The sequence below is a fragment of the Bufo gargarizans genome, chromosome 1, assembly GCF_014858855.1.
Source record: "Bufo gargarizans isolate SCDJY-AF-19 chromosome 1, ASM1485885v1, whole genome shotgun sequence".
Taxonomy (NCBI): domain Eukaryota; kingdom Metazoa; phylum Chordata; class Amphibia; order Anura; family Bufonidae; genus Bufo; species Bufo gargarizans.
Genome location: NC_058080.1, coordinates 672,056,718 through 672,164,669, shown reverse-complemented (window position 1 = coordinate 672,164,669; position 107,952 = coordinate 672,056,718). Strand labels below are relative to the sequence as shown.

The 107,952-nt window shown below is 43.5% G+C and overlaps 1 protein-coding gene across 1 annotated transcript; it reads right to left on the bottom strand.

Moving 5' to 3' along the window:
* Positions 1-28,611: 28,611 nt before the first annotated feature.
* THBS4 (thrombospondin 4) lies at positions 28,612-97,618 on the bottom strand. Its single transcript, XM_044292174.1, has 22 exons — positions 97,319-97,618; positions 88,412-88,615; positions 85,910-86,157; positions 81,270-81,372; positions 80,966-81,048; positions 80,757-80,808; positions 79,340-79,539; positions 78,601-78,738; positions 68,867-68,944; positions 65,571-65,726; positions 55,653-55,757; positions 55,388-55,495; positions 53,086-53,245; positions 52,870-52,988; positions 50,189-50,241; positions 44,077-44,270; positions 39,884-40,062; positions 39,275-39,323; positions 36,402-36,598; positions 34,341-34,513; positions 34,032-34,171; positions 28,612-28,808 (listed from the first exon to the last, which is right to left on the bottom strand). The coding sequence occupies exons 1-22, from the start codon at positions 97,407-97,409 to the stop codon at positions 28,756-28,758; spliced, it is 2,883 nt and encodes a 960-aa protein (XP_044148109.1). The 5' UTR covers positions 97,410-97,618; the 3' UTR covers positions 28,612-28,755.
* Positions 97,619-107,952: the final 10,334 nt, after the last annotated feature.

The following is a 107,952-nucleotide window of genomic DNA, read 5'->3' as shown; positions in this document are numbered from 1 at the left end:
ATGAATGGAGGACTTCCTCTATATTTTACCATTTTATGTTTTTATTTTTTAGATCTCAGTTATACATTGAAGTATTTAAAGTAAAGCATCTATATAAAAGATCATATATTCTATAGTAATATAAACTGTATAAAGGCTATGCATAAATACATGTACCTAAACTTACCAAAAACTTTACTTTTTGTTACTTTGTTGAAGCTGTGAATCTTCCAGAGCCATTAATCAGCAGATGATTTAGTTCAGAATTTTGTAGCTATATTATTTTATTTTATTTTTCTGAGATTCTGATATTGATGACCTATTCTCAGGATAGATCCAAAAGAAGATACGAGCGGCACTTCTGCTTACAGCGGTGCGGTGCGCGCGTCCCGGGAAGAAGATCCACAGATAATTGTATAGTAAGGACCAGCACTCGCTATAGTAGTGATGTCAAATAGGTTTAATGGTCACATACAAGTGGTAAATGTGACGCGTTTCGGCTACTAGGAGCCTTTGTCAAACAAGCATGTTTGACAAAGGCTCCTAGTAGCCGAAACGCGTCACATTTACCACTTGTATGTGACCATTAAACCTATTTGACATCACTACTATAGCGAGTGCTGGTCCTTACTATACAACTATTCTCAGGATAGGTCATCAATATCAGATCAGTGGGGGTCCGACACCCAGGACCCTCACAGTCAACTGTTTGAGGAGGCCGAGGCGCTCACTGGAGCTTAACAAGCACTGCTCCGTTCATTGGATAGCGGCTATGCTTGGTATTGCAGTTCAGCACCATTCACTTGAATAGCGCTGAGCTGTGCCTAGGCCATGTTACCGATGAACATGACATTACTGGCCTAGGAAGAGGTCACAGCACTCAACAGACACCTGAGGATAGGTTATCAGAATCTTGGAAACCTCCTTTAAAACAGATCTGTCTAGTCTCCTATCTGGGCACAGTGTAGGAAAGATGAGGGGATGCTGAGCTTGGCGGTTGTATAGTTTCCTATGATTTATTTCAGTATTTTCATCTTAAAAGCTGTATAAATGAAGAGTCATGGAGAAAGCCTGAGAGTCCTGCTTAGCCCCGCCTACACACCGCTGAGCAGGACTCGCAGGCTTTCTCTAGGAGTCCTGAATGCATTTACACACCATTTTACATGAAAATACTAAACCAAATCCTAACCACTATATATCCCCAAACTCTGCATCTCCCCCTCTATCCTATGCTGCCGTTATATGGTGTAATGTAGGAGACTTACAGATCACCTTAACCATTATTTATTGTGATTATATTAGTTTTCAGTTTAGGGAATGTTTGAGTTTTAGAAATTTACATTATTGGAGTCTGGGAGTGGCGTCAGTGATACCTTGAATAAAAAGGTCCTGGCACTAAGACTATGCATCAGGATACCGGTTGGGGGAAGGGGTACTGCTCTCATCCCCTCCCAAACCCCCCCCCCCCCCCCCACACACATATACACTATGCAGTTTTATCAAATGTCTGTATATCACATTCGAAATAATATTGGAACTGGAGAGCCCTATTTCTGATGTATGTGGAAGAGCGTGACTGATGTTACTTACTATAGCTATACGGACAGCTGTCACATTAGGAAGGGCAGGCCTGGGTAATGTGCCCAGCTCACAATGCTGTTAACATGCTGTAGTTACATTACCTATCTAGTAAGCCAGTATAAATGGCATTTATATCCAACGCGACAGTTTTCTTTGTTGTTATATCTAGTATACCAGGCCTAGTTTACCTATGTTTGCTACATTATTATATTTGTTGCATTTTTTCATGCTGCTTTTTATATACATTTAAGCTCTGCTCGCTGCATACTATTATACTGTATATTCACACAAACTATTCCGAATATACCAGTTCTCATTACCTTTTATATTCATCTGCTTGCTGCATATTATTATATACAGTAAGACTCTGACAAGCAAAAGAAGGCCTTGTGTGCGATTAGAAGAATATGACTGTTTTCTTCCAAGAACAGTGCCACTCTAGTCCATAGGCAGTGCTCGGTATTGTAGCTTACTGTATTTCAGAGGGCTGAGCGGCATTTCCACAGACAAATCATAGACCAGCGTGGCACAGCTTGTTGTGGAAGCATAGTCTCCTGTCTTGTGCTCCTGTGCATTAAAGAAACCCTTCCAGGGAGAAGGTCCCCTGGACAACTTATCTTGGAAGCTATGAGGACAGCAGTCTGTGTACAGAAATTTTTAAAGAAAATGGACCACTCCTTTAAATGGGTTGTGCCATAACCTACTTTTCACCCTAAAGTGTATTTTCATCAAGCATTCTAGCTCCCATTCTTCCTTGGATTGTTTTTTTTTTTTTTTTTTTTTTTTTAATGTATCCTCTATTTACTTCATTTGCAGTTTTCTCTTATCCCCCATGCTTGAATCCTGCTTCCTGGTTTGTCATGTGACTGCTGTCCCATCATTCCTTAGGTCAGGGAGCGGTGTCCTGACATCAGCAGAACATGCGACACTAACCAGTTCATTTTCTACCTTCACATATAAAAAATGTTTTGTGTAACTATTTATAACGGACACAACGTGTGCTAATGTCCATTATTTGTTAGAGCAAAATTCATCCTAATGTTTATCTATCCATCCATAACTGACACTGTAAGGGTACGTTCACATCTCCGGCTTGTCTGATCCGGCACAAATCCAGGATTGAGGCCAGATCACCACCAAACCCTATTATAGTCATGGGGGTTCGGGTGGTGAAATGCAGAATTTGTCAAAATGCTGAATCTGGAGAAATCTGGCAGGCTTTTCTCTCCCGGAACAGCCTGCTGGATCCGCCACTGCAGTTGTGAACCTACCCTGACATGTAACTGACACTGCACAAAGAGGAGAGGTTATCAAAGGGAAGGAAAAGTAGCGCTCTGAGCATGTGCGTCCTGTATTACAAGGCTCCACTACAGGACGTAACCAACAGCAACTGAAAATGATAACCGATTTGCCACAGGGCACAACGATAGGCTGATAATGTTAGAATAAGGCAGTTTTGATAAATGGTGGTATTTGGGGAAAGTGATATAACAGCGATATCTGTTGGGTGGGGCGGGATACATTTATACTAGTGGCACAACCCCATTTAAGGTGTACATTTTTGCATAGTGTAAGCTACTAATTCTACCGTCATCTCTGCTATTGATCGTAGCTGCCAGGTTGATGCATTTTTTTTTATTTTTTTTTGTAGGATGGAAAGTTGCCCCCTCTTCTTTCATTTTATTTTGGACTTGCCCGTTGCCCGCCATATTTCAGTATTGTTAATCCCTATTAATATTGTCTGCTTTTCCATTGCCATCTGGCTTTTGTTGCTCATCAGATGTTTAATATTAGTGTAAATAGAAAAATTTAGTTTTTGGCATTAATTACTGGGGGAAGTTTACACACATGCTTTCATAAATCTTGCACTTTTTTTTTTTTTTTTTTACGTGAATACGTGAAACGCTTTCACAAAATGTTATTTTAAATCTAAACGTAACTAAGGCTTATGCACTTGCCCGTATGTATTTTGCGGTCTGCAAATCACTTATGGTCTGATGTCTGTATTTTTTACAGCCCCATTGATATGAAAGGGTCCACATCCAAACAGCAAAAAAGGCTAATTGGGTGCGGAAAAAAAACTATAACTTCATGCGCATGAGGCCTAAAGATTAGGAAAAAAATGCTTTTTTTGTCAGATACAGTGCCGCTGTTCCACTGACCGTGACTGGTATTGCGGCTAAGCCTTGTTCATTTGAATGGGACTGCGCTGCACCACTGGACAGTCAGTGGACAACCCCTGTAATTGTACTGTTACAAAAGAAAACCTCTTTTTCTAGTCTTAAACCGTTCATTTGGTATTGTTATCCTATATTGTAAATGAAAGTTTTAGGGTTTGTCAACCTCGTAACATTTTTTTTAAAACTGCTTAAAATGGCGTAAAATAATAAAAGAAGTAATGCTAACCTAACCTGCCGTTCCCATTTCAAAACATCTCCGTCCCCTGTTGGTCTCTATATACTGGCTTTCTAGTGATGATGTGTCGAAACAGACTGCTGCAGCCAGTCACTAGCTGTAGTGAAAACCACTGTCAAATCACCATGCTGACATATCGTCAGGGAAGGGGAGTATACAGACCCTAGCGGGGATCGAGAAGCACTGAAATGGGAGCAGCAGGGAAACAGTAAGGCCCCATTCACAGTGGCCTCATCCGGCTCTGGATCTCCGCTGCATCCTAATATAGTCAGTGGGGACCTAGCAGTACACAGTCGTATCTGTCATTGCCGGATACGGTGAGATCTGGTAGCCTGATCCTCAGCCAGAACAGGCTACCGGATTCCAAACACAGGTGAATGTGACTTGCTTTATATACTGAGCACGTTTTAAAATTTATAGGGCTCTTTTCTAGGACTCTGAGGTGCCACATTTTGAAACTTGCCCTAACTGGGGCTGGCCATTGGACAACCCAATCTCATGATAAGAACAGTGGTTGTCACTTGTCACCATATGACATCCAGATGCTTCCAGTTTTTTTCTTTTTCTGGACCCAGACAAGTATAAGGCCCCTATAAACATTAGACTATCATCTAATCCTGCCAAAAGCTGGCCTTTACCTAATGTGTGTTTCCAGCTTTACTTCCAAGATATAAAAGTGTAAAATAGATCAAGATTTAGTGCAATATTGAATATTATGGCTGTATAAAAAGAGTATTTTTTAAAACCTAAAAGATTTGGCTGTATTTTCTGTATTAAGTCTGTTACTTCTTTTCAAACTCTGGTTTTGGTTTTCTTCCTAGTTATCTGGAGTATGTTACAGTTGGCTCTTCTCGATTTTATCATCTAGCTACTGTAGTAATACCGTACTAGAATTTCTACCGCCCTGAGAGCTGACCGGTCAATGCTTTAGTGAGAGTTCAGCATACACCTTCTGTAAAACCAGGGTCAGACCATTTGTTGCTTTCCGTACCTGCAGTGCTTCCCTTCTCCATTTACAAGTAGCATTTTCTGCCTTTTGTATATGCGGTTTGTGAGCCACTTATTAAACTGTTCGGATCTTCCTCTGGAAGACTGGCTTGTGAAACGTCAGTTTTAGTAAATGACCCCCATCATCTTCTCATGAACTTATGGGAGGAACCTGTTGTGATACCCTCTGTTGGCACCAGAAGAAGACGCCTATGTTCACATCTGCTTTGGTTACTCTGTTATGCTCCTTTGTTATATATTCAGGAAAAATGGCCCTGCAAAAATAAACTTTTTCTTAGTGAAAGGGACAAGCACCACTGTGAAAACAGACTGACCAGAGCAACAGATCCGGTGGTTTACGCTTATGAAAACCAGGGCATAGTAGGCCATGACACAGATGTGAACAGTGCCTTATTTATTCTTACACCTCAGGTCTGACAACCTTCTCAAATTCTAGCCCTGTCCATGCCTTTCTTCTAAATTGTTGCATTAAGAAAAATGCCTGCTTAGAAATTCTGATTCCGACCATCTTCTTGAGAGGAAAAAACCTTGCGGGGTGAATTTTTAAGCCTTTCTGAAGTTAATGAAATTAACAGTCTTTAGAGTAGAAAGGAGATCTGAAGGTGTCACTCGTCTACTGCTGCACCTGTAGCTAAGCTACAGCCCAATCCTGAGATTTACTCAGTGGGGAGTCTGGGTCCCATATAGTGCTGTAACTCACTGAGGTGGTCGCACATGCTCAGTTCCATCCTTCAACTGCCACCAGCTGTATCTACTGTTAGAAGCTGTAACAAGTACAGGACACTCCCCTTGAGCTGTCAGCCTAAAATAAATCTAGCGGAGCAATTAATGGGGAGATCTTTGAATCCATGTGAGGTACAGGGCTGGTTCTAGCTTTTGTATTATTTAATGTCTCATTTTACATTTTCTTTACACTAATCATGGGATAACCCCTTGAATGGATACCAAAATTACGTCCTTTTGGCATCAGTCGGGCCAGTATACGTCTGTATATCTTTGTCTCAATTGCATGGATCCATGGGAAGCTATGGGTGAGGTGAGGCACTGTGCTTCTACTTTGGCATATGTCATCCTGATGTACACCTCTGACAGAAGCAGAAGTACATAATGTGAACAGAGCCTACAAACCTGAAGCTGTTTTTTATTGTACTAGAAACACTGAAGTGAACAGATGTATATGAAGCTGGGGCACATTCTTAAAGTAACATTTTACAGAGATTTTAATATTTGTATATTTGCCCCTTTTTATATTTAAGAAGTCCTAACTTATAGTTTATATTACTTTTGTACAAGTTTCTTTTTTTTGAGGGAGGGATTTTGATAATTTATTATATGCCTAAGAATTGGGATGTTAGAGGTTATGCAAAACATTTCTGGTATTTGTGGGCCAATTCTCCGGCCTCTTGGAGGGTGAACTCTGAGGCTCTGAACTAATTATCTCAGGAAACTGAACATCTCTCCTAATAGAGGCTGACAAAAGGAGGCTGTGATTGTCATTATAGAGAGTAGAGTTATATTTTATGTGACGTTGTTCTGTTTTTTTGTTTTCTTCCCCCCGCAAAATATGGTTGATCACGGAACTGCCATCTATGCGTTTTCATTTCTGTGATATTATAAAATTCACACGTTTCCTTTATAAAGTATTTTATATCCTTTTTAAACACTGTATTCTTAATAAAGTTTTGATGTAAAAGTAACTTTTTGTCATCTTCTGTTTTTTGTATATTATTTAACAAAAAAACAAAACAAGTGGTCAGGCTCAGGGGCTACAGTTGCAAGAAAAGGTGAACCTGGATTTCTGCAATGATTACTATTAACGTGTGGTCTTAAAGGGGTATACCAGTTTCATTAAATTGATGACCTATGCTCCGTGTGGTCTTAAAGGAGTATTCCACCAGTTTCATTAAATTGATGACCTATCCTTATGATAGGTTATCAATTTCAGCGCAGTGTGGTTCCAACTCTTGGCACCCCCCCCCCCCCCACACCCCATCTATCAGCTGTTTGAAGGGGCGCTGTATTCTCTTCAACTTTAACTTGCACGCCTTCTTTATTAAAGTGTAATGTGATATTGATGACTCGTGCTAAGGATAGGTACTCAATATCACAAAACCAGAATACCCCCTTTATTTGTTGTCTAAGTCCCAATTATAGCCAAACCCAATCTAACTATACAACAGCTGTACCGGTCGGGTTCTTTATTGAGTACAGTGAGTAAACCTCCACAGCGCAGGGAGAAGTACCGAAGTTCAAAATTAGGCTAATCTAGGGCAGCCGTGTGCCTGGTGGAAAAACTATTTGTTTTTCGCCAACATGTATGCCAGGCTTACGGTACATGTTGGTAAATTTGCTGGGGCCAGCGTCACGGCATGACTCCCAACACACCCTTGTTCCGCCCAACTGTCAAAAACTTTTCAACAATGGTCATGGAACTTAATATTGTTGTACAACTGGTCAAGAAGAGGACTTGCGACTATTTTTACAGCTAACATAGTCTCTTGATAAATGAACCCCAATGGCTTTCGGTTCATCAGTATTTCTGGGATGCCTTGCATGCACAGCCCTCTTCAGGTCATGCTGCAGGATCAAAATAGGGTTAATGTTAATCCAGGAGATTGCAAAAAATAATGACCTTTTGGAACCATAAATGTGACCGAAACATTGAACAAATCTGTAATACTGTGTTTATATTCTGGGCCGATTGAAAATCGAAGGCTTTTCCTCACAGATTCATACAAGAAAAATAAAATAAAAATAATAGTATATGTATGCTGAAGACATTTTCCCCATATAGACAGTGCTTTCAGAAGAGCACATAGTGCCTCGTGGAGTGCCTAGAGGTGTGTACAACAGACCTATGGGGGACCTTTTATGAAGACATAGAACATCATGTGCATGAAGCCCTTAAGAGTCTGTCATCTCTAAACTCTTAAACTACAGTATTTCATAAATGATTTTACAACGCCCCCACACCCATGCTGGCGGAGAAAAAACACCTAATTTATAAGGAGGCTGAGGCCTCATCATAAACTAGGTGTACTGCTGGCAGGGTGGTGCCTAGAGTAAAAGCTACTTAGGGGCGGACTGGCCATAGACCCTGCATAGAAATTTCCAGGTAGGCCGATGCCCATGGGCCGCCTGAGCCCTCCTCATGGCCGCCAGCCGGGTACATAATGACCTAATGCGATGCAGTGATATTGCCTGCTATACTGTGTAGAAGAGTGCATGGGCTGAGGGTCATCCCCGGCCTGTCCTCATCTACTCCTCCTACTAGGTGTGGTTACGTCACTGCTTCGCGCATGCTGGAGACAGCGGGATGTGCTCCACTCATCAGGAGAATGAAGCTAGGTGAATAATAATGATTTTTGTTTACCTGATCCTTTGCTATCCCACTGCTGCTGCAGCTCTCTGGCATCTCGGTTTGATTAGGGTCATGTGGCTGCTGTAGCCAATCACTGTCTGCAGTGGTGACATGTTCCCCATGTGTCAAGTGGCCCAGTGACATGACTCATGGGGTACACGTCACCCCTTCGGCCAGTCATTGGCTGCAACAGCCATGTGACCAGGATGAGTGAAGGAGCCAGTATACAGCGATGGAGATCAGCCATCATTCCCTCTGCAGGTCCAGCCCCATTGGTGAACAACTCCTTTATAGTAGCACTGTACTTTGGGAAAAATTTTGATATATCATAGTGGTATATCAAAAGTTTTTATTGGGGGGGGGCCGAGTTGATACCCCTGCCGATCACTAGAATAAGGCAAGAGAAGTGCTCGCATAGCGCGCTCTCGTCTCAGTTCAGGAGAAAAGTTCATAGACTTTCTATTGAGTCCATCTCACTTCAATATTCTTATTTTCTGTCCTGATTCTAGTGATTGGAGAGCAGATGCAAGATAAGATGACAAAGAAGCTAGCCCTGGAAAAGGGACCATGCAGGGTTAGGCCAGTATATGAAATTGATCCACTGAAGAAGCAGGAAAAAGGACTCTAAAAGGGTCATTTATAAATCTGAAATACACTTAAATTAGGCGCATTTCAGGCTAGTTGCACCGCAATCTGCAACTTCTCCCAGCTCACACCAGCAGCATGTTCTATATTCTGCGTTTTTCACGCAACGCAGGCCCCATAGAAATGAATGGGGATGCGTGAAAATTGCAAGCATCTGCAAGCAAGTGCGGATGCAATGCGATTTTCACGCATTGTTGCTAAGGAGACGGGGGATGAGTTACTTGGGACCCCATTTACTTTATTATTTTCCATTATAACATGGTTATAATGGAAAATTTATAGCATTCTTTAATTCAGAATGGTAAGTTAAAGGGTAATTGCGGGGTTAAAAAATAAAATAAAAAATTATATTAACTCGCCTCATCCACTTGATTGCGCAGCCGGGCTCGTCTTCTTTCTTCTTCTTCTTGCAGGACCTGGCTGGAAAAGGACCTTCGGTGACGTCATCGGAGGTCCTGCTGAATGAAGATCCTTTTACAGGTCCTGAAAGAAGATGATGCCGGCTGCGCGATCAAGTGAATAAGGTAAGTTCATTTTTTTTTAAATATTTTTTTTAACACCTTTATCTACATTTTACTAAGCATTCTGTATTAAGAACCATGTTATAAGGGAAAATAATAAAATATACAGATCACCTAACCCAAACCTGAACTTCAGTAAAGAAGTCTGGGTTCAGGTCTGGGTACCGCAGTCAGTTTTTTATCACGCAGATGCAAAACGCATTGCACCCACGCGATAATAACTGAACATCGGACCATAATTGCAGTCAAAATTGACTGCAATTGCGTCCCTACTCACATGATTTTCCCTGATCGCAGACACAACGCATCCGGACCTAATCCGGACACGCTCGTCTGCAAGGGGCCTAAGACAGCAAGGAAGCAGTCTTACACTTAGGCCAGCGCCTCTTCATAACTTTGGCGGAACCACCACCAGCTTAAGGCTTTATTAAGACCGGCGTCTAAAATGCTGCTCTTAATAAATGTGCCCCAAAGTCTTTGGAGACCAGCAGCTATGCGCCGCTGTTCCCCTCCTTACCTCCGCGGTGCGCCGTGTTCAGCGGTGACCTGCTGCCAGTGTTTTCTTGTTCCCTGCAGCATTTCCTTAAGGGCTGGCGTGCGTCACTTCCTGTGCTTTATGGGTTGGATCATGTGATCTCGCTGACCAATCCTAGCCCTCCTGCACATATATATAAGTGGCTCAGCCCCATTCCCAGATGCCTCTGTGTCAAGGTCCTTGTGTCCTGCTAAGGTTCCTGATATCTGCTTGTTTTCCTGTGTTCCTGACTCGTACTTGTATTCCTGGACTCTGCTACCTATCGGAAGATCCTGGTGCAATATTGTCTGAAGAGGTAGTTATATCCAAGCTATATCCCGACCTTGAGGCAGAGGTGTTGGAGGCCCAGGGAGATGTACCAGATTCTTGTCACCAGAGGAAGTGGTTTGTTCCTTCTGAATTACATCACAAGGTGTTTGAGGAACATCACTGTATGGTTCTAACAGGACATCCTGGAAGCAGATCCACTGTCGATCTCATCTTTCGCAGATTCTGGTGGCCGGGGTTCCGTAAGTGTGTTGAGGACTATGTGTCTGCTTGTAGTACTTGTGCACATGCTAAGGTGACACATACTCTGCCTTCCGGATCTTTGCTTCCGTTGCCCATCCCGTCCCGTCCTTGGACTCATTTATCCATGGATTTTATTCCAGATTTACCTAATTCTTCAGGAAAAACTGTGATTTTGGTGGTTGTTGATAGCTTTAGTAAGATGGAGCACTTTATAGCATTGCCAGGTCTACCTAATGCTAAAATTCTTGCACAAGTGTTTGTCGATAACATCATGAAATTACATGGTATTCCTTCTGATGTGGTGTCTGATAGGGGGACTCGGTTTGTTTCCAAATTCTGGAAGGCGTTCTGTACTCGTCTGGGGGTACAATTGTCCTTCTCTTCGGCCTTTCATCCTCAGTCGAACGGACAGACTGAATGCACTAATCAGAATTTGGAGACTTATTTGAGATATTTTGTCTCAGAGAACCAGGAGGAGTGGTCTCCATTTTTGTCTTTAGCCAAGTTTGCCATAAATAACCGTAGAGCGGAGTCCACTGATAATTCGCATAAGGGTTCCACCCGCAATTTGGTACATTTTCTGGTACGGAGACTTCTGGTATACCTGAAGAGGAATGATTTTTCTCTTCTTTGTCATCTATTTGGTGGAGAATTCAAAATAATCTAAAAAAAAATAGGCCTCCTTGCCTCCCGCTCTCGTCATGGTTGACGGTAATCTGGAATTTGAGATTGCCAGGACTCCCGAATTCTCCGTAGATCACTCCAGTATCTCGTTCACTGGAAGGGTTACGGACCAGAGGAGAGGATGTGGGTTCCAGCGGCCGACGTTAATGCTAGTCGTCTGGTGAAAGGCTTTCTGTCACGATCAGTGTGGGGGGGAAACTCCACACTGAACACAGGAGGGAAGGGGAACAGTAACTGGGCCTGGAAGCTAGGGAAGAAGCAGGTCACCTCCTAGACAACCCTAATCCGGGCCCTGACTACCTATGAATAGACCTTGAAGGTAGGAATATTCATATGCAGGATACCTAGGCCCGTATTTCCCTATAAGGCCCTGGAATAAGTTAAGGACCAGAGACAACCCATTCCTCCCCAGATGGACGAATGGAAGTCTCTGTCTCAGGCCCAGATACAACAACAGGGAATATAACAAACACTTAATGTCTGTAAAGATGGAAAAACAGGAACATCAGAGACGACCTCACACCAGCTCAGCCAAACCTAAATGAAGATATCTACTGCATAGTCAGAAGGGTGGGGTCAGACTATAAAGGGTAGAAGTGATGACCACTGAGCAACAGCTGAGAAAAGGGAAGTGGTCATTAACCCTATCAACACTGAATAAAGAGAAATCAAGGAGGCTGTTAGATTCCTCCATGCTCAGCCAGTCTCTCTGATTTACTGACACCAGTCACCTGAGGGACCGTGACAGTACCCCCCTTCTACGGGTGACCTCCGGGCACCTAGGACCGACCTCATCAGGATGGGCTCTGTGAAAGCCCTTCACCAGACGATTCGCATTAACATCGGCCGCTGGAATCCACATCCTCTCCTCTGGTCTGTAACCCTTCCAGTGGACGAGCTAATGGAGGGATCTACGGAAGGCTACAGGGTTAACAATGGCAGTGATCTTATATGGACCAATAAATCTTGGGCCCAACTTCCAAGAAGGTACCTTAAGCTTAATGTTTCTTGTAGACAGCCACACAGAATCATCCACTCTCAGGTCCGGACCATTCATACGTCTTCTGTCAGCCACACGCTTATACCTGTTGTGCCCATCTTTTTCAGGTTATTTTGAAATTTCCGCCAAATCGAAGACAAAGAAGAGGAAAAATCATTCCTCCTTAGGAATACCGGAAGTTAGAGAACCAGCAAATATGCAAAACTGCAGATGGAATCCATATGCCCCAAAAAACGGCGACTTATCAGTAGACTCCGGTCTACAGTTATTAATGGCAAACTCGGCTAACAACAAGAATGAAGACCACTCCTCCTGGTTCTCTGAAACAAAACATCTCAAGTAGGTCTCCAGATTATGATTGGTGCACTCCATCCGTCCGTTCGACTGAGGATGAAAAGCTGAAGAAAAGGACAACTGTACCCCCAGTCGAGTACAGAACGCTTTCCAGAATCTGGAAACAAACGGAGTCCCCCGATAAGACACCACATCAGAGGGAATGCCACGTAGTTTCACAATGTTATTGACAAACACCTGTGCAAGAGTTTTGGCATTAGGTAGAGCAGGCAATGCTATAAAATGCGCCATTTTGCTAAACCGATCAACCACCAACAGGATCACGTTTTTTTCCTGAATAATTCGATAAATCCGTGTAAAGTCCATAGAAAAATGCGTCCAAGGTCTGGACGGGATGGGTAATGGAAGAAGAGATCGAGAAAGCAGAGTATGTGTCACCTTAGCACGAGCAAAGGTACAACAGGCTGACACATAGTCCTCAACACACTGGAGGACAAGAGTCCGGTGCATTCTCTTGGGCCTCCAACACCTTAGCCTCAAGATCACGTTATAGGGCAGATATGACTACCCCTTCAGACAAAATAGGACTAGGATCTTTAGAATCAACCCCCGCCCCCAGGAAAGCTGCACGACAAAGCATCCGCCTTGACGTTCTTAACCCCAGGGCGGTAGGTGACAATGAAGTTAAATCTGGTGAAAAACAGCGACCATCTGGCTTGCCTTAGATTTAGTCGTTTAGCCGATTCAAGGTAAGCCAGATTTTTGTGATCCGTAATTACCGTAATAGGATGAATTGCTCCTTCCAACCAATGGCGCCATTCTTCAAAAGCCAACTTAATGGCCACCCACGTCATAATTTCTTTCAGCAGTCGAGAGTTTTTTAGAGAAAAAAGCACATGGGAGCCATTTACTAGGTGAAGGACCTTGCGACAAAACTGCTCTCATCCATACCTCGGATACGTCAACCTCTACAATGAATGGCTGAGACACGTCCGGTTGCACCAGAATAGGGGCTGAAGCAAAACATTCCTTCACAGCAGAAAAGGCTTGTAATGCTGCCTCAGACCAAACAGAGAAATCAACCCCCTTCCTAGTCATGTCTGTTAAAGGTTTAACCACAGTAGAATAGTTCAAGACGAATTTAGTGTAGTAGTTGGTGAATCCCCAAAACCGCATAGGTGCTTTCAGATTTTCGGGTCGATCCCAGTCCAACACCGCACTGACTTTTTCGGAATCCATACGAAAACCTGAGGATGAGAGAAGGTAACCCAGAAATTGCACTTCCTGAACAGCAAAAACGAATGTTTCCATCTTCGCATACAATTTATTCTCTGTTAGGATCTGTAACACCTGTCTCACATGATCCTGATGAGTCTCCATGTCTGGAGAATAAATTAGTATGTCATCCAGATATACAACAACAAATCTCCCCACCAGATGATGAAAGATGTCATTGAAAAACCGCTGGAAAATTGGTTAACCCAAAAGGCATGACTAGATTCTCAAAATGACCCTCAGGCGTCTTCCATTCGTCCCACTCTTTGATCCTTACCAAATTATATACCCACCTCAGATCCAATTTAGAGAACACCTTGGCACCGAAAATTTGATTGAACAAATCCGGAATCAAAAGAAGGGGGTAAGGATCACAGACGGAAATACGGTTGAGCTCACGTAAGTCCAGACATGGTCTAAGGGTACCATCTTTTTATTTTATTTTTTTACAAAGAAAAACCCAGCAGCCACTAGAGATTTGGATGGTCTGATATGACCCTTTGCCAAGCTCTTAGTGATATACTCTTGGGTTCCGAAAGACTATACAACTGAGATTTTGGCAGTTTAGCTCCAGGAATAAGATTGATGGGACAATCATACTCCCGATGCGGGAACTAACTCCTGGTTACCACTCTCAGAAAACACATCAGAAAATTTGGAAACGAACGAGGGTACAGTTTTAGTGGTGACCACAGAGAAAGACGCATTGAGACAGTTGTCCATGCAAAAATCACTCCAATCAAGAATCTGTCTCACTTGCCAGTCGATGGTAGGGTTATGTTTGCTTAACCATGGCAAACCCAAAACCATCAGAGCAGACAGACCCTCCAACACGTAACATGAGACAGATTCCTGATGGAAATCACCCACTCTTAAATGGATGTCATTTACCACCTGCAACAGGCATTTTTTGGTAAGAGGTGCAGAATCAATTGCAAATACAGAAATCCTTTTCTCTAGTGCACTAGTAGTCATCCCATGAATACGAACAAACTGTCCATCAATCAGGTTAACCCTAGCCCCACAGTCGATAAATACCTCAATTTCCAGTTTTGGACTCTAGTGCCACTTCAGCAGACAGAGGAAATCGGGTACTACCAGTGAATGACAAAAGTAAGTTTTCTTGCTAAGCACCCACACCACCAATAGTAATTTGGCGATTAAGTGTTTTTCTTTTGTTTTCACCTTGACACCGAATGTACGGACAAATATTTACTAAATGTCCCTTTTTTCCACAATAAAAACAGACTCCCTTCATATGACCAGAGCTCTTACCAGCAGTCACAGGAGTAGCTCCCCCCAACTGCATAGGCTCCTCACAAGGCATAACCACAGGTGTCTCTTTACCATAAGTGTCAAAGGAAGCCGCCACCTTATGCATCCTGAGGGTAAGGACCCTTAGATCTCCCCCTCAGGCGTCTATCCAGACGCACAGCAAGGGACATAGCTGCTTCCAATGACTCAGGTTTTTCATGAAAGGTCAACGCGTCCTGCAGCCTCTCAGATAGACCTTGACAAAACTGGCTACGGAGAGCAGGATCATTCCACTCCGTATCCGTAGCCCATCTCCTAAATTCGGAGCAATAGATTTCCGCTAAGCGATCTCCCTGCCTTAAACCACGTAACTTGGTCTCAGCACGAGAGAACCGATCCTGGTTATCATAAATAAGACCCAAGGCTCTAAAAAATTCATCTACCGACCGGAGAGACGGTGAGCCGGTCGGCAAAGAAAAAGACTGTGCATCATCCTTAAGCAAAGAAATTATCATACCCACACAATTCCCTGAACCGAATGAAATTGTCACTACCCCCAAAAAATCTGTCCGAGAGGGCAACCTTAGGTTCAGGGCAGGCCTGGTACCCACCATCAGAACCAGCTGCTTGTGGTCCCCGAATCTGTAAGACTGTCACGCGGAGGTCAGCTACCTCCAATGACAGTCCCTGCAGATGTTCGATCAGTGCAGACATAGGATCCATAGCTGCACTGACCTGAACGAAATGTTTTTTTTTATGGCGGTAGATAATGTCACAATCAGTGTGTGTGTGTGGGGGGAGGGACTCCACACTGAACACAGGAGGGAAAGGGAACAGTAACTGGGCCTGGAAACTAGGGAAGAAACAGGCCACCTCCTAGACAATCCTAATCTGGGCCCTGACTACCTATCAATATGAATAGACCTTGAAGGTAGGAATATTCATATGCAGGATACCTAGGCCCGTATTTCCCTATAAGGCCCTGGAATAAATTAAGGACCAGAGACAACCCATTCCTCCCCAGATGGGCGAATGGAAGTCTCTGTCTCAGGCCCAGAACAGGGAATATAACAAATACAAACAAACGCAACACTTAACTTCTGTAGAGATGGAAGAACAGGAATACCAGAGACGACCTCACACCAGCGTAGCCAAACCCAAATTAAGCTATCTACCGCATAGTCAGAAGGGTGGGGTCAGACTATAAAGGGTAGACGTGATGACCACTGAGCAACAGCTGAGAAAAGGGAAGTGATCATTAACCCTATCAACACTGAATAAAGAGAAATCAAGGAGGCTGTTAGATTCCTCCACAATCAGCCAGTCTCTCTGATCTACTGACACCAGTCACCTGAGGGACCGTGACACTTTCTCAGAGTTTATCTGGATAAAGTCGACCCTGGGTGTCCGGAGGCCACTTGTAGAAGGGCAGGTACTGTCATGGTCTCTCCTGTGACAGGGGTCAGAGATTTAAGAGACTGGCTGCACGTCATGTGATCTGACAGCCTCTTTGGTTTCACTTGTTTCTGTGTTGTTGCTGGTTATGACCACACCTCTTGTCTCAGGTGTAGCTTAAGAAGTCATTCCCATCCCTCTATTTAGTCTGGCCGTCACCCATCATGCTATGCGGTTGATAGCTCCTTCTGGTTGTGGAAGTGCTGGTGTTTGGTTCTCCTCTGAGTTCCTGCTCCTCCATGTACTTCAGAGTTAAGTGTCTTTTTCCCCTATTTCTTTGTTTGTTGTATTCCCCTGTCTTTTGGTATTAGGCCTGAGGGAGTCTCCTGTTCCTTCAGCTGGGAAGGAAGCAGGTCGTCTTTTGCCCTGACACTATTTCCAGGGTCAGATTGGGCTCTAGATTCCTGCGTATGAACATTCCTACCATTGAGGTCTGTTCATACTGATAGTAGTCAGGGCTCAGTTTAGGGATTCACTAGGAGGTGACCTTTCCCCTTTCCCTAGTTTCCAGGCCTAGTACCCCTTCCCTCCGGTGTTTGGTGTGGAGTTTACCTATTGCCTGTTTGACTCTGCCTCTGCCTCATCCTTCGGTCCTGCAGTGTTGCTCCTGGTTATGACTCAGCCTGTACCTCTGGTACCTTGCTCAGGTACCTTCTAGTCTGCCTAGACCAGCTGCCTCATGTGCCAATCCTCCTCAGGAGGTAGCGACCTGGTGTTCCCCTCGGGAAAGTCTATCCCCACCATCAGGGGTACTGTGAAGATTGAGGGGTTCACTTAGACAACACCCTTAGAGGAGGTAGGACATGTGGCAATGTGGGTTCACACCCGCTGGTTCATGACAACCACTAAGTCTCCATTGCACCAAGTTTCCATCTGCTGTTTGATCACCTGTGTGAGTACATTGCATAAAACCCCACAGTGAAAGTGTGGACTTCCAAACTGATTGAAAAAGGCGAGCTTAGTCTGATGTTTATGGTTCACCCTATTGGTTGTATTGCCTAAAGAAAAGTGTGCACGCTATGCCTGGATGCTTAAAGGGGTTATCCTGGTATAAATTTTTCTTTTTCATATTGAAGCTGTGTGTGAGGAAGCATTAGGAGGAGACGGCAATAGACAGATGGAGGGTGTAATGGGCTGAGTTTTCGGTCCAGGGAAGGGTGTAGTAGGCGTTTTACATTTCTGGCTGATCTTGCAGCGCACAGCACTATGGGAAATATTGTGGCTGCTGCTCATATACGGCCACAACCTGGAAGTTCGGGTTGTAAACAACAGAGCACAGCAGGAGCATGCAGAGTAAAGTGAAGACTCAGAAAAAGTTAACCGGTATATTATTATGCTCTGTAGCAGACTAGATGAAGTTTACACAGTCAAATGACATTTTTAGGATTCTGCACACCTTTTTTTTATTTTTTTATAATTGTATATTTATTAAAGAGTGAAGAAATGACAAAGCATATCCACAACAGATCTATGCACATTAGTACAAAGTATGAGGTATAACATGAGATACACTATTCTCAACAGCTCTCTAAGGATGTCTCGTAGCCCAGTAAACGTCCAAGGGATCCCATATGGCATTGAAGCGGGCAATTTTGTCCTGAAACATAGCTGTGGAGTATTGCAGGGTTCGGACTTCCGTCACCCTAGCATACAAATCAGAAACCCTTGGTGGTTCGGGGCTTTTCCAACATCGAGGTATTAGACAACGGGCTGCTGTAAGTATCATTAGTAGCAACTTAAGTGAGTGTTTTTTAACTTGACGAGGTACCACATTGAGCAGGAAGGACATAGGGTCAGGCTGGATCTCCACTGCAAAAATGTCACTTAGAAGGGTGCCCACTCCAGTCCAGTAGGGGCGTATCTTGGGACAGTCCCAATAGATATGAGGCAGAGTACCCCTTTGTAACCCGCACCTCTAGCACTCACTCGGAACTACCGGATTCATTCTATGAAGGAGGTCAGGAGTGTGATTGCACAACACCTTTAAAGAGGACCTTTTACCACTTCTGACATGCCTGTTTTAATAGCTTCATGCATTCCCCATGTAATAATACTGGATCGTCTATTCTTATGGCTCTATGTTGTGCCATTCCTTTATTATTTCTACTAGAAGTTACAAATGAATTACTAGCAGTCTGCAGTAAGGGTACAGAGGGGTGGTAACAAGTTGCAGGGTGTACCTGCACAGTCTAAAAATTGCAGCAGTGATTGGATAGAGTGAGTCTGTGCCGGTACACCTCCCCCAACTGGTTACCACCCATCTGTACCCCTACTCAGGGCCGGTGCAATTGCCCCCAGGCCCCCGAGTCCTTAGGGGCCCCCAGTGCCAGCCCGCAACTAACTAGACTATTCTATAACTCTGTGTGGCGACAGTGGCGGGCTGTACTGTTGCTAACTCCGCTAAGCGCAGCTGCGCATAGAGTCCCGGGCTGGGGGCAGTCCGGACTAATGGAAAGGAGGGGGACCGCAGCCACTCTGAGCTCCGCTCTGCGTGCCTCTTTAAGAGAGCAGTGGCTGTGAGAGTGCCGCCGCTGCCGCACAGGCACGTCTTCGCGTCTGACGTTGCCACAGCTGCTCCCCCAGAGAAGAAGGAGCAAGCGGCAGCCAGCCACAGCCCACAGACTCTGCCAGGGAAGGCCCGCCGCCCACAGACTCTGCCAGGGAAGGCCCGCCGCCCACACATAGACAGCCAAGTTAAAAGTTTCTCCAAGTACAGTCAGAACAGGTAGGTTAGGTTAATAACAACTGGATCCCATCTCAACCGTCCCAGTGTCAGTGGGACTCGGGAGCACTGAGTAGAGATGTACTAGCCCTGGTTCTGCTTCAAGCAGACTTCTTAGACTGGAGAAATGTGCATTTGGGGGGGGGGGGGGGGGGGGAGATGGAGCGTAGGAAGTGTGCTGCCATGATGCAGGGGGGGGGGGGAATAATGTGATGCAAAGGGGGTGATGACGTGACATGGAGGGGGAGAAATGTGACATTGAGGCCGGGGGGGCATCATTGGGGGCACTTCTTACTGGCACATTATTGGGGGGCACTGTAGGGGCATCTACTGAGGCTACAAAGAAGTAGTATGCTATATAGAGGGCTCTGTACAGTGGCATTTTATACTGGGACACATTATGGTGGGTACTATGGTGAAGGGGGGAGAGGATTACTATGGGGTCATCTATGGGGGGCACTAAGATGTATTTTATGCTTGCAAATTATGGGGGATACTAAGGGCATCTACTGGGGCACTATTTATGGGGCATTTTATACTTGTACATTATGGGGGCACTAGGAGGAAGGGGGGAGAGGAGCACTATGGAGGCATTTACTGGGGGCACTATATAGGGGTACATTATGGCGGCACTATGGGAACATTAGCTCAGCTGGGGGCATTACAAGGGGGTATTTTTTGTCTATTATAAGGAGAATTATTACTACGGGGGGGCATCATGGTGGGCTTTATTACTCCCCTATTGTATGACCCCCCTAGTAGCATCACCAGCCTCTCCCTGCTCTGCTGTCCCTCTGCCCCTTCTCCAAATCCTTATTATGAAATCTTTCTCATTAGGATAAAACACAACATCAGCTCCACCGCACCGAGCCCCCAGCCAAGTGTTCAAGTGGTGTCTGAGATCCCCAAGGACCAAGCCAAGTAACTAAGTTTTCATGTGAAATATGTTTGTTATACACATATAGCCTACACTGTGCCACACAATATACAGTTTCTTCTGTATGAACGTCCACAAATTAAATCTCCAGAGTCAATACGGGACGTTAAAGTGTCATGGGGGGGGGGCCTTATTGTTTTTCGCCCCAGGGCCCCATTTTACCTAGAACCGGCCCTGCAGACTGCTAATAATTCTTTCATAAATTCTAGTAGAAATAATAAAGGTACAACATACAGCCATAAGAATAGATGCTCCAGAATGGTTTTACATGGGGAACGCATAAAGCTATTAAACCAGGCATGTCAGGAGAGGGGACAGGTCCTCCTTAAGTACAAATCAGCTAGAGAAGTTCAGCATAAAGAAGATTGCTCTAAACAGACACTGTGGCATATTACCTACCTGCCCAGCCGTGAAACCTGTAACATTTGTGAAAATTGCATTTTGTGCCATCAGGCAGGAGAACCCCAGAAACGGAGTGTGCCACGAAGAGAAAAAAAGTGCACCTTTCCCATCACTGCACAGCTCAAGGGCGTGAGAGAGTGAGTACTACTACCACTATCCTTGCTACTATCACTTCTATCCTCCTCCTCTGCTTCCCACCCCTGTGGCATGCTGCAACAACAACGCAGGAGCCTCTATTCTTATGATTCTATGTTGGACCATTCCTTTATGATTCCAGCTAGAACTCAGCTAGCAATGACGCTCCAGATGGGGATTTGCTCCTGCACAGTCTGACATTGTCCAATCCGAGTTGCCTCTTCTAGCAGGAACGAAAGAGGAATGGCACAACATGGAGTGATCAACATGGGGATGTAGGTAGATACTACAACAGACATGCCAGGAGAGGTGACAGCTCCTCTTTAAGTAGAATACCAAAAAAGGGACCAAGAAAAGAGAGGTCCATGATGATAGGTTTATCAAAAGAATTGTCCTTTAAAGTAAATAAGGTAATGAACCAATATTTGGAAATCTGCAAATCTTTTTTAGGACTTACTTTACAGGGACCAGTCAGTTATTTTTGGACTGCTGGGTTATGTGGAGCACAACAATGAAGCAAAATCTGGAGAAGTAAACCATTTTCTAGCTGTATTACTATATCCTCCATTATGCCTCAATCTTATGTTAAACCAGTTTGGTTGGCAGATGCTTTCATGTAGCTTACACTTGTAGATAGGTGTGGTCTGCCCACTACATCTTGGATTAAAGGAATGGGGAGAATAACATGCAGCCTGTTCTATAAATGGAAACATCTCATCAGTTAGTGGTTCCTGCCGCCTGATGTGCTTTCAGTAGAGTATGTGCAGAGCTATAATTTTGCATCCCCTCGAACAACCACAGCATACAGTAAAATCAAAGTTTTCACAGAATCATATAGCACGATAGTAAAGTATTTCAGGGTGAATATTTTCCACTAACGTGGCCAAGGAATGTATATAGACATAGAATAGACATGACATGATGTGATACACTGAACCTGAAATGTAAGAAAATTGTATGTTTTACACCCTTAATAAAAACCATAAGTATCAATTTATGGGTGAGTCTTTGCTTTTTCATATGTAGTTAAATAAGTCCCCTGCAATTATTTAAAAACCAGTGACCAAATAGATTTTAGAGTCTTTAGTAAATATATTTCTGGAGTACCCAAAATAGGTCTATATATAAGTATCACGCAACTATGAAGGTGACTTTGTTGCTGGGGACACACCCATAGATTTGTTTTGTGAGCAACTGCAACAATTTTTGGCTGAGGAGGCTTTTCGACAATGTGTTAAAATATATATATAATATATATAACTTTCACACCCTTGGCCCCATGCTCCTGTGACAACTCGACTCATGGAGTAGATTTTAAGATCCTCCAGATTAACAGCAGTAGATCTCCGCATCTCTAAGACTGTTGTAACATAAGCAAATGTGTATTCGATGTGCACTTGAGATTTTGCTTAACGCTAATCCCAAAGGAGTTATCTAACTAGCCCCCTGGTCTTCACCCATTAACTCCTGTGCAGGGATGTGTACTCTGCTGGAGGGGAACCACCAGGACAGGCTACTTCAGGCCCCTTTCACACGGGCGAGTATTCCGCACGGATGCGATGCGTCAGTTGAACGCATTGCCCCCGCACTGAATCCCGACCCATTCATTTCTATGGGGCTGTTCACATGAGCGGTGATTTTTACACATCACTTGTGCGTTGCATGAAAATCGCAGCATGCTCTATTTTGTGCGTTTTTCACGTTACGCAGGCCCCATAGAAATGAATGGGGTTGCGTGAAAATCGCAAGCATCCGCAAGCAAGTGCGGATGCGGTGCGATTTTCACACACGGTTCCTAGGAGACGATCGGGATGGAGACCCGATCATTATTATTTTCCCTTATAACATGGTTATAAGGGAAAATAATAGCATTCTGAATACAGAATGCATAGTAAAATAGCGCTGGAGGGGTTAAAAAAAATAAATAAATAATTGAACTCACCTTAATCCACTTGATCGCACAGCTGGCATCTCTTCTGTCTTCTTTCTTTGCTGTGTGCAGGAACCGGATCTGTGTGACGTCACTCCGGTCATCACATGATCCATCACATGATCTTTTACCATGGTGATGGATCATGTGATGGACCATGTGATGACCGGAGTGACGTCACACAGGTCCGGTTCCTGCACACAGCAAAGAAAGAAGACAGAAGAGATGGCGGCTGCGCAATCAAGTGGATTAAGGTGAGTTAAATTATTATTATTTTAACCCCTCCAGCGCTATTTTACTATGCATTCTGTATTCAGAATGCAATTATTTTCCCTTATAACCATGTTATAAGGGAAAATAATACAATCTACAGAACACCAGTTTGGGTACCAAACATGCCGATTTTTCTCACGCGAGTGCAAAACGCATTACAATGTTTTCCACTTGCGCGGAAAAATCGTGCATGTTCCCGCAACGCACCCGCACAATTTCCTGCAACGCCCGTGTAAAAGAGGCCTTAGAGTAGTCTCTGTTCACGTGACTGCTAATCCTTAATAGACATTAGTGTGGAGGACCTAGGGATCAAGCAAAACTGTAGTGACGGACAAGCCTTGGTCAGGGCAGGCAATATGAACTAAATCCGGTAATCAGGCCAAAGGTTAGGCCCGGTGTTCTGAGATATTTTCCTACCCGGAGAACTGAGCATGCTCAGTACAAGTGAAGTTCCCACCCACATGTAAAGTTCCCGCCCATTCTCCCCACCCATCATATTTTCCTACTGCTACTGTTCCCGATCTGCTGGATTCATTGTGTCTCCTGCTGTCACATTCAACAATTTAAAACCAGTAGGAACTTACATGTGACAGCAGGAGACACAATGAATCCAGCAGATCGGGAACAGTAGCAGTAGGAAAATATAATGGGTGGGGACTTCACTTGTACTGAGCATGCTCAGTTCAGGGGTAGGAAAATATCTTAGAACACCGGCAGCACAGGGTCAGTATGAGAGCAGGCAGGAGAGAGTCAAAATCCTGTTGTCAGACAGAGGTAACAAAGGATAATCAGAGCCATTGGATGGGAGCACAGAAGGTGTGCACACGATGGCACTTCAAGAAGTCAAAAGTAGCTTGTGCATACCTTCCTAGGGACCAGAAGAGGCTGCAAGAAGAGCGCACAGGCCTAACTTAAGGCCAGACTTAGTTCTCCAATTTCCGTACCTGCCAAGGGGGCAGATGAGGCTGCCGACGGGCATGGACCACCAACTATGGAGGGGAGAAGTGGTGAGTAACCTCGCGGCTGTGCCCCCGAGCAGAAGGGCTCCATCTGGCATAGGCCTTCAACATTACAATTGCCTGACCCGTTCTATCTTTCAGCTTAGTGAAAGGGCCTGTACAGACTTCATATGGCAGCTCCATGCGGTCACATGAACACTGCAGGCTCCAGACACTAAGTAGGCATTGGTTAGGGAGGTGAGAACAGTGGTGCAGGAAAGATCTTGCAGGTCCCACTTCCAAACCACAAAGTTAGGCAGAGTAACAAGTGGAAAAATCAGGGTAATGTAGGGGACACGCTAGTCAGATAAAACAGTTGGAAAAGGTATGGGACAATTAATAATGGTAAATGGAATGGTATGGAACAGTTTTTTAGTGGCTTCCCAGATAACCCCTTTAATGTACAGGTCCTTCTAAAAAAATTAGCATATTGTGATAAAGTTCATTATTTTCTGTAATGTACTGATAAACATTAGACTTTCATATATTTTAGATTCATTAGACACCAACTGAAGTAGTTCAAGCCTTTTATTGTTTTAATATTGATGATTTGGGCATACAGCTCATAAAAACGCAAATTTCCTATCTAAAAAAATTAGCATATTTCATCCGACCAATAAAAGAAAAGTGTTTTTAATACAAAAAAAGTCAACCTTCAAATAATTATGTTCAGTTCTGCACTCAATACTTGGTCGGGAATCCTTTTGCAGAAATGACTGCTTCAATGCGGCGTGGCATGGAGGCAAGCAGCCTGTGGCACTGCTGAGGTGTTATGGAGGCCCAGGATGCTTCGATAGCGGCCTTAAGCTCATCCAGAGTGTTGGGTCTTGCGTCTCTCAACTTTCTCTTCCCAATATCCCACAGATTCTCTATGGGGTTCAGGTCAGGAGAGTTGGCAGGCCAATTGAGCACAGTAATACCATGGTCAGTAAACCATTTACCAGTGGTTTTGGCACTGTGAGCAGGTGCCAGGTCGTGCTGAAAAATGAAATCTTCATCTCCATAAAGCTTTTCAGCAGATGGATGCATGAAGTGCTCAAAAATCTCCTGATAGCGGCTGCATTGACCCTGCCCTTGATAAAACACAGTGGACCAACACCAGCAGCTGACATGGCACCCCAGACCATCACTGACTGTGGGTACTTGACACTGGACTTCAGGCATTTTGGCATTTCCCTCTCCCCAGTCTTCCTCCAGACACTGGCACCTTGATTTCCGAATGACATGCAACAGTCCAGTGCTGCTTCTCTGTAGCCCAGGTCAGGCGCTTCTGCCGCTGTTTCTGGTTCAAAAGTGGCTTGACCTGGGGAATGCGGCACCTGTAGCCCATTTCCTGCACACGCCTGTACACGGTGGCTCTGGATGTTTCTACTCCAGACTCAGTCCACTGCTTCCGCAGGTCCCCCAAGGTCTGGAAACGGTCCTTCTCCACAATCTTCCTCAGGGTCCGGTCACCTCTTCTCGTTGTGCAGCGTTTTCTGCCACACTTTTTCCTTCCCACAGACTTCCCACTGAGGTGCCTTGATACAGCACTCTGGGAACAGCCTATTCGTTCAGAAATTTCTTTCTGTGTCTTACCCTCTTGCTTGAGCGTGTCAATGATGGCCTTCTGGACAGCAGTCAGGTCGGCAGTCTTACCCATGATTGCGGTTTTGAGTAATGAACCAGGCTGGGAGTTTTTAAAAGCCTCAGGAATCTTTTGCAGGTGTTTAGAGTTAATTAGTTGATTCAGATGATTAGGTTAATAGCTCGTTTAGAGAACCTTTTCATGATATGCTAATTTTTTGAGATAGGAATTTTGGGTTTTCATGAGCTGTATGCCAAAATCATCAATATTAAAACAATAAAAGGCTTGAACTACTTCAGTTGGTGTGTAATGAATCTAAAATATATGAAAGTCTAATGTTTATCAGTACATTACAGAAAATAATGAACTTTATCACAATATGCTAATTTTTTTAGAAGGACCTGTAATTTAGGGCAAGTTTACTCAGCAGGGACTTCATTCTGTATGGAATGACAGCTCAAAAAACAGACTTTTCCATCAGTAAAATCCACTGTGGAATCCATGGCAGAAATTGAAGGCTGATCCTCAGGTTTCTTCTGCATTTTTTAATTTTGCATGTGGCGGATCCACACTCAGCTTTAGCCCATTCAGTGGGGCTAATTCGCATGCAGACACTCAACATAGTATCCTGTTGTGTATCCATGCCAAGAAAGTAAACCTTCCGCGACCATGTAAGCAGAATAATAGTCTCATGGGAGGCAGTTACATGCAGATTCTGGCATGTAGATCCAGAAACAAACTCTGCAGTCCTTTAATCTCATGTGCTGAGATCATGGCCCACATTTATTAATGTGCTTTTGCCAGTTGTTAATGTAAAATACTAAGTTTGCACAATTTTTTGTGACCTTTTTATCCACTTGTCAAATTTGTATTAGTAATGTAATCAGTTCTGGATCTAGAACATTTTAACAGAGATTACAGCAGTAAACAACAATTGGACATCATTGTGGCTAAAACCACAGTCCACCACAAGGGTTCTTTGTCTCTAACATTGTTATGATCTGTTCTTTTTCAAACCCATATTCATCTCCTCAGTGTCCTAATTGTATATTTACAACACAAGGAAGCAGAAAGCACTTGACATATATACAATCAGTTGAGCATTGGCAGCCAAACTTGGTGTTAAGCCGAAGGCCTCCACAATCAGAACCTTTATTAAAGGGGTTCTCCTGGAATTTAGAAAATGAAAATACTTAAATATTACTTTATTGTAAATATATTACCATATACTTTTCATTATTCATAATGGCTCATTTTGTTTAGGGAGCAATCATTAGGAGAAACAAAATGGCCGCTGTCCTATTAACACACACAAAACCTGTCCTAATGATACAGGACGGCAAGTAACTTCCAAGCACTGAGGTAAAGAGTTGCCTCATCCTCCTCTCCTACTTGTCAGGGATTATGATCCTGAATACAGCTGATAAGATCTGCAGCTGAATCTCTGTAGGAATGGAGTTTATGAGGAGACATGAAGTACAGAGAGGACAGTCTGTGGTAACGGAGACTGCATACAAGTGCTGCTCATCAGCCGCATCACCCCCACTCTCCTCTCTGTACTTCGTCTCCTCATGAACTCCATTTCTACAGAGATTTAGCTAAAGATCATATTAAACTATAGTCAGGATCATAGACGATAAGGCAGCTCTTTAGCTCACTGCTCTGAAGTAACTTGTCCTGCTGTGTGATTAGGACAGGTTTTCTGTGTACTAATAGGACGGCGGCCATTTTATTTTTCCTAATGATTGTTTCCGAGACAAAACAACCTATTATAACTAATGAAAGGTATTTGGGAATATATTTATAATAAAGTAATATTTAAGTATTTTAATTTTCCTAATTCCCAGAGAACCCCTTTAAGCATGTTTATAGCATGGGCTGCTGTGCACAATCACCAAGGAAGGACATGCATGTTGGAGGTGTGGACTCAGAAACTTACATCAACACGCCCTATGTGGAGAGAATGTATGGGATTTAGACCAGAATACCCATTGCTGGCACCCCCACGACCACCAATACTCTCCTGTTCCTCTTCATGGGAGTAACAAGAGTTGTCGAAACAAAATGCTCTGGACACCTGTATAAGTAATCAGTGAGGTCATCTAGAATCCAACCGAAGATAACATCTACATGGTGTTTGTATACTCTCACCATGTTTGTCTGGATTATAGCAGGTCCATTGAGGACCACAAAAAAGATGGGTGGTGAAGTACTGTAGAATCAGTAATACTACTCAAATAGTACAGCCATACCGTGCCAAATACACTACAGGCATAAAGCATACCGCCTTGCAGTTTGCAATTAAATATCAGTGTGGGAGTTTATACTAAGCTATGTATGATATTGACAAAGGTCCTCTTCTTACAATGAACAGGCGCTCAGACGTTATTGCTTGAGAATGGAGGAGTGAGGTCTCCATATCTGACTGCAGAACAACCTATAATCGGCTGGGGGATAATTACAGGAGAAACGGTGGTGACCTACAGAAGTGTAGACACAGAGTCAGGTATGGGCAGGATCAGTCACCAGTACAATCCTGTAGATCCCAGCTATTTTGCACCTACTGTAAATATGAGGTGCAGTACTGAGTGTGGAGTGGGGCGCAGGCTTCTTTTTGGTCCTAATTCTCCTGATCACTCTGGTGCTGGTCATATCACGGGGAGCCCAGGTACAAGTGGAGGATCTGACGTGCACAGATGCTGAATGGCAACCAGACATTTCCATCAGGATGACAGAACAAACTTTATTCTGCAGCACTGATGGAAGTGGTGACCGCAATCTTCTTGCCACCTGTCGCCAATCGACCTATTGGTCGTGATAAGCAGACTACCAACTTTTGAGATACAGATTCTCTAATAAGCGATGACCACATATTGTCACAGACAGCTTTGGTTGTCCTTTAAGTAGCAAGTGAGCAGTTCTTTCCCACCAAACACCCAACCTCCAACCTCCACCTCCTTGTTCCCAGCCTACTGTAAGATTGTAGGACAGAGGTGTCAACAAAGCCTGCTCCAGATCCCAGCATCTTGTCTAATGCTACTGTGTGGTACCATAACCGAGGTCAAGTGAAACGTCAACTCATCCTAAACTGTGCCTTTGACGCATCCCGAATGACATCCAACAATGTAACCACATTTTAACCCTTTCTTTATTGTATCTGTGTCATTTCACATACATTCATGTTCAGTAGGTATAAAAAGAAATTTGTTACATCAACAAATAAAAATGTGATTACGACAAAAAATATAAACTTCTCTTCTAGCTTTCTGCTTCTTTAACTTACAAACTGCCGAGCTTGAAAAGCTTGAAAGTCCTCAGGGATTGTGTCTGGAAATGAAGAGGGAAAACACATTATCTCACGGTCTGAAAGTTGTTTCTTTACGGGCAAGAGGAAACAATAGCAATTATCATCTTGAAATGTTAAAGAGGGCCTGTCACCACAAAATGCAGAGCAATCTGCAAGCAGATTACCCCTATTGCTGCTATTCAAAGCTATCAACTTACTACTTTAAAGGGTTAGCTTGCCCTATTATTTATACCATTGTTTGTACTTGTACTGTTTTATATTGTTGAACTGCATGTTATATGTTTATTGCAATACATCTTGTTCATTTGGAATGTTATTGCACTTCGCTGGTACTGCATTGTAGAAAGGGTTAATGCACAACCAGCTAACACTAAGAGATTTTGGGTCTTTCCAGCCTGTGCACTGAGAAGCTAGTCCTTTTCCACAGTCACCATAAAGGATTATTTTTAAGGGGAAAAAACAGACACAGTGAACTTTTGATGGTTTGGTTTAACTCTCTCAGACAATTGTTTACTGAAAACCACTTAGTCATTCCTATTTACTTGTATTGAGGCCCAATACAAGTCGGTGGCATCCTTGAACTGAAACACTGTTTCTGTTAGGCTGTGCTTCTCCACTCTACGCCTTCCTCTTCAAGGCTCGTCTAGATTGTTTAGAAACTGTATAACAGTAGAGCAGACAGAGCCCATAGTGGTCTGCAGGTAAGGAGCAGTGTTTAGTAGGAGAAACTCTTCCAGACTGCACGAGTATTCAGAAGATGATGCTGAGAAGGGGATACTCTGCCACAGACTCTGGGTCACCAGCCTTTTGACCAGAGAGCCAGCTGGATGACTGAGCCACAGACCCTGGGCCACCCGCTATCTGAGAGAGAGAGAGAGAGGGACAGCTAGCTCAGTGCTTTTCTCAACACAGAACTTTCTGCTACCAGAAGGGAGACTGGAGAAGCCAGCTCAGTGCATTGCCTGTATTGTTTTGCACTTGAGCTCCACGAGTAAGGAATTACACTGGTTTACAGCAAACCCTGACTCTGGACTTATTTCCTATTGCAGTGCACCACTCCTTATCATCCCCTCTGGAGAGCTGCAACACATGGTGACACCTCAATGGTGTCCAAGGGACTCAGCATAGTATTGGTGGCCACCTCAACCCTGATCACTGCACATGTTATAGAGCAGAAGAAGCTGAGCAGATTGATATATTTTTATGGGAAAAGATTTAAAAAAAATGTGTAGGTTATTCATTTATATCTCTACATTTTTTTTACTTCAGTTGTACATGGGGAATGTGTTATCAGTGACTGATATTCTCTGTGTAAGTGTGTATACATAGATAGCTGACAGTCACTGATAGCTGTACACAGGGGAGGTTTTATCAGTGATTGATAGCATTCTCTGTGTAAGTGTGTATACATAGATAGCTGTCAGTCACTGATAGCTGTACACGGGGGAGATGTTATCAGTGATAGCATTCTCTGTATAAGCGTATATACAGAGATAGCTGTCAGTCACTGATAGCTGTACATGGGGGAGATGTTATCAGTGATTGATAGCATGCTCTGTATAAGTGTGCATACATAGATAGCTGTCAGTCACTGATAGCTGTACGCGGGGAGTTGTTATCAGTGACTATACACTTACACAGATAATGTTAATATTCATAGATAGCTGGTGAAAGAGCCTCTTAAAATATTCAGTACCGTTAGTTATGCATATGGACAAGATATTGGGTGTGCACAGTTGCAAAATATTGACCTATATCTTTGACAGGACATTTTACACCACTACGGAATGATGCCATAGACTAACGCAAACAATGAGACATTTTGCCCACCTTCAGGTCCAATATGCACCACTGGTGAGATCTCTGAGATCTGGTGAACATTACCCTTCCTAGTTTACTAGGGTACGTACTGGATTGTTTGTGTCAGAGACAGAAACTCACTCAACTAGTGAATACCCGAGTTGCCAACCGTCCAGAAATTTCTGGACAGTCCGTAAAAATAGGTGACTTTTTTCCCTGTGTCCGTGAAAAAAGTAAACGTGTCAGTGATTTTTCTGAGGCTGGTGATACTTGACTATTTTATTTTGGTGGTAATTATCATTATTTTAATGCTGGTAATGAGGCCTTATCAGTATATTGAGCTATAAACATGTATTACTGTACTTATAATCTTTAGCATTTATTATGGTTTTCCTATTTGTCCGTAAAAAATGTTGGCTGTCTGCGATTTTGGGATAAGTTGTCCAGAAAAAATAAAAAGTCTGATTGGCAACCCTGTTGAATTCTGATCATCTTTGTGTTACTATTACACCAAAGAACATCTCATGACTGTGGATCAAGTGGGTCACCCTTAGTCCTTGAGGTTCAGTACAGTACAGCACAGCTGTTGGATGGACAATCAGCCATTTCATTGCCCTCATTTCCCACCAATCTCCAGCGTTCCTCTACCTAGTACATATTCCCCATCACTGCACCTCGACTCTCACCATGCACGTGGAGTTCTCTTTTTTTTTTTTTTTTATTAAATATATCTTTATTTCCGTCTTCACAAAATTCCTCATCAATAGATTGGATACAAATTACATTCTTGAACAATCGAAATAGAGAGGACATTCCAATCTTATTCCATACATATACAAATATTTTTTACTCCCCAATTACCCCCCCCTCCCACCTCCCTTGGGGAGTGGGAGAGGGAGACGTGTGAAAGAAAGAAAAGAGAAAAAAAAAAAAAAAAAAATATTATATATCTATCCAGCCCTAAGGTAGCCACCTCTTCCATATTTCATCCATAGTTTTTTCTTTACTACTATGGCCCTCCATCACCCGTTCTTCTTTAATCATATCATCCACTGCTTTTCTCCACTGCCAAACTGTTGGAGGGTCAGCACCTACCCATTTCTTAAGTATTAAGAGTCTGGCTTGAAATAACACCTTACTCAGGACCATACTTATGTCTCTATTTAGACCCAAGTGTTCGGTTGCCCCCAGAATACAAGTCATGGGATCTTCTGATATTTGAACCTTCAAAATTCGATATATAGTATCTGTTATTTCTGTCCAATATCTAAACAATCTGGGGCATCTCCAGAAACAATGCATTAAGTCAGCTCTCTCTCCCCCACATTTTACACAATCGTCCGAGGCTCTAACACCCATTTTTTTCAATATCCATGGGGATCTATGCAGCCTATGAACTACAAAAAATTGTGAAATCTTATGTGAACCTCTGTTTGAAACTCGAGAATAATTCTTTAATGCATCTTTCCATTTTTCTTCCGTAAAAAATTGGAGTTCGTTCTCCCATTTTTTCCTAGCTAATATTGTAACCCGTTTCTTTTTTCCATCCATCAATATCTTATATCTTTTTGCCGTTATACCTCCTCTTTCACTCACATTAGTAAATTTATACAATAGCACAGATCTTTCCATCTTATATTTTTCTTCTTGCATAACTGACCTCAATGCATTCCTAAGCTGAAAATATTTATATAAGTCCTTATGCGGTATACCAAACTCTCTAACCATTGTATTAAAATCCTTCAATTTACCCTGCTCAAATATCTGGTTTAAATATTTCATCCCATTTTTTTCCCAATTTATATACATCTTAATCCCCTGCAGTTCTTTAAGGTTGATGTTTTTCCATAAAGGTGTGTATTGCAGAAACCCTTTAATCTCTAGTATTTTTTTAATCTCCACCCATATGTATTCAGTTAAATTTAAAACTCTATTTCCAATACTATTTCTCCCCAAAGTGCCTGATTCCAATACTTCTAAAAAATTCCATTCATCTTTCCATCCCAATCTATTTACCACCTGCCTACCCACCAAACCATCTAAGCTACTCTTTATTTGACCATATTGCGTGATTATATAATAAAAAAACCAATTCGGAACTGCTAATCCACCTTCTTTCACTGGGAGCTGAAGTATCTCTCTTTTTATTCTCGCAGTCTTACCTTTCCAGAGGAAATCTCCCATTAACCTATCAAGCAATCTAAAGGTATCCTGCGACAATCTGATTGGGGCATTTTGAAGGACATATAATATTTTTGGAAGAAAGACCATTTTTATTAAATTTACCCGACCCTGTATTGAAATTGGTAATCTACGCCAGACATGTATTTTGGTCCTGAGTTCTTTTATTAGGGGAAGTACATTTAATTTTTCGTATTCTCCTATGTTCCCAGAAATTTGTATCCCTAAATATTTAAAGTTTTCTTGTTTTCCCAACACCTGAACCTTCAAAAACCCCTGTGGTTGTGCATCTCCCAACATCAGCATATGTGATTTCCCCCAATTAATATTTACTCCAGAAAAACAACCAAACTTATCTATTATATCTATGACTCTATTAAACTGGTCTCCAGTATTGTGCATAAATAGCAAAATATCGTCCGCGTACATTAACAATTTTTCTTCCCCACCCTCATAGTGAAAACCTTTAATTTCCCCATCATTTCTTATTATACATGCCATAGGTTCAATCGCGATAGCGAATAATAGTGGAGAGAGAGGGCATCCCTGCCTAGTGCCCCGATATAGGGCAAGGGGCAGGGACAAGCTCCCATCCACCATCACTCTGGCCCGCGGATCCTGATATATTAACTGTATCCATCTTATAAATCCTTCCCCTATACCGACCCTTTTTAATACTGCCCATAAATATTCCCATTCAATACAGTCAAATGCCTTTTGGGCATCCAATGATAATACAGCTTTCTCCCCGTGGAGTTCTCAATGCCATCCTTCCATATGCAGTGGCTCCATACTTCACCTCTCATATATTATATATGTATACAATGAAGCCCTACGCTCACTTTCTTAATTCATCTGCTTTCCACTGCGACCCAGCATTCACCCTCTGGAAGGAATCACTAATTGGTTGCATTGGGTATCAATAACATAGTGAAAGTCAATACCTGCAGGACAGGTGACCTTCCCAATGCCCTAAATGGCAGTTCATATTACCCCAGGACCTACAGCATTATCATCAGCTCAGCTACACTGAGCTGGTCAGAAAGATTTCATGACAGACATTTTACTTTTCTTTTTCTAATGCATAAATTCAGTGGCAACCTAGGTGGCAACAAAATATGTCCAACGCCTGTCCTAGCCCAGCTAATGTGTCATATTATACTGGTATGCAGTGGAGCTCCAACTCTAAAGGTTGTATGTCCCTTTTGCAGGATCCCATACAAGTATTTTTTTTTACTTATTAAAGTATGTGATAAACTTACCGTTACAGCGATACTTCAGGTTGGACCAGATAATGTTTTCCTGTGAGAAGCAGAATACTCCAAGTCTTCCGCCACGCATAGTGGTATCCACAGTGACTCCCGTATCTGCTACCAGCTCACTACCTTCAAAGAACCTGGCCCTGGAAATGCATCATAAATTTATAAACCTGAAGAACAGACATGCGGGAAATCCAACATGCCATTTTATTTCTGGAAGGTTCTGCAATGGTGTGAACTGTGCTCCACATATATTTACTCATTAGGTACAGTACTTTATACAAAATAATTCATCCTTCTGGATGTACTGACCTAATGTACCCAACCTGAGGTCTGTGCTGCAGGAACCAGCGGTAAGACACCTTGTCTTTCCATCCTACATTTCTGGGGTCTTTCCACAACAGCCTCACTTGGTCATTGGTGTCTCCGGTATGCCACAGAGAATTTCGAAGATGTTCTCCAGGCCCTGTCTTTGATTTAACTGCCTACAAGGGCACAGATCACAGAACTAGTTATGGGAAGAATATGTAATCCCAGTCACATCCTAAAATTGTAAAGTCAAATTTTGGTGTTTTACCAAACGTAGAAATAATAGATTGTCAATGTAGGTTTACTCAATATTCCAATAGATTAGGAGCAATGAGAGAAGCAAGATTTTTTTTTTTTTTTACAGTATTTTGTTTGTTTTAGTTTTAAGTAATTTCAAGTAAAATCAAAACTATGCTGCCCCTAGCAACCAACCAAAGCTCAGTGAAAGCTGAGCTTTGATCGGTTCCTACTGGTAACAAGTGCAGCTCGTTTGTCTTTTCAAGTCCAAGGAGGACGATTTATTTAAAGGGGTATTCCCATCTTAGACAATGGGGGCATATCGCTAGGACTCTGTAGTGCTTCTGTTCCGTGGTTCCATTCCGCACCACATCTGTGGATTTGCGGACCCATCCATGATGCGGATTGCACACGGCTGGTGTCCCGTGTATTGCGGACCTGCTGTATGCGAGCCGGAATGCGGCCACGGGGGACACACGGTTGTGTGCAAGAGGCCTTATGCTCAGGTTCTGAGCAGATGTATTCCCAAGTCTTCCTGTTCAGCTGCATATACAGTATATGCAACTGAACAGGAAGATTCAGGGATGGATCCAGTTGGGACCTGAGCAGAAGAGCCCGTATCCAGTCTAACAGCAGAGGAGATGGTGGCATCGATTGGAGCGGTGGACTGGCCATAGACCTTACAGGGAAATTTCCTGGTGGGCTGACAGCCAGATGTCCTCCTGAATTCAACTCTATCACCATCCTCAGTATAGTGATAGGTCAGTATTTTATGCTGCAATGTGGTGTTTGGTTTTTCTGGTGAGGTATTGTGTGCTGCACTACGGTATTGCTGGCCCAGCCTACTTCTGTTGTCTACTTGTGGCTTGTGTTGGACCTCCCTACTTGTGTTGCCCCACCTTCTGTCAATTTGGACCTGTTTACAACATGGGGCCACTTTTAGGTCTTTGTTTCCAAGGCCACCTTAGGTTCCCTTACCCATAACGTCCACAGGTGAGAAGATTCTGGGATTGTCTTAAAGACTAGAGAACCCCTTAAAGGAGTCTGACATAATTTCCCAGTTTCCTCAAGCCGTTGTCAGAGATCATGAACGGGCAGCATTAGACTATTCACACCATATTTATAATGTAATGGAAGAAAAAAGTGCCCCTAATGGCAGATATTGAGACTTTCTTCTATGGGTGGCACTGGCTATCTCTTGTCTGTCTTGTAATGGTGGCATGAAAAACACATCCCATGCTCTAATAAGGTATTGCACCTACTGTAGGGCAAAGAACATGAAGTGACCGATCAATGAAGACCTATTCCCTTTCTACCAGCAGTAGTTCTTGCTGACAGGTAGACCAGACAGTGTACGGTGTAATGTTTGCAAGATTTTAGTACATTGTATTATGTGCTACATTTTATCATTTCCACGTGTTTATGATGCCAGATAATCTCCTTCGAGTGCTGGGGAAATTGCCATCAGAGATATTCTCTAGGAGACAAGTATGACTTCAGCCCCTTGTTACTGAGGGAGAGTTTCCATGTGAGACTCATGCCTCTGGAATGATGCTCTCACTGTACACACCTACCATCCACTGAGCAAGTTACATGGACGCTTACCAAGAGCTGACCTCGCACATCTCCAAGTGCAACTGGAATATTTACCCAGAAGGAGCCAAGAAAAATTCAGGCAGTCTAATCACAAAAAGATGTCTGTGCTTAATGCTTCAGGAAACGGAGAAGATGGTACAAAACCTTAACTTGTATGTTTAGGTCACATAAATGTGATATGTCATATATAAGTAACAACATAGGTAGGTAATGTAGGTAGGTTGTGTTTACCTTGAGTTGAATGCCAGGGTCTGCAACAGCTCGGAAAGGAGTAGCCTGCCAGTATGTCTGCTCTGTTTGCTTCCACATAACCACATAGAAACTAGAACTGTCCTGATAGCCAAAAATGAAACCTGCGTAATCATCATCTGTAACTGTGTTCACGTGGAAGGTGCCTTCAAAGTCAACACCATTAAAAGCTGTATAGCCTGGAGAAAACAAATAAAGCTATGAATGAGGACCAAACCCCACTGACCGCACCGGTCATCCTCTGAAAACTATTTATTGTGTCCACAGGATAGGTGATAAATGTATGATTGCTGTGGGCACCATTGCTGGGACCCCCAACATCACAATTACCATTACTCCTTCATGTTTCGCAACCAATGTAAGGAGGAGCTGGAATGAAGCAGTGGTCAATATCTGTGGGGCTGACAGAAACAGCCAAACACTTTCCACCTGTACCGTACCCTGTGAATAGAGTGCCAGAGGGCAAGTGTGACCTCAGTCCCATTCAAACTCCTCCTCAAACTTCTAGGATTGGTCACCAAGAAGGTATGGAACTGTACAGGACTCCATCATATAAAACTCTGTCCAATGCCGTATATGCGAAGCAATGCTTGTGAAACTGGTGGCACATGGAAGTCCAGTAAGGTCCCATGCCCTCTATTGGTGACCTATAGGTTTGAGCAAATTGAGCTTTGAATCATAGATTCGAAGATGATTTGGCCAAACTTTGTATGTAATGGTCTTTCCGTACAGCATTAAAAATGTATGGGCTCCGTGTGGCAAAACTGTGTCTCGGCCAAAGTTTTGCAAGACTTCGGGGAATTACTTCAGTATTCCTATGTACATATTTAATAACCCTTTAAAATAGGAATCCGAAATCGGCTTTGGTACTGTGACACAGTGAGGGGTTGTGTCTGGCAAGGCAGGTATTTTCCTCCCAGCATGTGTGGCTGGGCTGGTTTCCAGCCAGGTGAGGTCAAATACCGGACCGGAGTTTAAGTGCCGATCCGAGTTTTGGCAGCACCTGGCTGTCCTTAAATAGGCAGCTGGGCTTAGTAGAGATGTCTGTTTTTGGGATCTGAGGCTTTGTGCCGTGCTGGAGGGCTGAGAGCCGCACGCTGGGGAAACAGGCCCCCTAAAGCCTGCTGTGGACTACTGGAGGCAGAACTGGTGACTTGTGTTATATGAACTTTCCATTGCATGTGAATTAACACCAAGACTGCAAAGTTACGTGCTGTTTTGTGCAATTGCCTCAAGTGTGAATAAACACTGACGTTTTGAGTTAAGAACTTGTATTTTGCCTCTGTACTGTGCCCGCTTACCCTATCTGCCAGAGCAAAACCCAACAGTTCTGATGTACCAGCCAGTACCAAAGCCGACTTCGGATTCCTATTTTGAAATGTTTTTAAATACACAGATAGGAATATCAAAGTCATTCCCCGAAGTCTTGAGCAACTTTGACCGAGACAAAGTTTTGCTACACAGAGCCCATACATTTTAATGCTGTACGGAAACAGAATTACAAATGAAGTTTTTTAACGAATTGACTTCGGTTCTATGATCCAAAGCTCGATTCGCTCAAACCTAGTTGTGAATAAAGCACTAGGACTGGATACTTAGTATCAGGCAGCAGCAATCTCTAATCTGTATCATTCAGCTCCAGCTAACTGTTCCCCCTTCCCCTCTCCTTAAACATGTATTGACATGTGTAACATAATCCTTCAGTGGAGATGATCCTCACTGGAACAGATTCAAAGCACAATTGGAAAAGAAAAGCAATTAGCAAGGGGGGCGTGTGTGTGGGGGTAAACAGCTGATAATTGAACTAGACATTTCTCACTGATATATTACAAAGTTTCTTGTGGTCACTTGTACTATTAAAACAAACTTGCGTTAAAGGTTAGTGATCATTAAAAGGGGTTTTCTAGGATTTAAATATTGCTGACCTAACCTTAATATCTGATCAGACAAGTGCTATGGCATTTTCATTTTAAGCAAGCACAGTGCTGTACATTGTATTGTCGCTGTGTTCGGTATTGCAGCTCAGTCCTATTCACTTGAATGTGTATAGACACAGAAAGAAAGCAAGAAGGACTGTACATTACAGGGGTTTTGCAATCTCAGACAATGGGGGCATAGCGATAGGATATGCCCCCATTGTCTGATAGGTGGGGATCTCACCTCTGGGACCCGAACCTACAATGAGAACGGAGCGGGAAAATTCACTTCTATGGGAGCAGTGCTTGGTGGTGGACGGACCCTGGGAAATCCGGGGTCCTTCAGCCACAGGTCTCCCGGCTCCGTTCTCATTGTAGGTGCTGGTCCCGGGTTCGGGTCCCACCTCTATCAGACATTGGGGGCATATCCTAGTGATATGCCCCCATTGTATATGATGGGTATACCCCTTTAAAGATGCGTTATTGACTTCTTTGAGAGAGTTTTCTAGGTATGCTCTGTGACCTATGTGGCGGTCAGGAGGGATTGGATAAACTGGGATATCACCTATTGTGGTTGTTGAATCCTGTGTTATCTATATTTAGGTGATATCTGTCTTTGTAATCCTGCATGTGATGATAATGAGATGACTAATTAAAAGTGATCTATGCAGAACATATTTTTAGGCTTAGCGGCCAGTTATAAAACTGCAGGTTTTTAGTATTTTTGTAAAAAAATATATAAACACATATGGAAAATAAAAAAAAATACCAAAAGTTCTAAAAAAAAATGTTTAACATAGAGACTTTATTCAAACAATAGGTCCTTTTCTTATAACACATTCCCTTTAAGTCCCAGAAAACCCCTTTAATCTAATGTGCAGTTTTACACTCTGGTTTGTAGCTAATGACTGAAATAAGACATCATTGGTGATTACATACCTACAGCAAGTCCTGGGTCACTGTTCATTGTTTGTACTATCTCCATTCCCTGTGAATGGAAGTAAATGCATTAGAAAATGAATAATGCTTAAAGGGGTTCTCTAGGCTTTTTCATATTGATGACCTATCCTCAGGATAGGTCATCAATATCAGATCGGCGGGGGCCTGACACCCCCACCGATCATCTGTTTGAGGAGACAGCGCACATGTTGCCTCCCTTCTCTATTCCTGTCCTCTGCTGCTGTCCCATAGACATACAACAGCAGAGCAGGAAGAGAGAAGGGAGACGGCACGTGTGCACAGTGCGCGCCGTCTCCTCAAACAGCTGATCGGCGGGGGTGCCGGGTGTCAGACCCCCGCCGATCTGATATTGATGACCTATGCTGAGGTCCAGGATTTTAATAACAATGGCGTATCCTCAGGATAGGTCATCAATACCTGATTGGTGGGGGTCTGACACCTGAACCCTGCTGATCAGCTGTTTCAGAACATCATTGACACTGGAAGTACACAGCTCCGTCCATTGAGTATTGATGGAGATGATAACTGTAGCACTGCTCCCACTGAACTGATGTCCAATTTGCCATATTCATAAGATATTTGTCTCACCTGGTTCAGCACAATCCAGTTAGGATCAATTTGGGCATCTCCCTCTGGGTCAAGAACAACAGTCTGGTAGGCTCTAAAGTCAGTCAAGGTGATCTCAGCATTTTCTGGGCAGACATCAATGCGGTCTATGATTGTGTCCTGGTCAAAGTCAGACTCACAGATGTCTCCAACTCCATCATCTAGGTACAGGAGAAGACATGTAAGACATTATAACTAAAGAGGTCTAATATTGAGAGCTCCTGATCTAAGATAATTGACATAGGGAATCTTGGTTTCTAATTTAACCTTTTCAGCCCTGGGAGATTTTCAGTTTTTGCATTTTTGATTTTCACTCCCTGCCTTCCTGGAGCCATAACTTTTAGATTTTTCTGTTCACATAGCTGCAGGAGGGCTTGTTTTCTGCAGGGGGGGTTGTTTTCTGCAGGAGGGCTTGTTTTCTGCAGGGGGGCTCGTTTTCTGCAGGAGGGCTCGTTTTCTGCAGGAGGGCTCGTTTTCTGCAGGGGGGTTTGTTTTCTGCAGGGGGGCTTGTTTTCTGCAGGGGGGCTTGTTTTCTGCAGGGGGGCTTGTTTTCTGCAGGGGGTTTGTTTTCTGCAGGGGGTTTGTTTTCTGCAGGAGGGCTTGTTTTCTGCAGGGGGGTCTCATATTCCACTAACTTGTGACAAAAAATAAAAACTTCCATGAACTCACTATGCCCATCACAAAATACCTTGGGGTGTCTTCTTTCCAAAATGGGGTCACTTGTGGGGTAGTTATACTGCCCTGGCATTTTAGGGGCCCTAATGCGTGATAAGTAAATGCCCTGTAAAATCCTAAAAGTACTCATTGGAATTTGGGCTCCTTTGCCCACCTAGGCTGCAAAAAAGTGTCACATGTGGTATCGCCGTACTCAGAAGAAGTAGGGCAATGTGAGAAGAAGCGTGAGAAGAAGTCTGGAATATAAATGTCTAAAAAATTTTACGCATTTGGATTCCGTGAGGGGTATGATGAGTTAATGTGAGATTTAATTTTTTTGTCACAAGTTAGTGGAATATGAGACTTTGTAAGAAAAAATAAATAAATCAATTTCCGCTAACTTGTGCCAAAAAAATGTCTGAATGGAGCCTTACAGGGGGGTGATCAATGACAGGGGGGTGATCAGGGAGTCTATATGGGGTGATCACCACCCTGTCATTGATCACCCCCCTGTAAGGCTCCATTCAGAGGTCCGTATGTGTTTTGCGGATCCACGGATCCATGGATCGGATCCGCAAAACACATATGGACGTCTGAATGGAGCCTTACAGGGGGGTGATCAATGACAGGGGGGTGATCAGGGAGTCTATATGGGTTGATCACCCCCCTGTAAGGCTCCATTCAGACGTCCGTATGTGTTTTGCGGATCCGCGGATCCATGGATCGGATCCGTAAAACACATACGGACGTCTGAATGAAGCCTTACAGGGGGGGTGATCAATGACAGGGGGGTGATCAATGACAGGGGGGTGATCAGGGAGTTTAATAAGGGATGATCAGGGGTTAATAAGGGGTTAATAAGTGACAGGGGGGGGGTGTAGTGTAGTGTGGCGATTGGTGCTACTTATTACAGAGCTGCCTGTGTCCTCTGGTGGTCGATCCAAGCAAAAGGGACCACCAGAGGACCAGGTAGCAGGTATATTAGACGCTGTTATCAAAACAGCATCTAATATACCTTTTAGGGGTCCAGGAGGAATAACAGGGCCGCCGCAAAGACGCAATCCTGCGTGCGGCGGTCCTGTAGTGGTTAAATAGAAATATCCCTAATGTTTGCTGGAGATGCTCAGCCAACGGGGCTTCCATATATCACATATTCAGGACGTGTCCCCTGGTAATACCCTTTTGGAGAATGGTAGCTTCTGTACTGCAGGATGTTTTAGGGCATTCAGTGAGGTTATGAGGGGTCACAACTCCGGGCTGCTCCTGCATCTTCTCACTGCAGCAAAGGGTTTGATAGCCCTCTTTTGGAAAAGAACCACTCCCCCGCTTAAGGCGGATTAATACTCCCGTATCCAGGATATTCACTCTTCAGAATATTATACGGCTTTGTCGAGGGGAACTGTGGACAAGTTCCTACAGACTTGGTCCTGTTGGGATCTCCACCACGAAGGGCTCCGCTTATAACGAGGGAGATAACTCCTAGCTTCTTATTCCCCCCCCCCCCTTCCCTTCTTTGGTCTCCCCCTTTCTTTTTGTTTCTTCCTATTTTGTTTCTCTATCCATTTTTTCTAACAGCTGTTATTATACAATCTTATATTTTGGCTACATTACCGTAGTCATGTTGTCTGTTTTGCTTTATATTTTGATACTTGAAAAATGAAAAATGTTTAATAAACATAAAGTTTGAAGAAAAAAAAAATATAGCGATATAACGCGATTAATACCATATTTGTTGCCTTTTGAGGCCCCCCCCCCCCCCAAAATGGGGGAAAAATGTCAGTGCGTCTTACGGGGAAGCGCTCATTAATACCGGAGGACAGTGAATGCAGTGCACCCTGGGCTCTGTACTCACTGCTTCCTGGTCCTCGGCCAATCGCTGTGCTGTAACTGCGCACAGCGTGCGGACATTGGTGCTCTGTGACCTCACGCTGTGCACGGTGGGTCACACTACAGCACGCAGCAGGAATAAGAGAGCTGGATCCTAGGCAGCGTCTGGAGCAGGAGAGGTAAGTTGATTTTTTTTTTTTTGCTCTGAGGCATGGGGGTCTGATTTGGGCATGGGGGTCTCATCTGGGGTCTTATTTATATTGGGGCTCTTATCTGAGGTCTGATTAGGGGTCATTCACATTGGGGTCTGAGCTGAGGTCTGATTGGGGGTCTGATCTGAGGTCTTAACACTGGGGGTTTGATCTCAGTTTTGATTGAGTGTCTGATTAACATTGGGTGTCTGGTGATCTGATCTGAGGTCTAATGTATAATATGTTTTATTATTCTCCTCCTCTAAAACCTAGGTGTGTCCTATAGGACAAAAAATACGGGTACATTTATATTTTAATAGTTCGGTCATCTTGCGACACAGAGATGCAAATGATCTTTATTTTTTCAGTGTTAATTTATTTATTTTTGATTTTAGACTTGGCAGACCCTTTGTTATACTGACTCCATATGCGAAAAAAATAATACCAGTGCAACCAGCATCTAATATAAGCCATATCCATAACCAATATCACAGGCTAGACCACTAAGGCCCCTTTCACACGAGCGAGTATTCCGCGCGGGTGTGATGCGTGAGTTGAACGCATTGCACCCACACTGAATCCTGACCCATTCATTTCTATGGGGCTGTTCACATGAGCGGTGATTTTCACGCATCACTTATGCGTTGCGTGAAAATCGCAGCATGCTCCTCTTTGTGCGTTGCGGTGCGATAATCCACGCAACGCAGGCCCCATAGAAGTGAATGGGGTTGCGTGAAAATCGCAAGCATCCGCAAGCAAGTGCGGATGCGGTGCAATTTTCACGCATGGGTTCTAGGTGACAGTCTATTCACTGTATTATTTTCCCTTATAACATGGTTATAAGGGAAAATAATAGCATTCTGACTACAGAATACATAGTATAATAGTGCTGGAAGAGTTAAAAAAATAAAAAAGTTAACTCGCCTTATCCTCTTGTTCGCGTAGTTCGTTCCCGGTCTGTTCTTTGCTAGCTGTGGGCTTGGGCTAAAGGACCTTTGATGACGTCAGATCACATGCTCCATCACCATGGTGATGGACCATGTGATTGGAGCATGTGATCTGACGTCACCACAGGTCCTTATCCAGCCCGAAGCTAGCAAAGAACAGACCGGGAACGAACTACGCGAACAAGAGGATAAGGTGAGTTAACTTTTTTATTTTTTTAACCCTTCCAGCACTATTATACTATGTATTCTGTAGTCAGAATGCTATGATTTTTCCTTATAACCATGTTATAAGGGAAAATAATACAATCTTCAGAACATCAATCCCAAGCCCGAACTTCTGTGAAGAAGTTCGGGTTTGGGTACCAAACATGCGCGATTTTTCTCACGCGAGTGCAAAACGCATGACAATGTTTTGCACTCGCGCGGAAAGATTGCGCATTTTCCCGCAACGCACCCGGCTCTTATCCGGGCAAAAAACATGACGCCCGTGTGAAAGAGGCCTAATGCTCTCAGCTTAGCTACAGATATATTGAATGAAATCATAATGCATTCATACCGTTGTCATCTTCTTGTCCTGGGTTGGGGACTAGTCTGCAGTTGTCAGGACCTGGAGGCGTTAAATCAGGTATTCCATCGTTGTCATCGTCATCATCACACTCATCTCCCAGGCCATCCTTGTCTGTGTCCAACTGGTTGCTGTTAATGACTGAGGGGCAATTGTCAGTGCTGTCCTGGTGTCCATCTCCATCACTGTATAGAAGATATGAAGAGTCATCCATCGAATGGAATGTGCAGATAGCTGACAGGTCATACATGGAAATAAGGCTACTTTCACACTTGTGTTTTTGCTGGATCCGGATCCATCCCCATTGACTTGCATTGTGGGTCATGCCGGATCAGTCTTGCTCTGCATCCCATGACGGAAAGAAAACCAAAGCATGCTGCGGTTTAATCTCCGATATGAGAACACAACCAAACGGAACAGAATGCATTTTGGAGCATTCCCTTCTATTCAGTTACGTTTTGACCCTATGATGGATCTCGGAAAATAGAAACGCTAGTGTGAAAGTAGCCTAAGACATTGCATCTGAATGTAGTCGAAATGTGTTATATCTAGTTCAAGTAGAGTTGAATGCAGTGTTTATAGGGGACATTCAGGTCCTTTATATTGAAGGCCTTTCCTTAGGATAGGGCTAGGCCATCAACATCTCATAAACCCGGGGTCCAACACCTGCACCACCACTGGTCAGCTATTCTGCAGTAACTCTGGTGCTGGAACTACAGTTTCACCCACTGTCTGCAGTGGATGGAGCTGGTTATTGCAACATTGTGACTATTCACTTCAACGGAAGCAGCTCTGTCCACCGGAACTACTGCAGGACAGCTGATCGGCAGGGGTGCAGGGTGTCAGACCCCTCATTGATGAAATGTTGATAGCATATACAGAGAATAGGCCATTAATACAAAAAAATTATAAACACCCACTTTAACCCCTTAAGGACTGGCCCCTATTTCACCTTACGGACTTGGCCATTTTTTGCAAATCTGACCAGTGTCACTTTAAGTGCTGATAACTTTAAAACGCTTTGACTTATCCAGGCCACTCTGAGATTGTTTTTTCGTCACATATTGTACTTCATGACACTGGTAAAATGAAGTCAAAAATTCATTTTAATTTATAAAAGAAAATACTAAATTTACCCAACAAATTTCAAAAATTGCTAATTTCCAAGTTTCAATTTCTCTACTTCTATAATACATAGTAATACCTCCAAAAATAGTTATTACTTTACATTCCCCATATGTCTACTTTATGTTTGGATCATTTTGGGAATAATATTTTATTTTTTATGGATGTTACAAGGCTTAGAAGTTTAGATGCAAATCTTGAAATTTTTCTGAAAATTTCAAAAACCCAATTTTTAGGGACCAGTTCAGGTCTGAAGTCACTTTGCGAGGCTTACATAATAGAAACCACCCAAAAATGACCCCATTCTATAAACTACCCCCTCAAGGTATTCAAAACTGATTTTACAAACTTTGTTAACCCTTTAGGTGTTCGACAAGAATTAATGGAAAATAGAGATCCAATTTCAAAATTTCACTTTTTTGGCAGATTTTCCATTTTAATAATTTTTTTCCAGTTACAAAGCAAGGATTAACAGCCTAACCAAACTCAATATCTATGGCCCTGATTCTGTAGTTTACAGAAACACCCCATATGTGGTCGTACCGGCACACGGCAGGGCGCAGAAGGAAAGGAATGCCATACAGTTTTTGGAAGGCAGATTTTGAAGCCCCCTGATGCATCCCTAGAGTAGAAACTCCACAAAAGTGACCCCATCTAAGAAACTACACCCCTCAAGGTATTCAAAACTGATTTTACAAACTTTGTTAACCCTTTAGGTGTTCGACAAGAATTAATGGAAAATAGAGATAAAATTTCAAAATTTCACTTTTTTCGCAGATTTTCCATTTTAATCCATTTTTCCCAGTAACAAAGCAAGGGTTAACAGCCAAACAAAACTCAATATTTATTGCCCTGATTCTGTAGTTTACAGAAACACCCCATATGTGGTCATAAACAGCTGTACCGGCACACGGCAGGGAGCAGAAGGAAAGGAATACCATACGGTTTTTGGAAGGCAGATTTTGCTGGACTGTTTTTTTTTTACACCATGTCCCATTTGAAGCCCCCCTGATGCACCCCTAGTGTAGAAACTCCAAAAAAGTGGCCCCATTTTAAAAACTACAGGATAGGGTGGCAGTATTGTTGGTACTAGTTTAGGGTACATATGATTTTTGGTTGCTCTATATTACACTTTTTGTGAGGCAAGATAACAAGAAATAGCTGTTTTGGCACCGTTTTTATTTTTTGTTATTTACAACATTCATCTGACAGGTTAGATCATGTGATATTTTTATAGACCAGGTTGTCACGGATGCGGCGATACCTAATATGTATACTTTTTTTTATTTATGTAAGTTTTACACAATGATTTCTTTTTTGAAGCAAAAAAAATCATGTTTTAGTGTTTCCATAGTCTGAGAGCCATATTTATTTCTGTTTTTGGGCGATTACCTTGGGTAGGGTACGATATTTGCGGGATGAGATGACTGCTTTATTGGCACTATTTTGGGGTGCATGTGACTTTTTGGTCGCTTGCTATTACACTTTTTGTGATGTAAGGTGACAAAAAATTGTTTATTTAGCACGGTTTTTATTTAGAATTTTTTACGGTGTTCATCTGAGGGGTAAAGTCATGTGATATTTTTATAGAGCCGGTCGATACGGACGCAGCGATATCTAATATGTATACTTTTTTCCCCCCTATTTTTCACCAATTTTTTTTTACTTTATTTGGGGGAAATTTTGGTTTTTGTTTATTTTTACTTGAAACTTTTAATTTTTGGGGGGGAAAACTTTATTTTTTCAACTTTTTTTTCCACTTTATTTTTTGTCCCACTTTGGGACTTGAACTTTTGGGGGTCTAATCCTTTACAATGCATTCCAATACTTCTGTATTGGGGCTGGATCTCACAGGCTTGTCACCGGAAGGCAGTACGATGCCTTCCTTAGACATCGCGCTGCCTTCCATGCCATCGGGTCCCCCCCACAGCCGCATGGGGACCCGATGGCACCGCCCGCCGCCGCAACCGCAGGTAAAAGCCGCAAACCGCAGGTCTGAATTGTCCTGCGGTTTGCGTCGACCCCCCCCTGCGTTGTGACAGGATGCCTGCTGAATGATTTCAGAGGGCATCCTGTTCCTATTAACCCCCGCCGCGCCGCAATCTACTTTTAAACTTAGGAGGTACCGGTACGTCCTGAGTCCTTAAGGACTCGGCAAACGTGGCGTACCGATACATCCTAAGTCCCTAAGGGGTTAATGGACCAAGAATTCTCACCATGGAAAATGTAAAAATCAGGTGATGTTATAGTACTGGCTACTGAACAGAGAGAAATCATAAAAGTAAAGGACTCTTTAAAGCAGGGGTGCACAAGCTTTTTTTGTCTGGGGGCCGCATTGTCACATTGCTCTATTTCAAGGGGTCACAAAAAAAAATATAAAGTTAATCAGCGCTTGGGCCTATTACACAGTCCGATGCAAAGTGAATGGGGAGGAATGATCGCTATCGCATTCAGTTCTGTTGAGTATCGGCAGCACATTCCTCATTACACAGGGAGATGTGTTGACAATAATTGTACATCCTTCATCCTCTGATAAAATATGCAAATCAGCCGACGAGTGATTGCTTGTTTATCAGCTGATTATACCGGCCAGATATCAGGAATGACCGTTCCTATGAAGACTTGTTCCCAGTAATTGTCCCGAATATCGTGCAGAGTAATGATTTTTAACACATTCCTGCAGCATGGCCTTGAAACAGAAGATTCATGCTTTCCTGCTCCCTGCCGCTCCCGCTGTCTCCATCTTCCGGTCCCCGCGCTGTTCACATGCGGTTAGAAATGGGCATAGTTACATGCTCCACTCCAGCCAATGACTGGCTTCAGTGGTGATGTGGCCACAAGCAGCGTTTCAACGCTAAAGTCAGTCATTTGCTGGAGATGGAGACAGCGAGACGATAACCAGTAAGCACGTTTTTTCACCGCAGAGGACGGCGCTCAGTTTTTTTTTGCGGCTCGGATGTGGACTCATTCACTTTAATGGACCGCAAAAGATGCAGAGAGCACTCCGTGTGCATGAGGCCTTACTAGTGGGGAAAGCACTTGTTGGTTAACCCTTTAATGACCAGGTCTGAAAAGGCCTTAATGACCAGTCACTTTTTTGTGGTTTAGTGCACGGAGTTCAAACACACCAAAATAACTTGCAGCTTTTTATTATATGACACAGGGCTTTTTAATACATTTTAGTTTTATATTAGTTTATTTTATATTTTTTGTACAGCAAACAGTCCCAAAAATGTTTTAAGTCATTTTTATTCAAACTATAGCTCATTCTTTAAATATGCAAATTATTATAATTAGTTCCCTATTTTGTTTTGGATTGTTTTATTACATAACATGTATAGTTTCATGTGAATGGGGTGATAATAGTGATGATTTTGGTTGATGTGGCCATTTTTTCTCTTTTATGTATTTTATAAAAAAAAATCTTATGTTTAACTTTTTTTAAAATGGATTAACTTTTTTTTAAAATAGATTTCTGCTACAAAAAGACCTTTGGGGGACACTGACTTTTTTATTTTGCACATTTTCCTTTTTTCTCTTTTATTTGTATTTTATATTTTTTATAATCACTTTATTACGGTACTTATTTTTCAATTATATTTTTGCCACATATATCCCCCAAGAGGTAATAAAAAGGCTGTTGGAGAACAGTGAACTATTTTATTGCATTTTTAACTTTTTTTAAATATATTTTTGTAACACTGTATGTATTTTTGTAACACTGTACGGACTTGTTCACATGAACTTTTTTGCGTTTCGACACGGTCCGTATACGGAACCATTCATTTCAATGGTTCTGCAAAAAAAACGGAATGTACTCCGTATGCATTCCATTTCCGTATTTCCGTTTTTCCGTTCAAAGATAGAACATGTCCTATTATTGCCCTCAAATCACGTTCTGTGGCTCCATTCAAGTCACTGGGTCCGCAAAAAAAAAAAGGAACACATACGGAATGTACTCCGTATGTCTTCCGTAACCAAAGGGCCTGAATTTTGACTCCATTCTCCATCTGCCGGCCTTGCACCCTGCCCACCACTTAACATGAAGGGCACGCCAACTACTATCAGACAGGAGCCCTTGGAAGTCAGGGAGTACCCTGAGAGAAGAAAGATCACAGACAGTCAAGGCAGTGCCAGGATGAAGGTTGCCACCGGGAACAATGGGCACTACTACTACCATCACGGCCACAACCACCACTCCTGTGGCTCGCTACACTGACGCTTCCCTGGTCCTGCACTGGTTTCTGTTCACTTGACTTCAGTCATGACGCGTCGAGACATGTAATCACTGCAGCCATTCACTGTCCGCTGATTGCTAACAAAAAACGTATACGTTAAACAGATGCCTCAGACTGATGTCATACAGTGGCATCCGTTCACCATAGTGTTCCATTGTACAAAAAAAAAAGTATAAGGTCTTTACTATTGTAAAGAAAACGTACACTTTTTTTTACCGGACTGTGCAGGATACAAGAACGCGGTGTGATGCATTTTTGTATCCTTTGTTTTTTAACGTATACATTAAACGTATACATTACTCCTTTTGTTATTTTAGGCCATTGTCAGCAGTTTGTAAAACCCCTTTAAGCTTCGTTTTAGTGCAACTTCACTGACAAATGAGAGCAATTGTGGAAATACCCTGTGACTATGCACAGAAGAGAGGTGAGTGCACAGGGGCTACGGACAGGTGCTCATGGCGCCTTTCCCTCTTCATCTTGTAGTAGGCAGCCATGTACAACCTCTGAGAACATTCACAGGAAGAGATTTTACTCCATCTAGTGGCCATTTTAGGAATTATCAGTCAACTTTTTGTTGGAAAAAAATACTAATTTGGGAGTTTTCTGATATTTGATATATGTCTATATATTTTAAGGCTTGGCAATATAGGAAAGTCGCATCCTTAGGACACAGTGTGAGAATACCAGTCCTGCATTCCTACAAAGCATGTCTTAGAAAACTGATGATTTATATACTCTACCTGTCTTGGTTGGTGTCACAGGAATCTCCCACCAGATCGTTATCAGTGTCTGACTATAAAACAAGAGACGGGTGAGATCATATAAGGGCACTTTGATAGTTCTGCAGGCTAGATAGCGATTATAAGGGCTGATGCACACGACTGTATGTATTTTACAGTCCGCAAAACACGGATCTGCAAAAAAAAAAAAAAAAAACAGATGACATCCATGTGTTGTCCATGTTGCATGCTTTTTTTGCGGATCCACTGTAACAATGCCTGTCCTTGTCCACAAAACAGACAAGAATAGGACATGTTCTATTTTTTTGCGGAACGGACTTGCGGACATACAGAAACGGAATGCACATAGAGTCATTTCCGTTTTTTTTTTTTTTTAGCAGACCCATTGAAGCGAATGGTTCCACATACGGGCTGCAAAAAAAAAAAAAAAAACTGAATGGACACGGAAAGAAAATACATTCCTGTGCATGAGACCTAAGGCAGGAAGGTGGCCTACACCAGGCTCCTGCGATTCAACTTGGCCAAGGACAACATCTGCATGCAGTTTGTATCTCCTCCCTGTGTTTGTGTGGGTTTTCTCCCATTACAGTCTGATGTGGATGGTGCTAATCTCTGTACCAAGCTGGGGAATATGTTGGCGCTATATAAGCTTAGCTCTTTTCCAGCAGGTTTCCATTGCTCTTTGACCAACAAATACGTAATGGAAACCTGATGGGCCCATTATAAGTTGATGGGGAAAAAAAGAGAGTTTAATGGAAACATCAAGCAGATGGTAATGATACATCATACAATATTTGGCATGGATCCTGAAGAAACATAAGACATGACGTCTATGTGAACAGAAGAACACACAGTGCAACAGCACTCTACAAACCAAAAGTAGAGTACAAAAGTATATTACATTGCAAATGCTATGCTATTTGAGCCCGTCTACCGCACGCCAAGGCAATCTCTATAAGACGGGTCCACTTCCTGGATTTCATGGTCGCTGTTATGGCACCCAACAGGTGAGCTTTAGTGTTAGGACCCGTCTTATAGAGATCACCTCGGCGTGCGGCAGACAGGCTCAAATGATTTTGTACAAAATTTATTTGCTAAGCATCTCTAAGTTATTAACATAGCATTTGCAATGTAATATACTTTTGTACTCTACTTTTGGTTTGTAGAGTGCTGTTGCACTATGTGTTCTTCAGATGTATATTTGCAGCCACAAGCAACGTGCACCTGCGCATGTGCTGACCCCTCCCCCCCCTTTTGTGTTTGTAGGTCTATGTGAACAGAGTCATTAATTTTTTGATCAAGGTATGAGACCAATGGTGGGGGAAACCTCTAAATACCAGGAATGGGCCACAACACCACTGGACACCCCACATCAGACACTGAGGTACTATATCCCTGGATCCCAGAGACCTAAATCACTGGGACCCCAGACCTGTGGTAATAAACCATTATATGCAGGAGTCTAGAATGTCTTTAATGAAGGGAACGAAGACAAAGGCTGGGTGGCCATACACTTCAGATGTTGGACCAACCCCTCCATGCACATGAAGGCTTGGCATCTGTATGGGGGTTGTCACATGCATGTAAAACAGTACATCAAATAGTACATGACAACCTCTTTCTAACAAAGCTAGAAGCAGCCCTGTACCTCACATGGATCCACAGATCTCCCCATTTATTGCTCCAATTGCTCTGCTAGATTTTTTTTCAAGCTGGCAGCTTAGGTGGTGTGCACTTTCTTAGGGGGCTTGTCCTTTCTATTGCAGCTATTAGTAATTGAAGGATGGAAATAAGCATGTGCTTCCATCTCAATGAGCAGGTCAGAGAAATTAGAAAAAGAGCCAACAGCAGGTGGCGCTATACAGATACATTTTATTGAATAACTCACTGGCTATACTAAATTTTTAATTACATGCAATTACAAAAGCATTCAGATCCTGATACAATTTTTTTTTTTTAATGTAGAATATTTTTTGTGGGACAACCCATTTAAAAAGAAGAAGGTGGATGGTGGTGGATTATATCCATTGAGAACAACATGCCCGACTCTCCTTTCTCAGACATCTACTGTTGAGAGAGAGACAAGACACCCTCATACCCTTGAGATAGTAGACAGTCTCTCCAAATTTGGTGGGTTTAGTCAACTGTATTTTATTGTCACCTTAACTGAGTTTTATGGGACTCCTGTACTGATGACCTATGCTCTGGATGGGTCAACAATATCTGATCGGTTGGAGTCCAAAATGGTACTCCCAAAATCAGTGGTTAGAAGAGGCCGCATACCCAGCACATTGCAGTGCATTGTATAGCGGCTGTGCTTGGTAATGCAGTTCAGGCCCATTCACTTCAATGGGACTGAGCTGCAACTAGGCCATGTGACCAATGAACGTGTCCTCATTGGCCTAGGAAGAGGCCGCACCGCTTGCGGGAGAGCCACAACCTCTTCAAATAGCTGGTCGGTGGGGGTGCCTGGAGTCAAGGATAGATCATCAATATATGAATTATGAAAAACCCCTTTAAGCAAGGGAATAAGGGGAATAAACCACTGTACACCAGGTGTTAGGGCACTGGTACTTAACCCATCCTTGGAGGTATGGGTCAAAAGAACTTGGCTAGGTACAGTTCTGATGAATCTCTTTGCTGGTCCTTAGTCCTCGTACCCCAGCCCTTTCACCACTAACCTGATTTGGATTAATAACATCAGGGCAGCTGTCGCAGGCATCACCAACACCATCTCCATCTCTGTCCTTCTGGTCTATGTTAGGGACCCGCTGACAGTTGTCCAGGAAGTTCTTGATACCTTTTATAAAAAATCCATTGGGTCATTTTCCTTTTTTAACCATACCACGTCATTGTAAATACAAGATCTAGTTGTAGAAATGTCATCATCTGCGTACCATCTCCATCCATATCATCATCACAGGCGTCACCGTCTCCGTCATTGTCCGTGTCTCTCTGGTCATTGTTCAGTTTAAATCGGCAGTTATCACAAGCGTCCCCAAATATGTCTTGATCACTATTTTTCTGGTTCACATTGGCCACCAGTACACAGTTATCCTAAAATAAAAACCATAAAAAAAATATTAATGAAAAGCAATGACATGAATATTAAAAGCAGCACGGCCAGAGGTGGTCGTAACAACCCACATACATCAAGGGGACAAGTGCAGTCAATGACGACCTATGGAAACCATTTAATCCTAGAGACTCCTGATGGGTGGAAAGGCGTGATCTGTGTGCTCCCTGAATGCTCCTGAATACGGTATTAGTTCATTTTTAATTTTGAAATATTAAAGAATCTAGTTTTTTAACTTCAAAGTATGTATGATGAGACAGCATGGGTATGGCAAGAGATAGCAGAAAGCATGGGCCTGTTTTCTACTTGTCAAGACAACCCCTGTCCATATGCCCCTATTGAAGGATATGAATATCTTAGGGGGGTCACTCCTTAAATATGAATGACTCTTGCTCCAGCAGATTCAGTCTCTTGATGTATTACATACACTCCCATTAAATGGTCAGGATGTAAGAGAGCCTATATATTAGTGGTCCGAGCAATATTACTAAGGGGATCTCTGGGATTCTAAGAACGTTGTCTACTAGAAGGAAATGTAAAATGAAAAGATTAAATATAAAGGAAATATATATATATGAAAAAAATAATAATAAAATCACACATTAAATCCACCGCTGTTCCAGCGCTGCCACTCTATACGCCCCTACAGCAATGACATCACATACATTACATCATTCATGTGATCGCTGCAGCCTTGTGCAATATGGATGGAGCAGCTGCTAACTGGACTGTCATCACATCACAAAAGCCACTGAAGAAGTCAACTAAAAGTTTCCTGCAGCTGTTTACTTAACCAGTTAAAGGGGTTATGCCATGATAAATGTAAAAATGAAAATTAAACATCATATAGAACAGTGGTCCTCAACTCCAGTCCTCAGGGCCCACCCGCCGGTCATGTTTTCAGGATTTCCTTAGTATTTAGCAGGTGATATAATTAGTGTCAGTGCATCAGGACTTACCACAGGTATTCATTCTCGAATCATGGCCGGTAGGTGGGCCCTGAGGACTGGAGTTGAGGAACACTGATATAGAAGATCTCTTTCTAATAAAGCTAGAACCAGCCCTGTACCGCGCAAGGGTCCAGAAATTTCCACCTTCACTACTCCAATTGTTATGTTGGATTTATTTCAGGCTGGTAACTGAGGGAGTACGTCCTTTCTTAGACAGCGTCTCCTTCCTGCTATAACTCTTTCCCTGTAACTCCCACAGCTTCTAACAGAAGATATAGCTGATGACAGTTGAAGACTTAAACTGAGTGTGTGCGACCACCTCAGTGAGGTGGACAAAATATAAAAAAACAAAAACAAACAGCAGGTGGCACTATATTATATTAAATAGCTCAGTGGCTATATTAAATTTTAAATTACATGCACTTTCAAAAATATTCAGATCTAAGTGTTGGTTTAAAAAAATGTTGAATATTTTTTTTTGTGGCACAAGTGTCAAGTTAGGGGATTCCTACATGGGCACATGCAAGCATCACTGCTGAGGCCAGTGATTGACTGCAGCGATCACATGAATGAAGTAAGTGACATCACTATTGCAGGACCAGATGGGTCACCAGAGTGGCAGCTCTGGAGTGATGAGGCTTTTGATGGGTAAGACGATCTATACACAGTGGGGATGGGGAAGATGAATTATTACAGTCCCAAATACAGACCACACAGGCAGAAGAGGAACCATATTTATTACAATGGCTCACACTGTATGATAAATTGAAAGCTCCTCTTTCAAGACATGTTTAGACACTTTTCTCATTCTTGCGCCATCTCTCGGTGTGATCACATTACATGAGTATTGTCCAGCAAAGAAATTGTGACCCCGATTAATAAATATGATGCAATTCATACTTCTTTTTATCTACACGTCTTGTTTTAGACCCTATAGAACACAGTTAAAAAAAAAATATAGCAAAAAGTGTCTAAAACATAATTTGTCTAAAATTGTGCCAGAACTTCCGTGCCCCTTTCTTACTAAATCCCCCCACTGTATAATGGCCCCACTGCCTCTTACAATCCCAAGCCACAGGTCCAACTTCTCCGTCCTAAGGTATGGGTACTAGGGCTATAGAATAACGTTTTCTGTCCTCTCAGCATTCAATAATGTTCAAAAGTACAAATGACCTGCTCATTCGGAATACCGTCACCATCTGCGTCATCGTCACAGGCGTTTCCTATACCGTCCTTATCCGTGTCTTCCTGGCCAGAGTTGGGAACGTACATGCAATTGTCCTGAGAAAAGCAGATGACAGCCATATATTACATACACAGCAATAAAGTGAAGGGGACAAGATAACGATATTTTACAGTTCATCAGTTTTAGAATGGGTTTTCATTTTCTCATCTTTGTATATTTTATTTCAACAGATTAGAAGTAGAAATTGTCAACCTTCTTGCACTTGGCATCGCTGCACGGAAGAGCTTCATCAGGATATCCATCAATATCAGTGTCTTTAGCACAGAAATATCCATTACCAGCCCAGCCGACGTTGCACTGAAATTAAGGCAGAGGAGACCATTGCTTAAAATGCAATCACATAACAATGGAACGGTGCATAGCTTATAATACGTCACAGATTATAATACCGTCTATAGACTATATATTAACTTTCCCCCCACAAGCTACACTGAGTAGACACTTTATTAGAGACACCCATACAGAAGCATGTTGGACCTCTTTTGGCCTTAGGAACTGCAGCAATTCATGGTAGCCTAGATTCCACTAGGTATTGAAATCATTCTGCCCGAATATCGGCCCATAAACCTAGGACAGCTTCTCGCAGATGAAGGTACTGACATGCACTGAACAGCCTGTTCTACCTTGTCCTAAACATGCTCTATAGCATTGTCAGACAGAAGTTCCTTGGGCCCACCACAGGAAATGAATCTGAGGCCCAACCTGTTTACAGGATCTTAAAAGGGTTATCCAATCCTATAAAATGTCCCCTAATATGCCGGGCCCCCTACACTGAATATATTTACCTGGGTCCCCGCTCCCTGTACCACTCCTGGTCCCTGTACTATCGCTGCTGCTTCTCTTTGTGCCTGGATTAAAACATCTGGTGTCGGGGGGGGGGGGGGGGGGGGGACTAGCCTCCCTAGCGTCAGTGTGGGGGGCCCAGCATATTTGGGGGCTTTTTATAGGATTGGATAGCCCCTTTAAGGACCCTGTTTTATTAGGGGTACATTACTGTCAGAGCTTGGGAACATTGGAGGATCTTTTGGTACTCAAGTTGGCTAGTCCGACTCTGCTCTATAGGATAAAAATCGGAGGACTCTTAACCCTTTTGCTACTAGCGCCGTACATGTAAGTGTGTCGTCCGCAGATAATGTTTATGACCAGCAATAATGCTGATTGCGGACATTAAAGCCCTTCGATGCCGTGATCACACTTGCGTGTTTCCTGGTTAATACCGGCATCCCCGTGCGGCAATCGGAAATGCATAGGCTGGGTCTTTCTAAAGAGACCCAGTATATTAGAGCTGCAATTCCTATGTTGGCCAGCAGGTGGCAGACCAACATAGGAAATCAGCAAGGTGTTTTTCTATATTGCCTATGGGAGCATAGAAATATTCAAAACAAAGTATTGGAGATTGTAGCCTCCTAAACAGGCTACAAAAAATGAAATTGACTATAATGGGGGCAGGGCGGAGTTCCGGCGGCAGCACAACAGCGCATGCCGAGAGGCGGCCAGAATAAAACCACGCCGAAGCCAAGGGTACGCCCATCTATGCTCCCGGCTTTCGCCTAGGCTGCCACCCAAGGCGTCAGCCAGGAGCTTCAACAAAGGTCTGGACTATCCCCGGAGGGAGAGCCCACGAGGTTTGGCAGGGGGGTGAGGAACCAATATGGCCACACCCCCCTCCCTTAGACCTCAGGGAAGGAGGTACCCGTAAGGGCGCCCCAACCCTGAAAATCCTAGTGACAACACAACGTGTAAAAGTGCACACAGTGAACACAAAAAATAAATAAAGTGAATGTGTGCCATTACGGCCCGGACATTCGACCGGAATTATAAAAATTCCTGATCTTGTCAAGACCAAAGCCGAGCAAAGAGAGGTGTGTGCTAAAATTGTGAGAAAGAAAGTGCTGTGCCAACGTACCATCTCTCAGTGGGATGCCACCCCCAGTGAGTTCCGGCACCCCAGGGTCACCACTCCTGGGGCACTTGCACTTTGGGTTTTCAACACAACTCGACCTAATGACATCGATCCAGCAGCCCAGGCCACCTCGCACAGGACATTTCTGCCCTAATGCTGTACACCCTTCGTGGGCCACTGTGTGGTTCTCTGCTCTCCTCTAATCCCATGGCTCAGCCTACTGTGGAATTCCTCCATGGGCAGGGTTCAGTCCAGGAGCAAGCTCGACCGGACTGATAAGAACAGATACTACACTTGATCTTAGCCAAAAGGCCGAGTCAGCCAAGTGTGCCAGAGTCCCAAAAGACAAGACTTCGCTGTGCTCATCAGGAGGATGACTCTCAATCTCATCCTCTTCCTCCTCTGCTACCCAGCCATCCACGCTCAACAGATGGAATAAAGCTTCCATGGGTACTACCTTCTGTAGCAGAGGCAACCGTCTCCTGCTCCTCCTCCTCCTCATCATCCAATTTGCGCTGAGAAGATGAACTGAGGGTAGTCTGGCTATCACCCTGTGTACTGTCTTCCCCAATTTCCACCTTTTCCACATGCAAAGCGTCCGCCTTAATTGTGAGCAGCGAGCATTTGAGTAGACACAGAAGTGGGATGGTTACGCTTATAATAGCGTTATCGCCGCTCACCAGTGGCGTAGCTATAGGGGTCGCAGCGGTCGCAATTGCGACCGGGCCCCTAAGTCAGGGGGCCCACAGGGCCCCCGCCTCAAGCCAGGAGAACGCGGCCCGCAGCCGCAGCCGTTAACTGTCTGAAATCAGATCGGATCGGGGGCTGAGAGCCGAGCCCTGCGTGATGCGCACTGTGCAGGGCAGGGCCAGGCGAAGTGAGGAGGGGGAGTGGCTTCAGCCTTCAGTTGCGGTCGGAAGAGGAAGCTGCTGTGTGTAGCGCGCGGTGCTGCGAAGTGAACTTGCTAGACGAGTGAGTGACTCACTGACTGTGTGATCACCCTGCGTCCCAGTGAGTAGGTGACGGGGGTGTCTGGGGTGTGATGTGCCGGTGACTAGTGTTACAGAGGATGAGTGATTGATGTACTGGCAGCATTAGGGTTAGATGGCGGGGGTCAGGCACTTCTGGAGGTGCCATCCCTAACTGGAGATATTGTTAAATGGAAAGCTCTGGGGATTATCCCATAAAAAGTATTTATCATCTATTCACAGGATGATTGCGGGGGCCACACAACTAGGACCCCCAACAATCACTAGAACGGGGGTCCCAGGCTCCTGTTGTGGAAGAGGTTGAATGGAGCCATAATCATGCACGCTGCCATTCATCCAATCTGTAGGGAACTGCATAGATGGTCAAGCGTTGTACATCGCTATCTCCATCAGGTCCCATAGACTTTGCATGGACTGGAAGTGCACATGTGTGACCACTGCTCCCTCCAAACTCCACAGGGGTTCAGGACTTCAGTTCTAGTAATCAGTGAGGCTCACAGCTGTGGGGCCCCCAGCATTTCTACATTTATCAAAAGCTAATTAGTGGAGATGCAGGGTGTCAGACCCTCACAGATCAGATATGAATGGTCTGTTCCAGGTTAAAGGTATGTTCATGCTGGATGTAATTTGTGTTGGAAAAATCCACGTAATGCATGTAAATAAAGCTAAAAGAGGTATTCAGGTCATGCACAGGATAGGGGTTAACTATTAGATTGGTGGGAGTCCTGCCACTGGGACCACCACAGATCACAAGAACAGGGACGTTCCTCATGGAGCCTCCCAAAATCAACTCAGCGGCCAGTTGTGTATGCGTGCGTCCACTCCATTAATTTTTATAGGAGTTCTGGAGATAGCAGGGGAGTACAGCGCTCGGCTATCTCCATAATTCCTATAGATATTACTTGAGTATCTACGCGCATGTGCGAATGGCTGTTCTGTTCATTTTGGGGGGCTACAAAGAGTACAGTGTCCTCGTCAGGGGCGTAGCTATAGGGGGTGCAGAGGTAGCAGTCACTACCGGGCCCAGGAGCCTGAGGGGGTCCAAAGAGCCTTGTGTCACATAAGAAGACACCGGTATTATAGGAAGTGCATGCTGGTCAAGTTACACCTCTGGCTGGAGGGAAGGGGTTAGGTCAAAAATGTGTTATGGGGAGGGGGGTGTAGTGTGCTGTTTCAATTTTTGCCTCTGGCAGCAGAAACGCTACGTGCTTCCCTGTCCCTGGCCACAAAGCACTGAGGGAAGGGGGGCCCAAGCTGGACTTTTGCACTGGGGCCCATGAGCCTTTAGCTACGCCCCTGCCGCTCACCATCTGTGTTGATTCCTCAAAGTTGAGTAAAACCTCACAGAGGTCAGACATCAATGCCCACTCGTCACTTGTGTTGAGCGGAAGCTGACTGACAAAGGTGACGACCGTGCTGCAGCTGGTATTCCACTACTGCCCTCTGCTGCTCACAAAGCCTGGCCAACATGTGGAACGTCGAGTTCCAGCGCATGTTCACATCGTACAACAGCCGGTGAGCTGGCAATTGCGAGTGCTGCTGCAGCGTTGCCAGACTGGCGGAAGCTGTCGATGACTTGCGGAAATGGCACACACGCGGCGCACCTTCACCAGTAGCTCAGGCAAATTGGGGTAGGTTTTGAGAAACTGCTGAACCACTAGGTTGAACACGTGGGCTAGGCATGGTATGTGTGTGAGCTTGCCGAGCTCCAAAGCCACCACCAAGTTACGGCCATTATCAGACACAACCATGCCTGGTTCTAGGTTGAGTGGCGTGAGCCACAGCTTAATCTGGTCCCTTATCCCCTGCCACAGCTCTGCGGCGGTGTGCTGTATGTCACCTAAGCAAATAAGTTTAAGCGCGGCCTGTTGCCCCTTCCCCACTGCAGTGCTACACTGCTTCCAGCTACTGACTGATGTCTGACTAGTGCTGCAAGATGATAATTCAGAGGTGGAAGTGGAGGAGGAGGAGGAGGAGAAGGGGGAAATGGTGATGGTGGAAACCCTGATGGAAGTAGAGCCTGCAATCTTTGTCGTCGGTAGCACCTGTGCCATCCCAGGGTACGACTCGCTCCCGGCCTCCACATCGTTCACCCAGTGTGCTGTCAGGGAAATGTAGCGTCCCTGGCCAAAAGCACTTGTCTATGTGTCAGTCGTTCAGTGGACCTTCCCAATAACTGCGTTGGTCAGGGCACGGGTGATGTTACGGGACACATGCTGGTGTAAGGCTGGGACTGCACACAGTGAAAAATATTGGCAGCTGGGGACAGAGTAACGCGGGATGGCCACCGCCATCAGGCTGCAGAAAGCCTCAGTGTCCACATGCCTAAATAGCAACATTTCCCGGGCTAGCAATTTGGAAAGGTGCGCATTTAGTGCTATGGCCTGTGGGTGGGTGGCTGGGTATTTGCGCTTTCGCTCAAAGGCCTGGGGTATAGACATCTGTACAGCTGCACAAAGAAGTAGATGTGCTATCTGATGGTGCTTGCGAAGGTCCAGGTGCATGGCGGGAGGCATCCGGGCCTGCGTCTTGGACAGGGGATTAACCAGAGGAGGTAGTGGTGTGACCCGCAGACACTGATTGTGGACCTAGGCGTTTGTCCCACCTATTAGGGTGCTTTGATGCCATGCGGCGGATCATGCTGGTGGTAGTGAGGTTGCTAGCGTTCACGCCCCTGCTCATTTTGGTACAGCACAGGTTTTCCTCAAAAAAGCGCCAGACTGTGGAACACCTACCCCTTGGCAAAGGAGATTGCCACAAGGGGGTGCTCCGGGGAACAGTTGCAGTCCTGTTTGGTGTGGCCTGCCTTCTCCCTTTTGCCACCCCACTGCCTCTTCCAGCCTGTTGCGGTGCTGCGGATCCCTCCCCCTCTGTACTTCTGTCCTTGCTCGGCTTGCCACCTTCCCAGGTTAGGTCAGTGACTTCATCGTCCACCACCTCCTCTTCCACTTCCTCACTCTGCTAATCCTCCTGACTTGTTGACCTAACAACAACCTCTTAACCGACTGGAAGCATTATCTGCTTCAATCCAACCGACCACCTGGTCGCACTGGTCTGACTTCGAGAGTGGTGTCCTGCGCCGCCCTGCAAACTGGGACATGAAGCTAGGTATCGTGGATGAGTGTGTTTCTTGTGCTCTGGCAGAAGGCACAGTTTCACCACGCCCCGGGCCACGGCCTCTGCGTGCACCATCAGCAGCACGGCCACTTCCCCGTCCCTTACTGCTCGCCTTGCGCATACTAAATGGTAAATATGCTTGCAAGAATGTCACACGTACAGTAGTGCAGGTTTTGTAAGTGTATGCGCAAATAAAGGATGCGCACACGTTAAACAGGAGATGTAGCACAGATAATGTCGCTGTCCGAAGCGTCTATGAAAAAAGTGCACTGAATGTCACAGATAATTTTAGGATGCGCAAACGTTATACAGGAGGTATAGCGCAAGTAATGTCGCTGTCACCAGCGGCAAATAAAAAATTACACTGAATTAAGTTATACAGGAGATGTAGCGCTGGTAATGTTGCTGTCACCAGCGACTAAACAATTACACTGAATGTCACAGATATTTAGGCTGCGCAAATGTAAAATAAAAGATGTAGCAGAGGTTGTATTAGAAGCGGCACTAATAATTGCATGCAATTTAGCGCAGATTGGGCAAAAAATATATATTGCTGCCAGATACAACAATAGTCTTTAAAAGGACTTTTGTATCTCTATAACAATTCCACGCAATTTATCGCAGGTTGCGCTAATATTTCTATTGCTGCCAGATACAATAATAGTCCTTAAAAGGACTTTTGGGTCTCTAACAAGTTTTTTCACTAAAATATTACTATTTCACTCCCTTCACTATCTGTCCCTTCTTCAGCACAGCTCTCTAAGTCTACATGCACACGAACGTTGTTTCTTTCCGTGTCCGTTCCATTTTTTTTGCGGATAGGATGCGGACCCATTAATATCAATGGGTCCGCAAAAAATGCGGACAGAACACCATGTGCTGTCCGCATCAGTATGTTCGGTCTGTAGCCCCGCAAAAAAAATAGAACATGTCCTACTCTTGTCCGTTTTAGACATTGTTACAATGGATCCGCAAAAAAAAAAAAAAAAAACGCATGGCATACGGATGTCATCTGTTTTCTTTTGCGGACCGCAAAACACATACGGTCGTGTGCATGTAGCCTAAGACTGAGCCGAACACGTGTCGAGTCCCGGCCAGCTAATCACTGTAAAGCCAGTAGCCAACATGGCTATGGCATTACAGCGAGTGCCAGTAACTTCGCGTAGCAGCCAACAAACGTGTGGGGAGGAGACTCGAGCATCGCACTCAAACACACGTGGCTTCCGGCCTAACACCGCGATGTGCCGAGCATTGCAATGCTCGAGTAAAATTAGTGTTCGACAGAGCATGCTCGCCCAACACTAGTCATAAACCCAGGGGTCAAGTCCTGGGAAAAAAAGTGTGGGAACTCACCCAAGATCCACTGCAACCCCCCCCCCCCTCCAAAAAAAAAAAAAAAAAGCACAGAAAATCTAGCACGCTGTAATTTGTGTAGCTGCGGACTGAGCCAAATGTACACATTGTGATCAAAACACAATATCACAGTGCCATCCTCTCCCCCTGTCCCCTAATGTGCCAGTATCAAGTTCCTCTCTCCTACCCCCTTCATGTGCCAGTATCATGGCGCCAATAGCCCGCCTCCCCCGTGGCAGTAAAGTAACAGTCCGGTATTAAAAAAAAAAAAAAAAAAACACTTTTAGAAAAGTTTGTCATGGGATTCGAACTCATGACCCCTAAACATCAGAGGCAAGGCATTTACCCTCACAGCCATGAATGCTGTCTAGGTAGTTGCTTAAAAAAAAATATATAAGACTTCTACTGTAGGTAACTTTGCCCACTGTGTGTGGATGTAGCAGAGCTGGGTGTGTTGGGGCAGCTGTCATGTGTATGGTTGTACACTAGGTATCAGTACACTAGGTATCAGTAGGAGTCTTAAAAAAAAAAAACACTTTTAGAAAAGTTTATCCTGGGATTCGAACTCATGACCTCTACACATCAGAGGCAAGGCATTTACCCCCACAGCCATGAAAGCTGTCTAGGTAGTTACTTAAAAAAAAAAAAATAAGACTTCTACTTATACCTAGTGTACTGATACCTAGTGTACAACCATACACATGACAGCTGCCCCAACACACCCAGCTCTGCTACATCCATACACAGTGGGCAGCTGTCATGTGTATGGTTGTACACTAGGTATCAGTACACTAGATATAAGTAGAAGTCTTATATTTTTTTTTTTAACCAACTACCTAGACAGCATTCATGGCTGTGAGGGTAAATGCCTTGCCTCTGATGTGTAGAGGTCGTGAGTTCGAATCCCAGGGACAAACTTTTCTTAATGATGAACTTCTAAATGATCTCCTATGTGTCAGCTGCGAAGTGACTGAACATACTCGCAGCGTATTAGGCCGACAGAAGAAGTGAAGGAGATGAGGTCAGTAGGGGGCGGGGCGCCATGAGAGGAGTCACAGACAGCAGCAGCACCGCACAGACAGCTGTGAAGCCGCTTAGCCTGCCCTGCACAGTGCGCTTCACCCCCTGATTTCTCCTGGCTTGAGGCTTGAAAGGGAACGGCGTTCCTGCCATGAAAAAAGTGCAGGAACGCCGTTCCCACGCGTTCCCCCTCCACTCGACCCCTGCATAAACCATTATATATATTTATTTTGTCTCTGGATCTAGCCTGATCTGCAGGATTGGACAGTTCATTGTCTTTTTCTCTGTTACCAGTTTTGTGCCCTTTGTATTTTATCACTTTGTTTATTTACAATTTAGATTTTTTTTCTAATACACATCCTTTGCATTGGAAATGTATGCCTCCTTTGTAGGATATTTTTTTTTGTATAAACTTGGGAAATTTGTGAGATTTTATCTGTTTGAAAAGCTGAAGTCATATTCTTATATTCCTATGTTATTTGTGCTTTATATTAGGCAATCACAATGCTTCCTTAGCTCTTTTCTTATTCTTTATGTTTAAATAATAGTTTGCTGAATTTTTTTGGGAGCCACGTCTGTTACTCTTTATTATTCCCTTATGATGTTAGCAGAGCTGATGCTTTCATGTACGATTACAGTTCTCACCACTAGGTGGCAGAAGAGTATTCAGGAAGTATGGCGCTAACTGACCATAAGAATATTAGCAGTTCCTAATATTAGGTATGGTTGTTCACACCTTAGATTGGAATCTCTTATGTGCAGCATTGGCTTTTTTGTTTTGTTTCGCCATTTCTTACTATTTCTTATGTTTTTGTGCGCTGTGGGACATGGTGCTCCTACATAGTTAATTATGATTATTGCTGGAAAAAAATTGACAACCATATTTACCATCTGATTGTGATGCTTGAGAAGTCTATATCTACAGTATATTTTGAGTACTGCCTGTTTTTTTTTTTTATTGCAAGTTCTAGGACTACCTGACGACTTTTGTCATTTCTGTAAATTCTATTTTATTGACATTTTTTCAAAGAATAGTGAATAACAAATTGTATGAATACAAAGGGTACAACCAGAGTTCTACACTCCATTGAATTACAACCTGTCATATCTGTATGTCTGCAATTATACAACTTCAATTCAAAGCATCAACATGGTATTTGTGAAATCATCATCATAAGATATTGGATCTTTGTAAAATCTTAGTAATATTTTCTAGTTATGTCTATACAAGACAAAAAATCTTTGCGAATGACCATATGTGTAATTAGGATTCAATAAGCCCGAATGAAGAGACCTATAATTTAAGGCAACTGTTGAAAATCTGTATAACCTGAAAATGCGGGAAAGAGACTTTGATTGATGACTTTTGTCATTTCATTACCAGTCGTGGTGCAGGTCACATACATAACCTTTTCATTTCATATTTGTTTCTTTGTGTCTCTTGTCTTGGAAGGAGTACCGCCACGCTAAAGTGATGTGAATGATGCCCTGCTGCCATGCATTTACAATACCCTTTTGATTTACATTTACATCTTATCTCCCATTGTCCATTTGGCTAAAAGGGTACCACATGGTGCGGCCACATAATGTTCAAAACGCCAGCGAGAACAAGCTCACCTGCATTCCACTAAGAACCAGTTAGTAAAGATCTTGCAGCCATGCACGTTACTGTGCCCGAACCCAGGAATCTGTATGCCATACATCTGTACAGTAATTTGCAATACTCACAACGCAGGTTATGTCTCCCCCCTTCTCCTCAATACACTGCGCATTGGCGTGGCAGGGGTACTGCCCTCTGTTCCAGCAGCCTTTCTTCTCTGCTTTGCAGCCTTTGGTCTGATCACCGACAAAGCCTTCTTTACAAGGTCCACAGCGGAAAGAACCCTGGACAAGAAGATTTTAGGTTTATTATATTGGTTTTAATTTACCTATACACATGAAGACATAGAAGGGACACCGTCACACAGACATAGAAGTATATACGTAGACAGGCAACACAAATGAACTGTACATACACTCCTCAACACAGGGCCGATCCTAGGGTCACAGGCGCCTGGGTGCAGAAATATTTCTGGCGCCCCCACATGGGCGTGGTTATCTTACTAACTCCTCCCCTTTACAATGTTTCTATGGCAACAACTTCAGCCCCCAACTTCAGCCCCACGAATCGGCGGCTCGGCTTAAAAAAAAAAAAAGTAAAAAAAAAAAAAGTCCCGGCGGCTCGCTCGGCCAGGGCCGGACTGGGGATAAAAACCAGCCCTGGAAAAAGTTGCACACCAGCCCCACAGCATTGCGTCATTATTTACTTGTTTATAATAGGAGAAAGCATTCATTTTAAAACACGTGTGTAAACACGAATATGAACTTTGCCCCACGATAGCTCTTTTGTAGAACCCCCATAAAAACTTACAGTTACTTGACTTGGCCCTTGGGGATCTCGGACGCCACTTCAACACTTTGGCCGGGGGCTCGGCGGAGCTGATGTTGTGCTTTAACCTAATGAGAAAGATTTCATAATAAGGATTTGGAGAAAGGGCAGAGGGATAGCAGAGCAGGGAGAGGCTGGTGCTGCTACTAGGGGGTCATACCATGGGGGAGTAATAAAGCCCACCATAATGCCCCCCCAGTAGTAATAATTCTTATAATATGCAAAACATTTGTAATGCCCCCAGTTGAGCTAATGTTCCCATAATGTGCCAATATAAAATACCCCTTCTCAGTGCCCCCGTAGATGACCCCCATAGTGCCCCCCCCCTTCCCCATAGTACCCACCATAATGTGTCCCAGTTTAAAATGCCCCTATACAGAGCCCCCATATAAAATATCTTCTTTTTTAGCCTCAGTAGATGCCCCTATAGTGCCCCCCAATAATCTGCAGTAAGATGTGCCCCCATAGATGCCCCCAATCATGTGCCAGTAATAAGAGCCCCCCCACCATCATGTGCCAGTAGCCAGAGCCCCCCCATATCATGTCAGTAGCCAGAGCCCCCCCATATCATGTGTCAGTAGCCAGAGCCCCCCATATCATGTGCCAGTAGCCAGAGTGCCCCCAATCATGTGCCAGAAATAAGAGCCCCCCCACCATCATGTGCCAGTAGCCAGAGCCCCCCATATCATATGCCAGTAGCCAGAGCCCCCCCATATCATGTGCCAGTAGCCAGAGTGCCCCCATATCATGTGCCAGTAGCCCCCCATATCATGTGCCAGTAGCCCCCCTTATCATGTGCCAGCCCAGTAGTCCCCCCTTATCATGTGCCAGCCCAGTAGTCCCCCCTTATCATGTGCCAGCCCAGTAGCCCCCCTTATCATGTGCCAGCCCAGCCCAGTAGTCCCCCCTTATGTGCCAGCCCAGTAGCCCCCCTTATGTGCCAGCCCAGTAGCCCCCCTTATCATGTGCCAGCCCAGTAGCCCCCCTTATCATGTGCCAGCCCAGTATTGTACCTATATAAAAAAAATAAAAAAAAATAATACACTTATACTTACCTCCAGCAATGCGATGCGATGCAGGCCGCCTCTTCCGTCTGTGTCCCTCGCTATACGGCTCAGGCGACGCGATGACGTCATCGCGCCGCCTGCACCGGCCTGAGCTCTGATAGGCTGCCAGCACTAAGCCGGCAGCCTATCAGAGGAACAGGAGGGGACACACCTCTCCCTCCTCTGCCGCAGCACAGGCATCTGTATTGCCGTCCTGAGGACGGCAATACAGATGACTATGGAGATGAGCGCTTCCGCAATGGAGGCGCTCATCTCCTGCTCTGCCCTGCCGCCGGCCGCGGCCGCCCCCACTTGTCACCAGGGCCGCGGCCTTGCGGCACTCAGGCTTGCCGGCCCACCGGGAAATTTCCCGCTATCCCGGCAGGCCAGTCCGGCCCTGCGCTCGGCGCCTTTCGGGTGACAGCGCTGGGGTGCGGGGCACCCACTGCACCCCGTGTAGGATCGGCCCTGCCTCAACATTCAAATTGCAACACCAAGAAGGACAAGACGCAAGGTTATCCAAACTGAGGAAGCAGCAGGTGTCGCTAAGACCTGCAGATGGTCACATTTTCAAGCACCTAGCTCCAGTCTGAGGCATGTGGTGGTGGGGGATGGGGGACATAAAAGGCAGATTGAAAGAAACGTCTTTTTAGACACATGAAACCTCAAAATCAGATTATAACGAATGATTGTGCGATGCCTCCTGTTCATTGATGTGCAAGTTATCACCACTTGTCACAAACTGAGCAGCACAAAATTCTAGAACTGAGAGACTTTGGTTTGTAACTCCCGTTTGCACCTAGGCCGAGATGTTAGAACTATTCAACACTGCATGTCCTGGTGGTTGGGAGGACAACAATGAACTGGAATGACAGCAAGAGGTGCACAGAGGAGAACCTCTGCACAGATGAATCATCTCATTAGAACAATGGCGCATAGCGATCCATTCTGTACAGAAAGTTAACGTGGACATCACATCCCAAGTCTAGGGTGTCTACACAGACTATCAGATGGTGTTTGCACAACACTGGACTATGAGCCAGACGTCCAGCTACAGGAGTTCCATTGACTTCACACCACTGCTCTCAAAGGCTACCATGGTGCACAGCAAGACAGCAATGGAGGTTGGAATGGAGGTATATCCACTTTAGTGATGATTCACGTTTAATTCTTTCAGGTGCAATTATAGCCGGAGATTGATCTAGAGACCATATGGGCAACTCCATGAAGAGACCTTCACAAGGGAACATCACATTGTTCCCAGGATTATGGTATGGGGTGGCATAATGTACAGTAACTGGACCCCAGACCGAACACGCTCATGTATCAGGGCGGTGGACAAAGTAGATGGCTGAAAAACGGCAACCAATCAGATTTTATTTTATTCATGATTTACTGACAAATGAGAGCTGGAATCTGATTAGTTGGTATGGGCAACTGTTCTGCTTGTCCTTTGCACTAGTTATAATATATCTTTCCATTATATGGTGAGTGGACTGTCATACACAACGTCTATGGGTCCAGATATCTATCAAGGTGAAGGGACTTACCATGGTATTAGTGCAAATAGAGTTAGCGACACATCCGCCATTTCTTCCATTATCACATTCATTGATGTCCAGGCAAATCTTTAAAAGAAGACAACAGTTATATATATATATAAATTAGAGTGAATAAAAGGTTTTTATTTTTCTATTTTTGGAGTGCTGCCCTTTTTTTTTGGTATTTTATATGGTGGGTAATCGCTTATTGCCATAGTGCGCTGCACCCGCTTACTGCTATAATCTGTGCTGCCATTTTCTCTTATTTTTTATATATTAATATATATATATATATTATATATATTGTAAAGGATCGCTCTCTCTCAGGGGGTCGCAATCACAGACTTCACCTCCGACAACGGGGTTCAAGTCCAAAAGGTGCTTTATTTTGGCACTTTAGCACCATCACGCACATAAACATCGAAAATAAACAGCTGTCCATCTGGGCTCTACCTAATACACATGTTGTCTCAACCTCGCCTATAGAGCGCTGTTCACACACAGGATTAGATCCGGCTTCCTCAGCCATATACGGTCCAGCAGCCTCCAGGCCATGACTCCACCAACACCCTTGGGGGGGGGGAGATGGTCCAGAAGTCCTCCAGACTCTGACCGTGCGACCCTCTTTCCGTAGGCGTCGCTGGCCCCCCAAACTTCAGTCTTTACAAAGCCTCGTGGCCCCTCAGCCCTCCTGGCTGAGACCACACAGAGCCTTTCAGGCTTCCTTAGCCTTTCTCCCTTTAAGTCATACACAGAGGGTTGTTTTATCCCTCCTTGATTACAGCAGCAGGCCTCACCTGCAATCACCTCCAGCAAAAGACAATACCTGTAGTGGAAAAGTGTGGACTGGCAGATCCCACTATCAAACCTATCCCCCAGTCCATATGAAATCCAGCCCAGAACATGTAGACAAAACTGTCTCAGCAAACTACACTTTACTGAAACCACTGCAGCCTTCTGGATTTCAGTTATCTCACCCAGCTGAGGTATCTGGGTGGGATATACACGCCTCCCAGCACTTATACTGTACACATCACCACAATATGTATATTGAGAATGGAGATTTTATATATATATATATATATATATATATATACATACATATATACATATAAGAAACTGACATATGAATTGTGTGAGATAGGATAAGAAGTGTGATGTGAATGGACATAAGACGTCATCTATTACTTTATATGTAAATAATATAGATGAGAGAGGAAGATGTAATGGCTCCCTGGTGCACAGAGGATGAGGGGCCTTTCTGGTGCATGAAGGACATGAGGTTGGGGGGGGGGGGAAATACACATTGGACAAAATTTATAAAATGTATTCACCGCAGGTTTTGAGCAGTTGCATTGGAATATGTGTCATATTTGCCAAATTATTTGCAAATTTTCTCCTCAAGAAAGTGGGCATAGAGGAAATGGGCCACATTTCTGGCATGTATCTATGCCCATGGCAGGCAAAGAAAGAATTTTCCCTGTCTGAAATAGAGCAAATTTTGACAATGACCCTCCCCAGTTTGATATGTGTAGAATGTGCATATTGCAGAACATTTTAATTCCCAACCTATTCCACACATGAAGACCCCAAAACTATTTTTATACAAATTATTACTGTAGTTCATTTAACTGGAGTACGTTTATGGCTTTGCGCAGAAGATCTGATTTATTATACTATTCATCTTTGTGAATCAGATGTCCCCAGAAAGGAACACAGGCAGGGTTGCCCCTAGCCAGATTTAAGGTGTATTTACAGGTGGTGGTTTTGAGTAGTCTTGTCATTTTATTGTGTAACTATATCCCAACATTGGTAACGGTGCATGTGGTTTTAGAGGCATAGATTCACATTAAAGGGGTTGCCCTAGCATAACAACCTATAACCTATTCACAAGATAGGTAATACGTATTTTTTCAGTGGTATCTGACCACTAAGACCTCCACTGATCATCTTAAATCCCTAAGTGAATGGAGCAATGATCTTGCATGTGTGCTGCCACTCCATTCATCTATAAGACTGCTGAAAAGAGCCGAGGATAATGACCTGCTCGACTATCTTTGGCAGTCCCATAGAGATGAATGGAGTGGCAGCCCACTTGATTGTTGCTCCATTGACTCAGGGATCTCCATTCTAATGATCGGTGGGAATCCCAGCAGTCAGATCCACACTGATCAGATACGTATGGTGGGATAAGTGTTATTTTTACACTTTATTCTGGAGGGCCCAGACAGTATTCTTCAACCTCTGGCAGCTGCTCAAGCAGGCAGTGTGTACGTGTTTAGATGCTAAATATGTGTGTCTCTGGATCTCTCCTGCCTTGCCTGCTGTAATCACTCTCCTGCTTTGCCTGCTATAATCACTCTCCTGCCTTGCCTGCTATAATCACTCTCCTGCCTTGCCTGCTATAATCACTCTCCTGCCTTACCTGCTGTAATCACTCCCCTGCCTTGCCTGCTATAATCACTCTCCTGCCTTGCCTGCTATAATCACTCTCCTGCCTTGCCTGCTGTAATCACTCTCCTGCCTTGCCTTCTATAATTGCTCTCCTGCCTTACCTGCTGTAATCACTCTCCTGCCTTGCCTGCTATAATCACTCTCCTGCCTTGCCTGCTATAATCACTCTCCTGCCTTGCCTGCTATAATCACTCTCCTGCCTTGCCTGCTATAATTGCTCTCCTGCCTTACCTGCTGTAATCGCTCTCCTGCTTTGCCTGCTATAATTGCTCTCCTGCCTTGCCTGCTGTAATCACTCTCCTGCTTTGCCTGCTGTAATCACTCTCCTGCTTTGCCTGCTATAATTGCTCTCCTGCCTTACCTGCTGTAATCACTCTCCTGCCTTGCCTGCTATAATCCCTCTCCTGCCTTGCCTGCTATAATCACTCTCCTGCCTTGCCTGCTATAATCACTCTCCTGCCTTGCCTGCTATAATTGCTCTCCTGCCTTACCTGCTGTAATCGCTCTCCTGCTTTGCCTGCTATAATTGCTCTCCTGCCTTGCCTGCTGTAATCACTCTCCTGCTTTGCCTGCTGTAATCACTCTCCTGCTTTGCCTGCTATAATCACTCCCCTGCTTTGCCTGCTATAATCACTCCCCTGCCTTGCCTGCTATAATCCCTCTCCTGCCTTGCCTGCTATAATCACTCCCCTGCCTTACCTGCTGTAATCCCTCTCCTGCCTTACCTGCTATAATCACTCCCCTGCCTTGCCTGCTATAATCCCTCTCCTGCCTTGCCTGCTATAATGGCTCTCCTGCCTCGCCTGCTTCAATCTCTAACCTGCTTTGAGTGCTGTAATCCTCTCCTGCCTTTCTATCTCCTGCCTTGCATGCTGTAATCTGTCTCCTGCCTTGCCTGTCTGCTGCCTGGCAGTGTGTGCTTGTTTAGCTGCTAAGTGTGGGTCTCTCTGAATCTCTCCTGTGTTGCCTACTGCAAGGCAAAATTACTGGTGCTTGCTAGTTGCTGGTAACATTTTTTATTGCCACTGGCATCCCAGTGCAAAAACTGGTCGAGTGGTTTACTAGCTTTGATACTCTCACATACAACTTCATAGAGATAGTGGGATGCAGTGAAGGATCTCCCGAACTAGAACAAGCCACAATTGTCAGTCTCTGGGTCTCATCATGTATTTATACAGCTGGACCCTTACTTCCACCTATGCACAGTGAAGCAGACAAATCTTTCACAGTTTAGTAATTTTCTATACTGAAATCCAGTGTAAGGTAATGCAACCATATAATCGCCATGTGTCCTGTCTGCTGGGATTCCTGCAAACTTCCCAATCTTTCAACCACAAGTTCAGCTTCATGCTGTGAATGTCATAATTCCCTGCACAAATATGATATGGCTTGGTTTTCTCCTGTAGGCGTTCAGACATTTTTAGTATCTCTCTGTCTCTGGTATATTGAAAAGGAGAAAACATTCATATGGACTGACAAGCCATGACACTGAGACCCGAATACAGAGAAATACCCTAAGCATTATATATTCTGGAACATTTATCAAAACTGTTTAACTGGGAAATAAATATTGTTGCCATAAGGAAAAACAAATCTTTACATAACGAGGCTGCAGGGAAAAAGAGGGCTGAGCTCCCCTCTTAGTCCTAATAAATTCCTAAAAGTCTTAAGGTATGTTTTCATGAAACTTAAAGGCTATGGACACTTTTGGGGGGATTTTTATTATTGCATTTTACCCATTTTGGGCTAAAAATCATTTATAATTTTTTCAATTGGTCTAAAATGTTTCAACACGCTTTCCTCTACAGTTTTTAGATTCATTGCATCTACAGAGTATTGCTCTCTGTCTCACAGTTGATCCGTCAGGGAGCTGCTCTAAAGGCTCAGCCTGTAGCCCTTATTTTTGAAATCTGACAGCGCTTAAACACTCACTGATACTCTTATTGGTTTGATAATAATTTAGCTATGAGTGTTTATGAGAAAGTTCTTCTACTGTTTCAGTCAATTCTTATTCTTTTGTATTCGAAAAAATGCCTTCAATTAATAGAACCACATACACAAATCTATCCCAGCAATGGCATGGAAACCTGAAAAAAATGGAAAAACCGCACTATGGTGTAGTATGTTTTCAGTAGTTAACGCACCTTGTGAATAAGTTATACTCACAAGACTCCACTACAAGCGCGCATGGATAGAAGTCCGGTCGATGTCCTCAGCAGGAGAGCTTCACAAGTGCGATGGAAGTGCGCCTCAAGCCGTCGATTGGGCCGAAATTACTCCACACCACGGTAGAGAGAGGTCAGATGTTGCTTCACTTCCACTTCCAAGGTAAGATTCACCGCACAGGTGGAAATCCCGACGGTACTCTTTGTGGGGGCACTCTGTGAGTGTGATCAACTCAAACCTGGAGCTGTCGATTTAATGAATATTCGGAACCAGACCACAATCCAAAGGGTAAAAGGTGGTATGCCTGGGATAACACCAGATTCACACTTCCATCGATCTCAAAAAAATGGTGAAATACGTACCAAATTGTCATTTAAAAATTATTTAATATACTCACAAAGGTACAATTATAAAAGCGTGTTAAAAGACAGTCAGTAGTCTTTAAACACGCTTTTATAATTGTACCTTTGTGAGTATATTAAATAATTTTACAATTTGGTATGTATTTCACCATTTTGTGACCTCCTTCTTTTGAGATCGTTGGAAGTGTGAATCTGGTGTTATCCCAGGCATACCACCTTTTACCCTTTGGATTGCGGTCTGGTTCCGAATATTCATTAAATCGACGGCTCCAGGTTTGAGTTGATCACACTCACAGAGTGCCCCCACAAAGAGTACCGTCGGGATCTCCACCTGTGCGGTGAATCTTACCTTGGAAGTGGAAGTGAAGTAATATCTGACCTCTCTCTATCGTGGTGTGGAGTAATTTCGGCCCAATCGACGGCTTGAGGTGCACTTCCATCGCACTTGTGAAGCTCTCCTGCTGAGGACATCGACCGGACTTCTATCCATGCGCGCTTGTAGTGGAGTCTTGTGAGTATAACTTATTCACAAGGTGCGTTAACTACTGAAAACATACTACACCATAGTGCGGTTTTTCCATTTTTTTCAGGTTTCCATGCCATTGCTGGGATAGATGTGTGTATGTGGTTCTATTAATTGAAGGCATTTTTTCGAATACAAAAGAATAAGAATTGACTGAAACAGTAGAAGAACTTTCTCTAGCAGCGCAATCCTTTTGTATTACAATATTTTGTGGACTCTTTTACTCACATTGTCTTTGGATTTGCAGCGCTAGGGGGGCCGGTATCCTGCACAGAGAATTTATTTTATTGTCATGAGTGTTTATGAGCTGTCAGGATTTCAGAGATAAGGGCTACAGATTGAGCCACCAGAGTTGATCCCTGATGGCTTCAATGTGAGGCAGAGAACAATAGTCTATAAATGCACTAAAGCTGAAAACTGTAGAGGTAAAACTTGACCAATTGAAAAAGCGATTTTTAGCCCGAAATAATTAAAATGCAATAATAATAAAAAATGTGCCCAAAGGTGCCTATAGTCTTTAAATTGCAGCATTTTTTTTGCAGTAGAATAAAGAATGCTGTGGATTTCAAAATTAAAAGCAATCCCTTAAATATGGACAGATTTTCATCAAGGTGTGAATGGGGTTTTGAAAAGCACATTTACTTGTATGGAAACTGCAAATCTGAGGTGCATCATGAAGATAAGTAGGATACTGGTGTTATCTGAAGTCACTCCAGCACAGGTTTAAAGAAAAGTCAGGCTTAAACTTCCTTATGGGACATACAAACCGGATTCCAAAAAAGTTGGGACACTAAACAAATTGTGAATAAAAACTGAATGCAATGATGTGGAGATGGCAAATGTCAATATTTTATTTGTAATAGAACGTAGATGACAGATCAAACGTTTAATCCGAGTAAATGTATCATTTTAAAGGAAAAATACATTGATTCAAATTTTCACGGTGTCAACAAATCCCCAAAAAGTTGGGACAAATAGCAATAAGAGGCTGGAAAAAGTAAATTTGAGCATAACGAAGAGCTGGAAGACCAATTAACACTAATTAGGTCAATTGGCAACATGATTGGGTATAAAAAGAGCTTCTCAGAGTGGCAGTGTCTCTCAGAAGCCAAGATGGGTAGAGGATCACCAATTCCCACAATGTTGCGCAGAAAGATAGTGGAGCAATATCAGAAAGGTGTTACCCAGCGAAAAATTGCAAAGACTTTGCATCTATCATCATCAACTGTGCATAACATCATCCGAAGATTCAGAGAATCTGGAACAATCTCTGTGCGTAAGGGTCAAGGCTGTAAAACCATACTGGATGCCCGTGATCTCCGGGCCCTTAAACGACACTGCACCACAAACAGGAATGCTACTGTAAAGGAAATCACAGAATGGGCTCAGGAATACTTCCAGAAACCATTGTCAGTGAACACAATCCACCGTGCCATCCGCCGTTGCCAGCTGAAACTCTACAGTGCAAAGAAGAAGCCATTTCTAAGCAAGATCCACAAGCTCAGGCGTTTTCACTGGGCCAGGGATCATTTAAAATGGAGTGTGGCAAAATGGAAGACTGTTCTGTGGTCAGACGAGTCACGATTCAAAGTTCTTTTTGGAAATCTGGGACGCCATGTCATCCAGACCAAAGAGGACAAGGACAACCCAAGTTGTTATCAACGCTCAGTTCAGAAGCCTGCATCTCTGATGGTATGGGGTTGCATGAGTGCGTGTGGCATGGGCAGCTTGCATGTCTGGAAAGGCACCATCAATGCAGAAAAATATATTCAGGTTCTAGAACAACATATGCTCCCATCCAGACGTCATCTCTTTCAAGGAAGACCCTGCATTTTTCAACAAGATAATGCCAGACCACATTCTGCATCAATCACAACATCATGGCTGCGTAGGAGAAGGATCCGGGTACTGAAATGGCCAGTTTGCAGTCCAGATCTTTCACCTATAGAGAACATTTGGCACATCATAAAGAGGAAGGTGCAACAAAGAAGGCCCAAGACGATTGAACAGTTAGAGGCCTGTATTAGACAAGAATGGGAGAGCATTCCTATTTCTAAACTTGAGAAACTGGTCTCCTCGGTCCCCAGACGTCTGTTGAGTGTTGTAAGAAGAAGGAGAGATGCCACACAGTGGTGAAAATGGCCTTGTCCCAACTTTTTGGGGATTTGTTGACACCATGAAATTCTGATTCAACATATTTTTCCCTTAAAATGGTACATTTTCTCAGTTTAAACTTTTGTTCCGTGATTTATGTTCTATTCTGAATAAAATATTAGAAGTTGGCACCTCCACATCATTGCATTCAGTTTTTATTCATGATTTGTATAGTGTCCCAACTTTTTGGGAATCCGGTTTGTACATGTACATACAAGTTTCTTTAGCCAATAAATCTGTATGATGCATTTATATGTCCAAAAAAAACTGCTTTATGGACATATGCATGTGAACAAACACAGCACGGTCCTCCTTTCCCAAAATTTAGCCAGAGAACCGAATTTTTAGCATAAGTATAAAGCAAAGCCACATGCACAAAGTCTGTGCAGACAAACACAGAGTTTCTGCAGTTCCTCACTACAGAGAGAAAGTCACTCCTAACGCATGATGCGGCTGTAAAGGGATATTAATACAGAGATATTCTCTCTAGCGAAAATAGCTCCATAATATGGATGTAATGGAACATGGTACAATTGGAGGTTGTGCAGCCATGACATGAGGCTAAAAGGGAGTAGTTTGGGCCATTCTAAAGTGCTGACAGCACTAGGTAGGGGCTGGGGAAAGGAATGCCTTTGTGGAGCTTTCATCATCACAAGAAGTGTGAATATTGCATTTTATTCTGCCAGGTTCTGTCGCTACAAATGTCCAGAAGGCAGAGCTATAAAGCAAAGTGTTCTCTGCATTTAGCTGCTTCACAGCCCCTCCCCTCTGAGTAACAGTTATAGAGGTCTCCTGGTTGGATGCTTGTAGTGCCCCTAAGAAAGAGTACTTCGGAGTATGGACGTTTGTGGACATTTGCCCCTATTGCTACTATGCAAAGCCCTCAACTCTCTACTTTATTGCTCTTTGAAGGGGTAACGTGCACCGTGATGCATGTCATTGTTTTATATTGCTGCACAGCATTTCATATATTTATTGTAATATATCCTGTCCATTTGCAATTATTGCACTGTATTTGCACTGCGGAAAGGGTTAATACACAGCCAGCTAATACTGTGAGACTTTGGGACTTTCTACCAATACACTGAGAAGCAAGTAGTTTTTCACAGTTACTATAGGAGAATATGTAGAGAAGTTTTGGACGGGAAAAACACAGACACAATGACCTTTTGACTGTCTGGTTAAGCTCTGTATAGACTGTTGTTTATGTCTGAAGACTGCTTAGTCATCCCCATTGACTTGTACAATACAAGTCTATGGCAGACTGAAATTGCAACAATGTTTAGCTTTAGACTGTGCTTCTCCACTCCACCCCTTCCACTAATAGGTCCTAGCTAAATTAGAAACTGTATATAAAGAGAGCAGTCAGAGCCCCTAATTGTCTACAGATATGTACCAGTGTTTACTAAGAGAGACTCTTCCAGATTGCAAGAATGACTAGAAAAAGAAGGAGATACTGTGCCACAGACCCTGTGCCATCACCCCTTTGGCCAGCGTACCAGACTTCAAAGACAGAGAGGAACTGTATTGTTTTTCACTTGAGTTGCTCCAGTAAAGACGCACACTGGTTAACTGCAGACTACTTCCCATTGGGGTGCACCACGTCTGACCATCCCCTCCGGAGAGCAGCAACAAATGGTGACACCTCGATAGAGTCCGGGGACCTGGCATAGCGCTGGGGCCACCCCAAACTTGCCCACTGCATGCTATATCTGTCACTTAGAGCAGAGGGTAGGGGCTGTGAAGCAGCTTAATGCAGAAAGAACTTCACAATGAAGCTCTGTCTCCTGGACACTGGCAAGATCAGAACATGGTAGAATAAAACTTCATATTCTCACTACTCCTAATGATTAAAGCTCCACAAAATTCTTGTACTGCTTTCTCCAGCCCTTAGCTAGTGCTGTCAGCAGTTTAGCGAGGTGAGAACTGCAGCCAGACTCCCGTTAATACAAAGCAGTAATACTTTTAGTGCTAATCCCGTCTACGGTATCAGAGAATGACAGGGACATCATAATACAGCTATTGAACCTGACTATAGGTTGTAAACTGACGTCTCCCTTTAGTGTGTTGCAAGACGCATTTACCTGCTTATTTTGCCTGGCATACGTAGTGCCAACACCTTGTACCACTGGTCCTGTGTATCCAGGGGGACAGGACTCACACTTAAAACCCGGTATAGTGTTTATGCATCGAACTCCAGGGAAGCAAGGGTTCAATCGACACTGAGACAAAAAGAAAAATTAATGAAAGATAGAGCAATGGCATGACATACTGCAGTGTTAGCTTAGAGGGGTGTTCTCATATTAAAATAAAGCTTAATAATTGTGTAATGACATTTTCTGGAACTTTATACTACATGGTGGTTTATGCCGCACTTGTCACTTTTCCAAAAAGTGGGTGGGACTTAATGAGTGGGGGCAAGGACTCCTATGGCCCAGAAAGTTTACTATAATTTACAACAGATACAGGCGTAAATTATAATTCCAATCTATACCAGCTCATAACATAGATTTGACTTTCGTGTGAGATGTGCTTAATTTAGGAAAAGTGTCTGCACTGCATAATAAATTAGGCATAGCTCCTGCACAGAACTAGAGAAAGATTGGTGTATGAAAGGCCAGTCCAAAGAAATTCCTTCTTATGGATTGTCAAGGAGATATCACAATATCACTAGTTTTAGTACCTGTCCATAAATAAAATAGTTTCCATTTCCTGAAAGCAAGCTAAGATCGTGGAAATGAGGGCGATGGAAGTGCAAAGTATATTAGAAAGTTACAGAACTTACATTATACAATCATTGCAGACGCCAATACAGTTTAATACCTCATCTAAATCAGTACATATAACACCATTCCCCGTGTAACCTTCAGGACAAGGTCCGCACTGAAATCCGTTTTCTGTCTCTGTGCATTTCACACCCTGGAAACATGAGGTTGCATCACAGCGAGGCTTTGGAGGCCTTGGAGGTGTAGTAGGTGGTGGTTTTGGAGGTTGTGTTGGATACGGATAGTCTGGCATTAGACCTTCAGTGGAAGAACAAAAACAGGTTTTAAAATAAGATATAATAAAAACAGAAATGACAACAAATATGTCATAAAACATAAAGAATAATAAAGTCTCCTATCCAGAATCCCAGCGTGTCTGCCAGAAATATCTTCATTCTTCTCTTCCCGCTTCCTAAAACTCAACATGGAGAAAACTGAATTTATTGTCTTTCCCGCATGTCACTCAGCCCCCCTATCTGACCCGTCCATTACAGTTAATAGCACAACACTTTCTTCAGTCTCGCAGGCCTGCTGCCTGGGGGTAACATTGGATTCTGCCATCTCCTTTAAGCCACACATCCAAACCCTCACCTCCACCTGCCGTTTCTAACTTAAGAACATCTCTCGTATTCATGCCTTCCTCACCCCTGAGTCAACTAAAATACTAATGCATGCTCTTGTCATCTCCCGCCTGGACTACTGCAATATCCTCCTGTGTGGCCTCCCATCAAGCACTCTCGCTCCCCTCCAATCTATTCTCAACTCTGCTGCCAAGTTAATCCACCTCTGCCCCCGTTACTCCCCTGCCTCCCCCTCTTCCAATTTCTTCACTGGCTCCCCATTGCCTAGTGAATTCCGTTTAAAATACTTACAACTACATATAAGGCCATCCACAACCTGTCTCCTCCTTACATCTCTGACCTGCTTTCTTGATACATCCCCTCACGTAATCTCCGATCCTCACAGGACCTCCTCCTCAGTTCTCCTCTCATCTGTTCCTCACACAATTGACTAGAAGATTTCTTATGTGCCTCTCCCCTACTCCGGAACTCACTACCCAAACACATCAGGCTCTTCCCCAACATCCAAAGCTTCAAGAGTAACCTAAAAACCCACCTTTTCAGGAAAGCCTACCACCTGCAATAAGCATGCTGCCATCACACAGCCACAAGAGCAGCCCATACCCTCACCTACTGTGTTCTCCCCTTCCATTCTAGATTGTAAGCTCTTGCGGTCAGGGTCCTCTACCCCTCTGTACCAGTCTGTTAATAGTTTCTTGTTTACTGTGTTCTTTATTTCTGTGTAACCCCAGCTGGATGTACAGCGCCGTGGAATTAATGACTCTTTAAAATTAAATAATAATACTAATAATAAAAAAGTTATTTTTGTAGCTTATTCTGTAGTAAAACTGTATTTGGTCTGTATTCCTAAAGGTTTTAAGTACTATGACGATCTGATAATCCAAACGTACTTACCACAAGCCTGGCATTCCGAGACAGTGTTCCTCAAAAACATGGTCTCTTTTACCTATAAAATATGAAAAAGACACATAATCACAATAATTTCCATTTTTCCAATTCTATCGCAATAATATAATACAGACCATTCCTTTAAATTAAACAGCATTCCAGGACATCATCTTTATCTCCGCATTCATACAACGTTAGTCAGTTCTCGGATTTACCTGCTGTCTCATAACATCCCTGAGTTCTCCAAGTAGTAGGTTGAGCTGGGAGATTTGACCCAAAAGCTGTCTGCTGACATCACCTGCGCATAAGCACATCTATGTGTTACACATACCTTATCGAATTAGAGAGGACCTGTCACCTCTAGTTTTAGTAACTACTTTGACAAATTCATAGAAACAGACTGACTGAAGAGAGACAATGATGATATATTTTTTATTTGAACATATTCACCCCACCCAAAGCAGCTGTTTTTAGATTTTTGATGGGGATAGCCCCAACACATATTTATTCTTCACCCACCTGCATATTGTCCAGGTTCACTCTGCTGCATAAAGCACTCCTGTATAGATGCCACTTGTGTAAGAGAACCACCCAGCACCAACTTCAGTTCATCCAAAGAATCCTGCCGCAACAGCAAGGTTGTTACATATCAGATATTAACACGTAGGGAGATCTGCACAGACTCTAATAGAAAAATTAGCCGAACATTATAGTAGCATCTGGTCACCTACATATAAAAAATATAAGTCTAACAGGCTCCTTTCTATGGGCAGGTAAAGCAAGGACCGAAGCAATGCCTCCCTTTATAATGTAGACCTCTGCATTATAGAGCGTTATGGAAAAAACGTGTTTTTCCTTATAGTGGAAGATATAATATTTTTATAATAAAATATATAGAAAACATGTCAGCTCTTCAGTTGTCAGCTCCTCAATTTACTGGCTGCATTATTAAAATATACATGAAAAGGAGCAGTGTATTACTTAAGGCTACATTCACATGACCGTGGTATAGCCGTGCCAGTGATGCGGACTGAAAATCGCGGGTCCGTAAAACACAAGTACCGGCCATGTGAACTCTGTGCTGGGTTGAGCGATCCGCAAGATATGGCAAAATATAGGACATGTCTTGTCTTTTGTGGTGTGGAGGCACAGACGCGGAAGCCCACGGAAAGGCTTCTGTTTGTTTCCGTGGGCTTCCGATCCGTGCCTCTGCTCCGCAAAAGATAGGGCATGTCCTATCTTTTGCTGTATATTGCGGATCATAGACCCATTTGCAGCACGGAGTTCACAAGGCTGGTGCCTGTATTTCTCAAACCTGCGGTTTGCAGTCCGCAACACGGGCACGGCTACACCACGCTCGTGTGAATGTAGCCTAAGGGAGCATTCACACAAACGTGTTTTTCTTCCGTGTCTGTTCCGCGTCCGGTCCGCAATTTTTGCGGACAATGCACGGATCCATTCATTTCTATGGGTCCGCGAAAATTGCGGAATGCCTTTTATTCTCATCCGTGTGCTCTCCGTTTCGTGTGTCCGTTCCTTTTATTTTAGAACATGTCCTCTACTTGGCTGCAAATCGCGGTCCGTGGCCCCATAGAAAGTCATTGGGTCTGTGAAAAACTGATGGCACAGGGAAATGCATCCGTATGTCATCCGTTTTTTGCGGACCCCTGTACTGTCGGATTTGAGAATTACGTTGAAATCGAAATGCGATTATTATAACTTAAAGTAATCGCATTGCGATTTCAACTTAGAGCTGGGTTTCTAATGGGTCAGCTTGCTAGAATTAACGAAGTTTAACGAATATGGAATATAGCAGTGCTAAGTTGAAATCGCAATGCGATTACTTCAAGTTATATTAATCGCATTGCGATTTTAACTTAGCACTGCTATATTCCATATTCGTTAATAACTTTGTTAATTCTAGCAAGCTGACCCATTAGAAACACAGCTCTAAGTTAAAATCGCAATGCGATTAATATAACTTGAAGTAATCACATTGCGATTTCAACTTAGACCTGGTTTACTAGGGTTGGCTTGGTAGAATTAGCGAAGATGAGGAATATGACGAATGTATTCGGCATATTCCTCAAATCAAAGATAACAAAATATTCTCCATCTTTCGTTTTAGCTCCATATTCGTCAACTTCGCTAATTCTAGCAATCAAATAGGAAAGTTGACTATAGAGACAGCTGTGTTTAATTCGCTATGCGATTATATTACTTTGCTTTTTTTTTTTATAAATAGAATAATTATAATACTTGATAATTGAAAGGGGTTGAACACCCCACACAACCACAAATACTCCTTCTTGGCTTAGATGCCGAGAAGGCTTTCGACAAGGTGTCTTGGTCCTTCCTGCAAACCGTCCTAGATATCCGCGGCTTTGGCAACGGATTTAGGCAATTCATAACTAATACATATACCGATGTCACAACTATGATAACTATTAACGGGAAAAACTCTGGAGTCCTCGACCTCTTTAGGGGTACGAGACAAGGATGCCCCCTTTCCCCAATCTTGTTTAATCTGTCCCTGGATCCGCTCCTATACCATCTTCAATCCACGCATAGTTTTCGTGGGGTGACGATAGGTAACACGGAAATGAGAACGGCAGCATTTGCAGACGATGTCCTGCTGATGATCTCCGACCCCAAAAATTCACTTGAAATTTTATTGGCTGAGATCCAGGATATTGGTACTTTATCAGGATATACCATTAACCTGGACAAAACGGAGGCACTACTAGTGAGCGGACCTGGGAGGCCGATATGGACAAGGGCGTTCCCATTTTCATGGAACGATAAGACCATAACATACCTAGGGGTTTCTATCCCCAGAAAACCATCGCAATTGTATAACTGTAACATAGGACCCTATCTCTCTTCTCTGGAGTCTACCCTGGCGACCTGGAAACATTTCACACTCTCATATGTGGGGAGGACAAACCTTCTTAAAATGTCAGAGTTTCCCAGGCTATTGTATATCCTCCAAATGCTGCCCATCTGCCTTAGGCCTAAAGACGAAAAAAGGATAAACTATCTATATAGGATGTTTGTCTGGAATGGGAGGCGCCCTAGAATAGCTTGGCACATACTACAACAACCAAAATTAAATGGGGGCCTAAACTTTCCTAATATTAGATTATACAATATTGCGGCTCTGATGAGAGTGGTACGAGACTGGCTACACTCTACGTCGAAATACACTCTGGTGACGCTGGACCAAGCCTTTATTCCACATATAGCACTACCAAACCTACTGCATATCTCATTCGGAAATCTCCCTCAAATAGTAAAAACGAATCCTCTCCTCATGACAACATGGCGGGCATGGTGCAGGGCAAGAGTTCTGTGTAAATTACATGCATCATTTTCGGTGCATCTGACACTAGTAAGGAACCCCTCATTTCAGAACGGATCTTCCCACTCAACGTTCAAATGCTGGCAATCGCAAGGCATCACCAACATTGACAAACTTATAAGCACGCAAACACGAATGGTTAAACCACTCCAGGACTTGCAGAAGGAATACCCACACATAGTTTTTCCCTTTTTCCCATACTTACAAGCAAAAAGCTATATCAATGAAGTGATTTCCGCCTTGACGGAACGTGAGTGGAGTCCATACTTTAAAAAATGGTTCTCGAATCCCAATGAGGGGAAGAAACAAATTTCAACAAATTACAAATTCCTCCATGTACCAATTGACTATTCCACATCCACAGTTCCCATGACTAGATGGCAGACAGAGGTACCACAAGCCACCCCATCAGTGATACTCCGGGCACTGGAATTCTCATACAAACATTTACCTGTAGCAAGATACACAGAGATGATCCTACAAATCTGTCATAGATCATATCTGACTCCGAGAAGGGGGTTTAGAATGGGTATATATGACACCACCAATTGCTTTAAATGCGGGACTTTGGACGCTGGACTTTACCATTGTCTATGGGACTGTCCAATGATAAGAAAGTTCTGGGACAGAGTCATCACCTTCACTAACGCACACTTGACCAATTTTACCCCACGCGACCCACTTTGGGCGCTGTTCGGTTATTTGGATAAGGACAAATACAACTGCACCCCGGGATGTAGGAAACTGCTACACTTTGTGGCAGCGGCGGGCACCAAGGCAATTTTGCAAGTCTGGCTTCAGCCCACAATTCCCCCTTTTAAATTATTCTTGGAGAAACTATCTTATATCATGCGCATGGACTGGGTGGAGGCGTCACACCAAAAAGACAAAAAAGTAGAACATTTCTTTGAGGTGTGGGAAAGCTTTATTAATATACTGCCGTTACATATCCGTAAGGCCATACACGAATGCTTTTCGGGGACCACATGGTTTCTGCAACAGATGACAGCTGGCGAAGAACCGGTTCTACTATCCTGATTGGGGGGTGGGGGGGGGGATCATTGAGCCCAAACAGTCCCGAGCATCTCCGTTTTTGTTCTAGTCTTTTCTTTATTTGTCTGTGTCGTTCTCTAATTCACTACTACAGGGTACAATAGGAATGAGACAATATCAGGGCATCTACCCCGGGAGCCCACTGGGGATCATATCAGTCTATAATATTAAGGCTCTCTCGGGGATGGCGGCTATTGTATCCCACGGAGGCGGACGGCTAATACTGACAGCTTAGTTGGGTTTTTGTCAGCCTCTGTATGTTCATGGACACTACAACTGGTAAATTACTTTGCACTTGTAAGAATGGATACCAATGGTAGCAGTGCGACACTGCCTTTGTTTGTATGTTTATTCTTTAAATATTTGAAAACTTAATAAAAACAGTTAAAAAAAAAAAAAAAAAAAAGAAAGGGGTTGAACATTTAAATTTGTCAATTTTAACCCTTCCGATTTTTTTGCGGACCGTGAAAAATGGATGACACACGGAAGCACCACGTCCGTATTATACGGACTTACGGAAAGGAGCAATACTTATGTTGGTTTGCACATAACAGTCCAAGATCACAGAGACAGATTCCCTTAAAAATATAATAAGATTTGTATTATTTTTAAATCTTTGCCAATTTTAGAGGTGATGTGAACCTTTTTCAAAAATATCGATACACATTACATAAAACTATGAATGAAAAAGTTGCAGGTAAACAAGCAAAGTGCTGCAGGGTGTGTGATCTATATGTAGACTTGCCTGTGGTTTCTTCTGCAGTGTCTTTAGCTGCACAGATCCTGAGTTTAGGGTGACTCCAGACAGCGGCCGGGGCAGATCTTTGACAGCATCCACTTGGTCACAGTCCAAGTAGAGCTCAGCAGTGCTAGGCCCCCGATGTAGACCACTGAGGTGCAGAAGGACTGAGTGCTGCTTCCCGTCGGCCAGTTCTATATTGCTGAAGATGACAGAGTTCATTTTGCCATCACTCTTGAGGTATCGAAGGGAGACTGAGACAGGAGAAGAAACGAAAGAGAAAATACATATTATACAATGGAGTGCATCTGTCCAGCGCATTCTATCTTCTCTATGTCAGCTTGTAGTCAGGGCTGCCTTGTACAGCACCATTCTCTGACGCACACACCATATAGTGCCCAAATAATACAATCATATAGGGTTCAGATAAACGTCATGCTATATTTTTGTACAGTGCCCAAATAACCCTGCCTGACAGTCACCTATATACTACTACCTCATCAATAAACTAATGAAAGTAGCTGCATCCTTTGCCGTTGCATTTCCATAGGATTGTGCACCACAGGTTACATAAGATCAGGGATGAATGCTCTGGCTGCCAGTGGCACCCCCTACAGTAGTGACAATACAAACTCTACGGGTCACACACCCTTAAAAAGGATTCCTGCATAATAAAAACTATGTTCCATGGTTTAAAAAAATGGTTAAAATATAGTCATAAACGGTTAGAAAAAGAAACAATCCACCTTGCCGATCCCCTGCCGCTGCCCTTCTGATGGTGCTTGGGTCTCTGCTGCTCTGCACATCCTGCAAACACTGCTCAGCCAATCACTGACTGCAGTGAGGATCTGCCGCAGCCAGTGATTGGCTGAGCAGCATTCACAGCCATTTCCTGCCATGTCAAGAACACAGCAGGAAGTGGCGCACAGTGGAAACCTGGGCACCATCAGAACGGGAGCTCTGGGGGATGGGTCACGTGAGTATAAGTTCTTTCTTTTTTTTTTTACTATTTTCAGGCCATTGAACAGTATTTTGATTGTGCTGGAATACCACTTTAAGGGAAGCACTGCTCTTTATGTCAGTGTTCAGATTACTTAGCCTTACACATCAGTTGAATTTCATGCAATGGATGCAACTAGGCAAAATGGGCACTATGTGGGTGGCACTATATTGCACTGCCATCCCTCATGTGGGCATTATTATGTGTAATTGAGACAGACTTTGTATAAAGTCCCATAGTCAGGGCATTTTCCGGACACTTGGGGCTTGCAGTTTTTTGTACTTTTGGCAGGAAAAGCAGGGACAACAGCATTGTCTCATGCCCCATCATAAAATCATATCCAGTGTTCTTCAGGATGCCACAATAATTTGAGAAATGACAATAAAATAGTGATTACAACCATGTGCCTTTCTGGTAGCTTCATCAGTATGTAATAATCTTAGAAGATGGGGGTTATACGCTTAGAAGATGGGGGTTGTATCTGCATATTGCATGTCTGGGCACTAATTTAACATAAAATAAACTTTCCTTTTAGGGTACGGCCACACATTTGGGTTTCCTAATGCAGTTTAAAGTGAATAAAAAAAATGAGAAGTTGTATATTAGTATTTTTCTTCTTGTATGATCCACTTCTGATTTTGGCTTCCATAACTGATTCAGGAAACCTGACCGTATGGCCGTACCCTCAGGTTGGCACCAATTATAAACACATCCATCACCTTTACAAAACTTTTAACATAGATGCTGACTGTCCATGATGCTGAACCTCCGTGACTACAGATACTAAATAGAGATGAGAAAATCATTTTGTAAGAATCGATTCATCTCATCAAACAGAGTTCTGCACCTTTGACGGAAGATGAAGACGCTCCCCCTGCCAATTGATTGACATAGCAGGACATCTCTGCCGGCGCTGACAATCTTGCACTTGCGCCAATGCTCCGAGTAGCACAGGCTTTGCAGTCTCTTCTGGAGCAGCGACTGCGCATGTGCTGCTACACTTCTGGGTAGCAGGGCATGAACAACTGCTGGACCACTTGCAGAAGCAGAGCCTCTGTGCTTGTGCCGCTACTCGCAGCAGCAACATGAGATAGATAGAAGGTAGTAACACATAACTACAAGATCAGACTACGGTACACTGTAGTCTGTAACCATGGAGACACATAGTTCTGCATGGGAAAAATATACACAATGTAACAGTATTTTGTAATCACAACTATTTCTGAAGTCACTTAATTTTCATTTTCTTTTTTTTCCTTTCTTTTTACTTTTAGATGCGCTGGTGCTAATAACTGATTGCAAATGGGGATATAAAATATTTTTGAGGAGTCATTATTAGAGTACAGCGATCATTCCCCTCTTCTGGTTCTATTCTTGATCTTCTTATGATAGAATACAGCATAATTACATAAATGTGCTTGATGATGAAATTGGGATGTTTAGCACAGCAATCACTTGACTTTTCTGTGGATTTCATTATCAATGTCAGTAAGGTGTTTTTGGATTACCTTTATTTAATCGTCCCATCACTGTGAATTCAAAGAACCGACTGTTGTCCTTTGTGGAGTACAGACCGAACAGACTGGCTGAGGATTTAGTCTGCAGCTTAAATGTAGACAGTATATACACTTCATTCATGGAGGGATTGTTGAGCGCCTGCTGAAGGTAGTTTGTGATCTGTCTCTGGACTGAAGGCGACAGGAGATCAAGGGCTGTAATAGAAAAAAGGAACCAAATCAAACTCAAACAAATGGAAAATATATTCAAAGTACCTACACAAAGGTCATTCTGTGAAAACCACAATTGAACTTTGCAATATCAAGCTAATGTCCTAACATTAAGAACAAGTTCTATTTACTGCATTTCCTAAGAGGAAGCACAGATTATAATTGAAGGACATTTGGGTTTTGCAGCTTTCTAATATACTCTGTGTTTAATTTCATTAAGGCTTGTAGTCAATGGAGGAAAAAATTCTTGCTTAGATATAGAGGCGAAGGATAAAGCCAAATGGGATGGAACTGATGTTGCTGTGATGTGGGTAAAAAACACCAAATCTAAATTCACACCAACTGCATCATTTCCACCCCGTTTAGCCGTACCTAGAGAACTTGTTGAACTGAAACAAGCGTGTGCAATGTACCTGTGATGCCTTCAACAAGTTATCTATGAGTACACATCTACTGTGCTATTATTCATGTTTTTTAGCTCCATATAGTAGCCATTTGTGCAGTTTCGAGCTAGCTAGCGTTTATTGCTTTGTATGTCCTATGCGAGCCACTGTATTGATCATCTATTACCCTGATAGCATCAACTCAGCTCATAGCAGCCATCTTTTTCCAAAATCAACTCAAGGACATGCGGCATCTCTAATCATCCCAGACTTAATGTGGCATTGCTGGTATGTTTAGGGTGTTGTATGTTCATGTGGATTGATATGCTTTGTTGAATGGAACTTGTATTTCTTGCACATGTTATGTTTTCGTAGCTTCGTACTGTAATGTGTTATAGCCTACTGCCACATGCTGATCAACAATAGCAAGCACATTTTCATTCTGTTCCTCGGTTTCTCCCTATTCTCGCAAAATTAAAAATTGAATTGGATGTTACACCAGAGTCAACTTATGTCCCGCTCACACAAAAGGAGGACAGAGTAGATTCGTTTTAAAGAGACAGGATCAGGACAGATTTTCAACAAATTCCAGATTAGATTTCCATTAAAGTGTTTATATGCAATGGACAGGGCATTGCAAATAAAGTATTATTGTTACATGCAATAAAGATACTTTTTTTTTTTTTTTATGTATATTACATTTTCCTCTCTGGTAGCGCCCCCTGCTGTCTATCCTTCTGGTCCACCTTCCCCTGCATTCAGTGGTGGACTAACATGCTCAGTAGCTTCCTTGCTCCTATCATCCTCGTAGTGATCTTAACAATGAAGCCGATGAAGTGGCCCTCACAACTTTAATGCATTCATCCCTACTTGTACAGTATATTCATAGAAGTATATAGCTATATCTCTAGATAGCAGAGAAGGAGATTGTGGGGACATAACATACCTTATGCCTCTCCTGAGCTATATGTGAGGAACTATTTTCTATGCAGGGAAAGAAGAGCTAACTGCAATGCATCCTGGGAGACATATGTGCTTGACTGTTTCAGGTGACTAGCTGTTGCCCATCCATAGAAAGGGAAGAAAGTTCTCCAGAAAATACCGCACCTTAGCCTTATTAAAGAACCTCCTCCACCAATTTAATAAAAAAAGGCCATCAATGTGTTTTTCCTGAACCCCTTTCATTATTGACTGACCCCCAAGCACATTATATTATTACATTGTCATACCCAATGATACACCTGTAATACCTTGTCTTACAATGTTGTCAGGCTTACAAGAGTAAACAGCCTGAGCTGCCTGATGTGTTATTTACTATATAAAGATTATGCATTTTATGTGAGGCGTGATCTTTATTACCATAATCCCACCCCCAAGGAACTGACACTAATCACTATAGTGTAAAGCCTTTTCATGATATAAGGGTCAGCATAACTGCTGATTTCATGAAATTGTTTATTTCTTTTTAACTTTAATTTCAGTATCCTCATCTAGTAATGCGATTTATGTCTGCAAACCACATCTGAACTCCTTAAACCAAAATCACTTTTAATAATCATCCTCATACATATGAATGGGTAGTAGAAAAAACCTCTTAGGGTAGGGCGGATAAATCCAGTATTATGAGTAAGAACAGAAGTGTTCGAAACGTGTAAATTGGGGGAGAGTGGGACTGTGTTTGTACATGATACTTTTGGTGGAATAAAGACCGGGACCGGAAAACTTTTACTACGAGTGCTGGAGCCTTTTTTCTCTACATATACGTGATTATCTGGACTTGCTTGGGTCTGTTCCGTGCACCGATCCACAGGATCGATACGAGTGAGCTGGATAATATCCAATTTCTATTTGGATAAATTCAGTAGTCTGTTCCGGCAGAGGAGCAGACTACCGGAGTTGTCATATCTGACATAGTTAGACACCACCTGGCACCGCTAGATGCACATTAACTCTAATGGGTTCCGATGGGGATCTGGCAGGTTTCCAGCATAAATCGTGGCATTCTGCCAGAAGAATACAGCTGCATGCATTGCGGTAGAATGACTGGTCCAGGCAATGCCCCATACTTGGCTTTTTATTGTGTGAAAGTGATTACAGCTGCCAGACACAAGGAAGAAGCAGGAGGGTAGCTATAGGGGGTGCAGAGGTAGCAGTCGCTACCGGGCCCAGAAGCCTCAGGAGGCCCAAAAACCCTTGTGCCACATAAAAAGACCCCAGTATTATAGTAAGCGCATTCTGGTCAAGTTACACCTCTGGCTGGAGGGAAGGGGTTGGGTCAAGAATTTGGCATGGGGGTGGTGCCGTTTTTTTGCATCAGGCAGTACAAAGGCTATGTGCTTCCCTGCTCCTGGCCACAAAGCCTTGAAGGAAAGGGGGCCCAAGATAAACTCTTGCACCAGGGCTATGAGCCTTTAGCTACACCCCTGGGAAGGAGAATACTGGCCCAACACCAAGTAAACTAGGGGGACTGTATAGCAACCAATGGAAAATGATTGGTACTCACTGACATTGAGTAACTTCATTCAAAGTCTGAACTCATCCTTTGAATGGAGCAGAGTCCCAATGCTTCATTTAAGTGCCTCTTTAATTCTCAGTTCTGCAGTAAAGATCAAAGGGGGGTTTGAGAACTCGATTCTAATGATCGGGGGGGGTCCCAGCAGTTGGACCTTCAGTCATCAGACATTTATCACCTATAACCGTTTAATCTTATCTGAGTGCAAAAATGATATTACTATGTACCTACAAGGGGTTGTAGGAGATTAGAAAGACTTTTTTTTATTCCATAAACAGCGCTACTCCTGTCCACGGGGTGTCTGTGGTGTTGCATTTGAGCCCCACTAAAGTGTATGACGCCGAGCAATACCAGGCACCGACAATTCTGGAAAAGAAGAATATTCGCAGTTCTTATCTCGTGTCACTCCTCTTAGGTCAGCATGCTTGATTTTTCCATTTTTCATTAAAAGATGACTAACATCAGCACTCAGCAGCAGTTACTCACATTATGTATGGAAGTATTTCTGCAGATTTTGCTACAAAGAAAACGTCTTGCGTGGCATTACACAGGGGAAGCTTATTAAAATCCGGACTGGGCAATGGAAAGTATGCATGATGGCATCGACAGAGTCCATTCTTGGAGAAGGAAGAGTAAAACCAGATGTTGGCAAAGTTCAGATAGACTGCTATTGTCATCATAGGTTTTACAGAAAGGCCTATTGTGCACAGGGACCGTAAATATCAGCGGCGTACGCCAATACCATTATAATGAGAACACATCAACCATGAACTCTCTTAGACAGGCTACGTTGTTATGCATACATATACAGTACGCTTGGCTTAAGTACATTATATTTGGGGACATTTTACCATTGCTGATGATGTACAATTCTTGGCTGTACATTTTGGTAGCTGAAAAAATATTAATGTTTAAAAAAAATGGTGATCTACTACTTAATACTGTATAGAGCGCCAGTCCATGATAGAAGTATTAAAAGAAAAGCAGAAATTAATAAAAAAAAGTCAGTCTATCTATCTATCTATCTATCTATCTATCTATTTATCTATCTATCTATCCATCCTATCCATGACATAGACTAGGCATACCATTACCAAAATCCTATATCAAATTAGGAAAGTAATTGCTTCCTATTGGTTGGAACGTGCTGCTTTATCCATATTACAGTTAAAACACAGGGTCACCCAACTGATACGCTTGAAGAAGAGGATATATAATGAAAGAGCAGCAGCTAAAAACTTTGACAGATAATGGGGTACGTGGATTGAACATCCTGGGTTAGCATTTGGCTACATTTTATGATCCTGGAATGCTAGGTTTTATGACCCCAAGGTTGACAAGTATAGGGAGGTTGGGTAGTAGCGAAGGAGATCCAATGTCTCTATGGTGTGTTAATATCTCTCTATCCTTCAAATTCTCTGTCTATTCATCTGTCTATCTATGAGGCGTAGCTAGGAGGGGTTCATGGGGGCACTCGCATGTTGGGGACCAACAGGGGAGGATTTGCAATTTGCTGATGAGAACTACTCTCATACAACTAAGCTCTATAGCAGAGCAGACAGACATACCCTACCACTCCCCATATCATAGCCTGCAGACAACTTTAGGCCTGTGTTCTACAGTACACATAGTATTTTAGGGGCATCTGTGGTTGGTATACAATTTGGGGGTACATACAGTATGGCAGGCATAGTATTTTCGGGACATGTGTGGCTGGCATATAATTCTGGGCTGGCATTTAATTTTGGAAGCATATTAGGTAATTGCAATTAAGATGCTATCTATCAAGTACAGTATTTGGGAGCATTGTGGCATACACTAGGTACACTAGATGGGACAGCATCAGACACAGAATTCAGGATATTAGCAGGATGGGGAGTTTGTGTAGGTTGGGGAAAGTTAGGCTGAATGACGGAAAAGTGCGGAACCAAAGATGTTTGTGTTACAAACTTTGCAGACACAAGTCGTAGCTTGGAGAAGAAGTCATCATAGTGGTCTGGGCTGGGTGGAACAGACTGAAAAACTACAATTGTAGAACATGTGTGTCAACTGTAAGTCAGGCTGTTTCTATAAAATTGGTAACATACAATCACCTAGAATGACAGAGTATACAGTAGCATTGAGATTCTTCACTCACTCTCCACCAAATATAGCAATTGCACTCAGACAAGAAACAATTTCCTGGCATCCAACAAACCCAGATTCTCTATCACACTACCTAGTAGTAAAGCATGACTCCATAGACTGAGTTTCCATTGACTGGTTTAGATGATACTATTAGGGATAGAATAAAATCCGATGGGCCCATACTCTACCTTTATGGCTTCCAATTTTGCCCAAGGTTTCTCTGTTGCACGAAACAACTGTAAGGCACTCTATCAGATGCTATATTATGGTGACATGCTTCGCTAGAAGTATTGCTACTAGAGAAGAACATGCTTAATGGAGGCACTGTATGGGGGCAGTGTGTACTGACTCCATGTGCCACTGTACAGTGCCATTGCCATGAACCTTTATTATTTGGTCATAGGAGAGATGTTCAATAATCATATAACGGAATTACAGCTATTTTAAAAATATATGGTAAAACAAATACCTAAATCCAGCCATACATGGACAGGTGCCTTGTAGATACAGCCAGCCAGTGACACATCTTAATATTTATTAGAAAAGGAAGCTTAGGAGAAGTACTGACTCTCCTTATGGAGACCAGCTGTGTATAAAGACTTAGTGGCAATGTTCCATGGGAACAATATGCAAAGTGGTATCTCCCAGAGAAAGAGAACCATCTCGCTAGTGCCACCTATTGGAAGAGGATACCTATGAGTCAATATTTGACTTGACAAGAAGCCTTGGAACATGACAAGGGTAAATATCCATCCGCAGGCAACTGTTTCGGCGTACTTGCCCCTCATCAGTATGGAGCAGGATTTGGGCAGGCTGGGTGAGATGCCTTGGCTGCAGTTTAAGGGAGGTGTTGGCTCTCCTTAATGAGACCAGCTGCAATGCTCCATGGGAAAATATTAGGGAAAGAAGTCTTCCAGAGAATGAAAACCTCAAATAGGTGGGGAGTCAACGTCAATTCATAACTTGATTCTCAGTATCTACAAACTTACTGTAATGAAAGTAGGATACATTTGCATCTAATTAGAAATTGTATTCAGTATCTTTTTAATGAAATCCATTGTACCAAAAGCCATTGCACATTTCACTAAATATAAGATCATTTTTTATGGAATTTTTCTTATATACTTGTCATACCCCTCACAGACCACCATCAATGGCAACTGAAAGCCTACACTGGTATTTTTATTCACTATATAGACTTCTGTAGGCAGAAATCAGGTTTTTCCTGGTAAAATCCATGATGTAAAAGATCAAATTTTAGTTATGCTGCTAACACACACCTACCTAATAGGAACATAAAGTTTCTGCAATTTTTTATCATTTGCTGGCAACTGTGGCTGTGCGCCATTCACATCTCTTATTACACTCATTCCTCTGCCAAAATAGGTGTAATATGCTGGCAGTGAAGCACTCAGCAGTGGTCATTCTGTAAAATCCTTAAATTTGTTCTCTTAGTCTAGAAGTCATATATAAGCAAAATCTAGACCTGGAGCTCAGTGTTCCAGCAGTGGCAGATTTATGGCGCCAAACTACAATATCTACATTAAAGGGGTTGCATTTAAAGGTGCATTTAGATGCACCAATAATCGTCCCAATCATCTGACCGTCTAAATGTGCTACCGATCAACTGATGAATGAGCAAAACGCTCGTTCATCGGGTGACTCTGTCGCTTGTGCAGGCACCACTGAACATGGCTTCTGGGCAGCAGATGGTGTGGTCTACACAGCGATCTGCCACTCAGAAGCCGAGATTCTGTATGAGGACAGCAATAGCGAGCCCTTGTCCTCATACAGTGAAGGAGATCACTGCGTGTAAATGCAGTGGTCTCCTTCATTTAACGGACTCTTCCTTCCCGACAATCAGCCGCTCAGTTGGCCCATCTAAATCCACCTTAAGGCACCAAAATTACAGCTGCTCCTCTGAATACAAGATTAATGGCTGTTACTTTGAGTGGGGTGGGATAGAGGGGCAAGGGCTTGAGCCCCCCTCAGTTCTGGGCTGTGAATGCTTCCCAGGAAGCATCAAAGTTTCCGATTTCTTAAGCATGACATAGGCATACGAGTGATAAGCAAATCTGCCTAGTTATGGGGAGGTGCAAAGGCGAGTCTCCTTTGGTAGTTGGAATGTTAGCCACATTGCTTCTCATCTAGCTTAAAGGGAACCTGTCACCTGGATTTTGGGTATAGAGCTAGGGACATGGGTTGCTAGATGCCCGCTAGCACATCCGCAATATCCAGTCCCCATAGCTCTGTGTGCTTTTATTGTGTAGAAAAACCCGATTTGATACATATGCAAATTAACCTGAGATGAGTCCTGTCCCTGACTCCTCTCACATACAGGACTCATCTCAGGTTAATTTGCATATGGATCAAATCGTTTTTTTACACAATAAAAGCACACAGAGCTATGGGGACTGGGTATTGCGGATGTGCTAGCGGCCATCTAACAACCCATGTCCTCAGCTCTATACACAAAATACTGGTGAGAGGTTCCCTTTAAGTTGTATTATCTTTAACATTGCCAAGACGGATCCGTCATGAACTCCATTGAAAGTCAATGGGGGTCGGATCGGTTTTCTATTGTGGCAGAGAAAACAGATCTGTCCCCATTGACTTGCATTGTGGGTCATGCCAGATCCGTCTTGCTCCGCATCCCAGGACGGAAAGCAAACAACATGTTGCGATTTTCTCTCCAGTATGAGAACGCAACTAAACGGCACGGAATGCATTTTGGAGCATTCCATTCTGTTCAGTTCAGTTTTGTCCCTATTGACAATGAATAGGGGCAAAACGGAATTAGCCAGTATTGAGCCCCTATGACAGATCTCAATACCGAAAAATGAAAACGCTAGTGTGAAAGTAGCCTTAGCAGCAGCTGCCTGACACTAGTTACTACAGTTCAGTCTGCTGTCCATGGTGACTTGTATTTTCTCTTCCCAAGTGCAAAACTTCACAGTTACCAGCGTTAAACCTCAATTTCCACTTCAATGCCGAAGCGTTCAACTATTTCAACCCTATCAGTAAGATAATACTGCCCTCTTCCATTGTATTTATCTTACACAGTTCAGTATCTTGTGCAAAACTGTCATTTTCCAGCGCAATCCCTCTACAAGGTCACTCATCACTGTATGAAAAAGAAGTACAAAATTGGCAATAATGCAGTCAGCATTACTACCTCCTTTTACATCACACAGTGCCCATTGGGAAGGGGCATTCACAGGCAGATAATTCCCTTGGAAAATGGTTTGTATCCTATGACATTGTGCATTTCTCTTATGTATCTTCTTAGGAAATAGCAAACTAAAGAATATGAGTAAGCATTTACTATGAACGATCTTAATAAATTTAAGGCAGTGTTCAGAACAGTGGAGCAAAGTTTCTATGGTTTTTACTAGTAACATAGACAAAGCAATTATGGTTGGATCGATAATTACAATTGGTTCCATATATATGGGTAGCCAAGCAAACCTGAAAGTAGGAAAGCAAAATGCTAATCCAATATGATTTGTGCATTGCATAATATATTGCAATTTTATGACTTGTGCTAAACAACAAACTCATCTTTTGCAACAACTGTAATTCTTTTGGATAGTATTTTATACATCATATCATATATGATATATAAAATTCCCTTTCACTGAGGTACAGTACATATAAAGTGGTTACCTTGGTAGTTAGCCTGTGCCTCACATCCCCAATAGAATTCCAGCAGCACCTGCAACAGAAGCAGCAAGACTTTCCTTCTAGGCATTTTCATCTGTACTGTGTGATACTGTCCAGGAACAGTAGATTGCTCTCTTTTCAGAGAGGCAGTGGAAGTAGAGAGCCCCCCAGCAGAGGGCAGGTCTGCAGAGTGCCTGGGAGCAGTGGAAGGACTTGATCTCCTCTATTAAACATGCATGGGAAGAGGCTACAGCTGGCCAGCAGAACCCTTCTTGGGGACACTGAGGATCTGCTCTCACTCCTGCTCTGTTTATTTGGCAGTCCCTCTGACAAAAAGAGGTGGGATCTTAGGGTAAACTCCAGCTGGGCTTCATATCCTAGAGTGTTTATTACCTCCGCCTTCAAAGAAAGTGTAAAAGTCCTGCAGGGATACAGAACACTCCTTGCTTGGCACAAGAAGGTGATGCCAGTGACTTAAGGCTTCATGCTGTAAAAACATTCCCATTCCCATGAGGAGATAAGACAAAGTTAACTATACCTCATCTGGTCTGACACATAGCATGGACTGACGTTTGGTTTCTGAAATAATTTTCTGTATAATTTTATGCCACAGATTCAGTCGATAATCCCGTAGACGACAGGAAAAGCTCTGTAACTCTGTAGGAAATAAATCTATCCCTGACCCTGAGGAGCAACTGGCCCACAGGACCATCCTAGGGCACCAGCTTCCTGCTCCTAATGGGGAACAAAGCCCCTGTTGATCTCCAGGCTGATGTAAAAATACAAAGTCAGGGTTTTCTTTTGGCTGCCAGTGTAATCACATCATTACCTTACTAAAATATGGCTGACCTGGCCCATAGCTAAGAGAGGGACTGGAAGAGTATCTGCCATAGGTGGTCGGGGAGTCCAACAAGTCCCTATGCCTTTATTTAGATACAAGTCTAGGGTTTGGAACTGAATCTTTGCCACGGGTTTAAATAGGTTTTCCAGACTTCATCAACATCCTTTAAAACAATCATTTATGAAGGTCACTGTAATTGTGTAATGTATTTCTTTTCCTTTCATGGTTCCTATCTCCCATTCTGGGTTGTGGTCACATGACCCTGTCCATGCAGCTTTTTCTTACTTCCTGTAATGTTCTGTCCATGGGCAGGGCAGAGATAGGGGAGTGTCTATGTAACTAGCTAGGTGTGAGGAGCTATCAACTAGATGGGTGGGAGGAGCTATAAACTAGCTGGGCATTTTTGGGGCAGTGCTGGACCTGTGACAGAGATAGGAGAAGTGCATCATGGGTTTGGTTGGATACAGCAACAAGAAGTGCTACATACAGGATGGAAACAAACCAGAATCTAGCAGAATACATTTTCATATTCACACTATTCCTAATGCGAAAATCTCCAAAGGTGTGTTTGTCCTCCTACATAGTGCTTTCAACAGTTTAGCAACAGTTTAGCATGGTGTAGCACAGCAATTTAAGTTGCTGTGCTACACTGCTTGCGTAGCTCCCATTCACTGCTATGGGAGTTCTGTAGCAGGAGTTCTGTAACTCCCACCACCCTGGGCTGTGCGTACTATGAGTTATTCCCATCTCAGCCATGAACAGGAAAGATGGGACAACCTCTTTGACTGAATTTTAGTGGTTAGTACTTGGCAAATGACCAGTCCAATGAAGGCCGGTCTATAGATACAGTGGTTTGTATTTGTAAACAATACCACCATAGGCCCTCCGTAAGGCTGGGTTAACATAACATATTTGCCTTACATTTAAAAGGGTTTTCTGAGACTTTTCTATTGATGATCTTTTCTCTGATAGATAAAGACCTGAGGGTCAAAACGTCGCTATGTATGCTGCCTAACTACTAAATAAAACACCATTGACTGAATTGGACGAGTGCTGCAGATTTCTCTACATTGCTGTTTCTACTAGGATCCCGAGCCAGGACCCCTCACTGCACAATATTGCCTTGGATGCATACCAGGTGACTTGAACATTGAATATGGATTCATCCCACTAAGGGGCTTATCTTTCTTTTGTATATATTCTCTGGTAGGTCATCAGTATCTGATCAGTGGAGGTCAGACACCCGGGACCCCTGCCTTTTAGCTGTTTGTGAATGCACCAGCATTCACAATAGCGCTGCAGCCTTCTCTCTGCTCACCAGGTACAGTGCTGTCCATTGTATGGCGGCTGTGCTTGGTATCACAGCTCAACTCCATTCACTTGGTGCTGAGCTGTGCTTAGACCATGAGACCAATTAACGTGATGTCACATGGCCTAGACCAGGCATGCTCAACCTGCGGCTCTCCAGCTGTTGTAAAACTACAACTCCCACCATACCCTGCTGTAGGCTGATAGATGAAGCCTGTCCGGATATGATGGGAGTTCTAGTTTTCCAAGAGCTGGAGGGCCGCAGGTTCTCAGATCTGAATATGTCCCTCAGCTTTTGCTGTATATTGATATATGCCACTGATACTTCCTCGCCAGTGCTAGAAATGGAGCAAGATGGTCGCTGCTCCCTGACCTTGGGAAGAGGGTAATTTGATCAGTAAAAACCAAATGGCTGAGCTGTAATAAAAGTACTTATGAACACTCAGGGGCGTAGCTATAGGGGGTGCAGAGGTAGCAGTCGCTACTGGGCCCAGGAGCCTGAGGGGCCCAAAGAGCCTTGTGCCACATAGGACACTGGCATTATAGAAAGTGCATACTGGTCAATTTACACCTCTGGCTGGAGGGAAGGGGTTAGGTCAAGAATTTGGCATGAGGGGGTGTCCTTTCAATGTTTTCCTCAGGCAGCAGGAAGGCTACATGCTCCCCTGCCCCTTTCCAACAAGCACTGAAAGACGGGGGCCCAAGCTGAACTCTTGCACTAGGGCCCATGAGCTTTTAGCTACACCCCTGTGAACACTGTATAAAGCCATTGCTTGCCAACCCCCAGAATACAGGAGGCAAAAAGCCAACTGCTTTCACTACAAAAGGGGTGTCTTGTAGTCATTGCAGTCTGTACACTGTAGAACATGGTTTTCTCAATATTTTTCTGTCTTTTTTTATGAACAAGTATTGTTCCAAGTATCGTAAGATGACTGTATCATATTGAGGTTAGACAGACTATGGTAGACCAGACGAAAATGAAGAAAGACTGTTTCAATGGAATCACATTTCTTTGTACCTCACCTAGGTGGTAACTAAAAAAAGAAAAAACTTAAAAAAAATGTTATTAACATTACTGACTGACCTGTTACATGTGCGCTTGGCAGCTGAAGACATCTGTGTTGGTCCCATGTTCATATGTGTCTGAATTACTGAGAAAAATTAAGTTTTAATATATGCAAATGAGCCTCTAGGAGCAACAAGGGAGTTGCCATTACACCTTGAGGCTCTGCTCTCTCTGCAACTGCTGCACCTTCTGCACTTTGAATGGCTTTAGGAGAAGTCAGGGCCAGGCTGATCCTGTCAAAGTGCAGAGGAAGTGGAAGAATGAAGTGGCAGTGTGCATGCTCGACTCACAGCTCTGTTCATTTCTTGGGGCTCTCATGGATACGGGGTACCAGTTCTCGAGATCGGTAGGACCCCAATGGATCTAATAGTTATTGCCTACCCTGTGGATAGGGGATAACTAGAATACCCCTTTACGATTCTACATGCTGTGAAGATACGAGATGTGCAGCACCTGAAACTACGCATACTGGAAGCATTTCTCCTGCGGTGTTGCTATCAGTGTGTGAAGAGTGGGAGTAGAGGGTTGCATTGACAATCCAACACAATGGGCAGCACATTGAACACATTTTACAAGTGGTCAGAAACTTGTAAATAACTCATGAAGGAATAAAGTTACATTAAAACCAAAACACGCCATTGTTTTTCTTGTGAAATTCCCAATAAGTGTCACATGACCCTCTTCCTATTGAAAAAACAAAAGTTAGATTCAAAATGGCCGCCATGGTCACCACCCATCTTAAAAAGTTTCCCCCCTCACATATACTAATGTACCACAAACATGGAAGTTAATATCTCCAACCATTCCCATTTTATTAAGGTGTATCCATATAAATGGCCCGCCCTGTATAACTATAATCATCCCACCCACTGTGCCTGCTAAAGGTTCTCTATCTATTCTCAATCTTTTTCTACTGGAGGCTCACCAGTCAAGACATGACAATGCTTTGGCCTCACCATTGGTCATAGTCTATGCCAACATTTTAAAGATTACCACAGTTTACTGTAAGATTTGTCTCCTGAACTCAGTATTAAGCACAAAATGTGTCATTTACTGTATGTTGCTAGAATTCTGCCAAATCTGCCTACTCAGTGGCACCTCACCAAACAGCTGAGGAACGCGTCCACCATTGAGGTCCACCTCGCAGTTTGAGAAGCAGTGCTGTAGAAAAATAATCTGGGATATCAATGTGCTAAGGGTGTTGTTAGAGTAAGTGCAAGATAGCAGTTTTAGCCAACATGAGGGCTTCCAAAGACAGTAGTATTATAAATGGCACATTTAAGTTGAGAGACACTGCTGTAGATCTTGCACTGAGGCCCGGGACCTTCAAATTAAGCCTCTGGCTTCAAGGGTCATAAATGTTTCTTCTTATTTTATGCTCAACAGCTATTTAGGAGCTTACCTTGATTAGAAAACACCATCTGATTTACTGTTAGTTATTTTTGAGTTAATAGAGGGGGTCCTCTGTTCAGGATCATCCTCTCTTGGCCACAGTGAAAAGATGTTATAAAGATTGTCTCTCACTTGGAGGACCTGACCTGTGTTTCCTGCACAGACAACACATTTACATAAATGGGTACTGTACGATGCTTTATTTGCCCCTTCTAAAAAGTCATGAATGTCCAAATCAGACAACCCCCTTAATTTAAAGGGGTTGTTAACCCTGGAGACCTTTTCTGCAGACCCCTAGTGGGGTTGGACTCATGGTGGTAATCATACTTAACTGATCCACACCACTTTGTTCTGGCTGCATGGCTCTCCCTTTTGTGCTGCAGGTCCTGGATCTCCCCATGTCAACATCCTGTTGACTGGCCACAGCAATGACGTTCCACCCATATATCATTTGACCAGAGACATGACTCATAGGTGACGTGTGGCCCGTGTCAAATAAGATGTCCCGTCAAGCTAGGGGGCCTGCAGAACAGCTCCCCAAGGGTGAACAACTGCATTAGTATATCCCAATACCCAGAATCCCCTTTGATGAGTTGCACAAATACAGAGGTCTTCAGCACATTTTTCAGTAACCTAAAAATCAGATTGTGTGTTACCTCAGAAATTCAGTTCTGGCGGTTTCCATATTTGCTGCTGTATAGCTTATGGGTTATGTCATGTCTGCGAGTGATCAAACGCACACACGGATAATAACTTAAAGAGGAAATGGTCCTAAACAAATACTAAACATATTGAAATCAAGGCACATGTTCATTAATAGGGCGGCTGTTTATGTTGGGTCGGTTCCACTAAGACCTGTAACCAAAGCAGATCGCTTTCTCAAGTCAATTCAGAACATCTCAGCATGACGGCTTACTTAATGCTGACAGTATACAGACGTAAGAACTGACCCTTGTGTGTAATTGTGAATAATGTCAGGACTGATGTCTTCTCCAGCTGCTGTCATTTAGAAGACCATTGAGCTTTTGTTTAGAGCCCATTTAGTGCTGTGGTTCCAAGAGGGCATTCTGTTGACCCATGGCGGATCTCTGGAGTTACACATACTGGTGGGGTGCTACCTGCAGATCTGCGCTGCTGGCAGCTGTAAGGACAAATGGTAGTGACCTCAGTACACGTGACGGTACACGGTGCGGTCTAGGTGTGGGATCTGCATGTGCATTACCACCTGTACATACTGGGCTGCACCTGTACTTCAAATGGCAAGTACAAGTAGAACCCAGCAAATAGTGATATCCCACACAGACACCCTAAGAGAACGTTCACACAGCAAATTATTTTGCATAATTTTGGCGCGGACAGCCAGACTGCAAAACCCGGAGGCGGCCGCGTCCTTTCTGCCTCCCATACATCTAAATGGGAGGAAGCGCTGAGGATCATGAAGCGGTGAACTAAAGCCAAGAAGAGACATGTCCTTTCTCGGTGTGGCTTTAAGCCACCACTCTGCGATCCTCAGCGCTGCTTCCCATTGAGATGTATGGAAGGCAGAAAGGACGCGGCCGCCTGCGGCTTTTTCCACAAAATTTCGGCACGGTTGTCTGCTCCAAAATTCCACTCAAAAAGCTGCCGTGTGTTTCCACAGTTTTTTAAGCCAAAGTCAGGAGAGGACTGCAGAGGGAGATTTATCAAATCTAGTGTAAAGGAAAACTTATTTGCACATAGCAACCAATCAGATTCCATCTTTCATTTTCCAAAAGAAGCTGTGAAAAATGAAAGGTGGAATCTGATTGGTTTTTATGGGCATCTAAGCCAATTTTCCTTTACACCAGTTCTGATAAATCAGTAAAAGTGTTTTCTTTACATGCGTTCTCCATTTAAAGAGCATCTGCTGACATATGTGCCCGCATTGCTGAGGAATATGAAGTTTGAATAGATGCAAAATGAGCCTCTAGGAGCAACGGGGGTGTTGCTGTTACACCTAGAGGCTCTGCTCTCTCTGTAACTGCTGTGCCCTCTGCACTTTGACAGGTTCAGGCAGGCATGATGACGTTTACACTGCCTGGTGATGTCAATCAAGTGGAGAGGTCACGGGAGTTGCAGAGAGATCAGATCCTCTAGGTGTAATGGCAACTGCCCCCATTGCTCCTAGAGGCTAATTTGCATATATACAAACTTAATTTTCTGGGCAATGCAGGCACATATGAACATAGGACCAGCACCGATGTCTTCAGCTGCCAAGTGCACATGTACCAGGTCAGTCAGTCTCATAGGTACAAATCGACTGACAGATGCCCTTTAATATCTGTTCCTGGTTTTGGCTTCAAAAACTGCATAAAAAACGTAAATGTGGAAACTGTAGTAATAATAGTGAGAGGGGCAGATGGCGTGGGGGCTTTATGCAGCAGTCATTGGCATGACGAGAAGCCCCACAGAGAGGCAAATTCATATGGTGCAGCCATCTTCCTCAGGATCAGGCATGAGCGCCTCTATACGGTGACTGCTCCATCCAGACAGACTGCTGCTTTTTTCTCCTTTGTTGGGGTGGTACGTGTCCCTTCACCAAAAATTGTGTTGTTATCTTTCTGTAAGGCCTCATGCACACGACCGTGCCGCTTGGATGCGGACCCGAAAAACGGTCATGAGGCCTTACACACACGTTTTTCACTTTCCAAAAGGGTAACAGGACAAAATGCACCCTACATTTTGTTCCCCATTTCCCCCGAATACGGAAACGCCCCATATGTGCTCAGAAACTGATGTATGGTCGCACAGCAGGCTTTAGAGTGGAAGGAGCACCATATGGCTTTAGGAGAGCGGATTTAGCTGGAATAGTAATTGGGAGCTATGTCGCAGTTTTTGCGGCTCGGATGCGGACCCGAAAAAACGGTTGTGTGCATGAGGCCTAAGTATGAGATTTTTGTATACATTTTTTATTTTGCCAAAAGGTCTGGGGATTATTTTTTTTTTTAAATAGTTTTTTTCTTCTGCAAAAAAAAAAAAAAGACCAAAACACTATCTACAAATCTAGTCGTGTGAAAAAGTCATGTGTGTCTTCCTACGCCGTCATCCACCCCTGGCTGAAAGGGATGTGAGTCCAAGACTCTAATCACCATTGATCTTTTGTTAGGCTACTTTCACACTAGCGTTCGTCGGTCCGTTCGTGAGCTCCGTTTGAAGGGGCTCACGAGCGGACCCGAACGCAGCCGTCCAGCCCTGATGCAGTCTGAATGGAGCGGATCCGCTCAGACTGCATCAGTCTGGCGGCGTTCAGCCTCCGCTCCGCTCGCCTCCGCACGGACAGGCGGACAGCTGAACGCTGCTTGCAGCGTTCGGGTGTCCGCCTGGCCGTGCGGAGGCGTGCGGATCCGTGCGGATCCGTCCAGACTTACAATGTAAGTCAATGGGGACGGATCCGTTTGAAGATGCCACAATGTGGCTCAATCTTCAAGCGGATCCGTCCCCCATTGACTTTACATTGAAAGTCTGGACGGATCCGTCCGAGGCTATTTTCACACTTAGCTTTTTTTTGCCATTTTAATGCAGACGGATCCGTTCTGAACGGAGCCACCGTCTGCATTATTATGAGCGGATCCGTTCAGAACGGATCCGCCCGAACGCTAGTGTGAAAGTAGCCTTACCTATAAAACTTTCCTAATATTTGATACGATCTGTAAATGTATTCAGTGACTATTCCATGAAACTGTCATCTTTCTCAAGAAGTTACACCATGGATTGCTCATACTATGACGGCAGCAGTATTGTGGGCACAGTGTGATCATCCCACAGGAGGATCCAGTCACATAATACCAGATGATTCACAGGTGGAAGTTATTCCCGGTGACTTCACTGACTGCATTCTCATTCATGATAGTTACAGGAAAACTTCCATCCAACATTTTTTAAATCACATATTAAGGCCTCAGGCACACCACTGTATTTTTGTCCACATCCGATCTGCATTTTTTAGTGGTTTGGACCCTTTCATTTCTATGGGACTCACATGTCATACCTGCGCTGTCAGCGTCCGTGTATAGAACATGCCCTATTCTGGTCTATTTTGTGGACAAGAATAGGAATTTCTACTACTGGACCAGGGCCGGACTGGGACAAAAAATAGGCCCGGGCATTTTTGACTGAGCAGCCCAATCACATGACCCCCAACAGGCCCCACCCCTTGCAGTCTAGGGGCGGGGCCAAAACCGGAAGCACAATTGAGGGGCAGGGCCAGCCACCAGTAAGATAGGAAGGCTTCAGCCAACACACAAGCTTTGCAACAACCAACATACAGACCTTGCAACAATATAGGAAGCTACAGAAAAGTCTTATAATATAATACATATAATATATATATACAGTTGCAAGAAAAAGTATGTGAACCCTTTGGAATGATATGGATTTCTGCACAAATTGGTCATAAAATGTGATCGGATCTTCATCTAAGTCACAACAATAGACTATCACAGTCTGCTTAAACTAATAATACACAAAGAATTAAATGTTACCATGTTTTTATTGAACACACCATGTAAACATTCACAGTGCAGGTGGAAAAAGTATGTGAACCCTTGGACTTAATAACTGGTTGAACCTCCTTTGGCAGCAATAACTTCAACCAAACGTTTCCTGTAGTTGCAGATCAGACATGCACAGCGGTCAGGAGTAATTCTTGACCATTCCTCTTTACAGAACTGTTTCAGTTCAGCAATATTCTTGGGATGTCTGGTGTGAATCGCTTTCTTGAGGTCATGCCACAACATCTCAATCAGGTTGAGGTCAGGACTCTGACTGGGCCACTCCAGAAGGCGGATTTTCTTCTGTTTAAGCCATTCTGTCGTTGATTTACTTGCTTTGCTATTACTATGCTTTGGGTCGTTGTCCTGTTGCAACACCCATCTTCTGTTGAGCTTCAGCTGGTGGACAGATGGCCTTAAGTTCTCCTACAAAATGTCTTGATAAACTTGGGAATTCATTTTTCCTTCGATGATAGCAATCCGTCCAGGCCCTGACGCAGCAAAGCAGCCCCAAACCATGATGCCCCCACCACCATACGTCACAGTTGGGATGAGGTTTTGATGTTGATGTGCTGTGCCTCTTTTTCTCCACACATAGTGTTGTGTGTTTCTTCCAAACAACTCAACTTTGGTTTCATCTGTCCACAGAATATTTTGCCAGTACTGCTGTGGAACATCCAGGTGCTCTTGTGCAAACTGTAAACGTGCAGCAATGTTTTTTTTTTTTTTTACAGCAGTGGCTTCCTCTGTGGTATCCTCCCATGAAATCCATTCTTGTTTAGTGTTTTACGTATCGTAGATTTGCTAACAGGTATCTTAGCATATGCCAGAGACTTTTGTAAGTCTTTAGCTGACACTCTAGGATTCTTCTTCACCTCATTGAGCAGTCTGCGCTGTGCTCTTGCAGTCATCTTTACAGGACGGCCACTCCTAGGGAGAGTAGCAGCAGTGCTGAACTTTCTCCATTTGTAGACAATTTGTCTTACCGTGGACTGATGACCAGCAAGGCTTTTAGAGATACTTTTATAACCTTTTCAAGCTTTATGCAAGTCAACAATTCTTAATCGTAGGTCTTCTGAGAGCTCTTTTGTGCGAGGCATCATTCACATCAGGCAATGCTTCTTGTGAAAAGCAAACCCAGAACTGGTGTGTGTTTTTTATAGGGCAGGGCAGCTGTAACCAACACCTCCAATCTCATCTCAGTGATTGGACTCCAGTTGGCTGACACCTCACTCCAATTAGCTCTTGGAGATGTCATTAGTCTAGGGGTTCACATACTTTTTCCACCTGCACTGTGAATGTTTACATGGTGTGTTCAATAAAAACATGGTAACATTTAGATCTTTGTGTGTTATTAGTTTGAGCAGACTGTAATTGTCTATTGTTGTGACTTAGATGAAGATCAGATCACATTTTATGACCAATTTGTGCAGAAATCCATATAATTCCAAAGGGTTCACATACTTTTTCTTGCAACTGTATATATATATATATATATATATATATATATATATATATATAT

Coding starts and splice junctions, on each gene's coding strand:
- THBS4 (XM_044292174.1), bottom strand. CDS start 97,409: ATGAAAATGCCTAGAAGGAAAGTCTTGCTGCTTCTGTTGCAGGTGCTG. Junction 78,739..79,339: donor TATGTACTGATTTAGATGAG/GTATTAAACTGT, acceptor TTTTTGTCTCAG/TGTCGATTGAACCCTTGCTT. Junction 40,063..44,076: donor AGGACAAGAAGATGACAACG/GTATGAATGCAT, acceptor TCCTGTACCTAG/ATGATGGAGTTGGAGACATC.